The sequence below is a fragment of the Melospiza georgiana genome, chromosome 7 (genome assembly GCF_028018845.1).
Source record: "Melospiza georgiana isolate bMelGeo1 chromosome 7, bMelGeo1.pri, whole genome shotgun sequence".
NCBI classification, from domain to species: domain Eukaryota; kingdom Metazoa; phylum Chordata; class Aves; order Passeriformes; family Passerellidae; genus Melospiza; species Melospiza georgiana.
The window spans coordinates 5,702,195-5,831,539 of record NC_080436.1 but is presented as its reverse complement, the minus strand read 5'-3'; the positions used below and the strand labels follow the sequence as shown (position 1 = coordinate 5,831,539).

General features: G+C 46.1%; 2 protein-coding genes across 2 annotated transcripts; one reads left to right on the top strand and one right to left on the bottom strand.

The window, feature by feature from the left end:
• Positions 1-24,164: 24,164 nt before the first annotated feature.
• On the top strand, positions 24,165-45,270 carry ATIC (5-aminoimidazole-4-carboxamide ribonucleotide formyltransferase/IMP cyclohydrolase). Its single transcript, XM_058028202.1, has 16 exons — positions 24,165-24,272; positions 24,737-24,863; positions 26,000-26,076; positions 27,021-27,087; positions 29,376-29,464; positions 31,297-31,448; positions 31,581-31,737; positions 32,891-33,016; positions 33,109-33,216; positions 34,381-34,466; positions 35,641-35,730; positions 37,373-37,501; positions 38,749-38,841; positions 43,176-43,358; positions 44,310-44,465; positions 44,977-45,270. The coding sequence occupies exons 1-16, from the start codon at positions 24,251-24,253 to the stop codon at positions 45,094-45,096; spliced, it is 1,782 nt and encodes a 593-aa protein (XP_057884185.1). The 5' UTR covers positions 24,165-24,250; the 3' UTR covers positions 45,097-45,270.
• Positions 45,271-49,073: 3,803 nt separating this feature from the next.
• On the bottom strand, positions 49,074-102,425 carry FN1 (fibronectin 1). The gene is made up of 46 exons (XM_058027712.1): positions 102,266-102,425; positions 101,916-102,044; positions 100,320-100,457; positions 98,351-98,482; positions 98,106-98,243; positions 95,596-95,754; positions 93,985-94,185; positions 92,997-93,176; positions 90,987-91,163; positions 90,026-90,178; positions 88,087-88,215; positions 86,423-86,566; positions 84,525-84,646; positions 83,135-83,312; positions 82,832-83,008; positions 80,321-80,449; positions 80,115-80,204; positions 79,400-79,594; positions 77,803-78,075; positions 74,688-74,954; positions 73,019-73,113; positions 72,537-72,705; positions 72,193-72,279; positions 71,245-71,436; positions 68,676-68,948; positions 67,449-67,631; positions 66,138-66,227; positions 65,753-66,022; positions 65,264-65,380; positions 64,740-64,904; positions 63,966-64,121; positions 63,101-63,214; positions 61,185-61,454; positions 59,246-59,433; positions 58,099-58,186; positions 57,757-57,933; positions 57,463-57,552; positions 57,107-57,286; positions 56,476-56,565; positions 55,307-55,755; positions 54,070-54,208; positions 53,194-53,358; positions 52,022-52,147; positions 51,343-51,449; positions 50,269-50,379; positions 49,074-49,958 (listed from the first exon to the last, which is right to left on the bottom strand). Exons 1-46 carry the CDS (start codon positions 102,423-102,425, stop codon positions 49,884-49,886), a joined length of 7,437 nt encoding a protein of 2,478 aa, XP_057883695.1. The 3' UTR covers positions 49,074-49,883.
• Positions 102,426-129,345: the final 26,920 nt, after the last annotated feature.

Below are 129,345 nucleotides of genomic sequence, written 5' to 3'. Positions count from 1 at the left end.
TCCTCCAGGAAATCGAGTGCTGGGGCTCTCACTGGCTGGTTTCCATGAAACACACCAAGTCCCCTGAGAATGGGCCAGATTTGACAAGATTTCAGAGCATTAGTGTGGCTTAAATACTCATTATTCAACTAATCACTGAGTTTTCCAAGCTAGTGGTACCTAAAAAGAACAAAGATGAGAGCAAAGAGAAGAGACAGGGACAGTGGAAAGCAATGACAGCACAGGGAACTGCTCATTGCACAACAGGAGCAGCATAAATCTGAAATATGGATTTGTCTGATGGGCTCTGCTCAGCTGGAAGAGCTCTGGTCCCCCTTGGGTGTCTGCTAATACCAAGACATCCTTGAAGCACTTGGCAAGCAGTGGAAGACAGCACTGTTCTCAGCATATTCCACAAGACATCCAAAAGCATTCCTGTGCATGGCATTTCTTTCAGCCACAAACTAACTTCAGGCCTCAAAAATGAAAACCATCTTGAAGGACTCCTTGCCAAACTCCACCCAGGGACCAGAGTGGAGGTGGCAGCAGAGGAGTTTTGACTCCAAAGGCTGCTGAAAGCACTGAGAGGGAGAGAGACATGTGGTACTTGGTGAAGGGAAACAGCTTCTCTGGATTGGTAAGGAGGCACTGCAAAGGCTGGAATGGCAACAGACCCAGAACAGTCCCTGCCCCACATACCTCCAGCCTAAATAGATTGGACATTCCAGCAATGGGAGTGAAGCTGGAGCTAAAATTAACCTAAAAGGCTTCCCTGGTATAGTTTTGATAGCAATGGGAAGAAACCTTAATGTTTAACCTTCCAGCTCTACATTCCCCTTGTATTTCTCTACCAAATATCCTTAGGAGGGAGAGGGATCCCATTTGGGGCTGGGAGTTGAGAACAAGCACTGCTCCTTGGGACACTCTTTTAGTTCAGCTCCACATAGGAAGCACAGCTGGATTCACTGCATTTGGTCCAAACAGGATTTGCAAACTTCATTCACTTCCTCTCTGGGGCTGAAAAAAGAAATCCAAATATAGATAATTCTGCTCTGAGGGGGTAAGAGAGAAGAAATTTATAATATCACCATTCACTGCCTTGCCAAGGTCTTCTAAGGCAAGTGTCTGATTGCTTCTTTTTGGTATTCAGTCAAACAACTGTTTCAAAAGAGCACTATGATTTGGATAATAATTTTCCCAAGCAAATGCACATCCTTACTTCCTTTGTGAACTGAGTCAACAAACATTCCCCTTGGGAAGTACCCAAAGGATCATTTGTTCAAGATCATCACTGTAAAATCAGAATAACTCAGTGTCAGTTGGCTCTCAGAGCACCTGCATTCATCTCCCCAAACACCACAGCATTCCCATTCCAGAAGACAGGATGAGGACTTTATTAAACCCTTATAATCTTCTGCTTTTTAATTCCTGTACTTAATAATTCCTGCAGATGGCACAGGAGGCTGGGGACAAAGTGACCAGAGCAGGAACACGTCCCAGTGTGCCAATGTGCAACTAGCCAGAGGGGGAAAGGAGGGAAAGGCCAAATTCTTCCCTCTCCTAATACATCCTCAGTTGGATTATTCCTCTGGTTGAACAACCAGGGCTCTTCTGAGCTGAAGGGCAAACCCACTGAGGGGTGGTTCAGATCACTGAGAAAAAAAGCAGCATCTGTTTCTGTGCCCACAGAGCTGAGAAAGCTCTCAGGGGAGCTCTGAAATCTGATTTTTATCCAATGCAAATGATTAGAGCCATGATTCATCCCCTGTACTGCAGCTCTCATCACCCTGCAGGGGCTGCAGCTTCCAGGGCAGGAAGAATCACCCCACAGAGGCAGAACTCACCAGCAGACCTTTCCTTGGGATGCTCTTTCAAATAGAGGAGTTTTTATTTCAGCAGCATTTGTGCTTCCCAAGAGTGCCCAGTTACCTCTATGAGAAATGAAAAGTGAGGCAAGCGATGCAAGACAGAATAAAACCCGTGAGGGAATGATGTGCCAGATGCTGGAAACATTCTTGCAGGACATGTCCTTACCTATCCAACGTGCCAGGGCTGGCTGCTGAGAGTGCCACAGGCAGCAGCAAGGCAGGGATCCATCAACAGAGCCAAGTGCTGTGGAGGAGCTGCTGCACAGGGTCACTCAGGGGCTGCTGGGGGCTCTCTCCAGCCCTAACACAGTGGGGGAATGAGAAAAATGGCCACACTTATCCTTCATATTTCACTGGTTTCTTGGCCAAAATGACAGCTCCACACAGCAGCAGCACAAAATGCAGCAGTCTGCTCATGACCAGTCCTGGCTTGGCTGTGAAATACAAGGGGATCAAACCTGACAGTGCAGGCTTGATCTCCTTTGATTTACCCCCCTGAAGTCAGTGCCAGTCTCTGTCCCTGGGATGTGGTTCTGAGGTGCACACAGTGGTGGCTGCATAGATGCTTGGATTTTGAAGTCTTTTCCAGCCTCACCAGTTCCATGATTCTAACATCACATGCCCTTGCAGCACACCAAGGAAGGTAACATTTAAAAGTCTATAACCAATTTAAAGCCCTGACTCCCTCAGAGGTGGAGCAGCAGTTGCCTGAGGATTTGCCAGGATTAGGCAACACAGTGCACAGCAGTGGATGATGCTGCAGTGGTGTAAGACAAACTGAAACACCACTTGAGAAATGGTAAAAAAAGGCTTTGGTTGAGCAGCCCATGGCATCCCCCAGGAGAGGCTGCACACACTCCCTGGGAATTGCTCCTAGTTCCTTCCAATGGCATGGCAGGAGCCTGGAAATGCAAATTCCAACACATTTCCTGGGTGCCCAAATTCAGGCACAAGACATGGTTTTGAGAGATGCTCACTCAGCATTTTTAAAAACATTCAGAACACTCTAAAAACTAAAAGGGGCACCACTATTTATAGTCCCCATGAAACTGCAGGTGATATGGCACCACCATGGTACCACTCTGCCACCAAACACTATTTATTGGTGATTTTTCCCCCCCCTATTAAAATGTATTTGCAAAGCAGCCCCTCCTGGAAGCACTTTTCCCTCAAATGGTTTCTCACTGTCATCAAAACAAGGATTATCTCACACAGGGCCTGCTCCAAAGAGGTCAAGGAGAACTGTGCAGCTGATTTTTGGCTCAGAGTTCTTGGATATTAACTCCTTTTTCCTGCAAGGCAGCCTTGCTTCCAGGAACAAGCCCCCAGACCAAGCAGAGCTTGGAGATACTCTGATAACAGAGCAGATAAGCACAAAAATAAATTTTATTTTAGCCTAAGTCCAAGCTTCCTGCAAATGAATTAGAGGCATGACAAGCTGAAACATTTGGGAGAGGATTTGCAGAAGAGCTCACCATTGGGTTTTTTCCTCTTATGTCAACAATGCTCTGCCAGAGTAGATTTAGGAAAAGGCAGAGAAATGCAACTTTTGGGTTTAAAGCCATGGTGCCCTGTTCCCAGCCAGTCTTTCACCCTACTCCTTTCCTCCCAAGGTCACCTTCAGCCACATGTGGTCCTAGCAAACCTACAGGTGCATGAATCATTTCCCACCACACCCAGCACTGAGGGCTGGATTTGTGAGGCTCCCACACACACACCCCTACCTTACCACAGGGCTGCTTGCAGGCTCCACACTGCCCCTTTTCCAGTGCTTACAAACTCCTGTGATCCCATCAACACACCAGCCTGGATCAGGATCAGAAGTTAGTCAGCAAAGACTTGTGGCACACAATGAGCAGTGAGAGGCAGCAGCTGCTGGGAGCTCCTGGCAGGCACCAAGAACCCCAGCTTAGTCTCTCCCTGGTACAGCAATAGAGCCATCCCCCACTCTATTCCTGCTCAGCAATGCACAGTTCTTCAGAGTATGCAGTGAAGCCACTGACTTAGGGTTTTAATGAATCAGGCCCCAGCCATAACTGTGTGAGCACAACAAACCCCTTCTCAAAAGTCTTATTTTTGGGGGCCCCACTCCCAGTCTACACAAACCCACTGAATCCCAAGGCTGGAGCAAGTGGGTGATATGGGAGTTTCATTAGGATGTCCTTTAACCCTTCCTTCAGATCTTCACCAATGTTAAACCCAGATCTGATGCCAGTGCCCAAATCCTGACATTTCTCATTTATCATTCTTGGTGCTTTCAGCTGGTTTCCAATCTGCCAGCAATGCTCCTGTCCCATCATGTGGGCATGGACAGCTGACAGATGGACTAATTAGGGATCACACTATTCATGGCAAGGCTGAGAACAAGGTCAAAGCAAGGTCACTGGGAAAAATAGATTTGACTTTGTAAAGAACAATTGGTATTTCCAAGGCTGGGCACAAGTTGTGCTTTCCAAGCCAAAGTGTCAGCAAAGCTGCCCAAAAAAACTCCAACAAAACAGCTTCCAAGTTAAGAGGCCTAGGAACAGACTGTAAAGATAAGGAAATAGAGGCAGGATGTGTCTGGGACAACAGCTGTATCATGGGTGGGCTGTTCTGTATGCAATGGAACCATATTTCATGAAAGATTAAAATAGTAACAAATTAAAAATTAACTATATTTGCACATCAAAGGAAGTTAAACCCTCAGTCATGTGGATTTAGTAAAGGCTTTTTTTCTACATTCCATAATGCAGTTGTTTGACCAATATATACATAATTATACAAAACACAGGAAAAACCATAATTTTTATTATATTGTAGGATAATAAAACACCTACTTAAAGGTTTGCTCAGACTTAGCAACTGAGTTGTGAGCAGTATTTATTCCCCCCATAGCTGGAGTGCACTCACACATGCTCCTTCCCATGTGGACTCTCTAAAAGAAGCACAGGATTTCCAGCCCAGGCACTTACCATGTTCTTTCTCTACTACCTGGCTGCACATTTCAGTGAAGGTTCCACATTTCAGTGGAGAACCTACAGCTCATTTCTGTGGGATTTATCCACCAACAGCCTTGGAAGCTATGGGGAAGGGCTGACAGGCAACCCCAAAAAGCTCAATATCTAGAAGCAAACAGCAATCTGAGAGCAAACTCTAAGGACATGCAGCCACCACACTCCTGCTTAAGAGGTTTCTAGGGTGACTGTCCATCACCAAGTCACCTGGTGTTGTTACAAAATCAGCTAATTAAAACCCCACCCTGGGATCTAAACGAGCATAGGGAGTGCTGATGAGTAATGACAAGTTTCACAAGGCCTGTCAGCCTCCTGGAGCTGGGAACTTGCTTGCTGTGGAGAAAAATAGGTGTTGTAATAATCCCTCACCAGCACCACAGTGATGGGTTTGCTTACCTACAGAATGTTTCTGAGAGCTCCTTCACTCCTAGCAAAGGAAAGGTTAAAGATCATTGATAAAAGGCAGCTGTCCCAGAAAAGGGTTTGATTCTCTCACTGCCAGGGTGGACATGGGCAAGAAAGGAAGGTGGCTCTGCAATCAGCCTGGGAGAGAGTGCTCACCCCTCCTTTCCCTAATGACTGTAGCAGCAGGCACCTTCCTGGGAAGAATCAGCCTGGTCCTTCAGGAAGTGCAGGGCACAGAGAAGGGCTCATTATAAGGCATGCCCTGCACGTCCAAGCCCGTGTGTGCCTGAGCACAGGGCACCCAGGCTGATCCCTGGAGAGCTGGGGAGAGGTGTGGGACACGTGCTGGGAGAGGCAGCACCTTGGGAGGGGCTGGAGGATGTGCTGCCACCCAGCTGGGCCTCACCTGCACACCCTGAGTTTGCATTCCCCTCTCCCTGCTCACTGGGGCTTCCATGATGTGCCCTTACCTTGGGAGGTGTCCTGGGAGATGCCCAAGCTGGCAGACCCCACTCTAGATTTGCACCTCAGAGAGTTGGCTCATGCTGCAGTTTCACTTTTCAAACAGAAATGAAATCTTGAGTTGATCTTGGGACTTTGCTGTCACATGGAAGTTATCCTGGAACAGAGAAAGAGGAGAAATCAAGCTCCAGTAGTGCTGGATGGATTTGCACAGCCAGTCCAGCAGCTTCTGGATAGCCACAGATGGTCAATCACACCCAAACCAAGCCATGCTTGGTGGGCACAGAGTGATGCACCCTGCAGGACCTCCTCAGCAGGTCAGACAGGTCCTGTTGTGCTGGTCCCACTCCATGGGCACTGGAAAGCTGAAAGGCAACTTGTCCACAGCCACAACTCCAGGACCTCTGCCTATCTGGCAGGCCTGGAAGATCCCTCTGACTATTAGCAAGGCTCTTTGGTCACTGTATTCTGGGCTCCTTGGTCTGCAGTCCAAAACATCCCAAATATCTTCCTGAGTTTTGCAGCTTCTGGCCAGAATTCCCCTCACTGCCAACCTGCATGTCTGAAAATCAATTCCCAGAATTCCCCTCACTGCCAACATGCATGTCTGAAAATCTCCAAAAAGTGACATTGTTTGTCACTTTTTGGTTTCTTTTCCTTGCTCCCCTAAAACTTCTTTCCAGAAAAAAACTTTTACTTTATAAAAACCTCTTATAAAATACCCCTCAAACCCGTGCCAAAGGATGAGTGTCCTTTTGGATGCCATTACAATACCACAATCAGAAATGTAAGCAGCAGGACCAGGCCTGGAAGATCCCTCTGACTATTAGCAAGGTTCTTTGGTCACTGTATTCTGGGCTCCTTGGTCTGCAGTCCAAAATATCCCAAACATGCTTCTGGCCAGAATTCCCCTCACTGCCAACCTGATGTTGAAAATCTCCAAAAAGCAACATTGTTTGTAACCTTTTGGTTTCCTTTCCTTGCCCCCCAAAATTTCTGTCCAGAAAAACTTTTACTTTATAAAAACCCCTCATAAAATACCCCTCAAACCCATGCCAAAGGATGAGTGTCCTTTTGGATGCCATTACAATACCACTATCAGAAATGTAAGCAGCAGGACCAGTGATAAGACAGCACAGGACAGACACTGTGCCTGTGGGTGAAGTTGAACACCTTTGGGCAGGAAGTTACTGTCTGTATTCAAAGGCCCTCATAGAGCTTTATTATTTATTTTAAGAGCTTTATTATTTAGAGTCCAAAGGTCTGCCCATTTTCTCCAGCTTGTTTCAACAAAGATCAAAGGAAGATTCACCAGTGTCTTCCTCTGCATTGCCAGAAGGTTGTGGTAACAGCAGTAATTGGGGCTCTTTACAGCCAAAATGCTTCTAAAAAACCTTTTCTAATTATTTAATAATGAGACACTTGATGATGCACTGGAAGCAACATTCATTGCCTCCAAGAACACAGAAGCAGCATCAGATGTGTGCTTGAGGAAACAATGCCATGGAAGAGGGTGCCCTCTGTAGACACTAACCCATGTAAACCCCTGGGAAGGAGAGAACTGATTCCTGTTTTTCCAAAACTAATTCCAGGACAGACTGTGAGAGATGTATGCCTGTATCTCACTAGAAATGGGTGAGCAAGGCTCAGTTCTGCCATCCTGACAACTGAGAGACAACACTAAGGACTACTGATGGGATTGGCAAATGGGATTGTGTATTTATGTGGGATATAAGCTCTTCCTAGAAGCTAAACCAGAGGATAAATGTGGATGTAATATCCACATCAGACAGGTGACACAGCAAGGCATGAACCTCCTCACCAGTTCAGGCTGTTTGGCTTGGGTGAAGAGACCTGAGGTGCACAAATAACATAACAAGTAATAGCAGAAATCAGCAAACAGGTGATTGTCTCCTTTTGGAAACATTTTTCCTCTCAGCCCATGAACAGAAAATTGGGGATTCCATGATACCTAGACATGGTCTTCATTTGACTAATCCAGCTGTTGTAGAATCAACAATCTATCTCCTGCATTTACATGAGGAAAATTAGACACAATAATTTGGAACAAGAGTGGGCTAGCAATGGGACAAAACACTGCAAAAAGCAATTCTGTGCTGCAGGACTATTTTCAGATTGCTTGGGGCACAAAGGCTGCCAGGAGCTCATCACTTGGAGACAGGCAGGAGCCCCACCAATGTAAAACACTGTGTTCCTACACCACTGGGATTTATGGGATCTCCCCCAGTCCCATATGTTAGTGCCACTTGGATACAACTGGATATTTTGTGACAGTGAAATTATCTTAAATTCTACAGGAAATTTGATGCAAACAATAATTTAAAACATCCTTATCAAGCATTGGTTAAACAGTGGGTTTGGGAAGGGAGAGAGATTTTGGAAAAAACCTCTCCTGCATGTAAGAACATGGAGTAACTCCCATACACATAGCTACACACTGTGGTGTGAGAGCACAGGGAGTTTCAGCATCACCTTGCCTTGAGTCTTGAAGAATTTCTATGTTTGCTTTGATTCTTAAAGGCATACAGAGCTGTGGCTGCAATGCTTGGAGTTCACTGTGAGCTGAGCTGGAATGGTGTGTCAGCTAACCACAGACACATTTCCACATTTCCTCACTTCTCCTTGGAGCATGAGCAGGGCAAACTCAAATCTGCCTGCAAAATCCCAAAAAATGGTAGAAACCATCCTAAAATGTACACCCAAAGTTTCAATAACCCACTTCTGCAATCATTTATACACATGCTTATCTCCACAGACAACTGAGAAGTGGAACAGCTCCCCACAAAGAGGAAGAAAAGCCTGTGGAAAAAATCCCTGCAGGACTGGGACAGCAGCCTGTGGGAGCCAGAGGCCTCTCCTGGATGGCAGGAAGGCTCTTGGCATTCTGTGGGTGCAAAGCAAAGCACCACCAAAGTCAAACCTTCCTATAAACACTGACTAGAACTATTTCATTATTCAGATCTCAGGAAAGCTGGGGAGTCAAACATCTCCTTTTTTACAGGAGAAAATGTGAAAATCCCACCCTGCCTTTTTCCTGGACTGGATGTTGGGAACTTCCAGACAAAACCCTGTATTATGCATTGGTTTTGAGACTTTTTTTAATCTTAATTTCTAGAATCACAGAGTCATAGAATGGCCTGGGTTGGAAAGGATCTTAAAGATCCTTCAGTCTAAGTCCCTGCCAAAGGTGGGGACCACTTTTCCACTTCCCCTGGATCAGGTTGTTCAGAGGATGCACAGCAAGCATCTCTAACAGTTTGTTTTTTTTTTTCACAGACAACAATCAACAGCTCTAAACCCAATTCCAAATGCAGTTTGGTTCAAGTTTCAAAAAGCTCTCACACTGTCTGTCTGTGGGTGTGCACATTTTCCCTTAGTGTGGCTACAGCACTGCACTGGAAGGGCCACATTACATTTTTTCTTTTTTAATCTCCAAGGCAGTTATCTCTGACAGTGAGTGTGTCACAGGACAGCATTTCTTGCAGGGATTGCACAAATAAGCCTCCAGCCTCTTGCCTTAACAAGCTATGCCACCCAGTGATGTTCAGCATGGCACTCCTTGTGTTTTATTGCTGGCTGCAAAGATTTGTTTTGAGCCTCTTTCAGTGCTAAAGGTCTTTATTGCTAAACAGCCCTTGCTGTTGAGAAATACATGAATTTAATGTGCTCATCCTGGCATGCCTGCTTGGAAGGTCGTGGAAATTCAACTTAAAACTGCAATCATCTCTTTCTTCCCCTGTTTTTCACTCTGTCTCTGACTTTCTCTTTGCTGTTTGTAAACCACTTCCTGAGCTGGTTCCTGTGCTGCAGCAGCTCTTAATGAAGCAGGCAGTCACCTCAGTGCTGCTCAGGCACATGAAAGGCATGGTCTGGAGGAGGAAGGGGCAGTGGCAAGTCTCATAAAAGCAGCATGCTGCTTTGACAAGATGTGAACTAGTTCCACTCGTCCTGACCAAGTTATTAATAATCAAAATCCATCCACAGAAGAAAGCAGTGCTAGCAACACTTTCCTTGGCTGTTTGGCAAGATGCCTGCAGGGAGGACATGGAAGAATCTTGTGAAGAAGAGCACCAAAGCCCACCCTGGACTATTTCATACCTGGAAGAGGTTAAGGAAGGTTTCTGGAGGGCCTATCTTTGGAGAGGAAATAGAAATCAGGCTTTTGAACATTGTGCATCAAAGCTCTCTTGCCCGTGCTACTGTTGCCTCTGTGCCTTTTGCTAGGAAACAAAAAGCTTCCATGACAGCTACCAACCATTCCAGGAGCTCTCTTACTACACTGGGAGAGAATTCTGAGTATGAAAATGTGGCTGTGAATTTTTAAATAAGTCTGGCACCTTTCACGTTGTTTTTCAGCAAGCACTCTCCACTAGCAGCAGGAGCTCTGGCAGTTTACTGGGAGCAAATCCTGTGCTGCATTCTGAAAGTACATTTGCAGTTTTATGCTCTCAGGTATTTCATTTTTCTCCCTGGTGTTTCTGGTGCTGGCATCTGGGATATAAGTGAGAGTACTCCTTCACTTGAAGCAAAAGATTAATTTTCAGCTCTCATGACTGAAAAGAAAAGCTGAAAACCAGAGACTCTACAAAGACATGGTAATCAGAGAGGCCAATACAATTTTTGTGTGGTTTAGGGTAGTGGAACTTTAATTGTGGCTGTGCCCCTGATTGTTGAAGTCTGATTCTAAGAGTTACACTCCCATGGTCACTGAAGAGAAGCACACAAAGTAGTTGAGCTATCCAGTTAATGCTCCAAATCTGATCACCAAATATTGCATAAGCTGCTCTCAAACAAGTTACAGATTCAGTATTATCTGCAGAAATAATAACAACCAGCATTTGGCAGCCTCAGAGAAACCTACTATTTTCTAATGGGCTGTTCACAGCGACCCCAAATAGACAAAATTAATCTAATAAGTGATCATTATGTATCATTTACCAGCTTGAGCAAGTGCCAGCCCAGAACTCAGGACCACACCTGACCTTTTAATAGACAGGTTTTTCTAACCAGCACTTTCTAGCAGGCTGTGCTGTAAAGCAGCTTAGCTTTGATGGAAATATCCCTCCTCCCCTCCAGCCCTGAGCATCCTGCTCCATTAATGCTGCACGACTCTTATCACACCTCCTCACTGCTGCTGCTGTGATGAAGGGCAGCAGGTGCACTGTGTCTGCTGGGCCCTCTCAGAACATCTCTATTGCAGGTACAGGCCATTAGAAATGGAACAAAAAAAGCACCCAGAGCAGAAGCAGTGGAGAGAGGAGAGGAGGTGATGTCTCTGGCAGGTCAGTGTCACAGACATGTTTTATGGAAAATCCTTTCCTTAGGATTTTTTCTCCTGAGAAGCTGGGAGGCCTCAGGAACAAAATGTAAACAGTGGTTATCTGCTGCTGTGGAATGCAACAGGTGCGTCTGTGATTGGTCTCATATGGATGTTTCTAATTAATGGCCAATCACAGCCCAGCTGTCTGGACTGTCTCAGTCAGTCACAAGATTTTGTTATCATTCTTTTCTATTCTTAGCTAGCCTTCTGATGAAATCCTTTCTTCTATTATTTTAGTATAGTTTCAATATAATATACATCATAAAATAATAAATCAAGCCTTCTGAAACACGGAGTCAGATCCTCATCTCTTCCCTCATCCTAAACCCCCTACAAACACCACCACAGGGGTGTGGGTGTTGTCTCTGGCAGGCCAGGGGTGCTGGGATGCCCATCCACGTCAAAGGCAGGGAGCAAGGTGAAACACCCCCCAGGTCAGGGCCCTGACTCGCAGGCACTGACGCAAACAGGGCAGCTGTTAAAGTGTCACTGCCTGTCCTGCCCCGGTGACACCCGGCAGGGAGCAGCCCCTGTGCCACATGGCACCTCCCACACAGCCAGCAGCCAGCCTGAATCAGGGGCTGGGCACACCCTGCTGCAACCAGGCTCAGCCCTGGGGGAGGCTTGGGCAGCATCTGGAACTGCTCAGCCCAGGCTGAGGGGCTGCCATGGTGCAGCGAGTTCAGGATGCTTCAACACCATTAGAACGAATCCCAACAGCAAAGGGGGTTTGCAAATGGACTCCTGGGTTTGTTGTTGCTGAAATGGCTTTTGAGATATTAAAAAGTCTTTTTTCCCAGCCATGTGCTCGAAGAAGAAGTTGGGATTCTTTGGCTTTGGTTCTCAAAGTTGTTTATTTTATTTAATACATTCTTTTTCAGACCTGCGGAGGTCTGTCCAGCAGGTTGGACACTGACTGTCCTTGGGGTGCTGTTAGCTTTTTATACTAAAAACTACCTGTACTTTATTTACAATAATTTTCCAATACCTATCACTTATGTTAGACAGTTTATCTCCACCTTAAACCAAATTAGAAGTGTCACCATCACAGCAGAAGATGGAGGACAAGAAGAAGAAGAAGAAAGACAGAACACGCTTAGATTTTTCTATTTTGCCTTTTGAACTTTCATTCTAAATCTTCAAAATTCTACATTTTCACCCTGTGATAAATTCACTAACATTTTACTCAAACTCTTGTGGCTTGTAAATCTCACACAAAGTTGGTAGATGTTTCTATGGGTTGAAATTGAAGGCACAGGTGGCTTTGACTCTGTGCCAAGGTCTCTGAGCCCTCTGCCAGGGTCTCGAGCCCTGCAGGGCAGCCAGAGGAATGTCCTGGCTTCTGACAATGGACAAGTGGCACACCAGTTTCCTGTGAAAGAAATCCTCACACTGCCTGCGACTCTGACTCCTCAGCCAGGGCAGCAATATCCTAAGCCATAACCTCAAGTAACCATACCCTATGAGCCATGATTTAAGTCTGCAAATACCCAACAGCCCCAAAAATCTCGGGGCCAGTTCACAGCTACTGCATGTGGGGTAAGTAAAGTTCCTCTTTTAAAGTATCTTCCTCACTGTGGAGGAAGAGAGAGCTGTGTGATCCAATCTGGTGAGACCTCACCTCTAGAGCTGCCTCCAGCCCTGGGGACCCAGCACAGGAAGGATGTGGAGGTGTTGGAGCCATCTCCAGAGGATCCCCAACATGATTGAGGGATGGAGAACCTCTGCTGTGGGAAAAGGCTGGGAGAATTGGGATTGCTCAGCCTGGAGAGGAGAAGGCTTTGGGGTGACCTAATTGGAACCTTCCAGCACCTGAAGGAGCTGACAACAAAAATGAAGAGACATTTACAAGGGCCTGGAGTGACTGGACAAGGAGGAATGGCTTCTCACTGACAGAGGGTAGGTTTAGATCAGATGTTAGGAAGAAATTGTTCCCTGTGAGGGTGGTGATGCCCTGGCACAGGCTGCCCAGAGAAGCTGTGGCTGCCCCATCCCTGTCCAAGGCCAGGTTGGACAGGGCTTGGAGCAACCAGGGATAGTGGAAGGTGTCCCTGCCCATGGCAGGGGGTGCAGCAGGAAGATCTTTAGGTACCTTCCAACTCAAACCATTCCATGATTCCATCTCAAACCCAGGGCAAAATCAGAGCCATTCATCTGAAGGGATGCTATGAGGTGCTCCCAGTACCTGTTTTGAACTCCATGGTCTCCTGCATCACCTTTCCAGGGCTCTCCCTGGCCCTGTGTGTCTGCCTTTAGCTTGGCTGCTCTGTGAGGTGACAGTAACTCACTCCTAAGTGTGCTAACCAAGAGAGACACACAATCATAACCAGCTCTGTCTCTGGCACATTAAGGACCAGCACACATAGGCTGGGGGATTTTTACTGTGGAAGCTCCTTTCCTTGGGGGTACAGTTTCCTCTCCCTTGAATCAATGATCATTTGTTACATTAATTCAGGGACAGAAATCAGCTACACTGCATTCATGCTCTCTAATTGTCCAGCTGGAAAAATCAATGCTTTTATTGAATTAGCCAGTTGCCACAGCAAGTTTTCTTTGATTTCTATGGTTCCCATGAATCAATAGGAGTCTGTCATTGCCTCTAAGTGGAGCAAAGCCAGGCCCCAAGTCACGTGGCTGGATGACAACATAAATCTTCCTGCAGAGCTCTGTGCATCAGGTGGATACAGGACTGCTTGGCAATTTGCTGAAAAAGTACCTCCAATTGTCACCATGATATTTTCTGAAAAATCCCTTTGCCAGGATTTTTTTTTCTCCTGGGAAGCCTCAGAAAAGAATGAAAACAATAATTATCTGATTGCTTGGGAATGTGGTCTGAAGATTCTTTACCAACAGGTGAATGTTTGATTGGTTATATATGAATTGTTATCAATTAATGACCAATCACCATCAGCTGTATCAGACTCTGAGGAGTCAGTCACGAGTTTCCATTATCATTCTTGTTTGGCCTTCTGATGTCTCCTTTCTCTTTCTTTAGTATAGTTTTAGTGTAGCATTTCTTTAAATATAATAGCATAAAATAATAAATCAGCCTTCTGAGAACAGGGAGTCAAATTCTCATCTCCCACAACACCACATCCAATGATTTCCTCCCCTGCCTCAGCGACTGCTCCCAGATCCTAACTCCACTCCTGCTTATCAATTCTCATTTCTCACACTTGGTATCCTCTGTTTTCCTGCCTCCATATCAGGTTTTTCTGTGCCCTAGGCAGGACCTCCTGCTGCTGTCTCAGTATTGTTTTAGGTGCAGGTGTCTGTGCCAGAAAGATCTTTCCCTGATAAACCCAAATGCCTCCCCAGGACTCCCTTCCCTGTGCTGTTGGCAATAAGTCACCTTCAATCAAACTGCCGGTCCAAATATTTTGTTTGGTTTGGGTTGGTTTTCTTTCAGAAAGGTAATTTCGTTGCTCTTTTCCAGCCTTCCCATAAAAGTGGCCATTTTTTATCAGCACAGCTGGCTGGGAAGCATGACTCATACATAAATTACCTCTTTTACTGCCTTCCTTCCCTTTGTCAGCCCTTCTGCTGTCGGCTACCTGGGACAGGACCATTATTCTTCAGTGTTTAGCAAACACTCTACACATAATGGGCGACACTGTAAACAAATGAAAATCAGACCTGAAATCAAATGCAAGCTGACTGACAGGACTTTTGTGAAGCCCTCGGAGCTCTGCAGGGCTTTAATCAGCTGTGCTGCGGGGCTCTGTGACGGGGCTCTCACAATGGCTCTGCCTTACAGCCGTGCTCACACGGGATCCCAGGGGATGGCCACGGGAATCGGGTCTTTAGCTCTGCTACCCGTGGCACTCTCGGCTTGATTAAGAACGATCTGAGAAGAACCCTGTGACTTGTGACTGGCAGGAGATGATGGATGGCCCAGCACTTATTGCCTAATCAGAATTTCTGCCAGGGAAATGGGGGAAAGCGATAGAAATTAATGCTAAGGAATGGCAAGCTGCAGGAGATGTCAAAACTGATGGGGGAAACTTCCCAAGACAAGTTGGGCCTTTTTTAGTGAGGGCAGGAGCTCATAAAAACCCTGTGCTAACAAATTTTGGTCATGCTGTAGAGAAGAGAACACAGGGAAAGGCAAGGATTGTAAAGATGACTAAGTGCTAATGTGAGCAGGAGTGAAAATCAGGGGGAAACAGGAAAGCAGGTTCAGAGGGCTGCAGTATTTCAGCTACCAAATGTGAATACAAGAGATGAGCAGCAAAACTGCTGCATGGCATGGCATGGCATGGCATGGCATGGCACAGCTCAAAGTGGCTGAGCATTGTGCCACCAAACCATTAGGAAGAGGATTGCATGGCATTATCTGTAGGAGGAAGAGTGAGAAGCTTGTGAATGCACATGTGCTGGAAGTGGATATTGTTTGTGTGCTACTGCCCACCCCAAACACTCAGAACTTACAAGTTAGCCTCAGAAAATTGTGAAAGTGGCTTGAAAATGGATGGGTTTATAAAAACACTCCATACATTCTAAATGTTTCTACTCTAGTTTCCAACCTTCATGGTTTTCTCCTGTTGTGCAAGGGTGGAGTCTGCTCCAAGTGTCTGCAACAGAGCCACAGATCAGACTTCAAACACCAGACTTCCCTTGGGGTTTATCCCTCCTTGGGAATCCAAGGAACCCCATGGAATTCAGCATCCAGGGTCTTCCCAAAGATGCTCAGAAGATCTCTTTAGCCTAAAATGTCTGTGAAGAACAGAACCACCCTCTTTCCAGATGGGATGATGCTGATGACCCAGCAAAATTATGAAGTGGCTCAGCAAAGGGAGGTTTTGGCAGGGAAATGTCAAAGCTGAACAAAAATGCAGGATGTGAAGAATTAACTATAACTTTAGAATCAAATTTCTAACATTAATTCAGGAGTAAAAACCCTTTCACATGATTCAATCATGGTCTTAATTCCTAATGTCAGAGTGCTCCTTGTCATGGCTTATGGCATCAGTGGAATTTGAGGCTGCCTAACACTGGGATTTCAGTCCCTTGCAGTGGTTAATCTAGAAAAGAACTTCCCATATTCTCTCTGAAGGATTTTTATCTGACCCTGGATAAGCTGCCACTTGCCTGCAGAAATAGTTCTTCTCCCCATGTGTTTGTTATGATGCTGATGTGTGCTCCTGAGATGAGTTAAAAGGAGTCTGTTCCCAGGTCTGACAAGGTGTGTGTTTATGTGGAAAACAGTGTCCATAAAACCAACCAACCAAAAAGTCCTGCTTTCCAGCTCTCCAGAAACAGCCAAATGTTGCATATTGTCAGCAGGATTTTATGTTTGGGGAATTGTGTCCCCAGCATGTTTGCTTCTTTTCATCTAGGCAATAAAACACAGCAACACAAACTGAAGTGTGACCCTGTCCTTATTTGTCACCCAGGTCTTCACAGAGAATGAGATGAGGTCATAATTATGTGATTGATGATAGTATCATGAATTAAAAAGCAGGGCTGGAGAAGACATTAGTTAGACAAATTGAAGAAAGTCAATTGAAAGTCTGTAGCTGTGTTTTGCAGGAAGACCCATTAAATTCCCTCTGGCCCTGCTGCCTTGGCCTGAGTCCCAGGCTCAGTTTGTACCACCAAACTCATACAGGGCCCAAATTGTCACCCCCATGTGTCTGCTAATTCAGCTCAGGAAAACAGCTCCACACAATTAAAGCTCCAGTGCCTCCAGAGCCACTGAGCACAGATGGGCACAGGGACACAGCTTCCATGCCTGAAATGCATGGAAAAGGAGGAGGGAAGCTGCACCACAAGCAGAGCCAGCACTGATCCTGCCCTTGCCCCAAGAGAGTCAGGAACCATCAGGGCACGAGGCAGGAGCAGCCCCACTGCAGCTCCAGATTAATTAGTATAATTAGTACCTGCCTCAGCTCTGCCTAATGAGGGGTGGTGTTTGTCCTCCCCATCCTGAAGGCTCCCTGCTGCTTCCAGGTGGATTTGCCTCATGAACAGGGGTGCTCTGTGCCCAGGACTGATGGAACCCAGTCCTGCCCAGGGCTTTGCACCAAGAGATTTCAGCTGTGAACAGGCTTTTCCCCCAGACAATGTTTCATGCAGGGAAACACCAACACCCCTCACTGAATTTGCATAACCTTGCATTTTTCCAATTCCCAAGCAGCTGTACTAAGCTAGCTCAAAATATTAATGGAACCTAGTTAATGGAACAGAAGCTACATGATTAAATCCTGCTTCCTTGAAAAGTAGTATCTGAAAAATGACAGTGTTTATTCTAGAACCTGGAAATGTTCACTTTAAGGCCTCCTGAACAACTTCAAATACTTGTTTTTTAATGAAAAGCTGAGAAACTTGGCTTTGATTGAGATGAAAAATGAAAAGGCTTGATTTAACAATGTTTTCTGGGGGGAAAAAAAAACCCTTCTTTTTCTAGCCATAAAGCATCAGGAAGATGATTTTGAAAAGCCAGAATTTGTCCTGTTGTGACTTGAGACTCTGAGCAAGGAAGGTCAGAACACAAAGAAGGAAGCACAACAGATTATGAATGCAGGGCATACAAGATAACAGCGTTTTCAGAAAGCACAAGAAACTCCTGGAGAATCCAAAGCCACTGGGTTTTGAACACAGAGAAGAGACAACATTTATTTTCAATTTTTTGTCCCCACAAATTCTTCATTAAAATGTTATCCATGCTTCTAAGACTAAAATACAAATACCTAGTGCAGTTACTTGGGAGGAAAAACAAAGGAAAAAGTGATTTATGAAAAAAACGTCTCACTCTTTTCTTCTGTTATTAAAATTAGACTGTGTAAAATCAGCAAAATCTGAAAATGGATGATTTGCTGCAACTAAACCCATCTGCCAGCTAGAGAGTGCTCCAAGCCTCGCTGGCTGTGGCACTGCCTGCTGTGTGATGCTGCCCATGCCTCTGTCTCCCTTGCCTTCCTCCTGTTTAGCCATGATTTCTATTCAGCTCACAGGGCCTTGCGGCAAGCCCTGGTTTCATCCTGGATCCCGGCTCTCCAGGGCCTGGATCTCACTCAGCTCTAATGGAACAGATAAATACCCACCTATGGCTGTCCTCCCCAGAGAGCCCGTGCCACTTCTGGCAAGGTGCTGCTTTTTCAGGCGTGTCAGGGAAATGGCAGCTCTGCCTGTGTTTGCTGTCAGTGTCCTGTGGTGGCCCAGAGTGCTGGAACTGAACACAGGCTCGCAGCATTTCCTCTCCTGGATGTCACACAGAAACAGGAGTCCCATGGAGTGCTGGGGTCTGTGCCTAAACCCCTCACAGCCAACATGGGCTTGTCTGGCACTCAGGGAAATCACTGTTTTCTCCCTGCCTGGAGTCTCCCTCTTCTCTACACAAGTGATGACTGGGGCTGGCTTGCTGTGTAAAATCACTCTGTTCCTTCCTAATCAAGCTGCACCCATTTCCAGATGCTTCTCAGCTACCAGAGCCATGACTCTGTTTGCATTCTGTACTAAGAAAAGCTCCTCATTTAGCATTTTTGCTTTGCTTTTCACCTCTGCTTTGCTTTTTGCTGGAGATCCAGCAGAGATGATGCCTGGTGGACAGTAAAACTGTGTCACCTATCGCTCCAGGCTCTCCCAGGGACACAGGAGAGCACACCCACCCATTTCATCATCTCCCAGATCCTGCTGGAGCAAATTCCAGCCATCTGGGGAACCACAATGAATTAACATGCAAATTGAAACCTGAGCCAAGATTCGTGTCACTGTCATCTTTATGTATTAGACCGTGGATCATGAAAGGAATTATGCTCCAGCTGGCTAATTAAGTAAACATGAAGCAAACCAGGGTAGCAGACAGGGGTCCCAGGGCCTGGGTGGAGGCAGGAAATTCTCCTGTGAAGATGGGCAACTTGTTAGGGGTTGTTTCAAAATGCACAAATGACAACAGCAGACCAACAATGGGATTTTGAGGTGGACTCCTGTCCATGTTCAGCTACTGCACAGATTTCCACTCCCTCTGCCTTACAGAGCAGCAAACAAAGGGACTGTGGGATGAGACAGCCTTGAGGACAAAGCTTCTCCCTGCCCTCTGTCCAGGCCAGGGCTTTCCAACAGGTTTGTGCCAGCACTTGTCCCAGCCCAAACCTCAGTGCTCTGAGGCAGCTACAGCTGGCTTTGCTGCACACTCATCCAGGGAAATGTACTCAAAAGATGGGGAACTCAGCCAGAATCCCTGCTGAAAGCCAGAAGTGCCGTTCCTTACATAGGATCTCTGATGGTTCCACCCCGATGGCAGCGGAAAACCGGCTCCATTTTAACAGTCCTAGCGCGCCCTAGTGGGAGCCGGCTCCCTGCACGCTTGGCAGCGTCCCGGCAGGATCCCGGCGGGATCGAGCAGGACAGATCTCCCGGCAGGACAGGATAGCTCTCCCGGCAGCAGCCCTCTCACCCAGGGACACAAACACTCGTGTCCAAAGAGCTGGGGGCACGGGAGACACCGATGAATCAGTGATTTCAATTTCCCACAGAAGCTGTGGCTGCATCCCTGGAAGTGTCCAAGCCCAGGTTGGACAGGGTTTGGAGCAACCTGGGATAGTGGAAGGTGTCCCTGCTGAGTGCAGAGGTTGGAATGAGATGAGTTTGAGGTCCCCTCCAACCCAAAACATTCTGGGATTCCATGGGGCTGTGAAAAGGCAAAGCAGCCTGTTATTTTTGGATAAAGTTATTTCTTTGTACCTACAGCAAAAACACCCAAATCAAATATTTCCTCCTCTTTCCTTTCCTCTGGGAATTCTTCCTTTCACACAAACAGCCTGACAAGGCAAGGAACCTCAAAATGGATGGGATTTTTTTTATATTGCAAACCCCATATTTGCAATTGCAAACAGACCTGTTCACCCCCAGCCTGTATGTGGGGTTCAGATCATAGAGCAGGCACTGAGTTGCCAACAAGAGAAACTATTTCTTTTCTTTTCTTTTCTTTTTTTTTTTTTTGTATTATTTTTCCTTCTATGCTTGGATAGGAACCAGCCTCTGGGAGGAAAGGAATGGAAGTGTTCAGAAAATAAATCGTCCTTCAGTTTATGCACCTTTGGGTCTCATCCATAACCCAGAGCATTAGGAGAATAACTCAGGCTGAAATCTGCAAGATTTATTCCATTACAAGGAAATTGGTTCTTTTGCAGGAAAAGCATCAGACATTGACACCACAGGTTTGGGAAAAGCAACCACGGGTGTTGGTGAGTGAAGAGGGGATGTAACCTTCACACCCCAGGTCAGATTGAAGAGCTCAGTGGGGTGTCTGAACTTCAGCTGAAGGCTCACTGTCACCTCAGCAGCTCCGTGGGACCCTGAGCAGGGATTTACAGGGACAGCCAGCACGGCATGGATGTGATTTAACTGGGACCTCTGAGGAGCACAGGGAAACAAAAGCTGCTCCGAGCTGATAAGGGCTGAAAAAGAAACTCAGAATGCATCAGGGCTCTTGAGCCTCTCTGTTACTGTGGAACACTCCTGGCCAGCCTGTTCATCAGCTCAGTGCTGGAGCTGCCCCAGAGTTAACCCACAGTGAGTGGCACAGGCTGAGTGATGCAGCTCTTGAAAAAGGCTCAACAGAGCAATACTTAGCAGCTCTTCTCCTGGAATACTGCAGAAAGATTTTACCCTGAAGTTCTCATGAACCCTGAGAGCAAAAGGCAAACAAACCAAAAGCCTGCATACAGCAGTAACCCTTGAGAGGCAGCCTTGGGAGGATTCAATTCCACTCTCACCTCCACTGTTGTGCAGCATCTGAGACAGGGCACTTGAAGCCTCCAGGAGGCTTGAGCAGTAAGCCATCCCATAATACTCACTAAGGGGCACAGATAAGTGCTTGCAAAAGGCTGTGCTCTCTGGGAGACTGGAGAAACAAGGGAGACAGCAGATATCAGAACAATTCCTTGCTTCCCCTTGCTGCCAGGGAGGAAAACAGGAGTTTGAGCAGGACAGAGGTGAATTTGTCTCTCATCATGCTGAACACCACAGCCTTTGCTCGAGGGCATCACAGAGCACAGCACAGGCATGGGCTGTTGAGGAAAGGCTTGGGGAGGGATGTAAATGAAAGCAGGGCCTGGGTAAGGCAGATAAGCTGGGCAGGATGGGGAATTTCAAAGCTGAGGACTGTGCTCATACAGGCAGAGATGCCCACAATAACATGTTTTTCCAAAGCAGCCTTGTGAAGATGAGAGACCTTTCCTGGGCTAGGACAGATCCAGATCAGTGGAATGCTCACCACTCATGACACTTCACCTCTGAAGCCCCAAACCAGGCCAGCCACAGAAATCCACTCTGAATGGAATCCTACTTTTTGCCTGAGTCTTCCTTGTCTGCCACCCTCTGCTAGCCCACAGGCAGCTGCAGGGAGCTGCAGAACCCTGCCTTGTTTGCTTCCTGCCCTAACAAATTAACCAACAGCCAAACTGACCTGCTTATCTACATCCTTCTTGGTCTGCTACACGAAAAAAACCCCCAACAATAGAAAACAGACTCACAACAGAGACTCAGAGCCAAGCTAAAAAGCACCATTGCTCCCTACAGCCTAAAGAGAAGAGAATCTAAGGTATTGTCCTAACACCATCCCTTTTGTATGCCTCTATTCAGCCTCAACCTCTTTTTACTTCTCCTTATTAACACAGCAGAGCACGGTGCTTATTAAGGCTGATTTTTCTTTCTTGGATGTAGGCCCTGGTATGATTTAGAAATAACCTTAATGTGGTATTTGTAATTCTAGCATTTACCTCTTGCCATTATTTCCAATATGATGTTACTGCATTCTTGGCTCAGGAAGAGCTTCTGTAGTGCTTTAAAACACCAGGAAAAGGCTCCAATGAGACCCCATTCCTATTGAATAAATGATGGGACATGAGCAGAGCACAGGATATTTGAATATCCTTTAAACATCACCAAAAGCAATTAAAATTAAGCTCTATAAAGCAAAACTTGACCTCTGGGGAGGCAGACTGTCTGATTTCCCTGCAAAGCCATCTCCAAACCAGGAGATGTCAATCACATCCAAATCCAGACACCCCTTAGCACACAGCCAGAATGACCCTTCTCACACACAGAGTGGTTTGGGTTGGAGGGGACCTTAAAGCTCATCCAGTTCCACTCCCCTGCCATGGGCAGGGACATCTTCCACTATTCCAGGTTGTTCCAAGCCCTAATATCCAGCCTGGCCTTGGGCACTTCCAGGGATCCAGGGGCAGCCACAGCTTCTCTGGGCACCCTGTGCCAGGGCATCACTGCCCTCACAGGGAAGAATTTTTTCCCAATGCCAATCTAACCCTGCTCTCTTTCAGCTTGACCCCATCTGCCATTGTCCTGTCACTCCTGGTCCTTGTAGAGTCTCCACCTTTCCAGCTCCTCAGCACTGGAAGGCCACAATAAATTCATCCCAAATCCTTCTCCAGGATGAACAATCCCAATTCCCCCAGCCTTTCCTCACAGCAGAGCTGCTCCATCCCTCATTCATGTTGGTGACCTGCTCTGAACTGGCTCCAACAGCTCCATGTCCTTCCTGTGCTGGGACAGGGATTAAGCCCAAACCACCCCCTGCCACTCCTGCACAAACAGAAGCCTCACCTCAGGTGCCAAGGGACAATGAACTGCTGGACAGGCAACGGAGCCAACACCATTACTGACCCTGACAATGTCCCTCCCACTGTTTGTCTGAAGGCAGCAGTGTCCCTGTCCTCGTGCACAGGCTGACAGGGCCACCAGGCACCCTGCTGGAATTCACAGTCGCTCTCCAATGTTGGATAAAAATGCAGGGCTCTGTCAAATTGTTCATTTGCTCACACATTCATCATCACCAAAGCCTGCCTCAGCTGTACTCTGTGCACTCCTTTTATTCTCTCCAAGGTGTGTATTTTCATAATGATAGTGCTCTTAACAGTATATTTTACTTAACAGTATATTTTCATTTGGCCCCAGCCACCCTCTGAGCAGTAATTTATTGCTGCTTGTCACTAGCTGCTACTGAGAGTAACACACACACTGGGTTTATTCAGTATATTTGGTATTTCTGGCTTGACTCTTCCTCACACAGACAATACTGCCCAAGCCCAGAGACTCACAAATCACAACAGCCAAGTGCCTGGGCCTTCCAGCTGCACTTTGTACTTCCCACCTTTTTGCCTGCAAGAGCTAAAAATTCCCGTTTATTCCTTCTTTTGTAATGCCAGTGGAGAGCTTAATGCAGCCTGAGTGCTCTGGGAGCTGCAGGTGTGCAGTGAGCCCCTGTGTGGCCGATGACAATGTGACAGAAGTAGGCAGGGATGCCTCGGGGGCCTGCCCGTGCTGACAGAATTCCCCATTCAATATTACCGGGTGGGGCCAGGGCTTGTGCTGCAAATGAACAGCAGAGCTCTCTATGTACAGAGCACTGCTGTCCCAGTGCTGCAGCTAAACCCTGCTGGGTGTACAGGGGCAAAACAGAGATTTTAACCACTTAAAGCCAACAAGTTCAGTCAGCATCGCCTGTGACCCACAGGGAAAACAAACAAAGCTCTTCTGCAAGGAGTATCTGGAAATTTGGGGGGGAAAAGCTCCCCTTAGGGAGACAAATAGAAAATAAATAAAGAAAAGCATCACTTTGCTATTTGCAAATGATTTTTTTACCTCAGACTTGGCAAACGAGGGTTTTGCCTCTGCCCGTGTGGAAGTTCTGCGGGAGGACTTTCCAGAGATGAAACTCCTGTCAGTGCTCCTGGAAAAATGAATGATCCTTACTGCACCACCTTCCACTGTGAAGGGTTATTGCCTCACCTGCCCCTCACTTTTCACCTGTGCACCAAGCTGGGTGTCCCAGCACCGAACATTCTGTATGTGTGTGTGTGTGTGTGTGCACATACAAGTACCTCTGTGTGGGTGCGGTACATCCATGGCAAAGCACACAGATACACGAGTGTGTGTGCGTATGTCTGTGTGTCTGATGCCGTGCACACACACGCCCTGAGCACATGTGCAGCGGGAACACCCGCTCGCCCACACGTGGCCCACGGAACATCCTCACCCTCCATGGCACCTCACCCCGAGGACACGCGTGTGTCCCAAAACACACATGCCCGCCACCGCCGCCTCCCTCCATTCCCCGCCCCGCCCGGGCCGCCCCCTCCGCCTCCCGCCCCCGTGCGCCCAAATCCCGCCGGGCCGCCGCTGCTCGTCCTTTCCTTTCCCTTCCTCCGCGCCCTCCTGCACCCACCGACGGCGCCATGGCCGCGCGGCAGCAGCTCGGTAACGCGGGGCGGGCGATGGCGGCGGGAGGGTAGCCCTGAGGGGTGTGGGGGGGCGCCCTGCCGCCGCAATGGCCGCCGGCTTGGCTCGGCTCGGCTCGGCTGGGCTCGGCAGCGCGGCCCCGGAAGGCGCCTCAGCGCTGGTTCCCGCGCAGGGTGCCGAGGGCGGGCGGGCACTGATCGTGTCCCCCGGGCCGGGTGTCCCTTCTTCCCGGTGCACCGATTGCCGCGGGAAGGCGCTGAGGCGATCGGGCCCGCGCCCTGCGGCCGTGGCCTCCCTGAGGGGCGGCTTCTCCCCTGAGGGGAACCGCGAGGCTCTGGTGCTGCTCCCCGTCCCCTCCCCAGGCACCTGGCCCCGCGTAAACTCCTAAACTACGCAGCTCCTAAGCTACGCTGAATTTACTCGCTCAATCCTGCTGTTTTCTCCGTTAAAACTCAACCACTCGTGCTCTTCCCGCCTGCCAGCTTTACTCAGCGTCTCTGACAAGACCAACCTGGTGGAGTTTGCGAAGAGCCTGAACGCGCTCGGCCTGGGTTTGATTGCCTCCGGAGGAACGGCCAAGTCCCTCAGGGATGCTGGCTTGCCGGTCAGGTACACACACACCCCTGTACACCGCCAAAAATGCTCTTCTGGGCCCTGAGGCTGCTTAAATTGTTTTCTCTGTGAACAAAAATGAGTGAAAACTGGTCTGAAAGGAGTCTTCCCTTCAAAAACAACGACAAAAAAAGAAAACCCTACCCCAAAGTAAACTTCAGAACCTTTTTGTCTGCATATCTGTTGGCTGAGGTGGATTACCGTGAGGAGCTTTTTGTTGGCATTCCTTGTCTGCCTTGAACCAACTTTATTTCCATGGGACAATCAGTTACCTTGATTTTCATAATCTGCCCTGAGTGCTGCTCCTCACAGCCAGGTGAAGCTGATCTTTGCTTGTTCCTGGGACAGCACTGATGTGTTAAGAACATGTTGAAGCTCACTGGAGTTCACTGGTCACAAATAATTTTCCCAGCACAATTCACTTAATGCAGACAGAGACTAAAGGCTCTAAGTTGCACATCCACTGTTGGAAAAAGGTCATGTGCAGTCACTGGCTGGTTTAGCCCATGATTCTGGGGAAATTTGTTCGGGTTTCTTCCATGCTGTTATTACAAAAAAAAAAAAGCCAAAACAGCTCTGGCCAAATAAAAAAGGGTTTTAGTGCAGTGATGAAAAAAAGTCAATTATTTGGCAGGGCAGGTGGCTGTGACTCTGTTTCTGCTCCCTGTGAGCACAGTGGTTGGCCCCTGGGACACATCAGCACAAATCTACATCACCTCCAGAGCTCACTGCTACCCAGCCCTTGGTTGTGTCTCCAACTTATTTCTTTGGCTGTGCTGTCAGTGAAGCCTGAAGCAAATGATGCTTCCCTCATTATTGTTATTACCACCCTAAATAGTCACAAGGAGTGGTGAAACTAAGCTGGGAGGACGAGCACCTCCTCATGGCCTTCCATTTTCTATGTAAACCATTCTGATTTGGGGTTTGCTTATCTTGGTGATTGCAGTGTGTTCAAGCTGTACTGCTTAGTTGGGTGTGACCCATGAACTCCATTTCCATCCATGGGAAAAGCAGTTGTTGCCCCTTTGCCATAGGGGGGTTTTGTAGTGAAATCCATACATTTTCTTTGGGCTGGGTCATTCAGCCTCTACATAAAGCCAGAATGGCACATGTGCTGTTTTCCCCTTGGGCAGGGATGTCTCAGACCTGACAGGCTTCCCTGAGATGCTGGGTGGGCGTGTGAAAACCCTTCATCCTGCAGTCCATGCTGGTAAGTTTCTGCTAATGCATCTTTCACTCTAAAAGAGGGCAGGAAGGGTGGGAAGAGGAGGTGACAGATGCCTTTTCTAAGGGTTGTGTGGAAGAACCAAGTACCAGGAGCAGAAGGAGAGGTGAAAAGCCACGGGGTGAAGTGCAGGGTGGCTGAATTGGCTCCTTGTTGCAATGCTGGCATGTCTGCAGTTAGCAGAGCTCTCTCCCTGGGGCTATAAGTAACAGAGCTTCTCTGTGAATGCCTCTGCAGAGTCAGCTGCACAGAGTTTAACTGTGGGTGGGTCTGCTGTGCAGCACAACAACACAGCAGTGTAGGCTTTAGGGGTGATTCCTGCATGCTCTGATGTTCTCAGAGGGAAGGATCTCTGATATCTGCTCTGCCTGCACATTGATCCATCTGCTCTTCCCTCTCCTGTTGCTGTGCTTGGGGTACCTCAAGTGGAACCTCAAGCCCATGAGGGCTGGAGACAATCTCCTGTGATCCTGAACACAGGACTGTGCTGCTCCTCACACTGTGCCAGCCTGTCACCCTCATGTTTCTCTGAGTTCTAGACCCCACCAGCCACCTGCACTGCCCATCCTCTCTTGCTTCCCTTGTCTCACAGGGCAGGTGCCCTTTTCCTCTCCCCTGAAGTCCCTGATGATGGTTTCAGTGTTTGAAGGGTAGCAACTGAGTGCTTAGAAAGTTGTTGAGGTTGCTGCTCAGTATTTGGAGTACTTTAGGATTTAGCATTCCACCTGTTAGCATGGAATTTAAACAGCCAAAGACTGTAAAGTGGAATAAAGGAGCAGGGCTGAGGGTGCTGTCTGAACTAAAATGAAAAAGTTAAGCTAGAAAGGCTGAGGAAAAAAGCACAGTCTGAAGGGAGATGTTGCATTAAAAACCTGGTGGTTATTAGTTAGTTCTTTTTTTAATAAAGATGCACTGTTTTCTTTAACTAGGCATCTTGGCTCGCAATATTCCAGAGGATAATGCTGATATGAAGAAACAGGATTTCAGCCTTGTAAGGTAAATGTTGATGGATGTGATGCAATCCATCAGTAATCAAAAACCAACAGCAGAGTCCAGTCAACACCAAGGAAGGGGAGCAGTAGGAATTGTGACCTCTGCACACCAGCAGATCTGCAGTCTCCTTTCTTTGCCCTGGCAGGACAAACTGTATATTTAAAAACATAATTTTCTACAGGATCATCTTCTCCACTTGTAGTAAGAGAAAGCTGAAACAAGAAAGTTATATTGTGATCTCCACAGGGAGCTCAGAGGTCTGAATTCCTGCTGGTTCCCTGGGAAATCTGACACGTTACACTCAGTCAGTGTAGGGCCACATTACACGTGCTGCAGAGTTGATTTCAGTGCTTTTGAAGCTGCCTCATCTTCCCTCAGGTTGGTTCCACGTGTCTGATCAGATGGCAATTCCTGATTTTGAAATGCTTGCTTAGTAAATATACCCTTTGATATTTGCATAATGTTTACTGAGTTTCAACACATAAATAAAGAATAGACACGGAAAATGGGTCAGGAACACTGCATTTGTTCAGACAGAAAACACACAGATAAGAGACAGAAAACTTCAACTTTGAGAGCCACCTTGGGAGCAAGTGAGCTGCATCCAGAAGCTGAAGTAACAGAGTTTGCTACTTTGCACTAATGTAGCAAAGTTTAGGGTGCTTTTTTCAGTTTTTGTTAGAATGTGTTTACTTAGTTCAGTCACACAGAGCAGCTGGGGGCTGTGTGTAACTAAGTGGTGTTAACATCCAGCTACTGCTTGTGAATAACCAGTTTTACATCAGGGAGTAGCTCCTGGTTCAGAAGCAAATGGCTGAGCTGGACATAGCAAATTGCAGGTGTAGCCAGGGTGGGAGGTACAGTACAACTGTGGGCCAGAATGCATCTGGAGTTTTTAAAATTACTGTTAGAAACTGATGGATGGATTTCTGGGCTGAATTGGAAAACCTGAAATTTAAAACCACAGGAATCCTCTTAGATGGCTCAGCAGTGGTGGCTCTTCAGAGCCTGCTGCATATTAAAGCAGGCTCTGCTGAATTGCAGGGGGAATAACGTGCCCTTACATCAGTGACTTATGGTGCACTTGCAGCCAGACTGGTAATTTGGATTCAGGTTCTCTTGCAAAAAGCAGAAGTAGCTGATCCTCAGCAGGACTGCCTTTGCATAGTTGCATAAAATTTGCATATCCAAGTCAGTGAAGGAAAGCCTGATATTGATTTGCACAAATAAAAGCCTTAGCAGTGTTAAAGCCAACAGGTTCCTGATGGTTTGCAACAGGTCAGGAGCACGAATGGATCAGGGGGAAGGGGGCATCAGAAACACAAGAGACAATAAAAGACATTGTAGGAAATTTAGTGACATGGGGGAGGTTTCTGAAATACATACTGGAAGCTTCTCATCCCTTCTGCTGGAGTTCACAGGGAGTGGGAACAAAGGAATGTTGTGAGTTGGACACAGGGGTACTCATCACGGCAGTTCTATGCCATGCTGAGCACGCCTTGGAGTTCTGTACCTTCATGGGCACAGATCAAGAGAGTAAATTAATTCTCTTGGATTAAAAACCCTGCTTGTGAAGGTCAGAACAAATCCCTCCTCTCACTGCAGTTCCTGTGGCTCTGGTAGGATGGGACAGGCAAGTTATTATTACATCATGCTTGCTGGAATACAGACCTGCTTCTAGATCAGATGGAAAAAGTAATTCCAGTAAGGTCCAGTCTTAGCTTGAGAGGGAAAAGTCGATTTTCTCCTCCACTTTCATGTGCTACAGAAGCTTTATGGCATTTGGGCTGCACACTCAGGTTTCATATATTGTTGGTATTTTAAAAGTCCACAAGGTGACATGTAGGTCATTTTCTGCTCTTGGAAAAGTTGTGCAAAATTAGATTGTACTTTGTTTGCAATGGATCTTTCTTGGGTGCTTACACTCTTTGGAGAATTGGTGGATGCCCCCTTTCAGTATTGCTGAGAGCCCATTTTGAAGTCCTTTGGAATGGCTCAGGTTGGGCACCAAAATCACTAAACATTTATATTCAGGCATATGTATTTAAAGAAGCTTTTCCTTCAGTCTGGTTGCTGCAAACTGTGGCTCTGACACTGCTTGATACACAGAATTCAGCTGAATGTTTTAATGCACTGTACCATCACTTGCCCTTGGGCTGAGCACCACTCTTGGCCACAGGATTTTATCTGAGAGACAAGACCATGAAATTACTGGTGATATCTTGTGCTTGCCAAGCCCAGTTTGGCACTTTGACTTCTTGCTGACTTACCCAGTTTTCCTCAATTCTCAGAGTTGTAGTGTGCAACCTGTACCCCTTTGTGAAGACCGTGTCTTCTCCTGGTGTGACTGTCCAGGATGCAGTGGAAAAGATTGATATTGGTAAGTTGAAGGGAAAGTAAAGAAGGGAAAATCTGCTTTCCAGACAGACTCTTTGCTTCTGAACTCTGAGTGGTCTCAGCTGTTCTCTTTTTGTTTGGTGTTCTTTGCACACCTGTAAAGGAAGTCTGCTCAGGAGCTGCAAGGAGCAGGCTGAAGGCATAGCTGGGTAAGCCTCGTTGCTTTTAAGCAATTAAAGTGTCCATAACAGGCTGGCAAGGCATGCACTGCCCTAAAAAAGGAGCCTGAGGGCTGTGCTAGGAAAGGCCAGGTGGTCCATGCTTCCTGCTGAAACACAAAGAACAGACTAAACCTCTTTTACAGCTTGACAATGTAATAGAAATTTTAAAAAAACGTGAGCTTTGGAGAGCAGAGCTGAGCCACTGGAAGTGCTCTGAGGATGAGTGAGAACTTCACTGCAGGAAGCCATTAGAAGGGAAGGGGTTGGTCTGAACATGTGGGAGAGTGCTCAGGACCTGAGCTGGGAAGCATGGACACCTGCTTTGGACATCAGCATGTTTTCTCCTGCTGCTGGTTATTAACCCCAAAGGCTTGCTGTGCCTTCACTGCAGCATCTCTGCTTGGCAGCCTGTGAACAGCACAGGCACAGTTCTGTGCCTTGTGCTGGGATGGGGATTGGATTTTCTTGCAGTACTTTAGTCCAAATGATGCCCAGCAGAGCTCTCTATTAAATGTTTTATGGAGTAATACTTGCTCTGCATGAAGCAATGCCAGCCTCTGCTTTTCCTTTGCAGCAGCCTGGTATCTTGTGTGATTTAAAGAGTTGCAATAGCAGTGCAGTCACACCAAAGGGAGAAGCATGGCGTTTTATCTGCCACAGAGGACCTGGGCAAGATTCATTATTATTTGCAGAGACATTTGGGAACCTCTGTTGTGTGGCAGCGTGGAAGCAAATCTTTCTGTGTGCACAGGATGATGGTTAGGCCATGTGTGGGGACAGCCATCTTCTTTTTCTTGCCCCACTTGCTCATCACAGCCCACATTCTGTTCTGGTGTCTGCCAAGCCCAGTCAGCGTTTGTGGGATCTCAGCACCTCAGGACTGAGGTGCAGAGTGACCAAGACCACCCTTGGGGGGCTCGGGAGTCCTGGAATGTTGCCAGAAGTGTCTGGTGGCTGGACTTTGATCCTGCACGGGAGACCACACCTGTATGAGGATGGGGGGATTTCACTGGGATAAATGGTGAAGGGATAAGTTAATTAGAGTGTGAGACACAGGGTTTAGGATTTCTGTACAGGGGGGTCTAAAGAAGTAAGGTGGAGGAATTGGGGCGTGTCCTGTCCTTCTTCTTCTTCTTGGCCTCCATCTTCTGTGGTGATGGTGGCACTTTGGGATTGGTCTTTACTAAAAGTGCACCGGTTAATAAGGGTAGAAGGTATTGGGGAAAAATGATAAATATTGTATACGTAACTTCGGGTATAAAGATAAGTGACCGCCCTGGGGGCTCTCAGTGTGCTCATGGCTGGCTGCTGTGCAGACCTCTGTTGGGCTGAGAGAAAATCTTTTAGATAAACAATTAATAAACACCGAGACCGAGAAAAGATCTGAAGTCTCGTCCTTTGAAGCGCCGGGCTGTCCAAGGCCACCCCGGGCCTTTCCAGGCCACCTAAACAGCCGAGAAACTGACAAGCATTGAGTCAAACCCAGCAGCTTTGAGCGTTTTGAAGAGCACTCTGCCCCCTCTCTGTGCTGAAGGGAGGGACACGTGGCACAAAGGAGCCGTGGTGCAGTCCCTTCCTGTCCCTGCCTGGCCTCACCTGCTGCCGGTGCTGTGTCCAGGAGGGAAGTGCTCCATGCCGTGCCCCTCTCTTGCAGGGGGAGTGGCCCTGCTGCGGGCAGCTGCCAAGAACCACGCCCGTGTGACAGTGCTGTGTGACCCTGCAGACTATGCTGCAGTGGCTAAAGAGATGGCAGCCTCCAGGGACAGGGACACTGCCATGGAAACCCGGCGCCTGCTGGCACTCAAGGTAGGTCACGCTTTGCTGCCGTGAAGAACCAGGCTAAACTTGTGTAGAAAGGGGTTCTGTACCCCTTTAAACACCAAATCCTCTGTGAGGTGATGTGTCTGAGTTGACAAGTGTCCCCTGTTGTGTCCCCAGGCCTTCACCCACACTGCTCAGTACGATGCAGCCATCTCTGACTACTTCAGGAAGGAGTACAGCAAGGGGGTGTCGCAGCTGCCCCTGAGGTACGGCATGAATCCTCACCAGAGTCCTGCTCAGCTCTACACCACGAGCCCCAAACTGCCCCTGACAGGTGAGCCCTCAGCTCTGCTGGCCTGGAGGGGGCTCTGGGAGAGCTGGGAATGGAGGTGCTTGGACAGGCCTTGGAAACTGGAACACCATCTTGCACCTTAGTGCAGGGGATGGCCAGCAGTGTCTTCACAGCTGCTTTATAACTGAGGGGCACTAACTTTGCAGTTCAAAGTTGAGCTGTATGGGACAGGAAAGCTGCTTTGTTGAGCCCCACAAGACCAATTGCAGCTCCTTGTTCTCTGCTCCTGTAGGATTGTGTGTCCAAGGTGCTGTGAACAGATTTATGTAGTGTACTTTCTATATGACATTAGATCCTGATTTTGCAAAGGAAAACCTTGTTATCCTTTTAAGATGCTTTTCTGCTTGCAATTTTCTTTGTTTAGTATCTTCCCTATTTTTTTGTGTCACTATTTACTCTGCCTAGAAACCAAGAAACCAAGCTGTTTTTCCCTAGGTTTGAACTGGCTTTGTTCTTTTTTTGGTCTTTCATTCTTTGGTGGATTTGAGCAGGGGGGGTTATTATTACCTTGGGTTTGTAGAATACTAGTTCCACTTGAAAATTTGGGATGGGTCTGCTGTGTCTCTGTGCCATTTTACAAGGGTGTGCCACTTGCCACAGCATTGTTGTAGTGAGGGAAAGTCTGGCTACTCTTGTTCTTGAGACTCCTTTCAATGTGTGCAGGATTGTCCTGCTGAATAAGCAGTGAAGCTTTGTGTTGCAGCATTTTCCCCTTTTCAGCTCTGGGACCTCTTAGGAAGCTTTTCCATTCCTGCACTGGAGGTTGATTTGCTTGCAAATCTGCCTCCCAGAATGGCAGCAGAGCAGTGCTATGCTCACTGCTCCTGAATCTGGATTATTGTTGAAATGATCTTTTGTCCTCCAGTCTCCTGAAATGCTCACAGTGCTGCCATGTCAGTACAAGCAGTTCTTTTCTCAGGACCAGAGCAAAACGTTTTGAGAGCTGCCTTTTAAACGGCCTTTACTCTTGGTGTGGATTTCTGGGCACTCCACCAGCTGCTGAGGAGCCAGGGTCATTGAACAAGAACAGTTTGCAGTGATTTGAGTGCTCTCTGGGGAAACCCTTTGTGCTGGCTCTCCAGGCTCTGGGGAGAGGCTTTGCCTGCTCTGACACGTCCATGTGCTGTGTTTGCAGTGGTGAACGGCTCCCCGGGCTTCATCAACCTCTGCGATGCCCTCAACGCCTGGCAGCTGGTGAAGGAGCTCAAGCAGGCGCTGGGCATCCCGGCCGCAGCCTCCTTCAAGCACGTCAGCCCCGCAGGTAGGCTGGGCTCTGCTCCCCGCCCCCGGCGTGTGGGCAGGCCCTGGGGCAGGCTCGGCAGCCCGAGTGCCCTGGCTCGTGTTTCCCGCTAGGTGCTGCTGTTGGAGTTCCGCTCAGCGAGGAGGAGGCCCACGTGTGCATGGTGCACGACCTGCACAAGAGCCTGACGCCCCTGGCCTCTGCCTACGCCCGCAGCAGAGGTGAGGGCTCCAGAGAACCGCAGCAAACCTGAGCAGCATCCTCAGCTCTTGCCCTGCTCCTCCCTGGGCACCACACTCCTCCTCCAGAGGGGGTTTCTCCAGAAGGGTCTTCCTGACTGCCTATCAGAAGTTGCTTTCCAAGAGAGCAGCCCTTGTGTACGGTTTCAAAGAGATAAAACCACTTTGGATTCTGTTCCTTGATGAATATAGAAGACCATTTAAATTTGTACACACACACACACACATTTATATGTATATATATGAGGCTTTGACTAAAGGACCTGGATAAACAGCACTGCTGGTAGCACATTCAGCATTGGGCTGCTCAGGAATGTTTAACTTGAGTAGAGATGTTTCTGTCTGCTATTTGATGGGGTTTTTAAAAATGCTTTTCTACTGCAGAGCTCACCAAAAAAAGCTAAAAAAAGTAAACAAAACCAGCTTCCTCTGCTTAGCTGAGATATTTTGCTACATCTCTCATTTTCCATGGCATTCCTAGAAAATCTGCAGAGATTACAAAAAACAAGGCAGACTTGATAAGGAGCACGTTGGCTTGGGTTCATTTTTCACAGACCACCTTTGAATGTTGCTTTCACAAAACCATTGCATGATTGCCAGAAAAATAAACCCTTAGAATGGCAGGGACAGAAGAATTGACCTTGCTGAGTAGTGGAGCATTTCTGATAGGAATTGATGTCACCTTAGCTATGCCATTAAATAGAAAATACTTATTTTAAAACAGAAGAAGAAAAAATTTGCCACATTTCTGGATCTGCTTTCTTGCAGGAAAAGCCAGGTGGGAGCATAGCCATCTAAAAGCTTTCCTCTTTTTCCAACTGTCTCCCATCTAAAATCTTTCTGTGTGATCCTTGCCTCTCCTTGTCCTCCTGCCACCAAGGGTTCAGCTGGAGGTAGTCATTACAGAGTTAGAGCTTTGACAGAGGCAGTGAAGAAGGAAGAATATCTGAACTATGGGAATATATAAAGGTCCATGTGTTTGAGGTAGGATTTTTCATCCTTGTTGCTTTTATGGCCTCTTTTTGGTTATTTTTGCTGTGGGATTAAGTTCCTAGCTGTCACAGCAATTGACTGGACTGTAGGAGTGGAGAGTTTTCTTTGTCTGGTGCTGAAGTGTGACAGATGAGTGAAATGAGGATTTTTCAGGTGCTGATCGGATGTCCTCCTTTGGTGACTTCATTGCTCTCTCTGATGTCTGTGACGTGCCTACTGCCAAGATCATCTCCAGAGAGGTCAGTGACAGCAGCACATCACTCCAGGCTATCCAGGAGAATCATTTCAGATGCAGCCATGGCTCTGTGACAGCCTTTTTGTTGGAAATTGACCCATTTTACCAGGAGGACTTTTACTGGGCCATTTCTGTCATCATCCTCTGATCTGGAGTGCAGAATTTACACCAGTCTTTTTTCTTTTTTTTCTTTTTTCCCTACCAATTATCACCTGGCTGTGTGCTGGAGCCTGTGAAACAGCAGAGCTAGCAATGCTGCTTTCCAGGAGATGATTGCAAACCTCTGGAAAGGAGCCCTGCTTAGGCTGTCACAAATATTTGGCTGAGCAGCTGTCAGGGGAGAAAAGAAGGGCTGGAATGCTGATGGCCAGCCCCTTGCCCAAGGCAGGAATTTGGAAATAGGTTGCTACCTGCCACTTAAATGTAGGCTCAGCCACTTCCCAGGCTGTGCTTTTTCCTTAGAATCACAGAATCTTCTAGGTTTGGAGCAGCCTGCTCTAGTCTCTGTCCACAACAGGAGGATGGAGTGAGGTGGCCTTTTCCAAACCAAACCATTCTGTGATTTCCTGATGCCAAACAAATGAGAGAGCATATTCAGCTGCTTTGTGAGGGTAACTTTTGGTACAGTGCTGCTGAAAATTAAAAAACTCTCACCCACACTGTAAGGCACAAATGTGGAAGTTGTGTATGGCTTCATGGCACTGATGAATGTAAACTCTCAGTTTCCATGCTCTTAACAGCTCTTTTTCCAGGGTGTTTGCTTCCCCAGGAGTATCACTGTTGAAATAAGGATTGACTGGATTTTAAGCCACGTTTTCCATTAGGGCTGAGAAGTGGGGATGTCATGGTCAAGCTGTTTCCCCCTGGAGGAAGATATTAGGAGGAGGATATTAGTTATTAGCTCCATTCTGATTAGAGGGATGTAGGGTGCTTTGTACTCACTTCTGCCAAGAGCTCACAATGCTCTGCTGGTTTTTGTTTCCAGCACTGAGGCCCACACTGTAACAGTGTTTTTACTGTTGTAGGATACACACAGACTGTAACAGTGTTTTTACTGTTGTAGGATACACACAGACCCCAAGAGAGGTGTGTTCAGTGCAGGAAAAGGCTGGTGCAGCTTTAGCTTAGCCCATGTTCCATTTTTCTCCTGTGGAAGCTGAAATCTCTGTGTGTTGCAGGTGTCTGATGGTGTGGTGGCTCCTGGCTATGAGGAAGAAGCTCTCAAAATCCTTTCCAAAAAGAAGAATGGTGCTTACTGTGTGCTCCAGGTTTGTACCCCTGCTCCAGTCAGGGATGAAGCTGGAAACACAGACACTTTGGACCTTTACATGCTGTGCTCAAGTCAGTGTCAGGTTCCCTTCCTGGTTCCTGCAGTGATTGTTGGGATTCCAAATTCAGTTTTGTTGAACATGACTCATGGATCACAGATTGCTGTCAGGGCCTATTTCTGCTGCCTCTGAGAGACAAATGAGCAGAGAACTTCACTGTAGCATCACAAAAAGAAAATCCAAGGCTTAGCTGAGGTTGCAATTGTAGTGTAGCTGCCAGGGGAGCTGGAGAAGATGGCTCAGGAGCTTCAGGCAAGAAGGAATGGAATTGCAGACAGTCTTGGCAGCTGATTACCTCCTGGAATTCAATTAACTTCTCAAGGATGAGGTCTTATTGTGAAGCCTGTGTCTTCAGGGCTGAATGCAGAGCAAAGCTAAGGAAAGTTGGTCTGAAACATTTCAGTGAATTAGGCAAACCACATAAAGCATGTGCACCCTCCTATTTAGAGCTGGTCACTTTAGTCTGGGTTGTTTCCTGTCTGAAACCTCAGCTAGGGCCCCCAAAATTCTGAGTAAGGCCATGCATGGGTGGACCTGAGTGCAGCATCACAGTTCCAGTTAACCTGATCCCTGGGCTGGTGTAAATTAATAATTGTGCTTCCAGCTGGGGTGGAGATGTGCCCCAGGAGTGCAGCTCTGGAAAAAATCCCATTCACTGTTCTGGATGCCACAGAGGGCTGGGAGTTGTGGCTTGAGGCAGGTAGGAAGCAGCTCCAAATTCACTGTCCTTGCATGCCACAGAGGGCTGGGAGTTGTAGCTTGAGGCAGGTAGGAAGCAGCTCCAAATTCACTGTCCTTAGATGCCACAGAGAGCTGGGAGCTGTACCTTGAGGCAGGTAGGAAGCAGCTCCAAATTCACTGTTCTGGATGCCACAGAGGGCTGGGCAGGTAGGAAGCAGCTCCAAATTCACTGTTCTGGATGCCACAGAGGGCTGGGCAGGTAGGAAGCAGCTCCAAATTCACTGTTCTGGATGCCACAGAGGGCTGGGAGCTGTAGCTTGAGGCAGGTAGGAAGCAGCTCCAAATTCACTGTCCTTGGATGCCACAGAGGGCTGGGAGCTGTACCTTGAGGCAGGTAGGAAGCAGCTCCAAATTCACTGTTCTGGATGCCACAGAGGGCTGGGAGCTGTAGCTTGAGGCAGGTAGGAAGCAGCTCCAAATTCACTGTTCTGGATGCCACAGAGGGCTGGGCAGGTAGGAAGCAGCTCCAAATTCACTGTTCTGGATGCCACAGAGGGCTGGGAGCTGTGGCTTGAGGAGGTAGGAAGCAGCTCCAAATTCACTGTTCTGGATGCCACAGAGGGCTGGGCAGGTAGGAAGCAGCTCCAAATTCACTGTCCTTGGATGCCACAGAGGGCTGGGAGTTGTGGCTTGAGGCAGGTAGGAAGCAGCTCCAAATTCACTGTTCTGGGTGCCACAGAGGGCTGGGAGCTGTACCTTGAGGCAGGTAGGAAGCAGCTCCAGATATTCCTGCCTTCCTCTGGAAGGCTCTGTGTGTGTGTGCATGTTTTCCCCTCTGTGAGGACTGGGAGAGTGCAGGTTTTGGTGCAGAAGTGTTCACTGGGCTCTCTGTGGCTTTCAGATGGATCCCCACTACGAGCCCGACGACCTGGAGGTGCGCACCCTCTACGGGCTGAACCTGATGCAGAAGAGGAACAACGCCGTCATCGACCGCTCGCTGTTCAAGAACATTGTCACCAAGAACAAAAACGTGAGTGAGGGGGATGAGTGAGCTTAAACACACCTGCAGTGAATGAGCTGCTGTGCCTTCATCAGGGAGTTTACCACAAGAGCTCCTAAATTATTTTAGTGAGGTTTAACTGGCTCTTAGTAAACAATGCAGCAGACTTTCTGCACCTCATATACTTGAGTAAATCAAGATGGCTTTGCTTTGTTTTGATTCCTTGGATAAATAAGAGGAGCTGGAGCTTTCCCATTATCTCAGGCTACCACAATATTTGTAAATGCTCTTTGTAAACAAGAAGCTACCATGTGCAATTTTTTTATGGTGAGACAGCCATGTGCTAAGGATCCGTCACAGCTCCTGACTCATTGTTTAGCTCACCCTTTTGTGTGCATGGTGTTGTATAAACTCTGGCCTGGCTGCTATTGCTCAGCAATTAGAGCCCACATCACCAGAAAGTTCTCAGTGATTTCTTTGTCTCTGTTTTTTTAATGAGAATGAGATCAGACATTAATGAGCACACAATTAGTCATGGGCTCAGAAGCGAGTTCAGATATTGAGGTAATAAAAATCGCTTTTCTAAATTAGGAATGGAAAACTTAAAAATAATACAGATTTTGGGAGCTGCTCTAATTGTTGTGGTCCTGGTTTTTGCCTGTGAGCACAGCTGATGACAGTGAATGCAGAGGAGTTCTCAGGCTGAAGGCCAGTGATGTGTGGTGGTGTCTCAGGACAAGGGAAGAGATGGGAATCTTGACTCCATGTTTCAGAAGGCTGATTTTTTTTTATGATATATATTATATTAAAAGAAAATGATATATTAAAACTATATTAAAGAAATAGAAGAAAGAATTTCATCAGAAGGCTTGAAAAGAATAGAAAGAATAGAATGATAATAAAATCTTGTGACTGCTCACAGCCTTGACACAGGTGGCTGTCATTGGTCATCAAGTAAAAACAATTTCACATGATAGGCAAACAGTTCTCTAAATCGCATTCCAAAGCAGCAAAACATGGAGAAGCTGAAGCTTTCAGCTTCTCAAGAGAAAAGATCTTAATGCAAAGATTTTTCATAAAATATGTCAGTGACAGTGATGGAACCCACTGAGATTGAGTCTTACCCTGAGAGTTGGAAGACCAATCATTTATGGATTTCAATCCAAACAAAACTAGCTGGTAACTGACCACACCAGGGTGTTCCTAGCTCCTTGTTTTCCCTGTGTGTGGGTGCAGCAGGGCTGTCAGGGGGTGCTGACAGGGCTGCTCTGTTCCAGCTGCCCGAGGCCGCTGTGCGGGACCTGATCGTGGCCAGCATCGCTGTCAAGTACACCCAGTCCAACTCGGTCTGCTACGCCAAGGATGGCCAGGTAGGAGCTGCAGCAGGGCTGCCCCACCCCCTGCCCACAGGAAAACCCTCCTGCACCTGGGCAGCTGCTGGGCAGGGCCAGAGGAGCTGCCCTGTGCAGAGCAGCTGCTTCTCAAGAGGCTGCTTCAAAACCTCGCTGCTGTTTGTTCATGGTCGTGGCAGGGCTGGCTCTTTCATTGGTGGGGTTGGAAAAGCTCTTACATGCTTCTGCACTGTGGCCTTGAGTCATTTCTGTCTAACTACTCTGTTCTTTCACATCATTTTTCTCAGAGTGTGTTGTAGTCTATGTAGAGCCCTTAGGAAATGACAGTAGGTTTCTCAGCTGGATTCTGACTGCCCAAATGCTTCTTTGTTTTCACTTTTTCCTTAGGAAGATGGGATATGCTTTCTTCTTCTCATTCCTCTGGGATAACAAAAATCTTCTGTTTTCCCTGGTTGTATTTTTTTAAAAAGCTGATGATGGATGTTGGAATTCAGAGGGGCATTATCAAATGTGTAATTGAGATTATGAATCATATGGTCACACAGTGGTTTTGGGCTAGAAAGGACCTTAAAGCTCATCCCATTCCACTCCTTGCCACAGGCAGGGACACCTTCCACTATCCCAGGGTGCTCCAAGCCCTGTCCAGCCTGGCCTGGAATAATTCCAGGGATGGGGCAGCCACAGCTTCTCTGGGCAGCCTGTGCTAGGGCCTCACCACCCTCAGAGGGAAGAATTTCTTTCTAATATCTAACCTAAACTTCCCTTCTTTCAGTTTGAATCTTGAATTTTAAAAAAAAGTCAGTTCTTTCCTAGTCATCACCAGGTGCTCAGCCTAAATAATTTATCTAAAAATCGGTGTAAAGGTATTGAAAGTTGTATTGTTACCCAGCAGATCATTCTTGTAATGGTGCTGTTTAGCTGGCTCTTTGCTCTCCATGGAAGGTTTTCAGTAGGCCTGGATTAGTACAGAAGAAAAATATACAGAATGCTTTTGAGCTTTGGTACATTATATATCAGCAAAATGGATCAAAGAGTGAAGCCCACAGGTAGAGACTGAGACTGAGCTGCAGTGCTCTCCTGCACTGGCACTGATGTGTGTTTGTCAGGCTGTTGGTACAGCCTGAAAAGGCTGCAGTGCTGGTCCTGTGCTCTGTGGTTCCTCACAAGATGTCTCTGGGGATCCAGCATTTGTCTTTTATTCTGCTTTATGTTGGGTTTCTTTTTGCTTCACTTTCAAATGATTGTCTGCACTCAGCAGTGTTAGATCCCATAGCCCCAGAACAAAGGTGTCCCTGTCTTTGCTCCTTTCCCCTCATCACAGCAGCAATTTCCAGTTTCCCTGGAGCTTTTGCAAGTCTGGTGCTGCAGCTGTTTGCAGAGGGTGTGTGGTAATGGATGTGCCATATGGAGGGGAGCAGGGACAGGGAATCCCTGGGCAGGCAGGGATTCAGCTGGCTGGGCTGCACAGGGGGCTTGCAGATTTTCATGTGGAAAATCCCCACATTTCACCTTCCACATGGCTGCTCTTCATCTGCTCCTCCAGGATCTGATCTGCTTTGGGCTACACCTGGGAAGTCCAGCTTGCTTTCAGTCTCATTGTTTTTGGTTTTCCAGGATCTAGCAATCATGCAATGGTTTGTTGTTTTTTTTTGGTATTTCAGCCTCACAGCATCCCTACGAAATGGGGATACCTTGGAAAGCTCTGGTGTGTGAGACATCAGCCCCTCCAGCAAGGTGGCTGTGTTAGTACATTCCAGCAGTGTGGAGTGGGAAGCATTCCTGGAGCTGAGTGTCACTTCATTTGCAGGAAGCCAGCTGTCACTAATTGCAATAAACACTTGCACTTGTTCTGGCTGCCTTTCAGCTTGTAGCATGTTGATTTACACTTGCTTTAATGACACCATCATGTTTTAAATTAGCAATTTAAAATTATTCTTCCTTTATTCTCTGTACACTAGCATAAAACAAACCTGTTAATTTACCTTATGCTTTCCCAGTGACTTCCCTGTTTTGTTTGTCTTCCCAATGGTCAAGTCCTTTATTAGATTTTTATATTTCCAGGTGTCTTAAGGGTTTTTGTTTTCATTCATTAGCCTGGGTAAATCTGAGTAAACCCAGAGCAGTCTGGATCATTTTGCAAGAATCCTTTGGGCATTATCCATCTCATCCACTCTGTGCTATTGCACAGCATTCCAGCTGTGGAGTGTGTTTGACTCTCCTGTGAACCAAAGTGTTTCTAGTCAAGTAATTCTTAATTTTCACCCAATCTTTTTTCTATTAAGTGATAGATTTATTATTTTTTTTCTACTCACCATTTGCTGCTGTCTCCTTTCACTGCTCACACTTCATGGGCTCTGCTTAAGCACTTTTGGATCCCCAGGAGATTAGGCTCTGAAAGAAACATAATTAATTTTTGTGTAGGAAAGGGGGGCAATGGCTCCTTAGTGGAGGATTTTGAGGTTTTGGCTGTGTTTTTGTGGGGGAAGGGCACCGTGTGGGGCAGGGAGTGATGAGGTGTAGGAAGAAGGATTTTATAAAGTGAAAAGGGCAGGGAATTGGTACAGGCCAGTGTGAGGGGAGATGCAGGTACAAGTCTCAAGGTTGTGTTATCAAGCAGAAAAGCTAAAACCTCCTGATTTCCCTTCTCTAGACCAGAAATTCCAGGCTGGATTGAGAAAATCTTCCCCAGAAATGTTCCATCAAAACCTGTGCTTTCAAAAAAAGGCAAAACAATGGCTTGAGCCAGTGTTACAGATAAAGCTCTGCAGATGTGGGCATGCTTGTGAGGAATTCACAGGCTGCATCACTTTGATCAGCTGAAGTACAAAGTCCCTGCCATTTTGGAGTTGTTGAATACAAGCCAAAATTTAGTTACTGATCTCTTGATAAAATTTAGGTCACAGAAAAAGTGAAATACTTTGAGTGGCTCACAGAGGAAAGGAAAAGGCTTTTTCAGAAAGGTTCTGGGATGCTGACAGGTAGCAGGAGTTATTCCTGCACATCCACCTCATTCCATCAGAGGAGTGCCAGGCACAGCTCACAAGGACCTGATGGAGACTGAGACACCATTCTGGCTGGGAAAGGACACAGGACATCCCAAGCATTAGAAACCTGGGGATGTTCCATGGGATTTTGGCCCCAGCTCCTCTGGGTCCAGGCTCCCTTGGAAGTGGAAGTGGGTGGGTTGAGAGCAGAGTCTGGACATCAGCAGTGTTTGTCAGGGCCAAGGTGCCACTAAACTGTAAGAAACTTTGTGTCTGTCCAGTGTTTGTGGTACCAGCAATATCCCTGTGGGTTTATTACACACTGGTGACTTCAGTTATGGCTGAGCAGACTATATCTGATAGCAGCCCAAGCCTTTCATTTGCTCCTTGGGGGAACAGGATCCAGCAGAATGTTTTACGGTTCTGGTAAGAGGTGAAGTCACCGTGTCTTGATGAATGGGAAGACAAATGAGTCATTCCTTTGAGGGCAGCCTGCAGCTTATGGCTTTACCATCTGTCCCTGGCTGAGCTGGGAACTCTGAGGCACTGGCCAACACCTCAAGCCTCAGCATCATGTCTCTGGAGAACAGTCTGGGGAGCAGCTCAGCTGTGGCTGAGCAGGAAGTGATGGGAGAGACTTGTTTCCTGTCACCTCTCCAGACTGGAATGGCAGCAGTTCTCCATAGGACTCACAGGATGGACAGAAGTTTCTAACCCAAGTCTGACATCCCTGATGGCTGGGCCTGGCTGCAGGAGCTGAGCCAGTGCTGTATTTTCATAGCAGCTTCCTTGAGATAAAACCACTGTGTGGATTTTGCTTATCTGTTAGAGATCAAGCACAAGTGCTGTTGATTAGGGTTAGCAGCAGCCATTTCAGAAAGCCTGGATTCTGGCACATGGCAGCACAGGAGATGTGTGGTAGAGAATCCATGGATGTAACAGCATTCCTGAGTGAGCAGTGGGTTTACTTCTTTAGCAGCCTTGCCAGACAAACTGCACCTCTCAGCTGATGTGGTTAAGCTTGTGTCTAAGCAGAAAGATGATGGTGTTTGTGTGACCTGGGCTCAGGCATTAACACTGTCCAGAAGAGGCTGGAAAAGAAACCACGATTGTGTCCCTCTCCTGAGGTTAAAGCTTTGACTCTGATGCTGGGGCAGTGTTATTTAGAAGGGTGAAATCACATCAGCGTTTGAGGGTGACTGTCAGCTCCAAAGAGCTGTACAAGCCAGCAGTGCCGACAGCTGGCCCTGTAGCCAGTTTACAGGATCAGGAACGCAGGCATTCCCCCGCTCCTCACCCACCCTTTCCCTGCCTGGGTGAGGAGGAGCAGCTGCCCTGGGGCAGCTCTGAGCCTGTGCTGTGCTGCAGGTGATCGGGATCGGCGCGGGGCAGCAGTCCCGCATCCACTGCACGCGCCTGGCGGGGGACAAGGCCAACAACTGGTGGCTGCGGCACCACCCGCGCGTGCTGGCCATGCGCTTCAAGGGCGGCGTCAAGAGGGCCGAGATCTCCAACGCCATCGACCAGTACGTCACCGACACCATCGGAGAGGTGAGGGCACCACAGCGCCTGCCACGCCAGCCCCTGTGCCAGTTGGGGGTTGGAATGGGTGACTCCAGGGCTGGGGTATCCTGGGCACAGGATGGTGATCCATCCCCTAAGGTCATGTACTGCATCCTGGGCACAGGATGGTGATTCGTCCCCCAAGGTGATTTACTGCATCCTGGGCACAGGGTGGTGATCAATCCCCCAGGGTCATTCACTGCATCCCAGGCACAGGACAGTGATCCATCCCCCAGGGTCATTTACTGGCCCCATGGCAAAGTGTCCTCATTTGCCTCTCCCATACTGCACCCACAGCCCTGGTGCCCCACTGAGCACCTTGGCTTCACCTCCTGGCTCTTCCCAGCAGTGAGGATGGGCTAAAGCTCCAGCTGATGTTCCAGTTCTCCCTGCCCTGTCACTGGCTCCTCCTCACACAGAGCTGTTGGTTTGTGTGGCACTTTGGATTCTCAGAATCCAGATTCTGACCTTCCCGTTACGGGCCATAGTGAGACAACAACATAGTATGTCCTTTTTAAGTATCAAAAGCCAAGAGCTGGATTAGGGACCTTGTGAATCACCTAGTGAGCAGTTGCTTGTTTAAAGGGGTAAGAACTGGATCAGTTGCTGTTTTAGAAGGTTAATCATGAACTGAGCTGCTGTTAAGTCATCTACCAGATGCCTGCTGGCATTTATGGAGCAGCACACTGCAGGCAGAGGAAATTCAGGAGGGAGAAGAGGAATCCCTCAGGTCCTGTGGTGAGAGAGGGAAGGAGTTTAAAGGATGCAGAAATAACTGATGGTGGTGATGTGTTTAAACCCTGTGGTATGAAGTTCCCAGCAGCAGCAGAGTCATGGAGCACAAATCCTGGGATCAGAGGGAGGCCATCACTCATCCCCCTGGCAGGGAACAGTGGGAGCTGTGTGCTCTGGGGCTGAGCTGGTTTCTCGTGCCTGCAGGATGAGGACCTGGTGAAGTGGCAGGCCCTGTTTGAAGAGGTGCCCAAGCAGCTGACAGAAGCAGAGAAGAAGCAGTGGATTGCCAAGCTCTCTGCTGTGTCCCTCAGCTCTGATGCCTTCTTCCCTTTTAGGGATAACGTCGACAGAGCCAAGCGGGTAAGGCTGGGGGTGGCTCCAGGGGAAATGGGGTTGGCACCAGGGGAAATGGGGTTGGCTCCAGGAGGCTGAGGGTGGCTCCAGGGGAATGGGGTTGGCTCCAGGAGGCTGAGGGTGGCTCCAGAGGAATGGTTGTGCAGCCCGAGCTTGTCCTTTTCATTGTGTGTGCACTGCTGAGCAAAATGCCTGCACTAGGAGAGCAGAGCCTGGGAAGGATGTTCCTGGTGGTTACAGCTCTCACATGGACAGTAATTATCCAGTCACTGCTCATTTTGTTGATTTGGGATGAATAGAGGATTAAAGTTTATTAAACCATTTAGGAATATCAAGCCAAGGCCTGTTGCTTCCAGAGCAACCATTTTAGGTTCTCTCTGAGCAGCAGAGAACTTCCTGCTCCCTTAAGGAGCATCTTTGGGACTGGAAGCCTTTGTTTAGTAGGATGTGGATAAAAAACTGGGACTGCCAGCTCCTTCTGAGGGGGATTTTGTGTTTCCATGCCCTGTGTGTGCAGAGTGGAGTGCAGTTCATCGCTGCCCCCTCGGGCTCGGCTGCCGACGACGTCGTGATCGAGGCCTGCAACGAGCTGGGGATCACCCTCATCCACACCAACCTCCGGCTGTTCCACCACTGAGCCCTCTGGGCACAGCCTCACCAGCAGCCACGTGGCTGTACTGCTCTACTGGGAGGCTCCTGCAGCCTGGGAAGGGGCCTTTCCCCTTGTTCAGGGAGAAGGAAGAGGTACAACTTGGCTTCCAGCGTAGAAAATCAGTGTCTTTTGCAAATAAACGTACAGTTGTTAGCTGCCTGCTGGCTGTGTGGTCTCTGTCCCCCAAATTCTGTGTCCTCAGGAAAAAGGGTTAGTTTGGAGGTAGGTTTTATGGTCCACACTCTACAAATTCAGTAGAGGGCCTGTGGAATGGTGTGAAAGCCTGGCTTCTGCTCAGCTTCTCATGGAACTGATAAAGATGAGCATTGTCCTGAACTAAGTGGAGTTGGTGGGGTTTTTTGGGTCGGCAGGTACTTCTAAACCATTGTCCTCTTCCCTGGGAGGAGAGGGGAGCAGCTCCTTTGCAGGAGGCACTGTGGGGTTTGGTGCTCTGAACCCTGCCCTAGACTCTGCTTTGGCAGTGCTACTTTGCTTTCTCCAAGGTAGAAGAGCCACTGACAGGCCTGTCCCCTTACTGGGAGCACAGCAGAGTTCACAGGCTGGAAGGGGAAAGTGTCTGGAGCCACTTCTCTTCTCTGCTGTCTGCAGTTTGCATTAAGCACATTTGAACATAAGTCTGGGAAAAAGCAGAGTGAGAATGTGGAGCACAGTGAGAGAAGTGCAGGAGGAGCCCAGACACAGTTTTGCTGGCAGTCACTGTGCCTGTTCCAAAGGGATTTTCTCTTTTTGGTTCCATTTTATAAAATCTGTTCAGTTTTGCCCAGGAGCAGCCCAGAGTTTTTCAAGGAACACTTCTGTGGGCTCAGCTCTCAGCTGGTGCAGAGCAGGGAGTGGGCACGTGTGCCCTTGGCTCAAGCAGGGCTGCCCAGGTGGGAGATGGACCTGGGAGAGGGGAAATCTGGGGGTGCTGCTGACTTGCTGTGACTGTGACCATCCATGGCTTTTGTTTTACCTGAGTGTCTGATCCAGACTGGTTCAAATGGAGCACAGCAGAGACACTTCCCAGGTGAGTTATTTAAGGTACCATAATCCACACACTGGTTTTCCTTTAACACTGTTACTCCATCTGCCCTTGCTCCAGCCTGAAAGGGAGCAGAGTCCTCTCTTTTCTGATCTCTACAGTGGATCATTTTGTCATTTCTCATCTCTACAATGGATCATTTCCAGGTGACTGGATGAGACAGGACAGGGTAGAGAGCATTCTACTTTTTTGACTGCAATCCAAAATAAAAATTGTCCATTTCTTCCTGGCTGGCCCCTTTGCTGTGCTAACCCCAACCCTGGCCTCTGACTGTTTTCTGTGCTGTTGCTTCCACTAAATTGTCATTGCTTGGAGTTTAAAAGTTGGGGTTGGGGACTTTTCCACAGTGGGGAGTCCACAATGTTCCTTACATGTCTTCTGTGTCCTGCTGTTGTGGCTGTGAGGTTCTCCAGGGAATCCCTCTGTGCATTCTTCACCTGCATCTTCTGCAGCATTGGCTAAAACAGAGGCTGGCACTAAAACCCTGGCAGCTCCTCTGTGGATTCCCCTGATCCTCGCTTGCTGTCCTTGGGGCATTGTTTGTTTTACTGAGGGCAGTTAATGGGTACTGATCTTCAGGTGAGATCTGCAGGAGATAGGGAATGTCTGCCTCAGCTGATAGCTCTGTAGGACCTGCCTGCTGCTTTACTTGTGCTGCATGGCTGGTACACAACATCTCAGCACCTGCTTTCCCTCCTGTTGTGCCTGTGGTAAGGTTAAAGGACAGGCAGGAGTTGTCAGAGGGGGGAAATTGGATTGTTTAATGTCCCAAACGAGAGCTCTTGACGATCTTGCCTCACTTGAGTGGATAAAGGTTGACAAAAATCTCTGGTCTGGTTCCAGGTGTGAGGTGACTTCACAGGAATGTCTCTGGGGATGCCTTGTCCCCTGTAGTGACAATTCCAACCAGCCTGGCACCTTCCCCCAAAGGAAGCTTCCCCTGAAGCTGTGGGGTGGTTGTAGGAAAGGGCTGTGGTGGTCTCAAGGTGTCCCTCCTGAGGTGTGCTGATCTGCTTCTGCCTTGGCTGTTTGCAGGGATTACAGCACACTGTGAGCTCTGCTTGGTGTCATTGCCCAGAGGGAAGGGAATGTCCCTTCAGCTGCTGTGTCCTAAGGAGCAGCTGCTGCCAGGCTGGGATCTGTCACCTGTGGCACCTTGGAGACAACAGCTCTCAAAATGTGGATGTGAGCAGAGAGGAACCATTCTGGGCCTTGGCAAGCAGTAACAGAGGGGTTTTATTTTCTTCTTCAGCCACCAAGGCACTTTTCCCTGGAGTACAGAGCCCTGGCTCTGGTTGTTCCTGGGCTCTACCCAAAGCTGAGCACACAAGCCCTGTGGAGATGTGCCTCCGGCTCTGGAAATGAACTGCCAGGGGCTTAAATTCTGCAGGGCTTGGCATAGCTGTGAGCACTCTGTGCTTTAAGGCACAGACAAACCTCAACAGGGAGCTTGGGGAAAAGTGCTGTTCAAATGATTTTATCTTGAAATGCTCCCTGTGGGCAGGGGAGGTGTTTGCTGCTGGTACAAGAGATGTGGCAGAGGAGAGGAGGTGGGCTCTGACTCCCTTCAGTTTGTTGATGAAGTGTAGGGGGATACGATTTGGGTAAATGAAGGTGGGATAGGATGTAATCTTATCCCCTAAAGAGTTGCAGCTGGACCAATTACTAAAGATTAGGAGCAGGCCTGATGTTAACAGGCCACACCTGTAACCAGTAAGAAGAGTGTTATAGAAGAGTGGATTGGTTGTTTGAGGGGAACTGGAAGTCAGCTGGCTGCTGTGAGGACAAGGAAGAGTCAGTGCCTGGAGGAGCTGCCTGCAAGAAACATCAGGGATGTACAAAACTCTACCAATATGGAACCTCTGCAATGTAATAACAACAGTGAAGTGAATTATTTAGTGACAAAGTGAAAGGATCACTGCAGAGTTGTTCTCTGGTCCCAAATCTGTAGCCCTTACTTGGGAAAACCAATCTGGTTTAATGGGAAATGACTCCTCTGTGTGTCTGTCTAGGCCAGTTTCAGTTCTCAGGTATTTTTTAGGGACATGTTTGGCTTTGGAGCACTGGTGGGGTAGAGCTGACTGCTGCTGCAATCATCCTGCTCTGCAGAGTTTTGGGGTGCTCTGTAGGTATCAGTCCCTGCTGGCAGCTGCCACATGCCAAGAAGCCAAATGGAGTTTTCATGTGATGCTTTATTGGGTGCAGAGAATGCCAGTGCCTGGAGCAGTACAGTGCGTGTGCAGCCCAGGGGAGGGGGCTCAGCAACCCTGACAGGACCTGGCCTGGCCTTTGCAAAGGCTGGACAGGTCCTGGCAGAGCAAGCAAAGGGACTCACTGCTGGCTTGGCTCACTCTCAGCCAAAGGGTTGTGAGGAGCATTTTGTTACCTCCCTCCCCACCATGAGGTAGAGGCACAGGAGACAAGAAAAGGGTCTGTGCCTGTAACAGCCAGGCTTAGACCCACAGCTGGTGCCTGTCTCCTGCTGGGTTTTGTAGCTTTGGACACATTGAAATTCACAGGTTTGGACTGTCTCACTAATTCTGGCACCTCAGCCACTGGAAGCTTATTGAATTCTAGCTATTGGAACGAGCTCTAGCTCAGTTCATGTGCAAAGCAGGGGCTGTTTGCCTTCCCCTCCCTTCCCCTGTTGCCCCAAAGCAAGCCTGTGCCTCCTGCCCGTGCCATACCTACCACTGTCTGTGCTCTACGGGGGCAGGGGTGCAGCTGGAAGCCTTGCTTTAACAAACTGCTCTAGCAATATTCTCTCCAGGTTTACTCCACTCTTCTTGGGGATGTTTGCTCCATCTTGTGTTACTCCAGCTCTGAATCATCTCGCTCAGAATTATCCACCTCAGAATAATCCAGCTGAGAATAATCTTCATCCTAAATTCCACGGCAGCAAAGAGAATCACTTAAACTATTTGTCTGGTTTGTAAATCTTTTTATTAAAAGAGTTGGTTTTTTTTTTTCCTCTTCCACAGTAGTAAAGCTTTGGCACTTACAGTATAAAAATAATCACTGATCATAATTACACCAAATTCCTCTTTTGTCAACTGCATACTAAGTGTCTTCCATACATTTTATTCCCATATAAAAACACTTGGAAGGTCAGGGGAACAAAACTGATAAATAACAGTATGAGATATAAAGATACAGCTAGAAAAATACTAGGATCATCAAGAAAGAATTAGGACTGTGCATATTTTAAATATCACAGTGACTGGATTTGCTGTTCCTATCTTATTGCTGGCTGCACGCTTATGTGAAAGCAGAAGTGTTTGGTGGACTTTCCTATCCCTAAACCTCAGTATTGCTGTACTCAAATGTTCTTGCATAGCACGGGAACCTTGAATTTCTACACCCACCCTCCCATCAGTATTTTGATCCCCCACCAAATTTGTGATTTACAACCTCTCCCCCTCCTCCCCTCCTTTTTTTTTTTTTTCCCTTGCCCTCTTGAAATTTGAAAATATCGACTGGAATTCAACCCTTTGAGCAAAACCAAGACAATCGCTATCAATCATGAGAAAAGTCTGAAACACTCCAAGAGTGGCGCTTGGAGAAGCTGTGAGTTGAGCTTAAGCTGGGCAAATGGCTCCAGAGCAGGGGGCCATTGTCACTAGATGCACTTTTTTGCTAGCATCACTCCAGTTTGGATGGTACTCGTGGCACATTGGGGTTTACACTTTGGTTTGTCTGTTGCCATGGCCGCAAGCAGTCTCGCTGGATGTTACTTTCCCCGTGGCTGTTGTGTGTCTGCCTGTACATCTAGGGGCATGAAACACTCAATGGGGCAGTTGACGTTCTGTCAGGAGGGAAGGAAATCAGTTAGAGCTCAGTCCTGGCTGTGCTTTGTGCTGGGAGCTGCTGGGGACATTTCCCAGCACAAAGCACACGGTGGAAACCACTCCATGCACTCCTGCCTCCGAGCATGCACGAGGCCCTGTGGGACTGCTGGCACTGTGGCACTGCCCGTGTGTGTGGGGGGTGAGCTCAAGCAGGTGTGTGTGTCCTGGGGGCTGCCATGCACTACCAGGGGAGCACCAACCCACAGCCAGCCCGCCCCTGTGCCAGCCTCACAGCAGCGTGGGGCAGAGAAGGAAAGCTGTACTCACAGTGTTGGTGGCCTGGTGGTACCTCTGTGTGAACTGGGTGTAGGTGTGGCCAGCAGAGCCCTCGGGGGCCACCTCCACGCTGGGCCTGCGGCAGTTGTCACAGCGCCAGCCCTGCGGGGACACAACGGGGCCATCGGTGCCATGGCCAAGGAGCTGCCAGGGCTCACTGAATCCAGCCCCTAAAGCTCATCCCATTCCACCCCCCTGCTGTGAGCAGGGACACCTTCCACACCTTCCACTGTCCCAGGCTGCTCTAAGCCCCATCCAGCCCGGCCTTGGACACTTCCAGGGATCCAGGGGTGTGGAGAGTTTAGTTCAGGCATGGCTTGAAGAAAAAGGCCATGAAGCCATGCAATTGAGAGAAAAGTAATAGGTAGTTGTGAAACAGTTCTCAGCTTGAGTTCTATAAACAATTAGACTCTTTCAGGCATCATTGTATAAATAAAGTTCTCAGGCAGTCTTCCCATAACAAGCGAAACACTCTCTCTGGGAAAAGATGGCACCCTGGGAACAGATATGGAAGTTTTGGGAACCGTTCATATCACAGTGGGAACACTGGTTTTGTTTTGTGCAAACAATAAACGGTGTAGTAAAACAAAAGGAGTGGTTAGAGTTTTCTCTGTTAGCCTATCATAAACCTGGATTTTGGAATATGCATGAAGTTCGTTAACACTGTTATTTAAGCTGACTGATCGATCAATAAATCGAGTTCGATGCATCAAAGGATGGTCGTTCTCCCCTCACTTCAACACAGGGGCAGCCACAGCTTCTCTGGACAGTCTGTGCCAGGGCCCCACCACCCCCACAGGGAAGAATTTCTTCCTGATATCCAATCTGGATCTACTCTCCTTCAGCTTAAAGCCATTAATTCATGATCATTCATACATGAGGCTAGAGCCACCAGCACCAGTGAGGCTGTTCCTGTGTTACACCAGACCAGCACCAATGCAAGTACTGCAGCTCTCCTAATTACTTTTCTCCTTATTTGGGCTTGTTTTGGCCCCTTCCCTGATAAGTGTCTGATAAGTGCAGCCCAGCACAGCCTCCCCTGGGTCCCACCTCCCTGCTGCTTACCTGCTGTCCTCCATAACAAGTGCAGGAGCATATGGCCCCAAAGTATTCCTTCTGCCACTGCTCCCCAACGTGGTACATCTTCCCATCGTCATAGCACGTGGTCTCATCTGTGGAGGCACAGGCAGAGCTCAGCTGCAGGGCCTGGGCTGGGCTTTAAGCACTCCCAGAGCATTCCCAAAGCAGCCTGGTGATCAGCAGGGAGCCCCTGGGGGAGTGTGCTCCCCTTGTCTGAGCAGAGGCTCCCTGACTGGCAGGGGAACATCAGCCATGTTCACAGCTCCCCAGACAATTTAACCTCCAGCATGGGGGTGTTCTCCTGACACAAGCAATGCAGTTTGAGTGACAGTGTGAAGGCCAGAGGAGCTTGAGGCAGCAGGCCCTGCAGGAAAGTCCAGCTGGGGCAATCCACCCCTCTTGGACAGTGACACGTCCCCGGTGTGCAGCTCCAGGGCCAGAGGCACACAGGTGCTCAGTGTGCTGTGACCTGAGCTAACAAAAGGTTTTCTTCTTTTCAAGCTCAGGAATGTGAGATTTATGCCTTCATCTCCTGTGAGAACAGCCTGAAGCTGTCACCAGTTCAGCCTGAACCAGACACACTGATAGTCTGCTTGTCCTCCTGGCAGGACAGAGCTGAGACCTGCTGAAGGAGAGCTCAGACTGACAGCACAAAGACACTCACGAGGTTCACACTTGAATTCTCCTTTTCCATTCCCAAGGCAGGTGCAGCTCATCATCTGGCCATTCTCCCCTTGCCTGTCCCACTTCTCCCCAATCTTGTAGTTAACTCCATTGTCATGGCACCACTCTGGAGAAGGCAGGGGAACAAGAATCAGGAGTTATCCCACAGGCAGCAGGAGGAAAAGAGCTTGGCATTGTCTCAGGAAAGGCAGGAGAAAGAATCTTCTCAGCTCATCTAAGTCTCAAGGAGGAAATGGGTTCAGCTCCTGCAGTTTTTAACTGCTGAAGGCTGTTCCAGCTCTGGAAAATGTGTAGAGGCTCTTGGGAAAAAAGCAGGATGTGACAAAGAGAGGAGGTTTGGTTCACAGGAGATGAAAAGAAATGAAAAGGAATTTAATAGATGTGGGGCAGGATAGGAGAGAAAAATATTTAAATGCTCTTTTTTGTGCAAATACCCAGCATAAAATTTACCACAATCTCACAAGACACCATGGGTAAGCCATGTGTATCAAATAATGAAATATAAATATTAATCCTGTAAAATAAGCATCTTTTCCTGTAAAATTAAGTGTCTCTACATAGACTCCTCTGAATCTATGCAAATTGCAGAAATACTCTCTCTGCTGAGCTTATTCCCCAATTTAAAAGCCTAATTTCAATTAGCTGGGTATGTGTTGTGTTAAACTGCTTAATCACAGACTTTTGTTCCATTCCCTTATGTCAAGTTGGATTTTTTTTTCCATGTAAACCACACAGTTCTGCAAAGAATAAAACTTAATGCCCTAGGCAGAAGTGTTAGAAAAATTAGTTAAAAACTGGTTTTGCAAGCTGCTTTGCAAAGGCTGCCTGCAATGCAAACCAGATTTATTGTAATACCAGCACTGGCTGTAATACCCACTGAAATGCACACTTTCCCATATTACCTAGATATGTCTGGCAAGGTAAAATGTCTCTTATAAATATAATACTGATTGTTGCTGATAGCAATTCTAGATTAGCTGCAAAGCTCAGGGGTAACCAAAGTTTTCCATCACTTCTCACGATGCAAAACATCGCTTTGGTTTAAGATCCTGCCTTCATTTGCTCCATGTTTGGACCAGGCTGAGTCTGTCAAACATGGCACTGCTGCTGGAGGAGAGTGGGGATGGGGATGGTTAACAGCAAGCTACTCACTAGAAGAGTCACATCTGAAATGGCCACTGCCAAAGCCCAAACACTGGCACCAGAGCTTAAAGCCAGTTTCAGATAAGCGCTCCCATTCCTCGCCAACGGAATAGAAGGAGCCAGTGTAAGTATCAAAGCAGGTGTCCTCAGCTGGCTGGTTTAATCCTTCAGACACTGCAACAGAAAGAGGAGAAACAGGCATCACACACAGCAATGGCAGCTGCTGACAGACAGACTGATTTTCAGTGAACACACACGTTTTTCTTCTTGTAATATCCTGGCAGTAATGGAGTCACCCCATGGGCATATCCTTGATGGTTGTCAGCAGCCCAGCTCCCTGTGATTTATTTTCCATTTGCATGTGTCAGAACAGTTGAATGATAAAAAAACTGACATGAAGGCTATTTTCATTTTGATTTGCCAAGTTCGAAGCAAGTGTGAGTTTCTGCATTTGCTGCTGGTGAGCAACAACCTGACTCTTGCCTGTTTTTAGGAGAAAATGTGCTGCAAGATGCTGAGGAACAGCAGGGGGGTGGTAGCTGCACGTGCACCTTTTTGGGCTGCTGTGGGTTCTGTGGCATGTCAGGGGATGGGAGAAGGAGAGCAGACCCTGTGGTGGGGCAGAGTGATTTGTCAGATTTGTCACCTTAGGAGTGTGCCTTGGCTGGTGGGTGCTTTACAGCCACCAGTTCAGGGAGTGATCATCAGCTGATGGTCCAGAACCTCACAAATCACTTGTCCCAGTCTCCTGCTACGAACTGTCCTTGTCAGAAGTTTCCTTCCTGATCTGTTGTCAAGCTTGGGCACCAGGTAGGTGACCTTGAGTGAGGGGAATGAGGCAGGGGCTGCACAGATCCAGCCAGGCTCCCTCAGGCTGTTCCTTACCAGTATTGCCAACTGTGACCACCTCCTCCAGCACCTTCTGTCTCCGGTGGTCCTTCAGGGCTTCCACTATGATGTTGTAGGTGGCCCCTCTGGTGAGACCCTTGAGCGTGGCACTAGAGGAAGTGCCAGGAACCCTGAACTGCAACAAGAGACATTGCCAGGTCACCAGAGAGGTGGTAACACCCTGGAGGTGTTACCTGTCTCATAGGAAATGCTCTGTACCATGATGGAGCCAGACCACTCCCCTTAGACACTCTAAGAACTTCAGATAACACCAAGTTAGACTTAGCTACCCTGGCCTATGGATCATGAGGGGTGAGTTTTGCTATTTCAAGGAGACTTCATTGGAAGAGTAGGTAGCTGTAGCTTAGAGAAGCAGCACCTCAATCTCTGAAACTCCCACTCAGCTTGCTGCCCCCTTCCCTGGTGAAACATCACTGCTGACAGCATTTCTAAGTTTTCTGGGTTTGCAATTTTATCCTGCAGCCTTTTCCATAAAGGAGATGAGGAGGCTTTCATCCACCCTGGTCTCAGCTACGTGTTAATCAGACTCTTTAGGCTAATTCCTGCCACTCCCTTTCTCAGAATCTCTGCTGCTCAGAGTGACTCTGAAACACCTACATGCCTCTTCCCAGCCCAGCGTCGAAGGAGTCAGAATTCTTCTGTTCTCCTTCTCAAGGTTGTTTATTGTTTCTTATCAATAAAATTCTTTCTCCAGGTCTGTCTGGCAGGTCAGGTTGAGGCACACTGGTGTTATCTTTTTATACTAAAAACTACATGTACACTATTTATCATAACTTCCCAACACCTATCACCTGTGTTAAGACAGTGAGCTTCTAGCTTCAACCAATCCAAAAGTGCCACCATCACAGCAGAAGAAAGAGGCCAAGAAGAAGGAGGAATCTGGGCAAAATCCAGTCTATCTTGCCTCCTGAACCTCTATTCTAAAAACCCCAAAAAAATCTATTTTTCATTCTGTGATAAATTCACTATCATTCTACTCAAACTTTCGTGGCTTGTAAATCCTCATATATAAGGTTGGTAATTTTTTCCATGGGTCAAGATCAAAGGCACAGGGGTGCCAAAGGCACAAGGTCTCTGAGGTGCCTGGCAGGGTCCTGAGTCCTCCAGGGCAGTCTGAGGAATATTTTGGGTTCTGACACCCCTTAGCACAGCAAAGGCACCCCGAGAGCCCCAGGTGAAGTTTCACCACCCCTGTGCTGAGGCAGCCCGTTACCTGCAGCGTGTCCTCGTCCTGGCTGACGGGCTGGCAGGAGATGATGTACTCAGAGCTCTCCAGCAGGGGCCTCCAGGAGATGGTGGTGTGGGACAGGGCCTCCTGGCTGTCGTTGCGCCGCGGCCCGTGCGGGTACAAGGGCTCCACCACGATGGGCACCTGGTAGCCGGGCACCTCGATGGCCTCGTCCACGCTGGGCAGCCTGGAGCCTGGCCTGAGGGGAGCGGCTGTGGTGGGCCCGGGCCGCCGGTAGCCGTGCTCCTCAAAGAAGATCTGCTGGCCCTGGTGTCCCACGGTCTGAGGGTGCCCAGAGGAGCCTGGAAGCTGGATCCCATTGCCATTGTCGTACCTGTTGTTGGTGAGGTAAGGGGTCCCCTCGTCAATGGAAGGCACGTCCAGGATGTCGGGCTGGTTGGGGTGTGGCCTGCTGATCAACGTGGGGAGCTCATCTGGCAAACAAAGGTTGGAGGCCATCAAGCAAAGCAACAAAAAAGCTGCATTACACCACTCCAAGCATCAAATATTACACTTTTTATGACCTTGCACTGATTGTAAAGGTAATTTCCCTCTCTGCATCTTTCACACCTAAGTGTGCTGGTGTGAAATTTTCATACAGCTGAGCAACACTTTTGAACACTGCAACCCACCATCACTGCTCAAACTGAGAAGGAATGGTTGCAAGAGACAGTTGCAGGTTCTCATTTTAAGAGGAATCACTGGTAAGCAGGAAGAAACTTGTTCCTTGATCATATTTGGATGACCAGCTGGTAATTTGTGATAGGTCAATCTTGTACTGTGAAAGTTGCAAAGTGAGAGGAATGCAACAAGTAACAAACTGAATGGGTTCTGCATTTGACACTATCAAGTGTTAGACAGTCATGTTAACCCTGATTAAATTATCCCTTAGGTACCCAAGCAAGAATTCAGCATCAAGCACACTGTTCTGTTGCTAGTGTTCAAACAGGTAAGTGTTACTAATATAAATTCAGAAGTATACCTCCTGCATCCTTAGAAAGGAAAACCTCCTTACAAAGCCTTCAAAGAAAAGGAGTGTGTGAACAGGGTATTTTTAAAAACATTATTTGAGTCCCCCACAAATGTCCTTCAATGTATTTCACACTGTTAAAGCTCTCTCCTGTTGGCACACACAATCCAGAGCTTTGTTCTACCTGTCCTTTTTCTGCCAACCAGTGGTTCACTCTTCTGATTGTTCTTGACAGCAATGATGTAGATGATGTATTCAGTGCCAGGTTCCAAACCTAGGGAGGGAGGAAGAACAATTTTAGACTTCTGAGTTGCTTTTCTTTATGATTATGTGTGAGAACTAAGGCAGAATGAGAGGTGGGTATGGCTGCAGTATTGGGTATTGCATTTCACACCCGAGGTTTTCAGGACAGGGCAGAGTTCAGCCTCCTGTTCCTCAGAGCAAGTTTGTAGTCTGACCATGTCAGCTGTGATGATAAACCCAAACATAAGGGACCTTTAGCACATGTGACTGGTGGGTGCCAGAATCAGGGGCTTTTCTTTCTGGAAAGGATAACAACTGTGGTGATAGTGGAAACAAGCACCAGACTGTTCAAATGTGGAGGTTGTTCTGATCAGTGAGGTGCAATGTGTTTGTAGGACAGGTGTGCTTACAGGACCACTCTCTAGTACTGGAAACCACAGTAAAGGAACACAATTTTCTCCCTATTAGCTAATCATGAATTATAATCACATTTTATAATTAGGCCTTCCCCCTCCATCTCTCTCAAAATTCAAGGGTTTCAGGTGAAGAGCTCCCAGACAGAACAGAGTTACCAGTAATGGTGGCCTCGGTGGTGCCGGGCCGGGGCCGAGGCAGCACCTCCTTGACAGGTGAGCCAGGTTTCTCATATCTGATGATGTAGCCTGTGATCTTGGCTCGGGGAGGCTGCCACGTGGCCAGCAGGGAGTTGCTCGTGGTGGTGAGGAAGCGCAGGTTAGAAGGAGCATCGATAGCTGGGTGGAAACAAAAGGGTTTAAAACATCAAATACAGAAAACACCAGCATATTCTTCACCCGAGCTGCTTGACACCCTTCTCAAACCTATTGCCAGGGAATATTAAATGTGATCAGATATAGACAACTCCTAACTGGCCATATGTGATTGCAAAAAGGTCAGACAAGGTCATTACCAGTGGAGGCATCCAGAACCACCGGGGAGCTGCGTGCATTCTCGTTCAGAGTGTACAGGTAGATCTTGTAGTCAGTGCCAGGCTGCAAGCCTAAAATGAAGTTGAAACACAAATGTTAGCTAAGGAGAGGAAGCCACCTAGGATGGCCATCAGAAGGTCTTTCAATAAACTCTTGATGCCTCAGATATTTTTTCCCACCTTTTGCTCCTGTAGTATTTCTCATCAAGGATATTCAAATCCAAAACAAGAACCCAGTGTAGCTTCTGATGTGACCCTGGAGCAGCCCTCACTTACCAGTGATGGTGTAACTCCTGAACTCAGGGCTGATGGTCCTCTGAATGGGGTTCTGACCACCTGCAGGGACAGCTTCCACCAGGAAGCCAGTGATGGTCTCAGTCTTGGTCCTCCAGGTGATGGTGATGGTGGTCTCAGTGACATCTGTCACCCGGGGCCTGCGAGGGGGACTCACATCTGCACACAAGGGAAGGGTCCTGTCAGTACAGGGGGGATGGCAATCTTACCAGCCAAGGGTTGGTGCAGCCTGGGATGGAGCTTTGGGCAGAGCCCCAACTTTGGGCACAGCTCCTCTGCACCCACACAGCACTCAGTGGTCACTTGGGGAGGGCCACCACTTACTTTCAAGGGTTGTCACCACCCCCTGGGCTGGTCTGCTGGTCAGGGAGTCCTTCAGGGCATACACACTCACTTCATACTTGGTTGCTACCTAGAATGGACAGAGTTGTGCCATGTTAAGAGAAGGACCCAGCACAGAGGGAAATATTCCTGCCCTTAGTCAGTGTTTGGTGGAGCCATGTTTTTAAGTCATCACTTACTGAAAAATGAAACCTTAAAATAAATTAGGGAAGGACTGAAGGGATAATTCTAATTATTTCCAGCTGGAATAAAAGAATAGGCACAGACCCTGAGACACTGTGCACATGTGCACACTCAGGAGGAAAAGAAATCCTGGAAGAAGCTTATTTATCACCTCTCATTTTAGAAATCTGTGCTTTAAAGCTGATTCTTCAGAGAAACTCTAATTTCCCTGCTATTTTTCCCAGGGTTAATGGATGCCATTTGCTATGACAAAGAATAAAATAATGTGAATAAAAGATAACTGCGAATGTATCAGCATGGGGGGTTTTGTCCTTGGCTGCATCAGACCATGGGTCCACTTAGATTAGAATGTTTTTAAGGTTCATTTTTGAAAATGGTTCATAAAACTCCTTAAAAACAGATCAGTAGCTTTTTAAGATCGCAGAAACCATAAAAGCAGTTATTTTCAGCCTTCTCCAGTTCAGGAACTCATGAAATGCTTCCAGTGGAGAAGATAGCTATATAGCAAATTTAAGCCTAAGTCACAAAAGACTTGTATTTTTAATGTATATTTTGCAGATGTCTTAAAAATAGGCAATAGACTGCCAGAGCTCCCATATCACAGCTTGAAATCTCTGCATCAGATCACTTTATCTGACCTCTTTTGTGAGAGATGAGTAAAAGCATTTTGCTGGTTACTTTTGATTGTGAACCTGGTAATTTGCATTTGATTAGGCATCCAGTCTCCCTGTGCTAGATGAGGAAGGGGGTACAATGCAGCTTCAGCAGGCCAATTACTTGCCTTTTAAAAAAACTACAGTGCTGAGTAGCTGCAGGCTGACTTGCCATGAGCTTCAGAGCCAGACCCTCAGGAGCTGAAATGATCTACTCCAATGAAGCTCCTGACCCAGGAATCTGACATTTCTTCCAAAAATCTCATTTCCACAACACAAAGAAAAGAAGTTACCATCAAGCCAGACACGACTGCAGATGTGCTGTCTGGAGAAAGGTTGATTTCTTTCATAGGACCAGTCTTTTCTTTGGGGTTCACTCTGACTCTGTAGCCAGTGAGGCGAACGTTGGGCGCGTTCCAGTTGATGGTGAGACTGGTGGGAGTTACCTGAGTAAACCTCAGGTTTGTTGGAGGTGGAATTGCTGCAAAAATCCAGACAGGCACGGGGTTACTTTAAAAAAAGACAGTTGGGTAAGACAGTATTGTCTCCTGAACATGAGACAGGTTTAGGCCAGGAAAGTGGAGTGCCTTGTACAAACATAGGCATAAAACACTGTGGGAGGGGATGTGTTGTTCAAATCTACAGAAACACTTTTCAGCAGAAATTAGGAGATATCAATGCTTCAATCCTGAATTTAAGTGAGCAATGACATTTGCTGTGATGTAAGGTAAAAGCTTGGGAAGGTGATTAAATCTCTAGCAGGCCAGGCTGTTTTAATTATTCTACCAGTCTCTGCTTTTCATCACACAGCTCACGGTTTAGTCCTGCTCCACTCGCCCCGGTCTGTTCATTTCCAAAATACCATGGATGATTTACAAAAGTGAGTAGGAAGCAGGCTCAGGAATTGCAGAGAAGATATAAAAATACTGCAGATGGAGAGGGGAAGCATTTTACAGCCACTTACACAGCGAGCAAGGCAATGGAAAAGCAGAGCTGTGGTGGCCATAAGGCTCAGCACACAAGAGCCTGTTCAGGAGCTAACACATCCACTACCCTTAGAAACAAATTCATGCCTAAAAAAAGGAGTGTCCATTGAAATAGTCTCTTGCCTTACTGTTGGTAAGCCTGGGGCTGTAAACAGAGCAAAGATACACCTCAGCACAGTGCCCACTATGGCACATGGCTATCAATGCTTTCCAGTTTTACAAAGTGGAAATACAGGATAATTCTTCCGACTGGCTTAGCTCAGAGTTTAATCTAAAGCCCACGAGAGTCAATGGAAAGTCTTGAATGATTTCAAATCCACTTTGGAACAGCCCTCAAAAGGTAAACCACAGAGGGTGTGTTTGAAAAAGCATTATATTTGCATTTCTGGCAGGTAGTCAGCCAGCTGTTCCATCATTACATCACTTTGCCTCAGTTTAGCACAGCAGATCCATACACAAGGACCCACTGAATTCATTCCACCCCTGGAATTAAAGTGCCAACTTTTCAGCCACAAATGAACGGGAGACCTTTATTACACAGGTGCTACCTGTCTTTGTAATAAAGTCACATCTGGTAATGCTGGAAGCTTGCAATGGATTCCATACTGCTGGAAGCAAAGTTAAGATAATTCCTTGCAGTAATTTTCCTTTCTCATCAAGGAATTTTCAATGCATGGAATTGCAGCTGGATCAGCCTGGCACAGAAGGGAGTCTCCTGTGAAGGCGATGAGGTGCAGGGTGTGGGCATGCAGTGGGCTGTGGTCCCTAGGGCAGTGCCAGTAAGGGATCTCTGTGAGACCTGAGGGTTCAGCAATCTGCCAGCCCTTCCTGCTGATCTTTGGCTCCAACAGCAAGGTCCCTGGGCCATGAAAGCTGCCCTCATCTCTCTTGTTGGTCCCTACCTGTGCTTTGAGTGTCCCATACCTTGAAGGCAAGACAAAAGCATTGTGAGAGTGCTCACTATGGCTCAGGCTCCGTGACCAGGGACATGAAACCACTGGACACCCTGCCTCCTTTCTCTCAGGAGGAGATCTGCAATCCTGCTCTCTTGCCTGCCTTCCCTGACGTGTATGCAGGCTGACTCTGCTCCAGGCAGCTCTCTGGCCCCAGCTAAGCCATCCCTCAGGAGCAATCCCATCCCCTGGGCTGCCCCGCTTGGAGCACCAGTTGCACATGGAAGCACACTTGACCCCTGGGGGCAGAACCCGCTGCTGCCATGGCCTGCTGGGGGTGGTGGGAGCTGTACCTGTGGACTGGGTCCCAGTGAGGGGCAGGCTCTCCATGTCATCGTAAATGGCAACGATATTGATAGTGTACTCAGAACCTGGCCTGAGGCCATGCAGCTCAGCAGTGTCTTCTTCGCCCCCTGGGGCCGGCAATAGCTCATGGATTCCATCCTCAGGGCTTGAGTAGGTCACCCTGTACCTGGTGACTTGCCCCTGAGGGCTTTCCCAAGCAATTTTGATGGAATCAACATCCACCTCAGTGAATGTTAGTCCTTTAGGGCGGTCAATGTCTGTTAGGCAAATTAACGGTAAGAGGTTAAGTGATAAAAAGCAGGTTGTGGGTGAGGAAAATAAAAAGCATTTCCATTACATGCAAAGCGGTTTTCAGTCTGGTGTGGCAAGGGGGGCACTGGATTCTCCTCTGTGCTGCACCTTGCACGCATGCTTGCATCTCTAAGCCTGAGTTTGCAGTGCCAGGCAGCAGGAAGGCAATCTTGGCTTTGCTGAAACCAGAAGAACCTGCATTGCCACCTTCAAAGCAGCCAGGACACCAATTCTCAACTATTTTTGAGTCGCCCTGGCACCAAAACCCCTTCACACAACTCCAGTAGCATTAAGCTACCTTAAAAGGGGACAAGAGAAAAAAAGGAATGGGAGTGCTAAGACCCATTTCTGCCATGTAACTGGTTGCTGGTGCCAAAGGCAGCCAGAGAACCCACCTGGCTCTGTAAGTTTGGGTTCATGCTGCACTTGCTGTTCACTACTGGGAGCTGCTGTGCTAAGTGCCAGTCCAAGGAGAATCCATCCCACTATTTTCTTTCATAAATTAAGATCCAATTAACATACTCATCAAGAAAGCAAAATTACTCAGCATATTATATTGTAGAATCAGTTAGAAACAAACTTTTCAGCTTTGTATTGAGTGCACAGGGAATGTCCACAGGTGCAACTGGGTGATATGCACACCTCCATTAATTAAACCAATTCACAGGATTTCCTGGCAAGGTGGGAGCTCAGAGCAGGGGAAGTGAGCCTTGTTCCTCAGAAGTCTGGAGTGGCTATCACAGAAATACACAAAATGGGAGGATCTAGCATGTGATTTTTATATTCAATCAGAACCATGCTTTTCTAGAAAGCATCATCTTTTTCATTTGCCATATTGTATTAGTCCTCATTTTTCTGCATTTTCTAGTTGGCAAAGGTGATTTTTGTCCAGGAATTTGCTGGTTTGAATGTGGACTCTTCACTCATCTCTGCAAAGCTCTGGAGAAGCCCCTGCTGTCTGCAGTGTTTGAGGATGAGTCATGGTTTTGAATACAAGCTTGAGCAGGGAAGTAAAAATCAAATCCCTACCCCAGAGGTATCCCTCAAAAGCACTTTAGTTCAAACATATCCCTGAGTTACAAGGTCTTCTGTCTCTCCTGTGACCTGAGCAAGACTGCTGTTTTCTACACAGCACCTCAGTCCTGGAATTTCATTTTTTTGCAGTGCTTCATCCCAAGTATAACCCACGTGGTTTCCCTTACTCTCACACAGGGCAAGTGATCCCAAGCCCAGTCCAGTCCCTTAACAGCAATCACCTTTGCCACCTAGCTCCACACAAAGGAGATCTCAGCACATTTTATCCACTGATTGGCTGATGGCAAACCCAATTGGTTGCTGGAAACCCCAAAAGGCTTTTGTAGCTTTAGTGAAAGAAAATAAGAAGCACAGCACTTTGAGGGGGCAGGAAATTGCATTTTGGCAGTGTTTGAGGCAGAGGGACTGCATTTTTGCCAGCATCTGCAGCTTAGGTGCATGGTACTTCTCACAGGGCAGACCACCTCACTCTCTCCTGGAGACCAGGCCCCTGGCTTTTGCTTTCCCTGGGAATGTGGTGGTAGGTTCAGAGATCAATAGAAAACACGTGCTTGTTGCCATGAAGTGAAATACATACTGGTGACAGCTGTCTGAACCAAGGGCTGGCTCTCCCCGTTCTGATTCTGAGCATAGACACTGACCACATACTCCACTGTGGGCTGCAGACCTTCAATAGTGACTTGAGTTTGATCTGGCAGGAGAGAACACAATCAGTCAGAAAGAACAGCACAAAGCTGGCCTCAAAGTAGCCTTGAATGAATGGCCTGTCTAAGCCATACAGTGAATAAATGTTATTAAAACAAGGTGGGACTGACAAATTAAATTTGCCTTTAAATTGCACCATGCTTCTCTGGCAGTGCACAATTGCCATTTGTACCTGCTCCAAGGCTCCACAGCTGAAAGGGCAGGTTAGCACAGTGTGTAAAACTAGGTACAGGGAGACCAGCTTTCACCACTTTTTAGGATAAGAATGACCACCAGCTCAGCTGCATCACAAACATCCCCAAGTGCTGTGCTGATCCCACAACATGCAGTTTTCCTGAGAGCTGACATGGCAGGTTCCACAGGTGCTACACTACAAACATGTAGTGTACGTGACTGAACCCATGCTGTGACCAAGGGTCACGTTATGTGACTTCCAAAAGAATTTCAGAGCAAGTTTTGCTGGATGCTAGAAAATCCAATGTTATTTCTTTGAAATGCAGGTACTTTTTATGCACACTGCCAAGAACAAACTTCTGCAGTACAGTGGTGTCAAAGAAATATGAAGCTTTTGGGACAAAAATCTGCCTGAGCTCATCTGTCCTGGATGAGACATAACTGAAAATCAGCAAGATGCAAAAAAAAAAAAAAAAACAAAAAAAGGTACAACCAGCAGCAGGATTTCAGTGGTCACATGTTGCACTCTTTACAGATCCAGTGAAGGATGACATAACTCTTACCTGCAGGGACATTTTTTGTTTTTGAGGGTCCATGTCCATTCTTGGGATTAGCAGTCACCCGATAGCCTGTGACTGGGGATGTTGAAGGGAGCCATCTGATGCTGATACTGTTGTCCTGGACATCAGTGACTTGCATTTGGGATGGTGTGTCTATTTCTGGGCAACAAAAATAATTTTTCTCAGTATGTTGGTACAGGAAACCCTCCCTCCACTTGTGTGTCCTGGCTGAATTTTATTCTGCACTGCTGGGAAGAGAAAACACATGTTGCTATTTATTTTTCTGTCATGCTAGCCTCAACCATGATGTGTGGATGAGTTATTTCATATCAATGTTAGCTGAGGAATTTTGTTGTTTTAAAGGCAACCTAATGCCTTTATCTGCAGCTACAGAAGGAGTAGGATTTGGCTATATCCAAATCAGGAGCGAGACAACAGTCTTGGCATTAGAAAAAATGGCAAGACTCCTCAGGATCACAATCTGACAGTGAAGCACTGGAGTTAAGCCAGCAGTGACCCCACATTGAGAGCCCAACAGGATTTCCATTCTGCAGTGAGCAGCTGAGCACTGCTTTTATCTCCATCTGGACTCCATAGGTTTTCCTTCTTCAGGTCCACAGACCCCTTCTGTGCCACCAAGCTACACAGCTCCACAAACTGATGGCCCTACAGCCCATGGCTTCTAAAAGAAACCAGGGGTCAGCAATACACATTTATGGGGAAAAGCCAACACAAAGCTGTGGGGTTTTTGCCTTGTTTGGTTTAATCAGATCTCACCTGTCCTGTAGGTGACAGTGACTGGCTTGCTGCTGGCAGGGCTGTCTCCACGGCCAGTCACAGCATACACAGTGATGGTGTACTCAACACCAGGCTTGATGCCAGTGATGGTGGCAGTGGACACTGTGCCAGGCACTGTGAACTCCTGTACTGGGCTGCTTCCACCTAGCAAGAGTAGGTTAAGAAAGAAATGTGATGGACCTGTAAAGCATACAACTAACATCTCTACAAAAAACAGGACAGTCCTACATGCATCAAGCTGAAAGCAGGACCCTGTTGATTTCAGTGATTGTTGGGTCAAAATTGTTTAGAAGAAAAGAATGAAACATGCACATAGAACCACTTCTAAAATTACTGGGATACTCTAGATACTCTTTCTTTTAGGTAGACAAAATATGATTTGCTCTTTTTTAAAAAAGGCACCTATATGTCTGCTACAGCCCAAGGTGCCTTTGCTGTTTGCTTTCTAATGGCCTCAGAACAGAGTTTCTAATCTGTGCCCAGCTGTAGCAGCCTGCCCTCACCTGTTTCACCATAAGTGATCCTGTAGTATCTGACTGTCACTGCAGGAGCATCCCAGGAAATCTTGAGGCTGGTTGGGCTGGTAGGGGTGACTTCCAGGTCCCTTGGAACATCAGACACTAGAAAAACAGAGAATTGAGAAGGAATTTGAAGAGAAGGAATTTAAACACAGTTGTACATCAGCTACATACTCCACTTATACCGTGCTCCTCTGCTACTCATCTGTCTGTCCTTGGAAGAGGAATGTGCTCTGAGCCAAAGAGATGTATCTGGTTAAAAACCATATGGCACTGGACTGGATTTAATGAAAACAGTTCTGCTGGCCCTAGAAACATCTGAAAGCAGCATGAATTCTCCCATCTTTTCCTAAATCAGGCCCTACCTCAGCACACAGGCATTTCCTCACGAGTGAAGCTGGCAGGGAAGATGCAGTTTAAGAGGAACGACTTTGCTAGAGGACACCCCAAACCCAGCAGTCCCTGCAGCCTCACCTGTTGTCTGCTGGCCAACCAAGGGCAGGCTCTCCTCCCTGCCGTTGACAGCGATGATGCTGACCACGTACTCGGTGCCTGGCAGCAGGTTGGTGAGGGTGATGGAGTTCCTGGAGGGGGGCACCCTCTCCTCCTTGGGCCGGCCCCCGCCCTGCTCGGGCTGGTAGCGGATCCTGTAGCCCGTGATGGTGGCACGGGGAGCGATCCAGTGCACCGTGAACGAGTTCGCCGTTATATCTGAGAAGTCCAGGCCAGTGGGGGAATCCAGGCCTGGGTGGTTCAAGAGACACAAGGGTGAGCTCAACCAGGCTGCCTGGCATCTTCACAGGAGAAAAAAAAGTAATTCAGTCCCACTAATGAATTTTTAAAGGATGCATCCAAGTACCTGTTTTCTGGACTCCGTACAAAGGTGCGCTCTCGTGCTGCTCAGAAACACTGTAGACCCTCACCAGATATTCAGTGCCAGGGAGCAGGTCTGTGGAGTTGAAGAACAGGAATGTGGGCTAATGTTTCTTTGCTAACATCAAGAAGTTAATCGACCTACACAATTTCAACTGCGCTTCTTAGGAGACAATCAGGTTTTGCTTGATGGAAGATCTGAACTTCCAGGACAATCAAATGTTTAAATCAGTTATTTTTGTGGCACCATGGCTCCTTGCAGTGCTTTAGCCTCAACGAGCATGAGATCCTATATCATTGCTTCATCAGTTTGTGGAGACTGACTAGAAGCAATTACCTTTTTACAGGGTCCATTCTGGTTATCTACCAGTTTATCTATGCACCAGGCCAAAGCTTTAGCTGATATAAGGGCCAAAGATTTCCAACAAAGCTGTTCTAACTCAGACAAACTCTAGATTTAGTTTTTTATTCTGAAAACAGGTCTTGTCTCTTATGTAACCAACCAGGTTCTCAGATAGAGAAAAAAAACCAAACAACTATAAATACAACACAGCTTTTGCCCCAAAAATTAATGTCGGCTTTTGGAAAATGCCCAATTTTTGCTGCCATGTCCTGTAAGGTTCCAAAACAGGATGTGCTTTCTGGTCTGAGCATACAAAGTCAAAGGAGCAATGGCCTTTTGCATATTCTTATCCTCTTCTGAACCTCTGCACTGCAAGTCCTTGACATTACTGGCAAACCAGGCGAACAACACGTATTTACTGTTAATACCTAACCAGGCTGCAAATCAATGCAATTGCCTCACAGCCTGATTCATCACTGTCCTTGGATTGATAGGAAAAAACTTGCCCGTGGTTTGGCTTTAACTTGGGTAAAGCTAGAGGCCAAATCCCATTTGGTGTGAGTTTCTATGAGGCTGCTTGCAATATCACTTTACGTGAGCTGAGAATTTGGCCAGCCACACTCAAACAATTTTTTTTGCCTCATCTTGTGCTATGTGGACCTTCTCACCCTCTACAACCTGTAGCAAGGTGGAAGCCAGTCTTTTCTCCAAGGTAACAAAAAAAGACAAGACCTCAACCTGCACTAGAGGAGATTGAGAATGGATATCAGGAAAAATTTCTTCACTGAAATGTTGGCCAGGAGTGGAAGTGTTCAGGTGGTGTGTGTGGATTGGCACATGGTGGTGCAAAGTTGATGACTCAAAGCCCTTGGAGGTCTTTTCTCTTATTAATCTTATGATTTTATGATGAGGGGCTTCTCATGTTTGTTTGATTTATGCAGGTAACCCACTCACTTGTTAGGATGACCATGTTGTCTGAGGGTGAGACTGTGACCTCTGCAACATCTTCCTCCTTCTTGGCGGGCGAGTAGCGCACCAGGAATCCGCTCAGCACGATGGAGGTCGGGGCAGTCCAAGTCACCCTCATGGTGTCAGGCCCCACGTTAGTGAAGCGCAGGTCAGTGGGAGGAGGCACAGCTGCACAGCAAAGAACAAACCCACCTCAGCTCTCAGACTCATATTGAGCAAGGGGTCTGCTCAGGGAATCAACCACCAGAGAAGGTATCTCATGCACAACTGACTACGGCATCAGACTCATGCAGACTTCTAAACTACATTTGGTTCTACTGCAGTTAAGAGAAAAATGTGTCTGCACTGCTGTCAGGCTGCTTTAACCTCTTGGCAATTCCTGATATGTTAAATGTACCCCGTGGGGCTAATTTAAAAACAAGGTAGCAAGTTTCAAGGATGTGCTTCTAGCAGCTGGATTTTGTATTACAGATGTGGTGCCAAGAGAGGTTTAAAGTTGCCATACAGCAGCTACAGATGGAAAAGTAATCTCATCTAGAATCCATACATGCACACACAAGAGAGGAGAGGGTATATCACTAATTTCCTATGACTCTACTTCTACTCATGTCGGAGGATTTACAGCCTCAGGACTTTCAAACCCAACAGGATTTCATGCAAGAACCAGTTTCCAGCTCTCCTTCAGCTCATGCACTATAAGAAACCCTTGATGGTGTGGCATGGCTGTCACTGGCACATACTCAGGGAGTGGTGCCCATCTGCATCCTTTGGGGCATTGTGGAAAGAGTGGAGCCACCATGGAAATGGGCTGCTGGAAGCTCAAACAGCTGTCAAGGCTGGAGGGTGTCCACTGATCTGCTCTGCCCTCCAGCACTCCTATTTTGAGCAATCACAGTTTTAAAATCTGGCAAACACACAGCTCATGTTTCAGGCTCTTGATTCCAACTGGATCCTGGAAATCTGAACAGCAGAAGGTGAATGAACCTGGCAAGTCTGCAGTCATTCATGGTATTAAAATGCTTCCAATTCAAAAATGAGCAGCGCCACATCCATCCCCAGCTGCCATCTGGGGAAAAGAGCCAGCTGGGTCTGCCTGGCTTCCCTGCAGCAAGGGGCTCATTTCCTCTTTGGACAAAGCCCCAGCACCCCGACAGCCAGTGACAGCCAGTGACACCATCCACGTCACAAAACACAGAAGTTTTCAAAATTCACCCGTTTGCTGTGTCAGAGTGGTAGGGGCGCTCTCTCCACCATTAATGAGTGTGATTACACTGATGTCGTAATCAATGCCCGGCTCCAAGCCTGTCACTGTGTAGTATCCTACTGAGGAGTCCACAAAATCTTCAAAAATAGGGACACTTTCTCCTGCTGCCACTACTGTGATGCGGTACCCAATAATGGCGGAGGCGTTTAACGGGGTCCACCTCAGGCCGATGCTCGAGTCAGTTATGTCAACAAAGCTTAGGTCAGTGAGCTGGGGCACCTCTAATGAGGCAAAGAGCAAATGGGAGAGGCAGAGACACACAGAGGCAAAAGAAAGACAAGGAGAAAAAAGCAGTGTTCATCACTATTGACATCGACAGAACTCGAAGCAATTGCGGTGATATGCACAATTTCTGTTGGGGTTTGGGGGAAAAGGAAGGATTTTGGTGGGGTGGTTTTTGTTGTGTTTTTGCTTTTGTTGTTTTCAGCTTGTTTTCTTAGATTTACCAGTCTCCAGCTGCTTCCCTGGGCAGACAGAAGCTAAAACACCGATCCCCTCAGAAGCTGAAACCCCAGTTCTCTTTCGACATAAAATTTTCAAAGAGCCCAACAAGAGGCACTTAACTTCCAACAAATTAACTTCGAGCAATGATGAGCCACAAAGACCCATCGTTTTCTGACAAAAACAGAAGCAGAAAAAACACAGCCCTTTTTTCTTTCTACAGGTAAATTACAAGAGAGCAAAGTTTGCTAAAGTGCAAATAAAACAATAGCTCTGTTGATTGACCCTCTGCAACTCTTGTTTTGTTCAAATGGTCAATCTTTTATCACTGGGATCATAAAAACATCAACTCACTTGAAAAGGCTAAATCAGACCCTTGGCTGCTGAGAACCTTCACAAAGTTCCAGAGTAGATCATCCACTGTCTGAACTATTTCCACTGCACTTGGAAAAAAGCCTCAAATCCCTGCAATGGCTTGAGGATCTGGCCCAGAATTCCTCAAGGTCTACTTACCAACTAACTGCTGCAATATATGTGCTAAAAACAGATGATGTGAAACAGTAAGCAACAGAACACTCCCTTGGAAACATGGAAATGGTTAAAAATGACCTTTAGATGGTATTCATTTTGTCTGAGTGACAACATCCCCGAATTCAGAGGTTATGCCCAGCATATGATGTGCCCAAGAGCCTCACATATGTGGCTAAAATTGTTCAAAATCCCAAGTTTTAGCCCCTGAATAAGAATGCCCTTTAATGACCTTTAAGATGCTGCCTAAATTTCTGTAGGGAAAATAAGCCCAGCTGTGACTGTTTTCCCTACTGATTATTCCATTAGCAAAGGTGCTCATTTCCTGCATGTTAGGACCAGCAGAATTGGGCAGGGAATGGGGAACTTTGGGTGCATCTTTAATTGACAATGGCCAAACCTTCAGTTGCTCAAGTCAATAAATTGGTATTGACTGAAGCCACAAGATTTGGCTGTGTAACTTTATCAGGGTGATCCCGAAACCAGTGGGAACTAATGGATGCTCTCCCTCACTCAGGATCAGACATCAGTGAGTCAAAGATGCAGGACTCTGTGTCCATTCTGTTCATTACAAGTTAGTTTGAAAAGAAATTCAGGGACAGAAATATTGCTTTAATAATAGTGGTTTTGTTCTATTTTGATGTCTTTCCTGGAAAACACTTATTTTACAGAATAGATGCAAAAAAAAAAAAAAGCCAGTTTTCTGTAAAATAGTTGTTTATCCACATGGAATGCATGTACCATATCACCTTTAAGAGTTGTAAAAGCCAGACACATACATTCTTAGCTTTCCCTCACCAGAAGATGGTGAAGGGCTAAAGCTACTCCTGCATAACTATGCAGCATCACAGTATTAGTTCACCCCAGGGAGCACACAGCACTTCAGTGAAGCACAGAAATTTTAAAGCAGTGTTACAAGAGCAAGCAAACACAGTAGCTGGCATCATCTCAGAGCAGAAACAAAAACAAACAAAGCCTTCACAAAGGAAAACTAAACGCAACCATTTGGGGAAATGCATATTAATTTTGCTACTGTGGCTACAAAGTCAGTTTCTGCAGTCCCCACAGATGTCATGTGAGGTGGCACACTCCACACTGTGCCTCAAGTGCTACAGTGATGGACCTTTCCATCTTGGCTTTCCTCTCCATTGTGCTCAAGTGATCATCTGCCACCAGTGCTGCCAGAATTTCTCCTGTGCTCTTTCCCACTCATACCTCTGCTCACCTACTTCCTGCTCCCACCAGCTGTGCTCCAGATGCTGGGGCACTTCAGGGCTAAGTTAAATCCCTGCTGCTGCTGCCCAGCTCAGTGTACTGACACAGCAGATCCATGTGCTGATGACCAGCCTGTGGAGCACCACACAGGCTGCCCATCCACTGGTGTAAGAAGTTCTGTCACAGACTGGAACGTGGCTATTCTGCTTCTTGAGACTAAATGTGAAGTCTAAGCCCTCTACCAGCAGACTAACACAAGCTCTGCACTATAGAACTCTCAGGCTCAGCCATTTGAGCTTGGGCAGCTGAAATTGCTGCTCAAGCTTTGGTTACCTGGTGTGATGGTTTCTGAGATGGGCACACTCTCCTGGTCATCCTTGACAGAGTAGACACTGACGTTGTACTCTACGCCAGGGTTGAGGTTCTCAAAGGTGCAGGTGGTCTGATCTGCACCCACCACCTCCTCCAGGGTAGAGCCCTGCTGCCCATCCGTGGGAGCAGTGGTCACACGGTACCCAGTGATGCCTGAAATACAGAGGCCAGAGTCAGGAGTTTCCTATTGGATCCACTTACCTCAGTCCTCAGTGCAACAGCTGAAGCAAACATGTGATATTTTACAAGTCATTTTGCCACCCTGGGCCCAACAGGAAAGAGGCTGCTTTGTCAAGCAATCCTAACTGAGCTTCCCAGGAGTTAGCCATGCCACCCTCATGGCATTTCTGTTCCCTTTGGGACCTCAACAAACTGAAAATCTCAGGAGTTTTAAGAGGAACTTCTCTGAGGACTCTGTCAGGAAAAGATTCAGCTACCAACAGAGGTTTTTGAAAACTTTTAATCCACTTTTTATGGGAGTCAATTGTGCAGCTCTCATCAGATATTGTGGGAGAAGAGTTCATTCTGAACATTGTCAGAACTTTCACTTTCCATTTATCACTTCCACAAATCTTTGTGGTCCATTCTGCTTTCCTTCCCTCAGATTGTTTTTCAGCCACTGGAGATACTTGAAGAAACCCTTCAAATCCTTAAAACAGCTGAAATATTCTAACACATTCGTGCTCCAAATCAGCATTTTATACAGAATGTAAACCATTAAGAGTCCTACAGCAAGTTATAGTTAGCTGCAAATTATATCCTTAAATATACCTAGAAATAGGTACATTTTTCTTTAAATTAAAATCAGCAGGTGACTTCCCACCAAACTGCAAGGCACCACAGAAGAAGTGTTAGCTAGCATTCTGCTCCAAGAGGAGGTTTGAGCAGAGAGTGAGTTCACAAGGTTACCTGGAGATGTGCTTCTCTCCCAAGACACAATCAGGATGCCAGTGTCAGGATTGGACCTCAGGCGCAGTCTGGTCGGTGGAGCCAATGCTGCAAGTGTTCAGACAAATGGGTCACTGATGGCACTGAGAGCCATCCTGGCTGCCTCAGCACCCCACTCCCCACAATATCCTCAACCTCTGGAATTAGCCAGAAATACCCCCCTGAAGCTGTGACCCTGCATTGCATGAGCCAGTGCTGCTGCCACTGAAAAACCAGCCCACGACAGGATGGAAAGACCAGAACTGCCTCCCAGAAGGCAGTGAGGAGTGGAAAAGGGAATGATGGAGGAAGAGCAGGTGCCATACGTGTAGTGACTCTCCTGATGATGGGGGTCTCTCTCTCCTGGCCATCCATCAGCACTGTCAGGCTGTAGGTGTACTCCACGCCGGGGGTGAGCCCGGAGATGACGATGCTGCCGGAGTCGGAGATCACCTCGCGCGGAGCCTCCCCGCCCTGGCTCGGCCGCACTCCCAGCTGCAGGGCACAGGGGTTTGTGCTTTTCAGTCACAAGCTGTCAGCCCCTGACTGACCACCCAGCAGCACCACCAGGGCTGAACTCCAGCTGTTAGCCCTGTAACTCGTGCTCTAGATGTCCCACTTGAGCTGAAACCCCATGTCTGCACTGACCTCTGTCACCTAAACCTGCTCCCTGTGAGCAACAGGCCCTCTGCACCTCTCCCCTTTGTGCTGCCATCTTCACCACAGTCCATAGGAAATGGCTTCAATCTGCCCTCCCCACCACAGTGAAGCAAGAGGAAAAGCCAACACAAGACTTATCATCTCCTACCTTGAAACCAATCCTTGGGGCAGGTGTCCAGGTGATGACAATAGAGGTCTCAGTCACTTCTGTGTTAAAAGGAGGAACAGAGCCAGCAGGCTGATCTGTGGAGTGAATTGGCCAGAGTTCAAGTCTACCTGATGGGAGGGCTCCAAACAGTTTGAAAACCTGACCTACAGCAGCACAAATAGCTTGAGGTATGAAATGAGTGCTGAACTAGATCACTAGATCCCAAATCCAGTGATTTGGGAGAGGTCTGACAGATGATTTTTGTCTGCTGCTGGGCTTGACAGACACAGTATGCAAGTGGTCTAATCACAGCCAGAGCTTTTATTCCTGAGGCAAACAAAAATACTCAAGTGGATGCATGATCCTTTATGCATCCAGCTCCAAGAATTTTGGGAATCCTGTTTTTTGGCATGATATCTAAAGTGTTCCTCAAAACCCACTTTTTTTTTTTTTTTGATTCACCCACCATATGCCTTCCAATCAGAAGAACAGCACACCCCTGTCTGTCATCCAGCTGTCCCAGCAAGGACCATCTCATCCCTCACCAACATCTTGTGAAGTCAGCAGAAAGGAGCCAACGTCAGTCTGAGGCATCTGTGGTCTCACTGACATCTGTCAGAAGCACCACACAGATGCCAAAGCCTCTGTGCATGCCAAAATCAGCCTAAATAACAACACTGAGTTTAATTCAAAATGGCCTTCATTAATGCCATTAATGAAGAGGCCTGGTTAATCAAATCTACAGTCTCAAACTGGACTGGGTTCATTCAGACAAGCCAGAATATATTAAATCTAAGATATCAAATCACATTCTACTTGAGGAATATTTATAGATAGGACTGTCAGCAAAAAGCACCTTGCCAATGTCAACAATGGTACTCTGATTGAAAGTTTGAGCCCTTATTTTAGTTTCACATTGTTCTAAAAGAAACCACATTCTCTTTTCAAAAGAGGATGTGGTTCTGGGCTTGGGTGGCTTTGACTTTTGCTAGTTTGTGTGATGGCATCATCATTATTTAAATACTGGATCTATTTGCTCTTTTTAGAAGTGTGTGGGGGTTGTTACAGTACTCCCTTTCCTTCCAAAATCTGCTTAATATTTCTTCCAAACCAGCATCACAAAGAGAGATGACTGAAATGCAAAAAAAAAAAACCCAAAAAAACCCCATAGAATACAATGTTTGTGTCAGTTTGGGTAACTGCAGTTGAGCTGCCTTAGATGGTATGGCTGAGCTTGAGAAATGACTGCTTTCAGCTTTATGTAAGTACCAGACTAATCATTCCTTGCCCATTTTAAAGGGATTTGTATTCTTTCCTTCATTTGTCATGCCAAAACCAAGCAATTAGGAAGATCAAGTAAAATTAAATTTCTCTGACATCCAGCTAAGCAAAAAGTGAGGTACCAGTAGTAAAGTTCGCCCTCTTGTTTTTAATCATCAGGAAAAGCTGAAATGTATTTTACTAAAAGCTTTTTTATGCAAATAGCTCCTTTTTCCTGCCAACGAGTTCAGAAAGAACAACAAGGAGCATTTCCCAAGCTGTTCTGCTGCTGGAATGCTACTTCAAAAGGCTGCCCCTGTAAATCAACTCACAATAGGCACTTTCAGCACAAGTTCTGAAGAAGGCCAGGGTATAAAAGGGGGATGTGACGCGTGTGTGCCTCACTCACAAGTGGTGAAGACGCCGGTCTCTCTGTTGCTCTGCTGGTCACCCTTCACGGCCACCAGGTACACGGTGTACTCGGTGCCAGGCTGCAGGTTCCTCAGGAGGTACTTGGTGGCAGAGGGCCCCACGTTGTAGGTGCGGGGCTGCCCTCCCCTGGTGGGCCCTGCTGTCAGCCTGTAGCCCGTGATGACGGCGCGGGGCCGCGTCCAGAGCACCAGCACCGAGTGCTCCGTGGTGTTGAGGAACCGCAGGTTGGTGGGGGCGTCGAGCTCTGGGGAGGAAAAGCAGAGCACCCATCAGCTTCACAGCTGAACCCCCACCTCACCCCCACCTCCAAACCATGGCCTGGATTTCTGATGGGTTGTGTGTGGGAGGAGAGAAGGTGGGACTTGCGAGAGAGCTGGGAAGTTATTTCACTTCTGCATCCACGCCTCAGTGCCATCCATTAATACACTGAGACAGGCAGACCTGAGTGCTCCAGGCTGCACTGATTTGGGTCTCTGCCATCTCTGCATCCCATGGGGAAGGCAGTCTAAAGGTTGACCCCAACACACTCAGGAATTTCAACAGTTTCTCATGAGTGCAGAGCATTTTTTAAAAACCAGCTTGGTTTAGACTTGTCAGTGTAAGCACGGAAAGCCAATTTTAGCCCTTTTCCATGAAAAAGATTTATTCTTTTAAATCCTTGCCCAGTCCTCTCAAAATCCCTTCCCAAAATAAACCAGACCTACTTTGTCATTTGAATGTCAAAATAAGTAGTAGTCAGCGACTTTCTGCAGAAAACCAGTTCCTAGATCTACTTAAAAATATTCACACCATGGAACCGACCATCCAACAATTCCAAGCATGCTCATCTCTGCCCTGGGACTCAGGGAACAGCTCTCACCAGGCTTCCTCCCCTTTTTATCAGTGCCCCTGAGAATCTGCTGAAGCTGATAACCCAGATAGCTCCATCAACAAGAGGCTGAGGCAGCACAGCTCCTTCACTGGAGCCACAGTGACTGGTGGAGATGTCACTGCCTTGGGCTGAGGCAAGGTGAGGCTCTGCAGAGGAATCTGCCCCCACAGCAGAGAGGGCAGCACTGGCTGCAGGAAGGAGTTCACAGTCTCCCCACCATTTCTATATTCTAACCATATATTGAACTTAAGGGCAGTGAAGTTTCATCAATGCTCTTTTTTCTCCTCCTGGAGAAGTAATATTTTGACAAAAGAATTTAATGCTTTCATCACTCTCCCAGTGATTCAGCGGGAAGATGCTTTTGTCCTTTTTGTTTTCTCCATTTTTGAGGAGGGAAGAAAAAGGAAGTGAAGTCTTCCTTCTTCCACCACTGGAAAAAACTGGGGAGAACTTGAAAAGGATGAGTGTAACCTGGCTTAAGCCCATCTCCAACCCACAGGCTGAAAGTCAACTTTATCCCTTGCTGGTACTTAGATCTGGGCTAAGTCTCATTTGACAAAGATTGTATCTTCCTAAAATGTGTAGCCTAAAGTCAGTTCCTTTCTGCACCATTTAATTTGCCAGCTCTATTAGGCTTCTATCACTTCCTCTCCCCATGGCAGAGGGAAAAGGGGAAGATTAAAAAGCCACACGCACACTCAGAGTTTATTTGTAGACTGATTTTTAACGGAAGGCCAAAAAGAGAATCACATTTACACCGTGGGAAGAGACTTTTGCTGCAGGGTTTTCCTTGGGAACCCTGAATGATTTCTGTTTCCCAGGACTTTCGATTACAGGATGCAATTTATGTGAATAGTTTCTGCAATGTGGTTTAGGCCAAGCAGTTAAGCAGATGATCACAGCCTATGGAAAATGATTCCAGACATTTGTGACTGTGCTGTCTGAATTAAATGTCTATACTCCAATGTACACCTCTCTGTGCAGTGTCAGAGGAACCCTACACCTAGCCCAGGCTCCTCAAAACAACCACAGAAAATTACAGATCTGGCTGGGAACTGAGCCCCTCTTGTTCTAAATGCTTCCAAGAGGGCTCAGATTCCTAAGTCGCATCCTTGCTTTTGAAAGCCTCGCTTGAAAGAGGAGGGAGGGTGCTCACACCATCTGTGCTGGGCTCAAATTAGACACCTGTGGCAAAGGATGGACATAAGGATCCCATTCTCCTGCACAGCCAAGGGACAGGCACTATTCACTGCTCATAACTTTATGGATGGAAGTAAGGATATTCCTCAAACAGCATGGCTATATTCACAGATTATCCCATTTCCTTTCCTTCCCTCTCATATTACAAAGAGCCAGGCTGGGTTCTCAGAAGTTACTCTTATTTACTGAAAAGTAGCAGAAGAGCAGCAGATGCACATGGCTGAATTTTGTCCCTTTGGATAGTGACCCATCACAAATACCCACTCACCCTTCAATTGCCTAATAAACAGGACCTGATCAAACAAACTATCTCCATGTTCTGTCTGATCTGCTCCTCTTGGGCCAAAAACAGAGATAACCACCCAGATAAAATTCCTACTCTTCCGTCTGAAACCTACATCTTGCCCAGCCACTGCTCCAAAGCAAAAAACAGTGCCTGACAAAATGCATTTCACCTCACACTAGTGAGGAGCTGCACTGCCTCTAGATCATTAGCAATCAGATGCTGAGGGATCCTCCATGAGCCTTCCTTGCATGTGCAGGCACAACAGCTACTGCTGCCAGGGGAGCCAGATAGGTATGGAGCTGTCAGAAGGGAGATGGGGATTTTCAGAGGAACCTCAGCAAGGCTTTTAAGTCGTACTGAAATCTGCCCTAAGGTACCAGCAAAAGAAAGAAAAAATTATAAAAGTCACAGGCTGTGATCTGTGCTGTAAAAGAACTGCAGGGTCCATCAATTCTCAGCCAGTAATAAAAAAGTTGAATTCCAGCCATATGAAATTGTTTTAAAGTGCCATGAGACTTGAACTCCCATTGGAAAGCCCTGAAGGAGGATAAATCTGCTGAAGAGATCATTGTTAGAATGAATGAATTCCCAGCCCTGTCATCCTACTGATGGGATACCTCCTGGGCTAGAACTGCTGCACTTCAAGTGCTCTGTTTATACATTTCTCCAAGTGACAGAAAAATCCACGCTTCAAAAGGCTGAAAAAAAGCACAGAGGAAGGACAAAGACACTTACTGGTGGTTTGCTCCCCAGTCAAAGGTTTGCTCTCCCTGCCCTGGTTCACAGCAAAGATCTTGAAGAGGTAGGTTGTTCCTGGGATCAGGTCAATGACTTCAGCAAAGGCACTCCTGGTGATGGGCAGCCTCTGGCCGTGCTGGCCGGGGCGGTTCACGGGGATCACCTCCACCCGGTAGCCGGACACTTGGCTCTGGGGAGGGGTCCACATGATGGTGATCTTGATGTCAGAAACCTCCACAAACTGCAGGTCTCTGGGGGAAGGCACTTCATCTGAAAGCACAGGGGTACAACAGTTGCCAGAGGCAGTCCTTAGCAGGAGGAGGAGTTATTGGTTTCCATGGAAGGAAAAAAAAGTGAATTTTCCTTGAATGATGGCTAGCCCAAGACTACTTACCAAATTAAAAAAATCAGGGTAACCTCACTGTAAACATGCCTACACACATTCCCAGACAATATTCAAGCAGACTGCAATTCTAAACATCATTATCTACTTTAAAGTATACTCTGTCTTCAGAAGGTATCTTGCTGTGACAGAAAGAACTGAAAGACCAGATGTGATATGCTACAGAACTTCAAGTATATGCATAACCAAAGCCTGAGGGGAAATAAAAGTACTCCAGGGGCTGGAAACAGTAACCTCCTTCTAAAATTAAAAGAGAGGGTTTTCAAAACCCACAGCATGTTCTGAATGTCTGTGATTAACTTGAAATCCACCTTTTATAATTAAACAAGTACAGGGGCTGATCTGGCCTTACTGCAGTCAAATGCAAAATGCAGTTCCCTCAGTGCTGGGCCACAGTACTGCACCCTTGAATTCCTGTGTTTAAATTAAGTTTCTTGAGACTAGGACTGATACTGTTCTAAGGTTAACCAGTGCACATTTTTGGAAGATGCAGAGGCCAAACCATAAAATCATTGAGCTGAGTTCATTCCTGGTAAATTCCCATTTGCAAACACGTGCTTGCAACTTGCAGGACCATGAAATTCCACTGCTTACCACATCAAATCCCAATTCTTTCACTATCCCTTCTTTTGGTTTGGTTATTCAGTCCAACTGGATACTTAAAGAACCCTGAAACCAGAAGTTTTTTAAATACTGAGTGCCTCAAGTTTAGATCCTATGGTGTTGCTTTGGCACATCAGTCAATGCTGAGCAATCTCCCATCCCCACTGATTGCAAAGGAAAATAATGGGTAGGACTGGAAGGGAGAGGTAAAAGTCAGGTGAACAGTTTGAACATTGTGTTGTGGTGTGTGATACATAACCTTGAACATCTGTGAGCCAAGTGCTGGGTCAAAATAATACACCAGGCACTTCAGAGGATTTCTTAGCAGAATCCCCCTAAGAAGATTTGGGAAATTGATTTCTGTTCTGAAGACAGTGCAAGACCTGCCTGCAATCCAGTCCCTGGGAATTACACCCTCTTAATGCAGAGTGGTGTTTTAATTGTGTCAATAAGTATGATTTTACTAGAGAACTTCAATACCAGTGAAACTTAAATTCAAGCCCACAAAACCATCACTGAGTTCATTTAAGCACTCCCTTAGCTAGCAACAGAAACCTCAGTGACTGAACCCCAGAAGATGAGCATTACCTGTGCGTGGGACCCCAGTGGTTTCCTGCTGGATGAAGACAGGAGTGCTCTCCTGGTTTTCTTCCACAGCATAGATGCTGATGTTGTACTGAACCCCTGGCATCAGGTCACTGAGTGTCACAGAGGTGGCAGTGTCAGGCAGGTTGAGCTCTGTGCTGCTGCCTTCCACAGAGGGGACGTAGACAATCCTGTAGCCTGAAGCAAGAGAAATATGTAATCCTCAGCACAAGCAGCAAGCACAAAGAATGCTAGAAATGAGGGCTGAACTGATCTCCCTCCTGAGCTTTGATAAAAATAGTCCTGAACTGCAGCAGGACCTGTGGCCTGCCTGTGCTCACGTCCCACTTACAGACCACACACCCACACCACCTTCCAAAGCACAGTCTGACCTGGGTTAGGATCTCTCTGAGGTCTGACATGTGGCTTTAGGCCTGCACTGTTCTCATGCTCACTATGGGATGGTCTGGATGACAGATACAAATATAAGGGCTTGTTTTTATTTAACACAAATCCAGAAGGAATTGTTTTACATCCAGCCTTGCTTGATTCAGCCACTGAAGCCAAGGAAATGCTGAACTGCCCATGTGCTTTCCAGCTGGTCTCTCTGACCAGGCAGAATTTTGCAATACCTTTGTCCCAGAGTTATATTTTCCTTTTCACCTACATTTTAGGTTCTATCAATAATGCAGAATAAATGCACTCCAACAGGACAAACCTGTGATTGGAGCCTGTGGTCTGCTCCAGCTGATGACAATGGATGTGTCATCCACACTTTCCACTGTGTGCTCAGGTGGCGCATCAGGAGCTGTTTAAGACAATAAACACAGGAGGACAGCAAGTGTGAGATGAGAGGTAACAAAAATATCTTCAGCAAACAGTAACAGCACCTCTCAAAGTGCAGCTACAGCCACCAAAACATACCTGTAGTCTGTGAAGTAGACAGGATGAGATTCTGCTCTCCCTCCTCAGAGATCTGGTAGACATTAACAATATACTTGCGACCAGGAAGCAAGTCAGGGATGTTGACAGAAGTGGCTGTGCTTGGAAGATCTGAGGAAGGCAGGAGAGAAAAATTTGGTTTAGCAACTCCATCTTCTTGCTTTCTCTCCAAATTAAATAATTGAGAAGCCTGTTCTAATCTAGGTTGAAGCAGAGTCTTCCTGCAATAAAACAACAGTTTCTCTGCACTGTGGTTGGTTCACCTCAGAAGAGTTGTGTGGAGAGTTTGGAGCAGCAACCAAAGGTATTGCAGGGCAGCTTGAGCAGCAGCCCCCTGCACACTGTAGCCATTTCAGCTGAACACTCATTTCATACCCTCACTGTTGAACTTTCAGTACAGAAATATATGGAAAAACTTTCACATGAGTAGGTTATGTGGAAACACTGACTCATGAGTGAGAAGAATGACATTATGAGGGCTGGTGAACTTCTTTCCCTTCTCCCAGATGTTCACCTACGTGCCAGATGTAGAAAACTCCCCAAGAAGCAGCTCCTTGCTGACCAGACTGAAGCCATGCATCTTGGGGGAAAACTAGGAATTGCCTTTCAGTCTGCCTGTAAACCTCTGTCTGTAGACAATGAGCTCAGGAGCTGCTTCACAGCTCAGCTGTCTGGGCAGAAAGAAAGGTGGTGACAGTGCTGGCAGTCCCCACAAGTGCCACCACTGCTCAGTGCCCAAGCCTGTGAGTTCAGGGGAGCAACAGTCCAGGGAGAATTATTAGGTCAGGAGATTGCTGTTCTTTTTGTCATGTTCTACCACACTCATGTCCCAGTAACTATTATAACTTCAAATGCTTGAGGTGAGATATTGCTATTACCACTGTTAGGACAGGAAACTAGGAAAAAAGTTCAAATGAAATTACATGTAGTGGTGCCATGGGCTCTACAGAAAATTATAGAAAACCAGTTTCAATTCCTGTGTCTGAGTCCAGTGCCTTTAACCAGCTTCTCAGCTCAGCTAAACTGCCATATTATCAAAGATGAGGAAGATTTGATCCAAACAAAACAACTGACAGAGCAGTCAAGATATGATGAGATATCCATGAGATAAGCGCCAAGAGAAGGCATTTGGGAAAGAGTTCTCTCTGTCCATTCTGATGGAAGGACAAAGGTATGCCAAAGGAAACCAGCTGAGAGGCAGGTTCAGAAACAGATTTGGTTCTTGTCTCATCTGCATTGCTGCTCATTTCAGGATGCTGTGGAAGCCAGTAACTTTACATGATTGTAAAATGAAAAAAAAAAAAAACACTGAGCAAAGAAAATGGAGCAAAGATTCATGGAGATGAAAAGAATAATTATATCTACTCAGAGTTATTAACCATACACCTCTCCTGGCTCAGGCAGTTTTCCTCTGCAGAATTCTGGGACAACATTCTGAGGGGATATTGCTATTTACTTGCCTTGCTCTCTTACTGCTATTAATGGAGAAAAGACAAAGAACTGAGCTTTTAATCCAAGCTGCTCCTGCCACTCTCACATCCTAACTGAATCCTACTGAAAGACGGGGAGGTGCTCACTGTGATGCTCACACCAGCTCTACTGAGTGCCACAGAGCAGTGATGCCCTGATTGTGAGCAGGGCTTTGCCCTGGCACACACAGCACCGCCTCACCAAGGTACTGGGGCTCATCCCCTGGCTTTGCCCTGGCACACACAGCACTGTCTCACCAAGGTACTGGGGCTCATCCCCCTGGTTTGCCCTGGCACACACAGCATTGCCTCACCAAGGTACTGGGGCTCACCACCCTGCTTTGCCCTGGCACACACAGCATTGCCTCACCAAGGTACTGGGGCTCGTCACCCTGCTTTGCCCTGGCACACACAGCACTGTCTCACCAAGGTACTGGGGCTCATCCCCCTGGTTTGCCCTGGCACACACAGCATTGCCTCACCAAGGTACTGGGGCTCACCACCCTGCTTTGCCCTGGCACACACAGCATTGCCTCACCAAGGTACTGGGGCTCGTCACCCTGCTTTGCCCTGGCACACACAGCACTGTCTCACCAAGGTACTGGGGCTCATCCCCCTGGTTTGCCCTGGCACACCCAGCACTGTCTCACCAAGGCACTGGGGCTCACCACCCTGCTTTTCCCTGGCACACACAGCATTGTCTCACCAAGGCACTGGGGCTCATCCCCCTGCTTTGCCCTGGCACACACAGCACTGTCTCACCAAGGTACTGGGGCTCATCCCCCTGCTTTGCCCTGGCACACACAGCACTGTCTCACCAAGGTACTGGGGCTCATCCCCCTGCTTTGCCCTGGCACACACAGCACTGTCTCACCAAGGTACTGGGGCTCATCACCCTGCTTTGCCCTGGCACACACAGCATTGTCTCATCACCCTGCTTTGCCCTGGGACACACAGCACTGTCTCACCAAGGTACTGGGGCTCATCACCCTGCTTTGCCCTGGCACACACAGCACTGTCTCACCAAGGTACTGGGGCTCGTCACCCTCCTCGCTCAGCTCGTACTCAACGCGGAATCCAGAAACGGTGTCAGAAGCAGAAACCCAGGAGACAACAAAGCTGTTGGATGTGATTTCAGTGACCGATTCTGAAGTAGCAACCACGGGAGGAAGAAGAGTTGTCTCTCCTGAAACAGTGTTGCCTATCAGAGAGAGCAGAGAGAGGCTGCATTAAGCATCACTACAATTCTGTGTTGAGTGGGATGCACAAAGCAAGGAGGTGGGTGAAGGAGATGAGGTTTCCCTGGATGTCCCCCTGCCCGGCTCACTTGTCACTGCTGTGGTGCTGGTTGTGGTGAAATCGAAGCGGGTGACTTCCTTGTGGCCATACTGCTGCACACTGATGAGCTGTCCCTCATAAATCACACCAGGCTTCAGGCCTGAGATGGTGTAGGAGTTCCTGTGGCCAGGGATGGTGGCTTCCTTCCACTGCCTGCCTGAGTTTTTCTGCAAGAAAAAGGACACTCAGACAGTGAGAGATTCCCTAGGCTGCAAGCAGGGCAATCGAGTGACCTAACCTGCTATGTGGCCACTGCTCCCTGTAATATTCAAACACAAGTGTGACTTGAATGGCTTTAGTGCACAGACAGAAGCAAGTCAAAGGAGATGAGAAAAATATGCCAAGAAGCAGGACCAATGGCATTGAGTTATTAGGTTTTACAGGGTTAAACTAAAAACAACCTAGCTGTGAACTTCACCCTTTAAAAGGAGCATTATTTGTTATAAATTCAACTCATTCCTTCACCAAAAGCACAGTAAGGCATGAAGTACTGGCTGGAAAAGATACTTTTGAAGCCTGTTCATAATAACACTCCAAAGCCATCATCTGAAAACAATATACAGAGAGGTTCTTCCCTTCTACCCTGTGTTTGAACTCCATGGGAAGCTTTAAAATAATGCTCCATCCTCTGAGGTTTGTACTCCAGTGCTTTAAAGTCCATTTCATTCAGGCCTTCATCCAAAATACACTGAAATCAGTAAAATATTTGAGTGCCTCCAATGGATTTGGATCTGGGCCTTTATTGTTCTCTTAATAACAGGCAGCATTGAGGTACTAATGTTCTTAATCATTAAGTGGTCTTTTGTGAAGCTGTACTCAGGGGAGCTGGAACTCAGCTCATCTGTGCTGGTTAAACCAAATCATTCCTCACAGAGGAGCCAGCCAACAAGCTGTGGTTAACCAGTTTTGGTTTAGACTTTGGAGAAGATGGGCGTGACTGTTTATTTAATCCTACACAAGCTGTTTATGACTTCATATCCTAATCATTTTTACCTCCACATTAACAGAATAAAAATGGATCCCAGTAGTTTCTGCATATGCACATGTTACTAAAGCAGCATTTCTTTGGATGAAGAAGCTTCCACAAGGATTTGCATTCCTAAGGATATAAACTTGCCTGCTTGCTGTACTAGTGCTTTGTTTAATAGAATATTTTATGAACACAGCAACCAGTGAAGTTTGGGCAAGAAAACATGAAGTGTTTATACAGCACTGGCTCTCCCCTTGATGCTCAAGAGTAGCTGTTGACCTCAAGAGGCCAAAGACACTGAATAAGCAACTCAAGTTTGCAGAAGTTGTGTCAGCCACTTCTTTCAGACACCAGGAAAAGCCAAATAAAGGACTCTTGAGGAACAAATGATGACACATGTGGCACTCACGGGTCTCCAGCGCAGGATGTACTGGGTGATGTGAGACCGTTCAGGAGCGTTCCACTGGATGGGGTGGGAGTTTGGCTGATTGGTGCTCTCTGTGATGATCACCTGAACAGGTCCTGTTGAGCCTGAAAAAAAAAAAAAAAGAGTTGCTGTTTTAACCTGCTGGGGATGTTGTGGAGTCATCAAAAAGCAAGAAAACCACATGGCTCACATAATATATACATGGGAAATCAGTTCTATTGTCTTCCTATCCTTCATTGCCACCTAGAAAACCAGTGAGTAAGAATAAATTCTGTGGGGAAGTTAATGAGCACTGCTTGGGTCCATTTCCTGTAAGCTACCAATGAAATGGAAAATGAGATAGGTCTAGTACAGAAAAACTCTGCAATACAAAGCCTTGCTTTTCAAAGAAATGGGGGGAACTTCTCAGCAAATAATTGTTTTCTTCACTGATATCTTCTGAAATGGAGCAGGGAAGCTGATAGAAACCATCTGCCAAATGCAGGTCTAATCATGCAGCATGGTGAGGGAAAATTTCTGATCTGACACTGAATACAACCTGAAAATAGACACTAATCTTCTACTATTTTACTAAATTTCTTCTTCAGTTCCTTTGAAACACTAAATTTTCTTGACTCTGTGGAGGACTCCACAGATAACGAGACTTTTCTTTTGCACACTAACTCCACCAGAAGGGTAGGTGGAAGTCCTGAGACAAAAGAGGGCCATGAACTGATGAAAATACAAGTTCTGCAGTGCTCTAATGCTTAAGACTACTGATTGCATTCAGCTAGGTCAGGCTCAGGCCTATTTCCTCCAACAAGCTCTCCAATAGAGAAGGACAGGTTTTATGACCCTATGGGTTCTCTTTTCAGAGAACCTGGGCTCACTGGGAGGTGTCACTGAACACTCAGCAGCACTGTTCTCATGTTAGTTCTCAGAAAATCCCAGCAAAGAGATCCCTGGAATCTGCAGAAAAGTGTTTAAGCCATTAAATAGCTGCACCCTCACCCCATTCCCAACATTTCTAATAATAATTTATTTGGACAACCATGTGACATATATACCTGTTCCCCATTTAACAGGATTTCTAGAAAAACAAACTTCTGCCCGCAGGCAGAAAATTTCAAAGCTCACCTAACCCCAAACCTACATTCAGAAACATCAGATCTGGTTTATTTACACATTTTCAGTCACTCTTGTGTCTAAAGCAGCCCCAAGCCTGGTCTCCAGGCTGGAGGCATGCATATTTCACATAGCTCAGGGAGATGTTTGTTTAAGCAGTCCAACAGGAGTAAATGAAGCTCAGCAAGCCTTAATACTTCATCTTATTCAGATTAAGACAGTGGCAGTTGCAACCTTGAACAGGAAAGTAGAGAAGTTCCCCTCATGTTCTGTTCAGGGAACTGAAGCTGAACAACCAACAAACAGGCATTGCCCATTCCTATAGAGTTCCTGGAATTGCCTGGACAAACAAGAGTTCAAATATTTAATGTCTTTGGGGCACTGATCAGGAAAAACATTTTGTTCCATGATGGATTTTGCTTCTGTAATGAGTGGAAAAGGAAGAACCACACATGTGAGTTTCAGGAAATATAAACTGAAGATTACACATGTGATACCACTAAATACCAAGAGGCAATGTAAGCCCAAGCTGTTGTGTGCACTGAGGGTCATTCTCTGAACTAACTCTGGCCTCAGGAATAGCTGCAAACAGCCTGAGCCCCTCTTTATCAGTCCCTGACCACTGCTTGTGTTTGACAAGGGACAGGAGAATCTGTTCTGTTTTAAGAAGAAATCAAAAGACATTAGGTACAGAAACCTCAGCAGGTGAGGAGTGGAAAGCTGGCCTTCCTCAGGTCTCACTCAGCAGGTGAGTTCATTTTCTGTTGGTTTCTTACCTGGGTAGGTCTGCAGAGGTTGGCAGTGCCACTCTCCAATCCCACGACCATAGCAGTAGCACTGGTACCTGACCCCATGCACGTACTTCTCCCAGGAGTCTCCAATCTGGTAAAAGGTCCGGGTTTCTGAGTCCTGGCACTGGTCTGGAGGCACAAGAGGGACAGTTCACACAGTGTTACTGAAACCACACTGGAATAGCTACAAAAAAGTCCCAAAAGCAAAAAAATCCCCCCTTTTTGCACAAAGAAATGCAGCACCGATGTTTATTTGCAAATAGAGGTACATAAAAATAAAGTGGCAACAGAATTGGAGTCTCAAATCAAGGCTCTTAATACAGCACTGCATGTATTAGGTTGGATATTAGGGGGCTAATTCAGCTGTGATGCATTTCTGTGGGGTGTTCCTTCCAGAAAGAATGTCATCCACTCTGGAGGTCAATCCTGCCCTTGGCCAACTGAGTTCATCTCTCATCCCAAGCTAAACCATGCTGCTCTCAAGGAGATCAAAGGCAAAAATTCCTCCTGCCTTCAGAATTCATTTAAGTTTTAATAGTCCCCAGAATGTTTTTATTTTCAGCAGAATCTTTCCAGATTTACCATTGTATAAACCAAAGGGGGACAGATCAGATCTTGAAATCAGCTAAGCTAGTGTAAATACAGCACAGTTCAGCACTTCAGCACACTTTCTGCCCTGACAACTGCATGTGTGCCTGGCTCCACAGAAATCTTCAGTGAGAACCAGCATTACGTTTGCTTGGATAAAGAAAAGCTTTGTTTAGAGACAGCCAACAAAATTAAAACTTTAACTGCACTTACACAGATAGCTGAAATCATGCCCCCACCCCTTCCTTCAAACTAGTAATTCTCTGGAGCTTTACAATCTGTGTTCCTTGAGTAAACACATAGAGATACTACCCTTAATAAAGCAGAGCTTCACAACCAGCAATTTCTAATAGGTTTTCTTGGCAATGGTTTGAAGCTCTCTTGGACTTAGTAACTGCAAACCAAACAGTCAGGTCTTATCTTACAATCAAGGTTTTCTAGGGAAGGGGGGGAGGAAGAAGACATGAAATCTCCTTCCTGCAGAGAATCATGATGGTTTTAGCTAACCTCCAGAGCACTATTAACACGTGTTCTCATCCTGAGCTCTCTCTTTGCTAGAACAAAGGGCAGCCAAAAAATCAATTCAGTCCAAGGTAAGTTAATATATGCTGGTGTTCCTTCCTCAGTTCAGGGAGAAAACTCTGAAAGATTTTAGGATAGAGAAAGGCAAGAAAACTGATCCTAGCATCAGGGCCCAGCTGAATGTTTTATCAGTGTTCAGGCTGAGAGCCCTGCTGACAGCTGAGGTACCACAATCCAGCCAGATCACCACAGGCTAACTGCCCTGCTACCATAACCATATTTTACACCATATGCTTGCCACAGTCGTGGTTTTTCTGTGGCAGGTGTGATAACCCAAGCATATGTCCTTAAATTAACAAATGTCCTCTCACTTACCCTCCAGCAAATGCAGTGTTGCTTCTATTTTTGCTTTTGTACAATTCAAGACGGAAAGTGGACAAAGACTGGGCCCAAACTCCCACGCCAGCTTGTCCATACCACAGCCAGTTTGTACAGAGGCACAAAGTGTGTCTGGCAAGGGGGGACAGCCAGTGACTCACCTACAGGATCACACTTCCACCTGCCCCGGCCCTGGCCAAAGCAGGTGCAGTTCAGCATGTGCCCCTCGTCATGGCGCTTGTGGAAGGTCTGGTTCACGTCGTAGGTGATGCCATCCACAATGCACTGGTCTGGGGGAGAGAGCAGAGCTCATCAGCAATAGGTGTGAGCATTGAGACAGAACCTTTCTGCCTGGAACATCATTCCCTTGCTAGATCAGCACACAGACTGATTGTAAGCAGCTCCATCCAAGGCAGAGAGGAGCCCTCCTTTCTGTACTCTGTGACCCTCACAGGGCTGCACACACAGCCCAGCTCTCAAATTCATCTACCAGCACTGTACAAATAAGCAACACTTGCAGAAAAGAGGTCTGTAGGACACAATCCAGCTACAGAACCACCTTTTTGTTCCTTTAGACAGATTCCATGTGTGAACAAAACTCTAAACCACCACACTGACTCTCTGATCATCTCCTCTAAGGAACACCTCAGCTCAAACTCCTCAGCCTCAAACCACTGCAACTACACAAGGAGAAAAGGGCTGCTCCAAATTTATAAAAATACAATGAGGAAGTACAGCCATCTTCATGATGTTATTCTGCTAGGTATCTCTGCTACCCTCTGTGGTAATCTGAAGGCAGAGGCTCATCTTTCCCACACACAAGATGCTGTTGGTGCCTACCCTTCCCTCATAACACAGTAACCAGACCCCATGCTGTAGTACAATGGTATCACTCTATTAGGTTCAATGTCCATCTGGGATCTGGCCTAGAATTCCTAAAGCCAGTCTAATCACAGCAAGGAGCAGAAAGACAAAACAAACATGAAAACAAGTCCAGAAGCAAGTTGTTTTGTTAAGTGGGACCCAAGAGACCCAAGTTCAGGTCTGGAGTCAATCCTGGACCAGCTGTCCTTGGGGAAGTGAGTCCATGATTCCCATGATTTTATTCCCCATGATATTTTCCCACACCATGGGCACAGCATCTGGATAAATCAAGGAGTGCTCAGACCCTCCTGCAGGCGCCAAGGTCTGGCTGCTGTGTTTAAACAGCTCTACTCAGATAACCTTTGCCTTTTGAAAAAGCAAAGTATCTCTACCCTCTCCTCAGCAAGAAAGACCACTTCAACTCCAGAAAGGAACTGCAGAGCTGTGTAAGTGGAAACAGGACTTGCACAGCCCAGAACTCTGAGCAGTGCTTTTCATGCTGAAGGAACACATTTAAAAAACCCCTTCCAAAGCCCCTGAGTGAGCCTTCTCCTATAAATTATATCCCACTTCAGCAGTGGTGTTAAAAGAGTCCTTTCTTGGCCTCTTGACAGCAACCCCCCTGCCTTTTCCAGACATGAAGCCAATGCTGTGAGTTAGCTGTAGGATGATCAAATGTCTGTGCTTTTAAAGTCTTCTTTTTTTGGTACTGCTTAAGTGCTTCTCCACTTGGACCACTCACACAAATGAGTAAATAAATAAGAGTAATCTCCATGCTTTCCTGCCAGCCTTCCATATAGATTAGCCAGCAAAAGGCTAATCCAGCACAAAGGAATTGAAAATTTCACTGCAGAACAATAAAACACAACAGCTCTGCTTTCAAACTTCAGACTAGTCTGGAGTTTTGTCTGTTCCTGAGGCAGGGAGGTGCCTATACTGAGCTCCATGTAAAATCACAGCGCTGCCAATTCCTAAATGTAGACAAAAGTTGGGAGGGATACCATGATCCAGACAAGCAAGGTTTGCTTCTGCTTCAGAGCCTGTTAGGGCTGGAATACACTTTTCCAGCACATAAACAAGACAAGAACTTCACAGCTCCTCTAATCCCCTTACTACTCCAAAAAGTAAACAACAGTTCTTGAGTGTGGGCTCAAACCCACAATGACAGAAAAGGACACCAACTTCCCCCATCTCCTACTTAGAGTGAAGTGGTGATATCCACATGAAATTCAGTACCTCTGAGCTGTGAATAGGCAATGCAGGTCCACTCTCCACGGCCATTTCCTACACAAGTACATCTCATCATGTGGCCCATGTCATGCTGCTTATCCCACTGGTCCCCAACACGGTACATGACACCGTCGTTGGTTGTGCAGATTTCTTCATGGGCTGGGTGAGAAGAAAGCAAGAGAATATTTATGAGGCCACAATTTACAAGATGTTGAGGACTGAGACCATTTGCAATGCCCCTTCATACCAGGTAGTGGTTTCTGCATCTTAACAAGGAAATTTTAGGCACACACTCAAATTTAGGTTCTCCAGCAGATCTACACCAGCAGATCTGACAGTATAAACTTCTGAAGTTTTCAGCTGTAGAAGTACCTACTGTTGCAAAGTCCTTTGCAAAATTAATTTACAAACTGATTCTATTCTTAACTTTGTAGGACTCAAAATCAGAATTACAGGGAGTATCAGAGAAACTTAAAGGAAAAACTCCAAGCACCCAACATTATCTGAAGAAGTAGATGAAAGACAAGAAAAAAATTAACAGCAAATTCCAGCAAGTCTCACAACAAAAAAGTTAAATTCACCAAAAGATTTGATAAAAATAACCTCTACAGACAACTATTATTTGTGACAGAGTAGGGAGGGGTAAAGAAATGGTTTAATTTAAAAAAAGAAAAATAAACTAACTAGTATCAGGAGTATCAGGGAGTATCATGGAGTATCAGGGACTCACACCAGCTGAGGAGCATGCCTACCACTGGCTTGTAGCAAAGAAGTAATGAAAATTGACTTCTCCTGCTAGAGGTGGTCAATGGGGAAAAAAGGACAAGAGAAAACTTCAGAAATGCCTTAAAGGGCTTTGGGCTGAGACTCAGCTCATCAGAAGTCATCAGTATCTGACAGACAGATCTTCACTTTCCACCTCAAAGAACCACGAGCTCCACAAGCCCTTTATGGCTCTCAGCCTTACCAGCCATGGGGCAGAAGCCAAACTTCTGGTCAGCATCGTAGTTCTCCGTGGTTCCACACCACTTCATGTTGTCCCTCCGTCCCTCCGAGGTGCAGTCGGTGTAGTTGCGGTTGTTGTACAGGAAGGGGAAGTGGCACAGAGCACCGTTGGAATTGCCACCCCGCGTCTGGACCAAAACTGCACAAAAAGTGAAAGGAGCAGATGCAAATTCAGCCTGCACTCTTCTCTTAGCATGCACAGAAGAGCTGGGAAAACAAAGCACTAGCACTACTTTTTCCCATGTGTGCCCTGTATATAATCCACAGGCCTCTTTTCTTGGCTTTAATTAATTCAGATGTGGAAAAACAAGCTTTGCACGAGGTCAGTTCAGTTCAAGCTTTGCTCTGGAATGAGCTGCAGAGCCAGCTATGGGAATTCCCAGGAAACAGGGAAAACCAAAGCTTACTGTGCTTGGGAAGCAGCTTTGCAGATGCCTTCTCCCAAGGCCTAGGGAATGAAATAAACTCACAGCTCTCAGCACACCTGTGTTGTCTCTGAAGCCATTTCCCAGTGGTGCCCCTCAGCTCTAAGGGAAGCCTTCACCCTCAGGAAAGGGTTACAGCTCAGTCATGTACAACAGGACAAGCCACAACCTCTCTGCAGGCTGGAAGCCTCAAGTTTTGCAAGCAGCAGTGGAAAGAGGGCTGTAATCTACCTGAACTAATCACCTCTTGAGCAACTCTGCTTTACAAATATTGTAGAACAACAAGACAATTACTGAGATTTTTCTATATCACATTTCTACATTTCTCTTTTCCACAGTGTATCACAAGAAGCCTCACTAAAACATGAACATGTACATGGACAGGGACAGTGTTTGGGTGGTTTTTTTGGGTGTCTGTTTTTTTTTTTTTTTGGTGAAGTATTAGAAGTGCTGCAGAAAAAGGCTTGATTTTATCAGGGAAAAACAACCAGAGTAGAATAGAATTTTAAAGACAGTGTCTATGCAGTGTAAGAAGCAGCATTTTCATGTGGGAACATGAAATATTCTTTCCAAGATCTCAAGAAGCTGCCTGGACACTGTTCCATGGATGTCTGACAGGCACTCCAGGAAGTGCAACCACACAGGTAGAGAGATCTGTGCTGTGAACACTCACCATCCCCAGACAAGAGGCAATGCTGCTGCCTTAGTCATGCCCCAGCTCTTGATCAGTGACCACAAATCACACAAAGAGCACTGCTATATATGGCAGCCTGGCTAGGCAGCCAGGATGGAGGGAGTGACAGGGCTGCACAAACTGTACTCCATGGGCATCCTCCTCTTTGCAGCCTAATATGGGCATTGCTTGAAGCAATTCACCCAAGCAAAGGCAAAGATAAGCATCCCTTGGGCCAAAGCTCCACCATGACCAGGTACTCCCATTCTAAAGTCAGTTCAGAAAACAGGACTCAAGTGTCACAGACATCTTTTTATGAAAAATTCTTTCCTTAGGATTTTTTCTCCTGAGAAGCCGCAGGAACAAAATGTAACCAATGGTTATCTGCTGCTGTGGAATGCAACAGGTGAGTCTGTGATTGGTCTCATGTGGTTGTTTCTAATTAATGGCCAATCACAGTCAGTTGGCTCAGACTCTTTGTCCAAGCCACAAGCCTTTGTGATCATTTTTTCTTTTGCTATTCTTAGCTAGCCTTCTGATTAAATCCTTTCTTCTATTATTTTAGTATAGTTTTAATATAATATATATCATAAAGTAATAAATCAAGCCTTCTGAAACATGTAGTCAGATCCTCATCTCTTCCCTCATCCTCAGACCCCTGTGAACACGGTCACACTCAAGGGTACTTCTGTTGCACCCTCCAAAATCACCAAGACCATACAAGTGCTCTGTCACCAGACAGCCCTCCATTCCCATCCTTGAGTCCTTCCAGACAGCTGGAATTGGTAGGCAGCCTGTTCCTGAGTCCTCTGCTCCCTCCTCCATCCCTCCACCAGGGTCATGTGCATGTGCAGATGCTGTGATTGGAGCTCACCATTCTGCTCAGTACAGAAGGAGTATCTCCTGTCCTGCTCGAAGTTGGAGGTGGTGCTGCACCAGAAGTGCCCGTCCGTGCGCCCTTCGGTGGTGCAGGAGTAGAAGGTCCTTCCATCGTAGGTGAAAGGCAGCACACAGGGCTCCCCATCAGAATTGCCGCCGTACGTTTGGGTCACGGCTTCAGAGAGACAATTCACAGCATTAGACTGCAGTTTAAAGCAATTCACAAATTTCAGGGCTCTACAACAGCAACAGTCCCTCCAGGCCAAGTTGCTGGCTGCTGGGAACCCACACTGACTGCCAAGGAGCCGAGCCAATACACACCAAGAGACAGCTCCATAGCTGTGGCATTCCTCCACATTCTTTTCCAAACATATATTACTGCAGCTCCATTTGAATGAAGTTATTAATGCTGCTCCCCAAGGGCGCTGTTTCCCCTCACCAAGTTATAAATAGCTCACTGGGAAACATTCCTGCCCTAAACAACAAGGCTTCAAATAACCAAAACACTTCGTCCCCACCTTGCACCTTTCTCCAGTATGTTTTCTTGAGAGGGTAATTCTGACACACACACACACAAAGGGTGCTGCTCCCCAAGGGCTCTGTTTCCCTCTCAGAAGGTTATATACAGCTCACTGAGAAACATTCCTGCCCTAAACAACCAGGCTTCAAATAACCAAACCATTTCTTTCCCTCTTGCACCTTTCTCCAGTATGTTTTCTTGAGAGGGTATTTCTGACACACACACACACAAAGGGTGCTGCTCCCCAAGGGCTCTGTTTCCCTCTCAGAAGGTTATATACAGCTCACTGAGAAACATCCCTGCCCTAAACAACCAGGCTTCAAATAACCAAACCCTTTCTTTCCCTCTTGCACCTTTCTCCAGCATGTTTTCTTGAGAGGATACTTCTGACACACACACACAAAGGGTTCTACTTGGAAACTGAGCCACAGGACAGTCCCAGAGACCTCAGAGCAGCTCATACCTATCTCCTGGCAGCTGACTCCATTGCCCAGGCAGGTGCACAGCATCTGCTGGCTGCCCTGTGTCTTGAGCCACTGCATGCCCACGGAGTAGACGATGCCGTTGTCGGTGATGCACTGCCCGTAGGGCTGGGGCTGCGGCTGCTGCGGCTGCGGCTGGTACAGCGCCGTCTGCACGTTGGTGATGCTGGGGGAGCCAGAGCCTGCAGCACAACATGGCACAGGAGGGACATGTGGCACTCAAAGCTCAGCAACAGAAGGCTGCCATTAAGTGCTGAGATAATAAAACCTCGGGCTCTCCAGCAGACGGAAGGCACGACGCTCGCAAGCTTCCCGAGACGCAGCTTAATTATTCCACTTTGCAAATTTTGAAATTAGAAGAACGACTCCCCCTCTCTGCTAATGACAGCCTCTGGCTGCCAACCCTGTAGAGTGGCTTTAGAAAGCATTTCATACAGTTTAGAAAGTCTTTTTCATACAATTGTTTAGAAAACAATTTTTTGGGGAAAAAAGTTAGTTGAAGGAAATGTAGAATAGAAAAATCAAGGTCAGTGACAAGAGAATAAAAATTACCAAGGGAGTAGGGAGCTAAGGCAAAAAGGATTAATATTGAATTTTTCATTGAGAAACAAGGAGAACAAATTTAAAATGTATTCTTTTACTCAGCAATTTTTAAATTTTTTAAATCTAAGTTTTTAGCACATTACCATTTGAAATAATACTGAGAGACAAGAGGCTCGTTGCTGTCTAGATCATATGAATTTTTGTTAATGATTCCCACAGGAACCTCCACAAATTCAGCTCTGCTGAAATAGGGGAAGTAATAATGGAAACCCTTGAAAGTACTGGCATCCTTGAAGTGCTACTCATTTTGAAATTTAGACCTTCTAAGTTTTAAGTTAACCTGCTGGTACCAAACAGTTAAAGGTCATTTACCAAGAAAAATTTAGTGCAGGCACTGCAGGAAAACAGAAGCCCTACATTGCACTCACTGATAAGAAACCTAGATCCTTAAAATGACAAGAAAAAGAATTTAGGAGCTGAAGATGTAAACCTTGGGCAGAAAAAATATGCTACACGTAAACTAGGCAATATTTCATACCAAAATTACAAGCTATCTCATGTACAGATACTAAACAGCATTGTATACATTCCTTGACATTTCTGGGTTTTTAAAGCTCAGCCATTAGTAGGTGTATTTATCATGTCAAAGAAACCAGATGGTCTCAGTGGGGTTTAAATAAAGGCCATTTCAAGAAAGTCACCCTGAGGGGAATACATAAAGTTCAAACATTAACTTGGAGTGCCATGCTCCCAAGACAAAGATAGTTCCTGTGGATGCAGGGCCCTGGATGTGATTTACTGCCCTGTGATTGTGCAGGCAATCCCACCTGTATGTGCCAGCCCCATTTGTGCATGGAAACAAGGTACCAATTAATCTTATCTCCACATGCACAAACAAGGAGCATCTTCTGAACTCTGACCCTCTTTGCTGCTGATCCTTCCCAGACAAGACTCCAAAAAAACTCAACTGGATGGAACAACTCAACTCCAAGCCCTGACATGTCAAAACATGCCATTGCTCTTGTTCCAGGCCATGATGTGCCACTTACCAGTGCTGGTGGTGTGCAGGGCCGTGTGCCTCTCACACTTCCACTCTCCCCTGCCATTCCCAGTGCAGACACACTGCAGCAAGTTGCCACGGTTGTCCTTCTTGCTCCAGGTGTCTCCAATCCTGTAGGAAGTCTTGGTGTCGTGGTCATTGCAGCGATCTGTGTGAGGAACAGGACTCTCAGCTGGGCCTGCACTGGGCAGCTTCCAGCACTCCACCACCAACTCTACCAAACAAGCTCATCCTTTAAAACCTGAACTGAAAGCACACCTCATTCTCTAGAGCCCACTTTTGCAATTCCTACATGAACTAAACTGCACAGGCTGAGAGCATCCCAAAATCCTGCAAGATTTCCATTCACTTCCAGAGCTGTGCTTTCCACTCGGCAGCCATTGTCAACATGAGCTACTTTTTAAAGTCATTCTAAACCCATTCTGTCCAGCACACACCTTTAAAGCTAAACTTGCTTTAATGACACTTTTTTGTCTTTTAAGAAAAAAAAACAAGAGTCTTTGCAGCTTGGTCATTTCATACACGGGGCTCAGTTCAAATTCTCTCTCTCATATGGTAGGGACTAAAACCTGTTTGAGGGTAACATGTAAAATCCCATTTCTTTCAAAAGAAGCCTGCATGAAGCTGCAGAGAAGTTAATACAAGCTGCTCAAGTAATACCAGGAGTACCAGACTTTCTAAATCTCTTTAATAACCCACAGCCCCCAACGAATTGAGCAAATGGGTTCAAAGGACACCACAACAAACTACTTTTGTCTGGATGCCAGATCCACATGGATTAACTAGTTCTTCTTCCATTACAACATTTTACCTTCTTATTCAAGGGAAACTTGATACAGTGGCTCAAATATAATCACAGATCAATGAACATGGATTTATGAAGAACTGTGGAAGGACAGATGCATTAAGCCAGATTGCCACTGAGAGAGCACATGGGACAGAATGTGAATGTAGAAAACATGTTACTGATTCACACTGCTAGAATGACCAGGAATTGGGCATTTGCCAGAAGTATGGTAAATTGGTGAGGTATTCATCATGCAATTTTGCAAATGTGAAAAAAATGTGTCTAATGGACACACTTCTCAACAAAAAGCTGAAATGTCACGGAAGCAACCAGCTGTGATTCTGGAAAATGCTGGCCATAAAAGACACATAACAGCAGCACACACTTGAAGAGTAATGTCATTTTGTGGGCTAGAGGTATCATTTTATAGACATAAATTTGAATTTCTCTATTCAAATGTAATTGGAAAACAAAATGAAAAATGAACAGCTCCTTATACTGCAATTTCCCCCATGATACAACAGCACAGACTTGAGTGATGGAAAGAAAGCTACTGCCAAATGCATTTTATTAGTAATAATAACTCCTCCAAAATTCACAAACAACACATTCTGTTTTATTCATTCCCATTTGACAGCTAATGATTTTTCCCCACATGTCTTTAACAGACTTAATATTGTGAAGGCTGGGTTGATTTTTATAGCTCACTTCTTGACCAAGTCTGTCCAGATCTTACATTTTAATCTCGGTCTTCTTTAGTGTCTTATTCTTTACTGCTGCTTATATCATCAGCTCTGCTGTTTATATCAGCAAAAATCCATTATTTGTGTGCCCCAAGGCAACTGAATATGAGGCAACTGAAAAGCTACAGAAGAGTTTCTCAAACCTTGCATAACTAAGGTATAAGGTACAAAGTTAAATCTTCTTGAGGCAACTGGTGTAAACCCGAGACAGAAGTAAGGTCTGTAGTAGAGCTAACAGGACTGGAACAGAAGGTCAATAAACAAGCAAGATTTTGGGTTTTAAAAGTCTTGTTTGCTCTGCAAATACAAATAAAATGGAGTATTTATGGTAATCTCCCTCAATGATGCAAAAACTTTTTTAAAAAATTCACCTGTGCTGCTGGAGTGGGAAATGGGGTGGGAAAAGCGATAGGTGAGATGATAGAGCAGGCAAAACAAGCCCTAACACAAATTAAGCAGTAAGACAGAAAGAAGTAAGAAAATATTTTAATCTTGCAGATCCTGCTGTTGGAAAGGGTATTTAACTTAAAAACCACTTGATTGTCCCTCAGAAGGCTCCTCAAAAGCACAGAAATGATGTCCTGGGCTAAATGCTCTGCCATTTTGTGGGCCAAGCCATTTCCCTGATTTCCTGGGAGATGCCTGGCTGTGGCTCAGCTGAAATACACATCCCTTACACCTTTCTCTCTCCATGAGATTAAATCCCCAAATAATCCAGGCACCCTTGTCCCAGCACCGATGACCAGCTCTGAGGAGTGTTCCCAGACTGCAAATGGTGACCAGGGCATCACCACAGGCCTCTGTCCCTTCATCTGCTTCCCGTTATTCCTCAGGGGATGCCTGTCCCTCTCAAACTACTGTTACTTACACAGGGCAGACGAAGGAATAACTTTCCTTGCCCATGCAGGATGAAAAATAAGTAAAAAAAGAAAAAGAAGTAAGCCAAAATAAGTGGAGGCTGGCACTTACTTCTGGAGGTGCAGGTGATGCGGCCGCTGCCCTCACCGAGGCAGGTGCAGTCCACCATCATCCAGCCCTGGTAGGGCTTCTCCCAGGTCTCTCCCACCACATAGGATGTCCCGGCCGTGTTGTCGTAGCATCGCTCGGCTGTGAGGGGAAAGCGCATCAGAGCCCACCCAGGGCATTCCCACACAGGGAGGACGAGGAGAAAGGGCCCACACGCCCTCAGGGAGAAGGAAGGAGCAGCCACTCACCCACAGGTTTGCAGGTCCACTCGCCCTTGCCGTTGCCCAGGCACACACACTCCAGCATGTAGCCGCCCGTCTCGTGGGGCCGGCGCCATGTATCGCCGATCTTGTAGGACTGGCCGCCCTCATGGCAGCGATCTGTGGTGGCACACAGGGGAGATGAGGTGAGGGACACAACAGGGACAGCATGGTGGTGACAAGGTAAGGGCTATCTGGCCAGGAGCAAATGGGGTCGGCTGGGGTAAGGGGCAGCAAGGAGGAGGGACATTGAGGAGAATGAGGGGGGACATTGGCCTGTAAAATGGCGCTCAACATTTCCCGCCATTTTCTGTGGGAGCCCACTATTTTCTGCACTTCCCAAGCCCTGTCCTCTCCCCTCAGCTAACTTCTCCATGTTCCAAACCCCAGCCAAAGCCCGGCTGGTGAAAAGGGAGTGCCAGGGACTGATGAGGCCCTGTTTCTCCCTCAGATCCTGCCCTCAGGCTAAGGGCTGGCAAGAGAGGGTTTGCCTCCATCTTGTTTGAGGCTGCGCCACTTGGGCTTCTCTGTGGCCATTCATGAGGGACATGGTGGCCAGGACAGCATGTAGTGCTTGGTGTGACAGCCCAGTGGGAAATCAAACCTCTTTTGTGACAGTCCAGTAAGAAACCAGACCTTTTTTGAGGTTTGGAAAGCCTGCCCTGGGAAGGCAGATTCCCGCCCCTCAGTGCCCCACAGCTCTGAGGCAGCCCAGGCTGAGGGAGGGCAGCAGGGTGCAGGGCAGTTTGCAAACACAGGGTTTGTTTCTTTGGAAGAATCCGAGACAAAAAAGAAAAAAAAAAGAAAAAAACAGCCACATCCCATCATTTAGTAAGAGCCAGTAAAATGTTTTGTGGGCTCATTTGTGAAAGCAGGGAATCTCAGCGCTCTGAAGATTGATTCAAAGCCAGTTGCAGTCAGTGGGACTCTCCAGTGAGCTCTAAACCAGGCTGATGATGAGGAAACAAGGCTTCTCTTACACTCGCAATTTCCTTACTGACTCTTTCTCTTACAACACTTATCATCCCTGCCCAATAAAGTGCCATTAAATTCAGAAGGGCTCCAGCTTCACTTGTTAGATTTAATGCATTATTTTTTTCCCATGCTACAATGATGGCTGGTTTCCGAGTCCTCTGTGGCAACACTACTAAGGTCTGCTTGAGTGTCTTAAACAAGAAACTGGATACTTTTAACAGCAAGACTTTTCTCAAAAGGTACCTCAGAGACTTTAAAACCTCAGTCTAAAAATCCTGACACACAGCAATCTTCCTCTGGGCTCACAGAAAGTCCAATTATGAATTAAGGGGAAATTGTGAACAATTCAGTGACTCAATAAGGAAAGGATTTCCAGACAGAGACATGAAACAGGAGCTGGGGAGAAAGGACCAAGGGAAAAGAGGGAAGAGCAAGAGGAAAGTATGGGTCAGGCTAGTGAAAAAGGAGTTGCAGAAACATGTTAAGCTGCTGTCTGGATATCAAATCCCAGTTGCCTTAGAGACCAGTGGTCAATGACATTTTTGGAGGATGAAGGACTGGTTATCAGGTGACATTCATTTATTATCATTTATTCTGAGTAGTCCCATTAATGCTGACTGTGTTGTTTTGACCCATCAGCTGCAGAGCAGACTTTTTCTCCAGTCAAAAAACTACTTTTATACTTGCACCTGTGAAGATGTAACACACTCTTGTACATAAGTTACTAGACTGTATGGCTGGACACTAACAGTAATTTTTGACCTATGTTTTCTCACACAGCACTTGACCTCTTAAATAAAAAAGGAGTTTGGTTGTGCAAATGTACACGGGACAAGGACTTTAAAATTAAAAGCTTTAGTAGGCTTTGGATTAAAGCCCAATGCAACTGTGGCTAACAGGCACTGGGAATAGTGTGTAAATTGCTCTGGAAAATATGACTCTAAGGAACAATAGCTCTAGGAAGAGGCTCTTAGTTACATACTGGCAATGGTGCAGCTGATTCTGCCACGTCCAGCTCCAATGCAAGTACAGTCCCAGATCATGGAGTCCTTGGGGCGCTCATAGGTCTCCCCAACCCGGTAGGTGGATCCAGTGTATTTGTCAAAGCAGGTCTCCTCAGCTATGAGGGAGAAAAAAATAAAAATCAAATAATCAGCTTCATGTAACCACACACCAGTAACATGCACAGTCAACAGAAACACATTCCTTGCCTCCTCACACAGATACTCCTTTTATCCTGGGGAAAAATGCCTATCAGTCTCCTCTTTCCTCATGGGATGAAACAGCAGAGAGGAAGTTGGGTGAAATTTGGCCCCTCAAGGCCCCCATGATGCTCAACAACCTCAATAACCTCTTTTTCCCTCCCTCAGGGAACCAAAAGTTGCACATGGCAGGCATGCCTGAAAGCATCAATCCCAGCTGTTTGAAGCCAACAGGAGAGAAGACAGGAGGGAGCAAACAACCCCTGGAAACTGTGTGCTTTGTCATGCTAATCCTCCTCACTCTGATTTAGCAAAAACTGTGTAGATTAATCCCAAATTCTGCAGCAGTCCCACCAAAGTCAACAGCAAAGTTCACTACTGATGCACAGGTGAGTGATTACAGTGCTGCCACCAGACTCAAGATGTGAGGCAGAACAACTTTCTGCACTTCTGGACAGATAAAGTTCATTGTATCATAAGGAAAACTTCCTACTGGACTTCAAAACTGTAAAACTTAGGAATCTCTGCAGGGGAAGGAAAAGTAGATTGAACCCTCTTTTAGGGAGTAAAGGGACTGAGTACTCCTTAAAATACTCCAGTCATGAGAAAGGCAGCACACAAACCACGAAGAACAGATGGCTGAGATGCTCACATCTGTCTTACATGAACACTATCAGCCAGGAACCAGTTTTTCATCTCTTCTATCTCCAGAGCAACATAAAGGAATTATGGCAAACCAGTGGCTTCAGCCCAATAAATACAGATAGATTGCATCTGATAAACTGAACTACACCGAATCCTGGAGAGACGCATCCTCCAGCAGACTTTGCATTTAAACTTCTTTCCGTTCCCTAAACTTTTTCCGCACAGACTAAACAATCTCATTTTACACTCAATTATAGAAAGCTCACAGCACGGCCGGGAGGCTGTGGAAAGTTGTAAGTTGAAATATTTTTAAACAAGCTGACGACACTGCACAGCTATGAAAAGTTGGGGTGAAGCAATCAAACAGAGCAGAGCCAGAGCTGCAAAGTGACTCCAGATTTGAACTTCCCCGTGCGAGTCCAGGAGTCAGTTCAGTTCATTATAAAGAAGAGGTTGGCTCCAAAATTAATGTTTAGATCCAATCCTCCAGAGAGATGAGTGATGTTTGGCTCAGGGTTCTGGTGGCAGGCCCATCGCTAATGAAAAGCATTTCTTAAAATCCCAAGCCAGATCTTCAGTGTAATTGAGTGTAGATCCCATTACTGACCCTAAGTACCAAACTTCAGTGGAAAGCCTGGGCTGCCAGCCCTAACTCGTACAAGGCTTGGCTTACTCGGCACCAAAAGCCGCGCTGGGGTCTCGGCGCAGACAAAAGGGGCCACCAAACTTACGTTCGGGCTTGCTCTCGCAGTTGAACCCTCGGCTCCCACCGTAGCAGGTACAGACCAGAGTGTTCCCCAGGTAAGTGCGCTCCCACTGCTGGTTTATCTGGTAGTACCGTCCATTGTCATAGCAGGTCTCTGGGGGGAGAGGACGAGGAACGGGGACGCACAGAGGGAAGAGAAAGCAAAGTTCGGCGTTACCGAGGGCAGCAGCCGGGAGGGAAGGGGCGCGGGGCGCACACGTGTGCGGCTCCGCCGAGCCGAGGGGCGAGCTCGGGGGTCGGACAAAGCGCCCCGGGGCCACCGTGCCGATCCCCGCGCCGTGCCCTGCCCCTGCCGTGCCCGCGGGCGGTACTCACGCTTTCCCTGCGCGGCGGTGTTCTGCGGCAGCGAGGTGGTTTGTGTCTGCGCCTGCCGCCGGCTCTTGCCGCCGGCCCCGCGGCGCTGTCCCCCCGTCGCCGCCGCGGCGCCCAGGCAGAGGGCGAGCAGCGCCAGCCGCCACACGGTGCGGCCCGGCATCCTGGCACGGCTGGGCTCGGCACGGCTCGGCACGGCACGGGCAGCCCGACGGACGGCTCGGCGCCGCTGCCGGGCGCTATATAGGGCGGGCTGGGCGGGAGGAGGCGGCCGCCGCCGCCCCAGCGCCCATTGGCCTCGGCACCGCCGGGGGCCGGGCGGGGGCCGCCACCGCCCCGCCGAGCCCCGCCGGGGTGGGAGGCCCGGCCCCGCTCAAGCGCAGCGGCCGTGCCATTTTGTACAACATCTGGCTGAACAAAATGGCTTTTTTTGAAGGGAGAGGCAAACTTTTCTTTTTTTTTTTTTTTTTCCCCGTGGAGCAGCGCTGCCAGTAAGCGGATACTGCTCCGTTCAGGAGGAGTAATGTTCTGCACGGGGGAGAAGGTGAGGTGTAACATACGGGTTGGGAATAGCAACTCTTGAGTGATGTTTTATCTACTGCTGGCAACTCAAGGTTAAAAGCTTTCACACCTCGCTTGGAAAAATCGGTGTCGCTGCATTCCATTCAAAATAAATTTAACACCCTCTTTGTCTGACTTTATTTCTTGCTGTCCAAAATCAACTCTGAGAACAAAAAAAAAAAAAAAAAAAAAAAAAAAAAAAAAAAAAAAGGTGAAAGAAATACTAAGTGTTGAACCTTTGTTAAGTAGAAGGGTTCTTCAATGTGATGCCCCAATGTAACCTTGCTGTACATGAATTTTGTCAACCTCTTCCATCTGTCTTCTTCCCATGGGCATCTCTGGTGCTGCGGGGAGGGGCTCTTTTCCCTGGTTTGAAGGAATACTGCAAAGCAGAGAGTGTGAACAGCAAGTGTTGCTCTCAGGCTGCCAGTGAGCAAAGCACAGTGCATGCCCCATTCTGGTACAGTGCCTGGACCAGCACCCAAGCTCAGACCTTACAGGAAGGTGGTTTCATGCTTCTCACACTTATTTTGTCTTGGCAAAGGGATTGTTAATCTAAAAAGTCTGCTGGCAGTTCCCAATGTCTAAAAGCAACTCTTCAGACAAACCTGAGTGTGAAGAAGCCTACAGTGTTTCCAGACATCTTTAAGGTGCACATCCACAATTTTCCATAAGAGTTCTTCAGCATGTTGAGCCCCACGCTCTGGTTCCACTTCCTGCAAACTCTCTGTGTTCTCTTTACTGACGTGCCAGCAGTAACAACACTGCTGGGATGAAGGCTATGGCAGCAGGCAGAGTACTGATCCAGAACGTGCTCCATTCCAGGAAAACACCTACTTGTGATGTCAGGTATCTCTTTTCAAGGAAATTTCCTTTCCCCTGTATGAGGATTGCCCACAGATACATTTACACAAGCTACTCTGCTGAAAACTTACTGGAAATTGAAACCTGACCTGGCAATTGAGGTGAGCTGTGGTGAGCTAATTCCCACCTTTCCTAATTTTTATTTTTAGATCCACTGCACAGCCTTTTTTAAAATTTATCTAATTTTTGAGTCACCAGACACACATTATCCCACATAATATTCACAGAACTTAGGTGGCCACAGCAAGGGAGAGTATTAGCTTTTGAAGCAGGACACAGCATCATAAACCAGTAAATATCCAGTTCCTTGAAATGAGAACCTGCTTTCAGAAAGTGTTCCTTCTTTTCTGAGACCTAAGATATGATGTGTCATCCTCAAATTCCATCTCACATTCCACCTCATGTCTGGAATTCTCTGATAAAAGCCAGGTGAAAAGCCCATAGTCAGAAAATGCTGCTGGTTGAGATGTACTTTACCTACTTTTTGGATGTACTTTACCTAGCTTGCTCCAAAGGAAGAACTACTGAGTGGAAATGAGTGGAAAAGAGGGAAAAGAGGAGTTTCCTTCCATACATGCAATGAGGAGGCAATTTGAGATAATTTTTCCAGTTACTGAGTATAGAGCAAATGAATGTGTGACCAGACCAAGCTGCTAATTGAGCTCAGTGGGCATGGAAAAGGAAAGGCTTATGAGAAGCCTTCAAGGACAGCAGGGTTATGATATGTAAAATTTGCTCAGGGAAATCTGCTAAATGTAAGAGCTAAGTACCTAAGGAGCAGGATGCAGTGGAATAAGCAAACATGAGGAAGAAATATCTGCTTTTAGCAATTATTTGCAAGTGGCAATAAAAGGTTCATGTATCAGGTATAGTTCCCATGAAAGTTAAATTATTGACATTAACCTCATTTCTGTCTACTTTAGGTCCAGTTCACATAATTTTGCACTGCCCTTAGGTCTTCAAGGGCAGTATAAGTACTTACACAAAACTGAAAACTGTTTGTCTGAAATTTGAATGAGAAAAGACAGTGTCAGCAAGCGTGTGACTGTGCTAATGCTTTCCACAGAATTAGTTACACAAATACAGGGACAAATGTAAGATCCTTGTTTGAGAAAACATTACTGGAAGCACATAAAACAAAATTATAATTTCCACTGATGCTCAAATTAGTTTCTTGCATAGCCATCATTTACAAGCCGGCACAAATAGTCTTACAAGTAGTATTTCAAAATGATTTGGAACAGCCTGGTTTCTTTTTTAAAGGAATCTCTGACAGTAATTACAATACAAGCATGTAGTAATTATTATACTGCATGCTGTTAAACTTTGTGAGATGTCTCTTATTTATTTCAGGAAAGGGATGTAGCTCTTTGTCCGTCCCTCTGTCAGTTTGTCCCTCAAGCTAACAGGAAATGAAAGGAAGATTCACCTGAAATCTTCCTTCAGATGACATCAGTTTGAATTTATAAACCACCCGTTCATGGGTTCTGCATCCAAATAAGGGTTAGGAATGTCCCAAACCTCTGCTTTAGCCATTGGTATTCTGATTCATGTTCTTGGTCTATTCAAATTTTTTTCCCTACTGAAATCCTACCTTTTTGACTCTTGGCTAGGAAAGGCACATACCCTTATAAGGCTCTCCTGACTTTTCTTGCTCCATTGTATTGCTCTGCAGATAAACCTCTCCACTTGATTTCCTTTACTGCACACACTTGTAGGGAGCCACATGTGTGACTGGGAGCAAGGTCTGTCCCTGTAGCCATTCTTCAGCACATTCCAACAGCAAAGAGAGGGTCAATCAGTACATAAAGGACCAATCCAAGTCACTTGTTATTCTATAAGCAACCTTAGGAAAAAAGCCCACTTGGGCTTAATTATATCCTTCTAAAATTATTGCTTATAAGGAACAGGAACCATGAAGAGAAAAGGTCAGGATTCCTCTCCTTGACACAGGGAGACCATTAAACGCTTCCTGCAGTTCCCAAATATTTTGCAAGAACCCCTGTTGCGAGCTGAAAATTTCTGAATCATCACAATTTCAAGTCTGTGGTTTTTGTTAGGTCACAGCAAAATTCACTTCAAGGCTGCTGAGGCTGTGCTGCACAGTGCTTCATTCACTGCTGAGTGTCTCGTCCAGGAATCCGGAACAGGGCTCTTGAAATGAAATCCATTCCTTCTGCCTCTTAGCTGCAGCTTCAGGGACTCAGCACAGGAATGAATTTCATGGGGTATAAATGCTCTCTGACAGGACATTAACTGCATCTCTGGCACTATCAATGGAAATTCCTTCTCTTCTCCCTCCTCCCTAGTCCTTCCCAACGAACTGTTCGGTGTCATCAACACAGAAAAATGCATTTCCTTTCTCTAGCTGTCCGTGGATTAGGAGATTTAGTTTGGTCTACCCAAATTGTTGTAGTTTGCCAGTGCTGAGAAGTTTGCAGCCACAGCTCTTGTTTTGCATTAGAGTCTGCAGTAGTGTCAGCCCCAGGCTTTTAACCCTTGTGAGCCACTCCCTGCAAAATCAGGGGAGCAACTTTGGAGGGCAAGGGGGAAGAGCTTTCCATTCTTTCCCGGGTAGAAGAGTTCTCCTGGGCTTTCAGGTTGTTTGTTTGTTTTCCCAACTTTCAGTGAGGTGTTTACATCACATACTAGTGAATTAAAAACAGAACCTGAGATCCTGATGTGCTTCCTGTTGCCAAAACATCAACAAAAATGAGAACTCTCATTAGACCCACAACAATGGGAATTGGCAGGCAAGTGCCATGGGACACTCATTCCCTGGTGAAGCTTCCAGATGGGCAGCACCAGCTTCAAAGAGCTCAAAACCTGTTCTTCATCACATTTGAGATGTTTGGCAGACACTTGCACAGATGCCTGAATCCTACCTGTGCTGCCCAAAATACTTTGGATACCCCATCCTGATCCCTGCAGAACAGGGAGTTCTGCAGCAGCTCTGGGGGCTCTCAGGACAGCTCTGGAGCTCTGAGTTGCTGTTTCAGGAGTTCTGCAGCAGCTCTGGGAACTCTCAGGAGAGCTCTGGAGCTCTGAGTTGCTGTTTCAGGAGTTCTGCAGCAGCTCTGGGGGCTCTCAGGACAGCTCTGGAACTCTGAGTTTCTGTTTCAGGATGCGTCAAGAGCACTGCTGATTGGGACTCTGGGACCTGGCTTGGTGTCCCACACCGAGCACAGTGGGGCCAGCTCTTAAAAAATGTTATTTTAGGCAGAATTGGAACTACTTTGTCTCAAGGGCTGTTCCATCTCCCAGTGGATGTCTGCCCTGCTCACATTCTGTTGGCTGTTTTTATTTAGTCATTACGGGTCTCTAACAATAATTTGACTTTTGACTAATAAAGGGCTTTTTTCTTTTAATGAAAGGGCAACAGGCACTTATGTCCATTTTGTTAGGATCACTTGCATCTCCCTCAAAGCCCAGAAACAGAGCTGAAACCCTCCCTTTTTCCACAGCACTTTTAAAAATACTAAAGCAAAGTGAAATAGCGGTGATATCACCACCAGCAGCATGAGGTGGACTTGGCCACAAACCCTGGTGTTTGAGTGCAATTCCTTTTATTCTCTCCCAGTGAATATGGCAAACCACACTGAGTCTTGTTTGGTTTTAGGCAGGCCTGGTTAAAATCCAGAAATAAATGTTAGTGCTGGGTTGAGCTTGGCTTGCTGTGAGGAAGTTGAATACACTGAGCAAGCGAGCAGCCACATATTATGATGATTATAGGGGAGTGCATAAGGGGTTGAAATTGAGAGTCACAAAGGGCTGAACTGAGCCAGGAGCATGCAGAAGGGAAATGTTTTGGCTCCAAGCTGCAGTTTGTCCCCTGTTTCTTTCTTACCCTTCCACCCAACATTATATGGAGCCAAGAGTGTGGATAGTTCTTTGCTGTCAGTTTTGAGGAGTTTTTCTTTAATTTTTTTTTGTTAGTTTCCTTCTTCTTCTTTTACTGTAAATAATCTGATTTTTTGGCTGCATTCTCAGAGATGAGAGAAGCTCTCACTTTCACTTGTTTTTCAGCCCTGCCCAGAAGTTCTCATTGGCCTCCTACTCTATACTTCCCAGGTTCTGGGATAGAACTTGAGTCTTCTCCCTGTCTTCATTCTCACTTTCTTCTCCTTGCTTTTCCACCCTCTGCCTTCCGGTGGTCCAGGCCAGCAAGATGTTCCTTGGTTTCTGATGTATTTATTTTAACTTGGCTGTTTCTATGGCCCAGCAATAGTGTCACTTCTCCTGTGGGACTTTCACAACTCTTTCTCTTCTGTGGATGGGAATCCAGCCCAGAGAGAGGCCCAGAATAAGGCAGAAGGGCTGCTTCTGACTTATTCAATTCCTCTGTAGAGGCTGAGCTTCTAGCAAGAAATTGTAATAAAGCAGGCTGGAGTTTCATTCTGTGTCAATGTCAAATCACAATTAGTCTGAAGCCAGGGCTTCTTACAGGTATGATTCTTCTCTGAGGAGTTTTGCCAAGGGACAGTTTTGATTCTTTATAGACATCAGTATTGAAATTATGTTTTCCTCCCATCACTTCCATTGGAAACCTCTAAATGGGACTCAAGCTGGCAAATGGAGCTACCTTAGTCCTAATGTCTCATTGCCTGTTTCTTGGGTGGCTTCCTGTTATCTTCTAGCTGTGCTTGGATTCCTTTTGGTTGAAATTTGGGCCTCATGGCAAAGGACTTCCCATACTGACTCAGAAAATTTCTGCTCTGTCATTAATCCTTTGACTTCCTTCTTTACTTTCAGCTGTTGATTATAGTGAGTTAGATTTTTTTTCCCCTGGCACTGAAAACTGATATTAGTCTGCATATGTTTTTTGATTCTGATTCTTGTTCTGGTTTTGGGGATTCTTTACATCTTGGACTGGTTTGAAGCTCGTATTTTCAGTCTGTAGTGAGCTACCTATCCATGAAATCATACAGATTTGGAGCTTTCCAACAGCTGTCACTCACTTCATTTGCCTTTCTGACAGCATTTATAGAGTTTGCAGTGTGCTCACTCTTGAGATGATGAATGAGTGTAGTAACAATAAATATACATGGTTTTCATGAGCCATTTTACATCATTCTTTTTGCCATCTACCCTGATACAGCCCCAGCAAAGGAGTTTGTGTGGAAATGGAAACTTTATCACTGATAGGATTCAGCCTTGCCCTGTGAAGGCTCAGCTAGAGATGCTGCAAGAGGTTTTCCACTGGGACATCACAAGTGAAAACAAGTCAGTTTGCCTGGAACAAGGAGCCATGCCCATATTCCAGGAATCTGTTTCACTACTTCCAAACACTTACACGCTGATTTAAAGCTTCACAGTGTTTTGCAGGAAAGCTGGTGATTCAGACACATCTCTTCTCTTGCAGAATTCTCCTCTCAAGCCCAGCCAGCACCTCTGAGTGCTTCATAGTTTGGCCTACATTTTCTTGGCTACACTTTTCCTGTAATGGCATGGGAGCAGTGGCCAGGCAGGTACTTAGCCATGTAAAGGACAGAAAACTAAATCTCTTATCTTGCAATAAGGTAGTTGCAGTCCAGCCCCTTGAACTGAGAAAAAAAATTTCAAATTTTTCTTAAAAGGTGCAGATTTTCAGCCTGTTAGCAGAATGTTCTAGAGTAATTATTACCATTTCCATAGGTATGAAAACAGAGGGGGGAAAAAAGCTGTTCTAAAGGGAAAAAAAAAAAAAAGCCTGAATAGTTTGACACTGTCTGAAGAGGAAAGTTTCTCTTTATGTTGTCCAGGATAGCTTCTGGCAAGACCAAAAAAGCTGAACATTATTATTAAGTGAAGTAGGAAGTGTTTCAAAGATGCATCATATCTTGGTCATATGCTAAAAACAAATATCCCAAAGCTCTTGATGATGCATCTGGTGTTTGTACTGATTGAATATGTCCCAAGCCAGCTATATTTATTGGAGGCACATTTTTGCTTAGCCAGGTCATGCAGAAATTGAAGTAAACATTACCTAAATACGTATCATCAGATTGGGGTATTAATCTGGCAGGATTAGTATAAACCCACTTGCTGTCTATTCTATGTCTGAAAGATTTATTGGGGAAGGTAGAAGCTTTAGAGTCTGGAGATATACATTGCTTCTGCATCTGATTATAGTCTCCAGATTTATATACAATGTGGAAAGAGGTTGTAGCTCACTTTCCAGGAACAACATTCACATTTTCCACAGAGTGCACTACTATAAAGTGAAGATTAGGTGCTCATAAAATGAAGGGAAAGTTTTGACAGAAGGTCCCTTCAATTAATTTTCAGTCAAAAATGTCATGTGTACTATTGAAAATTAGTGCTACACAAAGAATTTATCTCCTGATGGACTCTTCCTTCTCCCTTTTTTTAAAATTTTGTTTCCGTGGTGCACAGGGACATAGAAATGGCAGGCTGCAAAGGGCCTGTATAAGTCTCATAAATAAAACAGCCTGATACATTTCTTTTAGGGAAGTCAAAGTAGGAAGAGAGACACATAGCTTTGATAGGAATTTTTACAGAAGGTGGAGCACCTGTGTATGGGAAAGAGATCTTTAGGCCAACAGAATCCTACAGATCACAGAAAAAGCAGTAGTGTTTTACCAGCATTGCTGTAAGATGTGGCAGAGCTTTGGGCTCTGGGTGCTGCTGTTTAGGCCCCTCTGAAATGCAGGGGGCTCAGGCCAGCCTAAGGACATCTACCTCCCATGTGTTGGAGGTCATAAATATCCTATTTATGACCTAAGATGGTCTGACAGGCCAGCTCCCAGAGACTGGTGAGCCTGAATCTCATTGAAAGGCAGTAAATTCAGGTGTCCCAGTGCCTGAGTCCATACAGCCCTGTCCTTTATGCCCCTGGCTGCTGCAGAAACAGTGTCTGGTGGAAACTTTGCCAGTGGGAGGCAGATCAGCCGTGGGGAGCACTGTCAGACCAGAGGCAGCTCAAGGCACTGAATTCCTTGCTGTTGTTGGCTCTCAGCTTTCAGATCTGTGAGGTTTTGCAGCTGAAAGGCTCACATTGTGACCCTGCAAAGACCTATTGAAGTGTGGAGCTTTACCTGCTGCAGTTTTTGCACGATTTGATTTACCACACCTGAATCAAGGCAGGCATGTGCTTTGTCTCTCTGCTCCCTGCTCTCTGTGAGCAGCATTTAGGTACCTTGGTATCCTCAGCCTTGCCACTGGGAAAGTGTGGAGGAATAAACTGCATGACAGGGTCATAAATTACGGGGAAAGTAGAGCAAATCTTGGCAGCAGATCACAGCTACTGGAGAGATGAGAGCTGTGGCAGACACATGAGGAGAGAAGCAAAGGAAGACTAATATTTAAGAGGAAGGCAGAAATTTTACTACTAGATTTTGTTCCATTGAAATGAGACCATTTCTGACCTTGGTTTCTTTGGGAGCAGGCTCAGTCTCCTAATTTCTGTTTAATGTTTTTCTTTTTGTCTCAGCTCTCAGGGAAGGATTGATGCTTTAAGACCATTAGAAATTCTTCCTTTTTTATAGAAAAGCCAAAGTGAAAACCATAAAGTGGCACTGATTTTGAAGCAGGCCAGAGCAATCTCACAAAATTGCTCTCAATACACACTGTCCATGCCCATCTCCAAATCCATGGACTGCAGCTATATCCCTAAATTTGTGTGTCAGCCTTCACAGGATGTGGGCCTAAATATTCCTTCCACATCCAGTGTCCATCACAAACTCTAAGCATCATTACTGTGTAAAATTATTTTTTCTTTCTTTGAAGTTTCATACACTCACAACATTCTCGTAAGTGTGTTGGAAAACTGTGGTGTGACTTTAAGATACACTTGGAAAACCTTCAAACAATTACAAATATGCACACCAAAAAAATCTGTGCTTGGATGAGGTAATCCACAAGAGAGTTTCCAGTTGGCCTTTTGAAAACCAAGTATTTTATATATAAATGTCAACGTTAATTAAAAATCAACACAGAACAGGAAATAAAAGCCCATAATGCTGTATTGGTTATGATCTGAACACACTGATTAGGTATTTCTAAGAGTTTATTCCTGCTCTTGGAAGCAGTCAAGCTTTTTAAAAGAAACAAACAGATATGCACCCACTGGAGGATGCAGCCCACCAGATGATTTCATACTGAACAAACACGTGGAGAAGAATTTTCAAAGACATTGTGGGTCCTTGCACAGTGCCTGGTTATTAATGAAAATGGAGCATCCTAATCCTTTTGGCATCCTGAAAAATCCCTCCCATGATTTAAGCATATTGGCCAAAGCTCCTCCCTGGAGAGCTGTGTAGGTTCATCCCATGAATCAGTGAGACCTCATGAGTTAATATTTGTGTGCTCATGCTCTTAGTTAGCTTCTCTGAGTGGTGCTAAATGGCTTTTTAGATCCAGTTCTCAGATACACAAAATGTGCCTTCCAACACTGCTGGTTCCAGCCAAGCTGCAGGAGGAAAGAGGAAATGGCCTGAGCTTAATCCATCCTCAGGACAATCTTAAAGTGATTAATTTGTGCCTGTCCTCGAGTGCCACACAGCAGGTTTCAGTGCTACTGAGTTGTTCCAGAAATCTGTTTATTTATTGGTGCTGCATACATTACTGCCTTTTTTTTTAGGGATGGCAGAAAATGCCACAGCATCCCAGGCACAATTAATGCCTTGCTGGTGGGATGCACACTTGGAAAAATTTTGCAAGTCACAGCACTTTAAATCAGGGGTCACACAGAGATAAAATTAATTTTAAAAGTACACCCCACAGTGTGTTCAGTGCTGTGCACACCATTTGTTTCTATGAGTGCACAGGAACACTGCAGACACGCCTCAGCTAAGGGTGACTGCTCACATCTTTAACTCCTTTCAGGTGAAATTCTCTCCTAAATGGTAGAATACAAATAAACTGAACCACATTCACCTCCTTGGAAGGTTACACTTTCTGGTGCCCAAATGCCACACTAGGTATCAGTCACTGATTTGTTTTGCCTTATTGAAAGAAGAAACTTCCTTTACAAAGCTGATTTTTGATATTGATTTTAAGTCCAAGCATAACTTCGGGGTGTTGTGACCTGGGAATTTTAAATTTAGATTCACATTCAAATTTTTATTGATGTGTCTACTAAATATAAATTCAGTCTAAATGAACAAACTACATAATGTTTATTGAGTGGGAACTAGAACACATGGCCTTGTTAAACTGGGGCCAGAAGAGCCAAGATCAGGGAGAGCACCACAAACATCATCTGTGAGTGATGCCTTTCCAAATATAAAGGGGTTTTTTGTAGGGAAAAGGCTCAGCAAATGTCCATAACTGTCTGGAAAGGACCAGAAATCATTCTTCAGTCTTTTCTGCTGCAAAGGAATCTGAATGAGGCTGCAAGCAACTGCTAAATCCTGCAAAGAAGAAAGGAAACTTTTCACCTGCCACCATTTGCAAGTTGCCAGAGGCAATGGAAGGATAAATACAATAACTCACTGCAGTAGCAAGAGCTTTGCAGTGAACTGCACCGTCACCCTAAAGCCCTGTGTTAGATTATAAGGGTATGCTGTGCATGATGAATGCTTCTGGTTTCAAATATTCCAGGGAGAACATTTTTTATCTCTCCCCCTCCTCAACGTCTACCAACTGTGTTTGCATCTAATAAAATCCAGATGCTTCTTGAAATAAAACTGTTGCTACACTGGACCACAAAACTTCTTTTAAAATTAAGGTTGTGACGTTTTTAGCAAATGTTCCCTTTTGCTGCAGTGGGCTCAGAGCAGGAGGCAGTAACACAGGCAGAAGGTGTGAATTTTATCTGCTAACTGTGATGTTATTGCTCTGTGGTGCTTTGGTGGACAGGTTCTAATATGGCCTGGATCTAATATCCAAGACCTTGGAGAAACTTTGCTGAGTACAAGTGGGATTTCTCCTAATCTAGTGTATACTTACCTCTCTGCACCTCTCTGCACCTTCACGACATCTGAAAAATATTGTTTTCTGTCTCAATGGCCAGAGGAATTAAAGCAGCATGCATGTGGAAGTTTGGAGGCACACTTTCTAAGGAAGAAATTTAGGATGCTGTGTCAAGGAAGGCTATGAGGCATCTTTGTAATGGTTTGCAACACGTTTGTGGCAGAGGGCCAAGCCAGACAAAAAGTGAATTTATAGTGGGTCTATTATGTCTACAGTAATAACCATCTTTTCTGCTGGTGTGACAGCCTGTTTTCACTTTGTTTAAAAGACCAAAGACTTTTATGGGCAAACCTTGGCTTACACACCTCTGTCTTAATCATCTCTCCTACCACCATGGTGACATACCTTGACTCCTTGTGTGTTTTGTATTTTCAGCCATCGCTATCCCATTCTTGCAGGAATCCTCCCTTGACCACACCTCCATTATTGTGCAGATTTTCCCTTATCCAGCTTGCAGCATTAAGAAATATGGTTCCTTTTTTTAAAAGAACTGAAGTACTTGGATTGCAAGAACTGTTCCTCCTGTGTTCCACAGGAATTCACTTGTGGCCAGATATTTCTGAAAGCCCACTGCCCTTTCTGAAGTAAATGCATCTCTGAAAATCACAGGTCACTTTCCTCTAGGGTCAGGTGCTACATGGAATAACATGATGCTAACTATGCTCTTTTCAAGTTTTGAAATTCTTTTCAAATTCAATTATAAGTCCATTTCAAGTCAGCAAAATCTGGCAGCTGTCCCCTTTGAAAAACTGAAAGTTAACAGGGAGAAAATCAGTTTACAGATCCATCTTTATAGGGAAAAAATCTTACTGTTGAACAAACTAAATGTATAATTTATGTAACGGAAAAAGATAAATGCTTCAACTTCAATGTCATAGCAAGTTTTAGCAATAAATGAAAAAAATTAAAACAGTTTGATATCTATTACAATTTCTAGGTATCCTGATGCTCACTTGGAAAACAATACTGAGGGGACTCAGGGAGGAAAGGTGTCAATGCAAGGATTGTTTTTTGCAAAGGGCTATAAACACAGCTATTTTGGATGTTGTAAGTGAAAGTGACATAATGTACAACAAGTGGAAGAAAAGATGGAGATCTCTGCTCTGCTAATGGATCTGTGTATATGAAAATTCACCCTGGTTTGTTTTCAAGGTAGAAAGAACATTCAGTGTCTCAGGTGTATTTAGATTTATAAAAAATTCACCCTTGGGAACAAATACAGTAGAAAAAATAAGTCTTCAAAATAACCCTTCTGCATTTCAGAAAACAACATACTATTTTCCAAGAACTATCATTTCTGTCTCCAGTTTTATGTCTGTTCAGCTTCACTGGTGAAAGGATGGATGTGAGCCCTTTGCAACAGACAAAACTTGAACCCATGAATTTCACTGGGTTTTGACCTTCACTTTCACAGCAAACATTTTGGGATTCAAAGTTTGAGATCTGGACTACTTTCAAGCCTGGTGAAGAATTCCTTCACTTCTTAAAAGTTCAAGACTTCCGTTATTAATCTGGACTGCAGAGAGGAATTGCATGTACACCTAGTTACTGCAGGTGCTTGTACTCCTTGGAAAGTAAGGTTAGAGGATCCAAAGTTAGAGGTTAGAGGAGCATGGGATTTCATGCTCCAGTCTGGGGTTTGAACACAGCAGAGGTGTAAAGTGGTCCAGAAGATGTTGGTTTAACCTTGACTTGAGCACCTCCTGAGGAGGAGATTGCTTCTGTAATCAGGGCTGCACTTTGGAACTGCAAAAATTTCTTCCTAAACCACTAAAGATAAAAAGTCTGCTCAATTATCCTCCTTGTGGCTGTTCCCCCACAGCCTCAGTGACAGATCTTGATTTCCTTCCTTCCTTCCTTCCTTCCTTCCTTCCTTCCTTCCTTCCTTCCTTCCTTCCTTCCTTCCTTCCTTCCTTCCTTCCTTCCTTCCTTCCTTCCTTCCTTCCTTCCTTCCTTCCTTCCTTCCTTCCTTCCTTCCTTCCTTCCTTCCTTCCTTCCTTCCTTCCTTCCTTCCTTCCTTCCTTCCTTCCTTCCTTCCTTCCTTCCTTCCTTCCTTCCTTCCTTCCTTCCTTCCTTCCTTCCTTCCTTCCTTCCTTCCTTCCTTCCTTCCTTCCTTCCTTCCTTCCTTCCTTCCTTCCTTCCTTCCTTCCTTCCTTCCTTCCTTCCTTCCTTCCTTCCCTTTCCCTTTCCCTTTCCCTTTCCCTTTCCCTTTCCCTTTCCCTTTCCCTTTCCCTTTCCCTTTCCCTTTCCCTTCTTTTCTTCCTTCTTTCCCCAGATAAAACTCGCTTTCATATTTGATCATATTTTATTCCTTTCCTACTGCTCCCTTCTAGACTCTTTACAATTTGTCCCTAGACATCTTGTTGAATGGCTTCAGAATAACAGGGGTGGCATCACAGACAGAGGATGGGAATCAGCCTCTGAGTCTTGCCTACACTATTCCACTGCTTTTCTCCTTTCCTACAGCCCAAAGTGAGAATTTTAAATTTTGGCAACAGCATCTCACTGATTTCTACAGCCTGAAGTTTTCCTTTCTCCTTTCCTACAGCCCAAAGTGAGAATTTTAAATTTTGGCAACAGCATCTCACTGATTTCTACAGCCTGAAGTTTTCCTTTCTCCTTTCCTACAGCCCAAAGTGAGAATTTTAAATTTTGGCAACAGCATCTCACTGATTTCTACAGCCTGAAGTTTTCCTTATCCCTTCTTTCTTTGCCTGAGTTCTGCTGCTGAAGCACATAAGCTCCCTTTATCACTGAGCATTCTCCACTTGTCTCTATCAGATGTCAAGTTATTGGTTCAGAGGTGATGTCAAGGTCATTTGGGATTCTGACACTCTCCTTGAGAATTCTTGGAAATTTTGGTGACTTTTGGCCAGACACAAATGCCCTAGTTATGTTCTATTTATTCTTGACAGCTGTACCAGGGAACAATGTTTTAATGGGAATAATTTTAATTTTTAATATGTCGGTCCCTGAAAAAAGAGCATTCAAGACTCAAGAAGTTCTAAACACTACCATACTTAATGCAATCCTTATCCTACCCTATCTCTTCTTTCTCTTGATTTTTGAAAGAGATCAAAGGAGTGAATTATTCATAGTCTTTGTAAGTGAGCACCAGCAGTTCTGTTCAGTGTGCTAATAATGTGCAGCAGCAAAGCAGAAATGGAGACTGGACTATGTGCAAATGTTTCCTTTTTTCCCCCCATGCATTTTGATTTCTCTCTGTGGACATAGCATCCCACAAAATATGTGAAGTTTACATGCAGAGCAACAGACAGAACAAGTTTCAACAAGAATTCCTTTCTTCCTGGCTCAAGTGTATAAACCCAGCAACTGTGCTCTCAACACAAGCTGCAGTTTACGTGCCTCCTGTACATGTGTTTGTGTATTTGTGGGGCTTTTCAAAACAAACTGGGCTGAATCACATTGGAACAGCTTCACAGACTGTGTCCCTGGAACAGCAGACTCACAGCAAAACCCCTTGCCTGCAGGCAGGTAGGGACAGCAATCACTTGCAGGAATCAGGAGGGGGTTTGCCTTCACTTTAGAGTCCCACATGGTGATGCTTCTCCTGCTGGGCACTCTTCTCATGCACCCAAGTGCCTCCAGGGGTGCATCCTCCATCCTCTGACCCAGCCCAACCTTTGGGCATGAGATCCTGCTTACTCCTGTTCCCTTCTCTGGAGCCACACTCATCCTGCCCATCTCACCATCACTTCCTCCTAATTTTGTATCCCAATTTTTCTGGCAGGTGGGCCAGAATTTCTACAGACCTCTGAGAGACAGAAAAAGTGTGTCTCACTCCTACAGTCAGCTGAAGGATTTGCAAAAGCTTAAGATGACTGACAGCATTTTGAGCTGCACTGAGGTGTTGGTGGAGGGATTACAGCATGTAAAACGACGCACAATTAAACACCCTGGGTATTTATTGGATCTAAGCTCATAGCAGATGATTGTCCTCTACATTTTTGGGGGTTATTTTGACTAAACCATTGTGTACTGGCCTAAACCCAATCTCTGGAGGAGAAGATTAGCAGGACTATTATGCCATCTTGCCTAATACCTCTCAAGATTTATTCTGACTGGAAGCTATAAAAATATTTTGTAATCTCCTCCAGGTTACAGACACACTGGCAGACACACCTCCCTCATATCAGGATCACCATTTCCTTCAGGGCTGATGGATGATACTGCAGGAACAGAGATAAACCTGGCCCTTGGTGTATCATGAATCTGATTTCAAAAGCAGTGATTTTTTTGCATCAAGATTAAATGCATAAGCTTGCAATTTTAGGAGATATTTATTCAGGGAATCCATGCTCTGGCTGTCCTGAGCACGTGAACCCCTCAAGAGAGGCTCCACAGCCAGACTGCTGCTGCCCTAATTAATTCTCCTGCACGTTGGCATTTACAAGCAATAATTTGACTCTCTCTGTTTTATTAAAACACATATTGTAAAGTGCTCAGCTAAGGAGGAAATTAAAATTTCCTTTCACACCCAAGATTTTTCTGGTAATGCAAATACCTTGATGTTACAGCAGCCAGCATGTCGTGTAGACAAAGCAGGGCAAACCAGCCAGAGACAGATTTCACACAGACAATAACCAAGGGTGTTTGTGGAGGCATGAGCTCCTCTGCTGCAGAGCTGGGGCAAGAGGCAGGAATGAGAATAACCTGAGCAGATCTTTAGCTGGTGCAGTTGGGAGTCATTTAATTGATTCCAGAGGAGCCACTCTCCCTGAAACAGAGTGGGTGGAAATCCTCAGAAAGGTTGCACCAAGGACCTCGCTGTGCATGAGATGTCTCTTACAGAGCTTTGTTCTTATCATAAGCAACTCTGAAAGAGGATGGAAATGAAGGGGTCAGCAGAGAGGCCAAGGGTACAGCTCTTCCAGCTGCTCCACAGCTGGGATGGGAGAAGTGCTCCACACCCCTACCCTGTAAGGTCCTGAAGTGCTTTATTTATTCATGAGGATGATTATTCATTAGAATAATTACTTAGTGGAAACACTTATTCAAGGGAAATAATTACTCAGGAGAAATTAGAATCAGGAGGAATGAAGCAGCACATCCACCATATCCATCCCTGCAGAGCAGCATTTACAGGAACAAGAGGGGAACAGCAACTTTTTCTGGTTGAAACCACAAGTGAAATTACAAGCAGGCGAAATCCCATTTGAAACTAAGCCAGGGCTGCGGGCTTTCACTCCTACGATTGTGGCAAACGGGATGGGGTTTTTAATGATGAGATACTGTTGATGCAGAGTGGTGCCTCCTGGGACATCCCCTTGAATTGACTTCTCCTGCCTCCTTAGTGGATTTTATCCTATGCCTTTGTCATTTTATTGTCATTGACATTAAAAGTGCTGGGCAATGCCCTGTGTGTCTCTTAGGAATCGGCATTATTTCTTTTTGCTTAAGTTAATAGCTATTCCTTCTAATTCTTTCATGACCCAAGGTGTTGAGTGCACTCCTGGGTGAGAATCTGTGGGACTCAAATGCTATTATGAAATATTTTGCTGTTGGAAGGTACTGTATCCTCAAAGTCAGAACTTTGGAAATGTAAGCAAAATGCCCACAAATTTCCCAGACAATCAGATCTAGCATTTTACTAATCTCAAATACCCCTGAAAATGTAGAAAATCTGATTTTGAAATTTATGTTAATTTAAAAATTTTAAAGAAAATTTTCTTTTAAAACGTGGCATGAAAGTCAGATTGCTTCTGTTTTGATTAGAATCTTGAAAAGCAATATTCCCATTTGATTTGGAATGAAAATAAATGCTGAAATTGCAGGGCTTTTGAAATGCCTTGGATGTGAGTCTGCTGTGATTGAAAAGTCAGATTGCTGGTTTATTACCTCAAACACAGGTCTGTACTGAGCCTTGGTGACACGTAAGAAATTCCAATGACTTGGGGCTGACTTTCTGCACAGGTATGTCCCTGAATCTGTTCAATGCTGCTTCTGGAGAGGCCACCATAAAAAAGCAATTGTCTCTATTTTTTCAGGATCTTTCAAATGGTGGTGAGATCTTTGGCATTGGTTGTCCTGCTCTATTAAATAGGAGTTGTAACATGTAGGGATGGGGTTGCATTTCCCTTGAAATCCCATACCTGTATGGGGTTTATCAGTTCCTGATGGATTTCCTGCATGGTTGGGCTTCTGTCCTTCTTGCTTGCACAACCTGCTGTATTCCCTGCTTAGGGAAGCAGCTGGCAGTACAGGAATGGGCTGATTTGAAAAATAAGGATGGAATGTGCTCTGAGCTGGGGTGCTGGTGGGAATGGTGGTTTGGATCGAAGGGAGAGCAGCTTTACCTTCTTAATCATCCCGTGTTTGCTTAATTACCCCCAAGTATGTTTTTCATTCCCCTGCCCCCTCTGAGAATGTGAGGCAGGCTTGTTGGGAGTATGGAAGGCGAATTTCCCCCAAATTTAACCGATTTCCCAGTCGCACACGCTCCCTTCAGAACACAGCTGCTTTCTCTGCTGCTTTTTGTTTGCTTTTCTTCCAGCAGCCTTGCCTTCCTTTGGCCTTTTTTCCATCTTCTCCTCCTCCTCCTCCTCCTCTTCTGAGTCATGTGTTGACACAACTCAGTGTTGGTCCCAGTTGTTGGAGCGGGGCATTGTTGCTGCATTTAGGTACAAAGAGGGGTTATTTTCATGCTTGCTATGTGGATACCAAAATTCCCTTCACTTCTATTTCTTCAAAGTCTGCTATTCATTTTCAAGAGGTTCAGCTGGTGCCCATTCACTTTCAGCACTGTCCTGGTGGGCACCAGCTGGAGTTGATGAAGACCAGAAGGTTTTTCCCCAAAATGTGCTCTGTGTCCTCCATAGCCCTGTTTTCTGTGCTGTGGGAATGCCAAGTGTTTCCAGTATGGAAAACCCTGCCCTGATGGCTGCTGGTAAATGGTGATGAACAGCTGAGAGCTGTGCCTGTGGTGTGGCATGACCAAGGTCTTGTCACCGTGACACTGATTCCCACCTCAGGACAGCCCAGCTGGCAATCCTGTCTGTGTACCTCCTGATTTTGGAAAACCTTGGTCTCTGTGACCACAGGAGTGCAGCCATCCCTTTCTTGGGCCACCCCTGTGTCCTGGGATAGCCTCTCATCAATTCCTTCCTGCTGCCTTTCTTATTTTCCTTATTGATAGGAAAATGTCACTGGTGAGAGACCAGCCTGGTGGGTTTACAAAGCAGCACTTCAGGCTTTGAAGTAAAAATAGTTTTAAATTAAAAACACTTCTTAAGTGGCTGAGATCTATTCTTCCTGAAGGAAAATAACAGACTAGGGAGTTGTTGCACTGAACATTTAACTGGTGTCAGGGGAATAAGTGTGCTGTTCCCATTCCCTCTCCTACAACTCTTTGGATTTTCTTCTCCTCTGCCTCTTTCCTTCCACGCTGAAGCAGTAAATACTTCAAGGCAAGGACTGTCTTGTAGTTTGTTTTACAAAACATCATGCTTTAGAATTCTCAATCATCATTTTAGGCCTCGTGGCGCTAGCGTAAGATGTAAAAAAACACTGCTGTCTCAGATATTATGTTTAATGGAGCTTTTTTCTCCTTTAATGATGTGCTTTGTTTTTAGAAGGATTTCTGGCCTTTTTACTCCACTATTATTATTTCCTCTGTGCTCTTCCTTCTCTGAGTGATGCCTTGTTGCTCTTCATTCTGCTCAGAAGACATTGTAAAATGAGCTTGGGTTGTGCTCACTGAAATAAAGACACATGAATCTGTATTTATTTTTGAAGAGAAACTGGGAGCCATATCTCCAGCTCTGAACAGGCTGGTTTTGCTTTAATTTGCTTTGTGACCCCTTTTCTTTGCTTTCTCCAAACATCTGTCCTGCCGCTTTTATTTACAACAGTTACAAAACTGGAAAGGAGCATGTCTGAAAAATGGAAAGGAAAAAGTGTGACACCCTCTGAAAGCATTTGCTCAGCTGTTTTGGAAGTTCTTTGTGGGTGTTGGAGTGTTTTAATCATTCAGTAAAAACAATGCCATGTAATTTAGCAGTTCAGAGGCCATTTACACAGCCTACTCAGTATTCTGGGGCTGGAATACATTCAGCTGGTCTTGACCACCAAAGGTCTCCTTAATGCCTCCAAAGCTGGCTTTATGAAGTTGGGTGGGTCCATTAACATAATTTTTAAGTGGAGTCCTTGATGACAAGCAACTTGCACTCAGAGATACTGTCATACAACTGTTTTCCCCATGTTGGAAAATGCTTTACCATCAGCTCTTACATCAGCTTACCATCAGCTCTCTAATTTAAAAAAAAAAAAGAGTTTGTTGTAGAGGAAGTGATTCAGGAGGAAGGATCCTGAGGAGATGGACCCACACAAATGAAATAACAATCCTCCACTGGGGTGAATTAGGCAGAGCAGAATTAGGAGTGAAAGTCTCTGGCGGACCAAGATAACATAAGATCAGAGAGGTAGGATGAGATGAGTACAGTGGAGATCTTAAAACTCCAGGGAGTGACTCTTAATTGGATTAAATGATGGGTGAATTGATAGAAGTATAAAACCAGTCAATATGTCTGCAAATGGGGAGATTTACCCCAATTCCTGCAGCAAGACCTTGTTCTGTTCCTGGCTTTGGGACCCTTAGAAGTTTCTGAGAACAAGGATTTGGGAATTTGCCTTTTATATGGCAAAAATAATTGCAAAAAGCAGGGTCAGGATAGGACAAAAGCTAAACCCTTTCTACAGTGGAAGGGAAAGAAACCCAGGCAATAACATTTTGCTTTCCAACCATAGGACATTAAGCAGAGTGCTTAATTAAGTAGCTAGTGATTAATAGCAGTCGGTGTTTATTAGAAAAGGAGTGAAGCAATCATAGAAAAGACAGGGTTTCTCATTCTTTGTAGAGAAACATCACCCAGACATGAAGTGCAGAATTGGTAGCAGAGAGAATAAAAAAAAAGGAGAAGGATTTGTAGGAAATTTCGTTGAGACAAATGGGTGGTGAACCCAACAACACTGAAGAAAGTCTTGTTCTATAACATGACACAGCAGCTAGAATTAGATAACTGCTTGTGAAACTGCTTCTTGGAAACCTCGTCACAAATGTCTCTTGAGCAACAGGAAACCAGGACATAAAGCTTTGCAATATTTATTTTTTAATTCAATAGTACACGGGGTGATCTGCCTTTACAGCATGCCTGTATTTAATATATTAAAGAAGTGGTCATGCTCTCAGCAGATGTTTCCCATGCCTCCCACTTTCTAAGATAAAACATTATATTATCTGTCTATGCACCCATACAATAATGCTAAAAAATAACACTCAAATTTCCCACTTGAGCCTCCTTGTGACAAAGTCTGCTCTCAGCCTCAGCCTTGCTTTGAGTCTTGCTACTTGCAAGCAGTCATTTCCAGAGGGAGTCACATCCCTAGGAAAGATGAGGCTGGATTACAGATTGTGAGATCTTTTTAGCTGCGTCGCCCACGCTTTGTTTCCTTAGGTGATCATCATCCTCCTCTCCCTCAACTTCTGAACCCTCTGACTAAAGCCAACCCATTGCACCAGAAGGGTACAAATGTCAAGGATAATTCTGTCAGTGTAAGAGTCAGCAATAAATTGTTGAGTAGGAAAGGGAGAGATCTTGTGACTGAAAGGAAAGATTGAAGTGTGAGCTCAGGTGTGAGTAAGCCTGAATGTGCCCAAGAGAGAAGTTATGAAAGCTCCACTAATGTGGAAATGATTGAGAATCCCCGTATCCGACGGGGCTCGGTAGCAAACCAGCTTTCACTGCGTGTTGAACTAATAAAATTAATTGGGGCTGCTTTTGACTTGTGGCCTTGGAATCTGTAAGGTTCTCTGTTCTGCTTTCCTCCACAATCTAGCAGGGGTTTTCACCATGAAAGTCGACATTGTTCTAGTGCTCCGTGTCTTTAGAAGCTGAGCTGTTAAGAAAAATGCCAAATAAATTGAGATGAATGGTAAAATTAAAGGTGTTGACGGCACAGAAGAGGTCTTTGGAGAATCCTGGGTTATGATGGTATGGAGATCCAGAGGTGATGTGCCACAGGAGCTCCATGAATCTGTGAACTCTCTGAAAACAATTTCACGGTCATTATTCTGGGTAGGATTGATAGGAAAAAAAATAATGCTTTTTAGACTTCCATCCATTTCCCTATACCTTCTCATCAATGGACTTACTCTCCTGCCTCCCTGCATTTACTCTGAGGTGCCTCTGTGCTTCCTGCAATAGCTGAAGTGGCTTTAGACATGTTAAACCCTGCCTAGAAGAGGCCTCTAAGAACCTGAGCAAGGCTGTCCCTCCATGGAAGGGGAGGCAGGCTGCACCAGGTGACTTCCAGAAATCCCCTCTGATCCATATCAGCCTGAGCCTGATGCTCCTCTGAGCCTGGTGCTGCTGCTCTTGGGACATTGCTGGCTCAGAAAATCCTGCTCCTCCTCCCTACCAAGTGATATCTTCAAAGATATTAGATTAGATCCCAGCTTTATTATGTATCTTTAAAAAAGAAACAGGAATTTAACAACAGCACCAGTCTTTTACCATGTTATGCAGAAATTGGAGTGTTTAGGAAAATAACCAGATGTTGAAAGAATCATTAAAATATCAAGAAATGGTAATATTTTTTGATAGCACTACTGGCAAGGACTGTCTGTGAGAAATGTGACAAATTTGGTTCCAGAGTGTCTGTTTGTCTGAGGCAGAGCCTCTGATGTTTTGATTCTAACTGAGAGTAAATGCATATTTCCAAGATAACTTTCAACTCTCCTCCATGGGGTGGTGGTAAAATAATAAACCCACCAGCCAGTCTGAGGGGGACACACAAGTTCTTGGAGAGTGTGGGGGAAAATGCTGGCTGAGAAAACTTGTCTATGCAACTGCAGTAGACACAGAGTATCTGCTTCTGCAAACCAGCATAATTTCACTGAAGTGCTGCTGAGTTAGTGGTTGAACTTGATGATCTTCAAGGTCTTTTCCAACCCAAATGGTTTATGACTGTGAAGCAGCAATTTTGCCTCTCACCAGATGAGTCAGTGGCCTCAGACCTCCCTCTGGTGAGGATTTCCTACGTTCTTCTGGAAGCAATCATTCCTGCAGCTCTGTGGATACATTTTCCTCTCAAAGCCCTTTTGTCTGTGCAGCCATGGGATGGGCCCCTGTGCAGCCATCCTTTGGCACATTTTGGGTTTTTTGTCTGCAGATTAACAAAAATCCCTTTCTATATTTCCCATGAACTATTGACCCTAGAAAATTTACATTCCAGAAAATTTACATTCTAGAAAATTTACATATGATCTAGATGTAAAAGGTTCATGATAAAGCTGCTGATGAAGGTGAGGGTTCTCCTTGGAATTCCCAAGCTCAGAGGGTCTGCTGCCATAGCCTGCCCTGCCTGGGAGCTGCCTTTCTCTGAAAGGTGTCTGCCTCATTCCAGGAGGCTGCCACCCCCACATCTGGACACATCTGTGTAGCAGATGATGTGGGATGCTCCTGGAGCACTGACCTGGAAATATCATCTGTGGCTCCTTTCCAGTCAGCCTTGGTGCCACTGGAACAGGGAGAGTTTTGCTCTTCATCCCTCTGGGAGCTGGATATGCTGCTTAAAATGTGATAGTAGTGTCCAGGAGAACTAATAAAGCTCTTTGTCATACATTTTCCTTGCTGGATTTCTCTTTCCCAGCTTTTCTTAGTGGAGGAAAAAAAAATCTGGCCTTCACAGCTGTTTCCTTTTGCAAATAAGAGTTGTCAGTTCACAAATTACAATTTAATTTGCCCACGCCCTTCCTGTAAATAAGTGATAATTAAAATCAAATGGGTTGTAATATTAATACTGATGGTTCTAAAGGGTGTAATTAGAAATAAATGGATAAATAGGATGAAAAATAAAATGGATGAGGAGTGTGATTTGAAACAGAGAGCCCCTTCCTGCTGCCTTCAATATGTTTGGGGTAAAGGAAAACTGGTTGGAAATATGTGGTCAAAGCAGAGTTTTGGTGGAAAATGTTGATCTTTCTCAAGCCCTCATGGCATGGCTTAGGTGGACAAACTCTCGTGCATGACAGGGGGCTGAGACAGCAGACCCACAAGGGAGGACAGTGCAAGAGGCACTGAATCTTTGCCTCTGAAATACAAAATTTTAGCGTGTACTGAGCAAAATTTGAACCAAATTAAGCTTTGAATTTACTGGGCCATTTGAGTTGTTTGAAAAGGAAGGGAGAAATGAATTAACCTCAGCTCCTGTCAGCCTGGAGCCCGGCGTTCGTGCCCAGCTGTAGCAGAAAGCTGACGCTGGTTAGCTCATTAGCGAGCTCATTAGCAAGCTCATTAGCAAGCTCATTACTGGGTTAGGAACGGGACGGGATGAGGGGAGGTCGCCAGGTGGATTCCATGGTAAGCACCACCTAGCTCCTGTTCACAGCCTTTAAATGGAGGAGAAGCTCTGCGGCTGCTAGTTTGTAAAGGAGATTCTCTTCTAGGTGCTGGCCTTGTTGGTGTGCAATTCTTTGTAAATCCTCGTTTGGAAAAGGTATTCCTGGAATAGGCTATGGTGTCCCTTTCCCCTGGCTTTCAGTTGCTTCATCCAACTCCCATGAAGTTTCCTCCCGGCTCAAAAGTGTAAAAACTTCCTACAGTGAGCTTTTTCTGGGAAAACCTTGTGTTGCAGAATCTGCTGTGTCTGTGTGTGAACGGGGAATTTTAGATGCTGACTAATTTACTTAGTTCTGATTATGCACCACTTTCCTTAAAAACTCAAAAGTATTGCAGAGAGCTGAGCTGACTGTTTAAATCTCCTTTATGGTTAGGAGGATGTTTTAAATAGAGAGTATTGAATCTCTTGCCTGTGTTTTCTGCTGGTACTAACCAGGGGTGACTGGGATAAACCCTTGGACTCCTTTTGCCCTTGCTTTGAGCACCTCTGAAGTGTGAGACTGGCTAAAAACCCCTGTGAAGACCAATTATGAAAGTGCTTTAATGGTGGTTTTTTCCTGTGCTCTCTTTTAGTGCCTTCCTGTGCATAAGCTTGCATTTGATATCAGCAAGTCCTCAGCCACAGCTCTGTAACTGAGCAGAGAGAGCAGCCTCAAAGCTTTTAGCAGGTAATGCCTTTCATCAAGTTTTGGGTAGTCTTTATGGGATTTTTCACTGTAGTTCCATGAGTTCTGCAGGTAAGGCAGCTATTCTTGCTGCTGACGTGCAAAAGAGCAAAATAAGCTGTATAAATACAGATACTCAGAATCATCTCTCCATGTTCTTATGTGGAGAAGCTGAGCCCACTCATGGTACAGAAGGCTGAAGACAGCATGTCCTTGTGTGTGGGAAATGAGCAAATGGATGGTCAGTGATTGACCATGGAGATACTGATTCACCTGAAGCATTGCCCATGATGTTCTTGAGAAAGAGCTTTACAAGTATTGGGGGTTTTTTTCTTGTCTTTTCCCTGGCCGGGGTAATGGAGTTGCTTTCTCACGGCACTTGAAAACTTGCTGTTATTAAACAAAAGAAAAATGAAGTTTATTTCTTTGTCATGAAAAAAAATTTTCAGTTTGTGGTCTTTATGACAATGAACTAAATTTCTCTGAAGAGCAAGTGTTGAGTATAAATAGGAGTTTACAATATTTTGTCAACTATCCCAATCCTAGTGGTTAAAAAAAAATTAAACTCAGTCCTTTGTTCTTGTAAGCAAATGGTGAAAGTCTTGTTTTCCTATATGGAGAAGTGTTAATATTTCAGCAGAAACCACTGGAAGTGCTTTTGTAATGAGTCTAGACAGAGTGCTACTTCCCTTTTTGAGCAAAGCACAGAAGTCCAGGCTGGGACAAAGACTGGCTTGGTTGTGGAGGGTGGCACAGAGAGCAGCTGGAGCAGTTAAGGGTTTGAGGAATCCTCTGTTTCTTCTGTCTTCCACTCACAGACCCACCTATCTTGTATGCTTTTGGTGCCTGGGGAACAGGCAGAGAGAAGTCCCAATGCAAACCACTCTTTCTTCTCATTCCTGTTGTTCACTGCCTGTTTGAGGAACTGTATCTGGTAAAATTAAATAGATGATGGGCAGTATTTGTAAATATTTTTTTTTTAGAGATGAGCTGGGTAAATCTCATCTGGGTTATCTGTGAGCAAGGAGCTGTGCTGCAGTCTTGTCCAAGTTCCTGACTGTTTGCTGGTGGTTGTGGTCATACAAACTGGTGGGAAATTTATCCCAGGACTGATGGATTTTGGGCAAGACATAAACAAAATCACCAATTCTAATACCTCCTATACGTTGTGAAGTTCTAGGATCCCTCCTGGAGATTTATGGCCTCACCCTGGCTATTCCTGACTTCTACAGCTCTGGCAGGGCTGGTTGTTAAGGGCTCAACAGGAAGTGAAGTGTGAACCACTGTCATGTTGAGTTTCACCCATTTAAGCTGAAATGCCATATTGGTACTTTTATTCAAGCCCAGGCAATTCCAGATGCTTGTGCTGCACTCAGCTGCAGCCATCAGAGTCTCTGGGCTTCACCCATGGTGAAATGAATTCTTGGAGCAGCTGCCAGCTGGTGAGGTGGGTTATCAGTGTCAAGCTTTTGAAAGCAGTGTTCAGCTCACCTTGGGGTGTTCAGAGCCTTGGGCTGGTTACAAGCTTGATAGAATTCAGTGTTATTCCTTTTTTTAACTAGCTGGGAGCCCAGTCTGTGTTGAGAGTCAGTTTGGAGTATTGTGAGTGCAGGCACTAGCTGGAACAAGAGAATTGGAGCTTGTGCTATTTCTGCAGTGATGGCAAACAAAAATCTCCCTGTGAGGAGATCATTGGGAGATTGAGCCATGGTCATCCACACATTATCCCTGCTCCCTGCAGCTGCCTCTGGCTTCACACCCAGGCAGAAGATTTCTCATTTTCCAAGCTGTGGCTGAAATGCATTGTCCTTGCACCACACCCATGGCAGAGGCAGAAAGGCTGCAGACTGTGACCCAATACTCCTCATTTTCCTTCCACTATTTGAATCCTCCCAATCTTAATTTTACACTCCTGTATCTGTTAATTTCTTCTTTCTTGGCCATCCCTTTATTTTTTTTTGCTTTGACTTTTTTTCTGGCTTATTTGCTGATTCTACAGCTGAAATATCAAGGCTGCTTTTGAAGAAGCACAATTTCCACTCATTGGAAAGTTATCAGTGCAGTTAATTCCTTTGCATACATCTGAGATCTACCTCTTTGAAGCATTTAATGATAATTACATGAGTAGAAAAACAGTATCTGCCATCAGTTCTTTTAACAAATATTTTAAGATTCTAGTCCTAAGTTACAAAAAGGCAACCATTTATTAAATGTTATGTATCTCTCTCAAAAGCCTGGATAGAAATATGATTTATGGATACACAGAGCATTCTTCTTACCTGGCTGAAGCCTGCAGGGCAGCAAATTGGTGTCTTCAATAGAGATGTTGCCTGGGTAATTACCACCCTGAGGCATGGCTGGGAGAAACTGAGATGAGAAGCTTTATAAATGATGTATTTATAAACTGTGAGTTTTTTCTGCTTGGTTTATTGATCAAAAATCACTGAGGTGGGGAAACCATGCAAAAACGGAGCTGAAGCACTAAGTGGGAAGCTGGGGTCGGTGTGAGGAATATAAAGCTTGTGCTGCTGAGCATTTATTGACACACAAACAATGGTGTCTTAGCAATGGAGAGGTGCTGTCTGCAACCTCCTGACTCCCCTTCCCAGAGCCCGCTGCCCCACAGAGCCTCGTGCTGGCAGCTCTGGAGAGCACATGT

Bases quoted from the DNA above. Each gene is read 5' to 3' on its own strand.
- ATIC (XM_058028202.1), top strand. From the start codon at position 24,251: ATGGCCGCGCGGCAGCAGCTCG. The intron at 24,864-25,999 runs GTACACACACAC...CCCCTTGGGCAG, and splicing joins GATGCTGGCTTGCCGGTCAG to GGATGTCTCAGACCTGACAG. The intron at 26,077-27,020 runs GTAAGTTTCTGC...TTCTTTAACTAG, and splicing joins TCATCCTGCAGTCCATGCTG to GCATCTTGGCTCGCAATATT.
- FN1 (XM_058027712.1), bottom strand. From the start codon at position 102,425: ATGCCGGGCCGCACCGTGTGGCGGCTGGCGCTGCTCGCCCTCTGCCTG. The intron at 64,122-64,739 runs GTGAGATCTGAT...TTTGTTGCCCAG, and splicing joins CACTGTCACCTACAGGACAG to AAATAGACACACCATCCCAA. The intron at 53,359-54,069 runs GTAAGGAACAGC...TTTCTGTTGCAG, and splicing joins GGTCACAGTTGGCAATACTG to TGTCTGAAGGATTAAACCAG.